At 45.3% G+C, this 142,010-nt stretch overlaps 3 protein-coding genes across 6 annotated transcripts in view; 2 read left to right on the top strand and 1 right to left on the bottom strand.

Moving 5' to 3' along the window:
• Positions 1-26,009, top strand: part of DYNC1LI2 (dynein cytoplasmic 1 light intermediate chain 2) — a 27,114-nt gene extending 1,105 nt beyond the window's left edge. The window contains exons 3-13 of one of the 2 annotated variants that reach the window (XM_072814253.1): positions 1,186-1,302; positions 6,812-7,042; positions 12,421-12,590; positions 14,228-14,321; positions 15,342-15,477; positions 17,647-17,758; positions 18,551-18,610; positions 19,544-19,585; positions 19,973-20,090; positions 21,392-21,508; positions 23,041-26,009. In XM_072814253.1, coding sequence (XP_072670354.1) covers positions 1,186-1,302; positions 6,812-7,042; positions 12,421-12,590; positions 14,228-14,321; positions 15,342-15,477; positions 17,647-17,758; positions 18,551-18,610; positions 19,544-19,585; positions 19,973-20,090; positions 21,392-21,508; positions 23,041-23,141 — 1,298 coding nt within the window. In that variant the 3' untranslated portion in view covers positions 23,142-26,009. Of the gene's footprint in view, positions 1-1,185; positions 1,303-6,811; positions 7,043-12,420; positions 12,591-14,227; positions 14,322-15,341; positions 15,478-17,646; positions 17,759-18,550; positions 18,611-19,543; positions 19,586-19,972; positions 20,091-21,391; positions 21,509-22,327; positions 22,498-23,040 lie in introns of those variants that run through there. The other variant, XM_072814250.1, reaches the window with a different exon arrangement.
• Positions 26,010-47,761: 21,752 nt separating this feature from the next.
• CMTM4 (CKLF like MARVEL transmembrane domain containing 4) lies at positions 47,762-119,857 on the top strand. 2 transcript variants are annotated; one of them, XM_072814230.1, is made up of 4 exons: positions 47,762-47,943; positions 102,610-102,786; positions 111,024-111,122; positions 112,699-119,857. In XM_072814230.1, exons 1-4 carry the CDS (start codon positions 47,845-47,847, stop codon positions 112,861-112,863), a joined length of 540 nt encoding a protein of 179 aa, XP_072670331.1. In that variant the 5' UTR covers positions 47,762-47,844; the 3' UTR covers positions 112,864-119,857. The 2 variants fall into 2 exon arrangements, with proteins under 2 accessions (XP_072670331.1, XP_072670330.1); XM_072814229.1 differs by having other exon boundaries at positions 47,762-48,030.
• A 579-nt stretch (positions 119,858-120,436) lies between these two features.
• CMTM3 (CKLF like MARVEL transmembrane domain containing 3) lies at positions 120,437-126,918 on the bottom strand. Of its 2 annotated transcripts, XR_012025595.1 has the most exons (6): positions 126,748-126,918; positions 124,223-124,378; positions 123,205-123,300; positions 122,695-122,815; positions 121,111-121,285; positions 120,437-120,871 (listed from the first exon to the last, which is right to left on the bottom strand). XR_012025595.1 is itself a non-coding variant. In XM_072814237.1 (5 exons), the coding sequence occupies exons 1-5, from the start codon at positions 126,901-126,903 to the stop codon at positions 121,257-121,259; spliced, it is 558 nt and encodes a 185-aa protein (XP_072670338.1). In that variant the 5' UTR covers positions 126,904-126,918; the 3' UTR covers positions 120,437-121,256. The 2 variants fall into 2 exon arrangements, 1 of the variants encoding a protein (XP_072670338.1); XM_072814237.1 differs by having other exon boundaries at positions 120,437-121,285.
• Between the last annotated feature and the right edge of the window lie 15,092 nt (positions 126,919-142,010).

The following is a 142,010-nucleotide window of genomic DNA, read 5'->3' as shown; positions in this document are numbered from 1 at the left end:
GGTTAGTGTTGGCAGGAACACAGGTGACAGGAGGGTGTGGGGGTTTGGAAGTTGCCAGAAGCTCCTTGTGGAAGATGATTAATGAAGTAAGTTGGGGCACATTGTGGAAGGCTGAAGAGTTGATGCTTTTTCCTGGCGGCTCTTGATTCTCAAGGGCCTTTTTTTGTTTCTCTTCCATCCCCTAATCCTCCTGGCAATCGCTGGTTAGGTGGTTTTCTCAGTGTTTTTGAAGGGAATTATGGTCTTTAAGTGATTGCTACGGAAGGTCGTAGAGAACCTTTAGAGATCTTCAAGAACTGGGGCGTCAAGGTCATGGGGTCTGTGTTTTAGGGAATTCTGGCAGCAGCGTTGCAGGTGGCAAAAATGAGCAGGTATTGAAGTGAGGCTGACGAGTGTTCACGGCCCAGGTGGGATGTGGAGTATCTGAGAGCAGTAGTGCCGTTGGGGATGGGAGGGCGCCTTTGACCTGTGGAGTGCCTCTCATTTTTCATGTACTGTAATTCCGTCTTATTAGATCCTAAGGGTCCCTAGTAACGTTTCTGGGTGGTGGATCTGAACGTTTTAAGAGATTTTTTTCAGAGGTGGGGGTGGTTGTTACTTGGAGGGGGAGGAGGAGGCGCTTGATAATTACTGAGACCGTGCTTCACAGAGTTTTGCTCAGGTCTGTAATTATTTTCATCAGTATCTTAGCTTTCAGGATGTTTATGAAAGAGAGAGGTACTAAAATCAAAAGTGAATAATAGCTTCTCTTCTTCATGATTGTGAGGCAGGATCAGACTTTTTTTAGTTCAAATTTCCTGGGCTTTAAGGTTAATTGTATTTTGAAAATTTTGCTTTTTTTACGGTAAAAGTTTATTTTGTGAGAAACTAACTCCACCTTTAACTTCCCCAAATGCATGTCTTAAAAATTGTAGGTAGGGCCTATCAATCTACCTTATTCCTTTTTTTTTTAAAAATAAAGATGACTGCAGTAGAGTATCATTTTAGATCTTGGAATTTGCCACCTTTGCCACCACCCCCAACTGCTCTTACAGCAAAGCCTGCTTTGTTTATGATGAAAGCAGGTGAGACCTCAGCAGCAGGCTTTGCATGAAATTCTTACTTGTTACTTGTATAAGTGTCAAGACTCCCTGTCCTTGCCCAGAATAAATGGTACACTTTTCCTTATATATATATTGTTTGTAGGTGAAGATGGCTCTGGTAAAACAACCCTCATGACTAAACTTCAAGGAGCTGAGCATGGCAAAAAAGGAAGAGGCCTAGAGTATCTCTACCTCAGCGTCCATGATGAGGACCGAGATGGTAAGTGAGGTGTTGGTCCATGGTAAGGGGTATGTGCACACCTTGGACTCTGTGGTTCTGGCTCTGTGCTGTGTCTCGGCACTCTCAATTTTCTGTTTAGTTCTAAGAGAGTCAGTCATGGAAATAGAGGAAATGTATGTCTTTGCAGGACTTTACCCATTTATTTTTAAGTTTACTTATTTAATCTCTACTCATCATGAGGCTCAAATTCACAGCCCCAAGATCACGAGTCACATGTTCTTTCTGACTGAGCCAGCCAGGCGCCTCTACCCACTTTTCCTTTTTATAGTATGTTAGTCAAAATGAGGAATTGGGGCTGTTAGCTATTGCTCTGGGTAGCCCCTAATTAAAAGGAGATATTGAAGGTAGAGTTTCAGATGCACATAAAGGTAGTAAGAAAGATATTTTTTAAAGCTTCTAAAAAAAATGAATACATAAAAGCTTTGGACTTTTCTATGAGGAGAAATGCTTGGCAGATTGATTGGGCACATTGTTACTCTACCACTTTCTAGTGGAGAATCTAAAATTGGTATGATTCAGAGAATAACAGCTTAATAAATATTCACAGGAGAGTTTTCTGAGTCTTTTTGTGACAATGTAGAAATGCTAATTTCCTGTGTTTCTTTCAGTGGAGGAAATAGAGGCTTGGAGGTGTTCTCTCTTAATTCCTTCTCTAGAATATGGGTAGTAAGTTTCCACCTACAGGGTAGTTGGAAATCTTGAAAATAGGTTAAGCACTCTTTTTTTCTTTTTTTAAGATTTTGTTTATTTATTCATGAGAGATAGAGAGAGGCAGAGACATAGACAGAAGGAGAAGCAGGCTCCCCGAAAGGAGCCCAATGCTGGACTCAGTCCCGGACTCCGGGATCACGCCCTAAGTCGAGGGCAGACACTCAACTGCTGAGCCACCCAGGCATCCCCATAAGCACTCTTATAAGGATTAGATATGACTTAAAAATTATTTCTTGGGACACCTGGGTGGCTCAGCGGTTGAGCGTCTGCCTTTGGCTCAGGACATGATCCCAGGGTCCTGGGATCGAGTCCCGCGTTGGGCTCCCTGTGGGGAGCCTGCTTCTCTATGCCTATGTCTCTGTGTCTCTGTGTGTCTCTCGGGAATAAATAAAAAACCTTAAAAAAAAAATTCTTTCTTATGATTATGAATTGGTTTGGAGTAATCATTTTTGGTTACCGCTACTTCATAATGCCTGCTTTATAAACTTAAGCTTTATGAATGGCTCCAGAACAAATAATCATTGGTCCTAAGTTTCATTTGTAGGGCAGCCCTAGTGGCGCAGCGGTTTAGCGCCGCCTGCAGCCCAGGGTGTGATCCTGGAGACCCTGGATCGAGTCCCACGTCAGGCTCTCTGGGTGGAGCCTGCTTCTCCCTCTGCCTGTGTCTCTGCCTCTCTCTTTCTCTCTCTCTCTCTCTCTCTCTGTCTCTATGAATAAATAAAGTCTTTAAAAAATTAAAAAAAAAAAAGTTTCATTTGTAGAAGGGTTATCTGTGTAGCCTAAGGGTGATTTCATTCACTTAAGGGTGTTAGATTACTTCCTTTATGTTTGCTTTTACCCATTTAAACGGTAAAGATCACAGTGTGAGGATGATTATGTAAGGGAGCAAATCCCACCATCTCTGGTTCCCCATTTCTTTATTGCTAAAATGAAGAAGATGGACCTAAGTCCTTTCCAGCAGTATAATTTTTTGATCTCCAAGACTCATTTAATAGAGGTCATGGATAAGGATCGCTTATTAAACCTTGGACACCTGCATTTTATTAATGTTAACTGAGTGGTCATTTTAGAACCCCAGGGATTTGATTCCTGCTTCTCCTCTCCTGGCTTCCTTTGCTGTGCGGAACCTTGCCTGAAAGATACGAGAAAGAGAGAGATAGGAGGTAGGCTTGATGCTTAGGGTTCTTCTTGTATAAGGAAGACAGGCATTCAGGTGCCCAGCTGGACCCACCAGCGTCAGTGTGAGTAGGGCTGGGACTGAGGGGCCACTGAGCCAGGCTTAGAGGGCTTCATATTATCTGAGTCTTTTGCAACCTGTTTCTGTTGGGCAACATGGTTATTGTGGAAAGCACTTGGGTTTTGGAGCCACCGGAACTGATTCAGAGTCCTACTTCTATAATCACTAGTTGTGACTGGCCTAAGCCCTCAACACCTCAGCTTTCTTGTTTGTAGAATTGAGTAACAATAACTATTTTGTAGGTTGACGGAATGAGAGGTGGTGTGTGTTAGGTGTAACCGACTACTTGAGACACAGCGGTAGCTCTAGTACCTTTATAAAAGTATAAAACTTGGGTAGCCCGGGTGGCTCAGCGGTTTAGTGCCACCTTCTGCCCAGGGCGTGATCCTGGAGACCCAGGATCGAGTCCCACATCGGGCTCCCTGCGTGGAGCCTGCTTCTCCCTCTGCCTGTGTCTTTGTCTCCCTCTGTTTCTCTTTCTCATAAATAAATAAATAAATAAATAAATAAATAAATAAATAAATAAATAAATAAATAAATAAATAATATTTTTTTTAAGTATAAAACTTGATGTAGATATTCTGTGAATTTTGGTAGCTACTTGTATTAAGATGGCATAACCATGTATCATGCCAAAGCGTCATATTAACGATTCATTTGCTTTTGAGTTGAAGGACATGTCAACATTTATTTCAGATTCCTTAAGGTTGTCTTAAAAATTTCCTGGTCTCCATTTAGACCTACTTGCAGGTCTTTTTTTGATGGAGGAGTTGCCCTTACCAATGGCTAATTATACATCTTTCAGCAGTATTTTATTGTGTGATGTGAGTGGGTTACAAATAATAAATTTTGCAGAAAATCACACAGGTCGAGTTAATGGTCTCTGGCTTGTCCCTCGTTTGTGGTGGGGCATGACACATCAAAGAAGCACTGCCTCTAGGGTTGTGAGCATCCGTTTAACATCACATGTGGTGTGTGTGATCTCCATGCACATGGCTGATGATGTGTGGTGGGCAGTGGGAAGAGAAGCTGAAGAAAGGAACCATGTGTGGTGAGGGGAAGACCTTAAAATCAGTGGGTTCCAGGTACAGAGTAGTATCTTTAAAGACATCGATAGAATCCAAACCAAAACCAGTCTAAAATGTATTAGAGGGCAGCCCCGGTGGCGCAGCGGTTTGGCGCCGCCTGCAGCCTGGGGTGTGATCCTGGAGACCCGGGATCGAGTCCCCTGTCGGGCTCCCTGCGTGAAGCCTGCTTCTCCCTCCGTCTGTGTCTCTGCCCCTCTCTCTGTGTGTCTATGAATAAAAAAATAAAAAATCTTTAAAAAAAAATAAATAAAATGTATTAGAAATTTTAAAGTGTAGCTAGATGTAGATGCCTTATTATATTGTTGAAGTACAGTCATGAATATAAATTTTTAACAGCATTATGTTTTAACGAATCAGTTACACAAAAGATAGCTAACAAAATATAGGTTTTTAAAGTATTTTGGAATTTATTGGGAAAGAAGTTAGTGAAATGATACTTTTGATTGTAGGAGTTTTCCCTCAAGGCACTTTCGTGAGAAAAATATTTCTCAAAAATATCTAAAAATTTTTTATTTATTATTTATTTAAAGATTTTATTTATTCATGATAGACACACACACAGAGAGAGAGGGAGAGACACAGGCAGAGGGAGAAGCAGGCTCCATGCAGGGAGCCCGACGCGGGACTCGATCCCGGGACTCCAGGATCACGCCCTGAGCCAAAGGCAGGCGCTAAACCGCTGAGTCACCCAGGGATCCCCAGCTAAGCCCCTAAAAATTTTTTTTTTTAATTTTTATTTATTTATGATAGTCACACAGAGAGAGAGAGAGAGAGAGGCAGAGACATAGGCAGAGGGAGAAGCAGGCTCCATGCACCGGGAGCCCGACGTGGGATTCGATCCCGGGTCTCCAGGATCGCGCCCTGGGCCAAAGGCAGGCGCCAAACCGCTGCACCACCCAGGGATCCCCTAAAAAATTTTTAAAGTAGGTTATTGTGGAAAATTATTTTTTATGGTTTGATCATCTAGGTATGATTTTGAAGCCCTGTGCTTCGTTAAATGACAGCAGTTGCACATTTGTGTGTATGTTTAACTTTTTATTATGGAAAACAAAAAATAGATATAGCATAGACTTATTAGGATCACAAGCTCCGATGTGTTACTTGCCTTAAACCGTTACCTTAAACAGTTCTTCAGCAGTTTTATTTCAACCATACACTCACTTGCTTCTCCACGCTGGATTATGATGAAGCAAATTTCAGACATTATATCATTTCGTTTGCAGATCCTTCCATATGTATGTTTAAAAGATAAGGATTTTTTTTAAAGAGTTTTTATTCATTTGATAGAGAATGTGTGAGAGAACAAGCAGAGGGAGGGTTAGAGAGAGAGACAAGCAGACTCCCCGCTGAAGAGAGTCCAACATGGGGCTTGATCCCAGGATCCCGGGATAATGACCTGAGCTGAAGGCAGATGCTTAATCAGCTGAGCCAGCCAGGTACTCCTGAAAGATAGTGATTTTTAAAAACATAACTATATTCTTTTACCAAAAAAACTAAATCCTTAATATCACCAGGCACCCAGTAATTCATACCTCAATTTGTATACATTATGATTTTATCTTGGCATTTAAACACAAAGGTCCTGTCTCTTTGGCACCCTCTGTAGTATGTGAACACACTGCTTGGTGTGCCTGACAAGAAGAGCTTGTTAATAACCGCGGGCTCTTCATCACAGCTTGCTGCCCCATTGATTGATGATAGCTGAGGAAAATGGGTTATGTAGAATGTGGTACAGTTGACCAGTGAACATTTTAGCTTTTTTTGTTTGTTTAGATTTCATTTATTTATTCAGGAGAGACCCAGAGAGATGGAGAGGCAGAGACACAGGCGGAGGGAGAAGCAGGTTCCATGCAAGGAGCCTGATGTAGGACTCGATCCTGGGTCTCCAGGACCACACCCTGAGCCAGAGGCAGATGCTCAACCACTGAGCCACCCAGGAGTCCCAATTTTAGCTTTTTCTTATTGAAAGCTAAAATGGCTTTCACCCTTTATTCCTCAGACATGGCTGGAGTCTATTTAGATGTGGATTTAATGTATTATGGTAATTAAAATTTTTTAAAGACACTTTGACCAAGGATTACTGCCCACTGAGCACTTGGACTCTTTTCCAGTGAGGATTTCTTTTTGTGTTTTGTGTGGAATTCTATGGTTGTCACCTTCAAGTTTTTTTTTTTTAAAGAGTTTATTTATTAGAGAGTGTGCACACAAGAGTGGGGAAGGGTAGAGGGAGAGGAAGAAGCAGGCTCCCTACTGAGCAGGGAACCTGCCGCACTGAGGCAGGGCCCCATTCCAGGACCCCTAAGATCATGACCTGAGCTGAAGGCAAACACTTAACTGACTGAGCCATCTGGATACCGTGCCCTCAGGTTCTTCTTGATGTGGCTTTTTTCAGCTGTGCTGATGGTCATTGTCAGGTAGTAACCTAGCTTTACTTTTTTTTTTTTTTTTTAAGATCACACGCGCTGCAATGTGTGGATTCTGGATGGAGACCTATACCACAAAGGCCTGCTGAAGTTTGCAGTTTCTGCTGAGTCCTTGCCGGAGACCCTGGTCATTTTTGTTGCAGACATGTCGAGGCCTTGGACTGTGATGGAATCTCTACAGAAATGGGCTAGTGTTTTACGTGAGCACATTGATAAAATGAAAATTCCACCAGAAGAAATGAGGGAGCTGGAACGCAAGTGTAAGTAAAATAGAATTTTCTTAATTGGAAAATTCACTAGTCTCTTGAATGGTTCAAGCCACCTTCCTTTCAGTGTCAAGAGGTTACAAAGCTTCCCTTACAGAATATTTGGTTTTGTTTGCACCATTTACCTCAAAATTGCTCTTACAAATTCAGTAGTCAGTATTTAAAGCAGTCTTATGGGACGCCTGGATGGCTCAGCAGTTGAGCACCTCCCTTCTGCCCAGGGTGTGATCCTGGAGTCCCAGAATCGATTCCCACATGGATTCCCTGCATGGAGCCTGCTTATCTCTCTGCCTGAGTCTCTGCCTCTCTCTCTTTGTGTCTCTCGTGAATAAATAAATAAAAATCTTTAAAAAAATAAAGCAGTCTTATTCTTTTTTTTAAAGATTTTACTTATTTACTCATGAGAGACAGAAACAGAGAGAGAGAGAGAGAGAGAGAGAGAGAGAGGCAGAGACACAGGCAAAGGGAGAAGCAGGCTCCATGCAGGGAGCCTGACGCAGGACTTGATTCCAAGTCTCCAGGATCAGGCCCCGCACTGAAGGCGGTGCTAAACTGCTGAGCCACCCGGGCTGCCCCAAGCAGTCTTATTCTTAAGCATCACAGTTGAAGAAAGTAAATGAGTCCATATTCCTTATTATCGTCATTGGTTCTTTTTTAAAGTAAGAGTTCTTCCCTCCCCCTCAAATTTGGATCAGTTTTGTGGGTCTTTACGCTTCTGTGTTAGTCTGGCTGCTGAGTTAACATCAGTGGGTGTGGAGATTTACTGTGGGATCTGCAACTTGAGTCCATTGTGCTGGGATTCCATTGATGCCCTATGGACTCTCTTGTTGACAGGTTTAAAGGAAGCCCTATAAAAGACAAATCTTTCAGCTTCTACCTTCATTCATTTTGGGATCCAGCAAATAGGATTTTAGTTAGAAATAGGAAGGTTTTTTGTTGCTGTTGTTTGTTTGTTTTAATTAAAATGGAAAACTAATTTAAGACTGAGGACACCCAGGTCCTTTTGACAGCAGAGAACTTTCAAATTAAACGAAGTTTGTTTTGTTTTCCTTAATGTGATTCAGAAACTTACTTTTCCTTTCCCTTGCTTCTGTGCACTTACATCAGCTTCTGTCTACTCGCCAGGGAAATGGGAGGGGCAGGGGCTAGAGCTGTGGCAGTGTTCACCAGTAGCAGTCTTGGGCAGGGCTGGCTTTTTTCCACAGGATGACATCATTGCCTTTAGTGAATTAATGAGGACTTCTAGGGCATGACACACTGGATCTTCACGCTTACTGGCAGAAAGGTTCAGAAATTTTGATGTGCTTTCCAAATCAGAGCTCTTGCTGTGTGCCTTCCTATCATAAATTCCTCTTGTTCCTGTCTGACATTAGCTAAAACAGAGTTTATTTAACATCTAATTCTTTGGTCTGCTGCGTGCATGTGTGTTTCCTGGGTCACCCGCATGTGTGCTACAGTGGTTGTTATGCAGCTCAGCTCGTCTGTCTTCAACCACTGACCTTTCTAGATAATGCCTCTTTTTTCCCTGAAATAGAGACGATAAAGACTACTTCTTAGAATAGTTCTGAGGCTGAAGAGCTGTTTGTTTCTCACTGCACATTTAGCATATTACCCATATTAATCGGTTAATGCCCTGGAGATTTCAGCCTCTGAATCTGTTTTCTGTTATAACCTTGTGAAGATTTTTAAAGCAGAAAACAAAGATCAAGCTAAGGATATTATTCTTTCCCAGATAGGGAAGGTATATGTCTTGTACCAGGTCTGTTCTGGGAATTGGAGATGTACACAGCCGATAAGATGCCTGCTCTTCTGAGCTTGTATTCCCATAAACTATTGAATTTATTTTGTGCTTAGTCATTGGTGTCTGTCACTTAGGATTAGATTCAGCTGCTTGTGACACAAAACCCAAATTAGCAGTGGTTTAAGAATGAAGTTGATTCCTCTGTCCTGTAAATGAAATCCAGAGGTAGGCAGTTCAGGCCTGGAAAGCAGCTCTGAGAAGGCAGGTCAAGGACCCTGGCTTCTTTCTGCTTATTGCTTTGTCATCTCTAGGGTGTGGTTCTCTTCCTCGGGACAGCTGGAACTGTAGCCTTCACATCCGTGTTCCAGGCAGCACATGGAGGAAGAGGAAAGAAGAGCTGAAGGGTGCATGCTCAAGTCTTCCTAAGGAGGCTGGGAAATGTAGTTCTGTATAGCCATGTGTTCTGTGTATCAGGGTTGGGTTTGGTTATGAGGAAGAAGAGGAGAGGACACGGGAGGGCAACTAGCGATTGCTGGAACCACGTCTGTGCCTCATGACTCTGGTTAACCTTCTGAAGGCCTTTGTTTTCACTGCCCTTCCTCTGAGATGTTTGGAGGGTAATCATGTCTTTGTGTTGCTTGTTGAAGGAGTGCCTTTGTTAGTGCTGGCTTTAGGTTACATTTTTATAAAGCAGTCAGCCATCTTCTTGCTCATCAGAGTCCCGTTTTGCAGATTAATTGGACTCTAGGTATTGTATTGAATGGGTGAAGGGCTGTCACCCAGCCTAGTTCCCAATCCAACACCAGTCTCTAGTCTTTTAAGTTTGGAATGCTGCTCCACAGCGAGCCGCTCTTTGAGATTTTGGTTCCCCAGTGGTCCTGAATCTGACAGCTGTTTGGCTGGCAGTAATGGGGGAGGGCAGAGCAGCACCAGAGCTGCTGGAATGTGGTGCTTGTGTAGGTTAGTCTTTCTTGCTTTATGTCTGGGGCTTCCCTTGCTTATCAAGTATAGAAAAAAGATTAGGGGGCAGCCTGGGGGTGGCTCAGCGGTTTAGCACCGCCTTCAGATCAGGGTGTGATCCCGGGGTCCCAGGATCAATTTCCACGTTGGGTTCCCTGCATGGAGCCTGCTTCTCCCTCTGCCTGTGTCTCTGCCTCTCTCTCTTTCTCTCTCTCGCTGTGTGTGTGTGTGTGTGTGTGTGTGTCATGAATAAATAAATAAAATCTTTATTAAAAAAAAAAAAGATTAGGTACTGTTTGTGGGATCTTTCCAGGACTGTGGAACTAGTGGGTGACCAATGAGGTGGGAGGAAAAAGATGAGAAGTGGCAGCAGCTAGGGTACAACACTCTGATCTCCTTCCCCTACCCACTTCCACAAGATGCTAAAGGAGGACCCCAGGTGTACTTTGAAATGTTGGCCATCCCACCATTAGAGAGAAATTATTAATGTGGTATGTGTTCAGCCTAAGGGAAATGCACATTTTATTATCTGAATTACACATTCTTCGTATTTATCTTCCCTTTATACCAACTTCTATGTATGCATACTTACTCTGCCTTCCAACTTTCTAAAATTCTCATTTCTTAAAAACACATGCATGTTTCCTATGGTTGCTAGATAGTCATAGTTAAGTCATTCCTTTAGACAGTGACTAGTCTAACCCAGGGTTTCCCAACTATTTTTACATCCTGGCATAAGTAGAATACAGCAGTTCACGCAGGGCACTGGGTGATAGAGTTTCCTGGAGCATACTGCTGGAGCTGCGCCCCCCACCACCCCACCGCCTCACTTTCCCATGGCCATTTAGCCAACTTGTAACTTGCTCCAGGCTCTGCCATGCTCCCTGTCTTGGAATTCCTGTTTGAGTGCATCATGTGATGTTGGGCAGTGATAGGTGTTACCCAGACTTAAGCCATTGTATCTTCTATTGATTTGAAGATTTGTTAAAATGCTTTCAAGGATAAAATTTGAGAACCTGTGATTTCCTTAAAATCCTTCAACAACCGTGCTAAGTTCATCAGAAAACCCTTCTCTGTTTTGTTTTGTTTTTTAATACAATAAAGATCTCTTGACTGGAGTGTTTATATTGACAATGAAATTACATGAATGAAAAAAAAAAAGAAATTACATGAATGAGCTTAATAAAGAGAAGTTGTAGGGTTCCTGGCTGGTTCAGTCGGCTAACCGTCCAGGTAACTGTTGATTTCAGCTTAGGTCATGAGACGAGCCCCAAGTCATGCTCTGCACTGGGTATGGAGCCTGCTCAATATTCTCTCTCCCCCTGTCCTTCTGTGCCATCCCCTTTCCCTCTCTTAAAAAAAAAATGTTTAAAAAAAAAATGTTTGAAACCTGTTCTGTGGACGGAAGAGTATGTGCACCTCTCTCTAGATTCTCTTTAATACAGTTACTTCCTTTTCTTTTTCTTTCTTTTTTTTTTTTATTTGTTATTTCCTTTTCTTAATGAGCATGTTGTAGATGGGACTAAAAGGCATTTTAGTCCTTTTGTCCTTTTGGGTGTAGAAGGATAGAGCTGTGTGTTTGCTGCTCTGGCTCAGAGTAGCTTTAATTATTATGTCCTTGTTCTCTGGCCTACATGTAAGCCTTGAAATACCCACAAAAAGTTATGGGTCCATGGACTTTGTGTTCACTTAGCTTAACCAGGGCAATTGACCGTTTTGAACTTGAAGAAGGCCTCCCCATGGGATTGCACTCTTGGCCTGAAGTAATGACTGTGTGTGCCAAGAATTGGGCATTATGCTGCTGATTTCTTCATATGTTAGGCAGGAAGAGGTCCGTCAGCACCGCATAGTGACTCAGGATCTTCTAAAGATGAGATAGTCCACGAGAGTCAGAGAATGATGAGAAGTGGATGGGCTGGCCAAGCCCTGCGCGCTCCTTGGTTTGGACATATGTCGGCTCTATGGAAACAGCATGTTCTTGTGGAATTCAGATGGTTTTACTTGGCTTTTTTTTTTTTTTTTAATGTTAGGTATATAAGAAATGTGGTTTATTTTTCCTAATAGAAACTATTAAAACCTTAAAAAAATTTTTTTAAAGATTTTATTTATATATGGGGGGGAGGGGCAGAGACATAGTCAGAGAGAAGCAGGCTCCATGCAGGGAGCCCGATGTAGGACTCGAACCTGGGACTCCAAGATCATGCCCTGGACCGAAGGCAAACACTCAACGGCTGAGCCACCCAGGCATCCCAAAACCTTAGAAATTTTTAAAACCTGTTTAAGGGATACTTGGCTGGTTCAGTTGATAGAGCATGCAACACTTGATCTCAGGGTTGTGAGTTCAGGCCCCCACATTTCGTTAGAGAGATTACTTAAAAATAAAATCTTTAAAAAAAAAAAGGTAAACCAAAAAAAATTAAAACTGATGTAAAAGCTGGATATAAGTAAAGCTGTCCAACAGAGAGGTATGACTGCTACTCTGAAGTTACAGTGCTCAAAGTGAATGTCAGAATTTTGCATCACTACATCCAAATCCCTAATTTTGCAATAGGGCAGATTTGGGAATTTTGTCACCACTCTTTATGTTTTGTGCTTATTACTGTTTTTTTGGTTTTCTAGAACTGACCTGTGTGGTTTTTATTTGTGTGTGATTTTCTTTTCCTTTTTTCAGTTGTGAAAGATTTTCAAGACTATATTGAGCCTGAAGAAGGTTGTCAAGGTTCCCCACAGAGGAGAGGGCCTCTGACCTCAGGTCCTGATGAAGAAAATGTTGCTCTGCCACTTGGTGACAATATGCTAACCCATAATCTGGGAATCCCAGTGTTGGTGGTGTGCACAAAGGTATGTGCCCAGGAATTCTACATCTGGCTGGGTTTGGCCAGTGAACAATCACCATCTAAAAGAAACTAAGAGGCTTTACTTGTATGTGTTCCTATAGGAGAGTTGTACTAATTCGGGATTCATTAAAGTACATTGATTAGGTCAGGCTAGAAACTATTGTCATATAATGTTGCTAATGGAAACATGACATCACTCACTTTGTTCATAGTTTGAGTTAATTTTTCTGTGAAGCACTGTCAGCTTTATTGAGTGAGTCAAACTCAGAACTAAAAGCAGTTTTCTTAAGGCTCTGTGAATCAGTTGATCTTGCCTAAGCTGATGGTTAAAAAATAATATGGAAGAGCAGAATTATTTAGGGTTTTGATGTCTTAAAGTCTGTTGGATTTGAGGTGATTTTCAGAAATAACACTAAAAACAGAAGGAAGGGAACTCAAAGTTTCAGTTTGTTCTATCCTGTAGAATGAATATATGGGAATGAAAAGTTCAGTCATAGAAAAATAAAATTATTTCTCTTACAAAAAAAAAGTTTTAAAAACATTTTTCATTTTTGGGATGCCTGGCTGGCTCAGTCAGAAGAGCATGGGACTTGATCTTGGGTCATGAGTTTGAGTCCCACATTGGGTGTAGAGATTACTTAAATAAAGAAATAAACTTAAAACACAACATTTTGGGTTTTAAAAGTACTTTATTCCCGACCACAGAGTGTGCCATTTGCATTATATTCTGTGAGACAAGAGTTCTATGGTTTGTACAGTGCACAGCTATGTCTCATGGGCCTGCTTCTTGATGTGACTATTTGTTTTTTTTGTTTTGTTTTGTTTTTATTTATTTATTTATTTATTTATTTATGATAAGCACACAGTGAGAGAGAGAGAGAGGCAGAGACATAGGTAGAGGGAGAAGCAGGCTCCATGCACCGGGAGCCCGATGTGGGATTCGATCCCGGGTCTCCAGGATCGCGCCCTGGGCCAAAGGCAGGCGCCAAACCGCTGCGCCACCCAGGGATCCCTGATGTGACTATTTGATTCTTAAAACAACTGTGAAGTGGGCAGCCCCAGTGGCTTAGTGGTTTGGCACTGCCTTTGGCCTGGGGTGTGTTCCTGGGGTCCGGGGATCAAGTCCCATCTTGGGCTCCCTACAGGGAGCCTGCTTCTCCCTCTGCCTGTCTCTCATGAATAAGTAAATAAAATGTTAAAAAAAAAAAAAAAAAAAAAACGGTGAAGTGATCAGACTGTTAACATCACCACTTTATGGCAACCTGGTGGCTCAGTGGTTTAGCGCCACTAAACCCAGGGTGTGATCCTGGAGACCTGGGTTCGAGTCCCACTTTAGGCTCCCTGCATGGAGCCTGCTTCTCCCTCTGCCTGTCTCTGCCTGCCTCTCTCTCTCTCTCTCTCTCTCTCTCTGTGTCTCTCATGAATAAATAAATAAAATCTTTTTTAAAAAAAAATCCCCACTTTATAGCTCTGGAAACTGTGGCCCAGGATGAAAGAAAAGTCTCCGGTTGCTTTTGGCTCTTGCTAATTAATGCTCAGACCTTTGGCTATGGCTTTCTTCCTTGGAATTATGGTGCTGTTCCCATCCTCAGCAGGAAGAGAAGCAAAAGATGACTTCTTTCTCTTTCTGTCTTCCTGCAGTGTGATGCAGTGAGTGTCCTGGAGAAGGAGCATGATTACAGGGACGAGCACTTTGACTTCATCCAGTCACACCTACGGAGGTTCTGCCTTCAGTGTATCCTTGGAGCACTGTGTCAGGGCATGGGAGCACAGGCTCCCCTCTCTGCTAATCTCTTCTCCAGATGGGGCGACTTCGGAAAGCTAAAGTACTTCCTGAATCCAGAACAGTCTTCCATCAGAGAGAAATTGTATACATCTTTTTACTAGTTTTGTATTTTACTGTATTAGAATTTGAGACTTACTAATTTGTGTCTTATATCACTTACTTTTAATGCTGTGCATTTGATAAGACTTTCATATTAAGAAAGCAGATATGGGTAGTCTTACTGCCAAATTACTTTTATTCTATTTTAGAAATCTTTTTAAACTTTGCTCTTTTGCAGAAAAGAGTAATTACCCAACACAATATTGTTTTAGATACCATAAAGTGTATCTTTTTTTTTTTTTTTCCCACAAAGTGTTTCTTGTTTATGTTTTGTACTGCCCACGAGAGAGATACTGTGTTAGCAGTCTTTTGAGTCTTATTTCTGTAAAAATACAATAGCAGTTGTTGCTGCTATAGTCCTATACCCTGGGATATGGGAGTGAGGGATAGGTTCCTACCACTTCATCTAGGCCTTTTATCTTGTCCAGCTCAGTGGAGAGAGCTGATACGTATGAGGTACCCATTTTTTGTAAAAGATACACCTAACAATAAGCTGGGTCACATATGAACATCTATCTAGGAACAAATCTGTGTACCTTGGATATGCTGAGGGTGTTTTCCTGGGCTGACCTTAGAGCCATTAACTTTACTGCTTAGGAACCAACCTTATGGGTCAAAAGATAGCAGTATGTGTTAAAAAATGAAGCGTGTGGCCTATGCCAGCATCGACATGCTTTTCACTTTTGACATAGTTCATCTGTTACTATTACTGTTTTAGCTTTAAAAGTTTGAACATTTTCTACTGATCTTGTATTGATCAAAAACTGATTAACCTGTGAGTAGTTCTTTGAGGATTATGCTTGTATGTGTTTGCTTTTGTCTGCTTTTGTCTCCTGCAGTGAATTGGTTTTCCTTAAGCAAATTGATTAGATGGAGCAGCCTTGATTTACACATCAGTGAAGGAGGAGAAAAACCTCGACTTGTTGTATAAGTACATTGTTCATAAAACATATGGCTTCCACTTTGTCACACCTGCCTTAGTTGTGGAAAAGGATGCAGTTTTTATGTGAGTTCCTTATAGGTGATTTCAAATGCTACCCTTTATAGTACATTTGCTCTTCACATTTTATCCTTCCAAGTAAGGTACCTTCTGTCTCTGTCATACACAGCCAGGTTTCTACTGCCTTGGGGCGAAGTGCTTGGGCTGAACCTCACAGGGGATAGATACACTCAGCTTCTTCCCAAATTACTTGCCATCCAGATACATGCCTGCTTCTAGTCTAAGAAAAGTAGGTTGAGTGAGGTCGGGAGTGCTGCATTTCTTCATTGAGAGCAAGGTGCCAAAACTTAAGCCAGCCATTTCTGCCACTTACTGTCAGCTCTGATAGAACACCGGCTGGAGGAAGGAGTTGAAATGTAGGGAGTTGGGCTTTGGAAACCCTGATGTCTTCCATTGAAGCATCTGATTTCTCTGCCCATTGGCAGGGATGGTACAGGCACCATCATTGGTGTACCTATCAGCATAGGCTTTAGCTATATTGAATGCTTATTGTGTTTTTGGCATTTCATATTTTAGGAGCCACTGGGACTGATGGTTCTGGGCAGAGACTTAGGTACCTGTTTGTTCCAGTTGGTGTCTTTCTGTCCCTGGAGAATGATGAGTGTTTTGGATGCATGAGTTAATGTTGAAGCTGTGGGATCTCTGAGAGACTTGTGCTAGTAGATCAGTGTTTGTAGGCTTAGATAATTCTCTTTTCTCTTGATTTGGGAATTACAGTTCATTCAGCAACTACTGAGCACTTCCTAGGTACCCAGGTTCTATGCTAAAGACACAGAAATGAATGTTCATATGGTCCCTGAATATAGTGTTGGGGGGCAGGGCTAGGGCAGTAATGGGGTGGTGGGGGCAGTGTGACAGGGAGGGTAGAGGGGCTGATGCCAGAAAGCGGAGTGTGTGTGTGCTAGGCAGGCCAGAAGTAATTGGGGTGGTGGGGAGGGATGGTTTCTGGGAGGGCTGAAGATAAGAAAGCCAAGAGCTCTTGGGACTGAATAGGGTTGCTTCCTGAACATTCAGGGAGAGCCTCATTTGGGCTGCTCACAAATGGCAGGGCTAGAGCCTTGGATGGAGTTTTAGAGAATTGTTGTCTAGAGCAGTCAAGCAGGCACCAAAGACACAAGCTCAGTGAGTAGATGTGTGTGCCCAAATCACTTGGGATCCTGAGGAATAAGAATCCCAGGAAGACAGGTTGGGGATGGGTGCTGATCTGGAGAAGAGAAGCATCTCACAGCTTCTGAAGAATGCCTGGGTCCTGCTGATGTCTTGATCACATCTTCTCCCTTTGCATCTTTGATCCTGTTGTTGATTTAGCTATTTGGGAGCTCTTGAAGTCTGCAAAACCATTTGGGTGGAGCACCCTGGCTAAAAATGCCATCTGGGTCATAGAGCTCTGAAGCAGAAGTTACATAGGGAAAGGGAGGCCTCTGAGAACAATTAGTTGCCATTTTTTACAGCTTGTAGAGTTCGCGAGTGTGTTGTGTAGGACATTTTGCAGTTGTTCTTTGAGGAGAGTCTGGTGGGAATGTAGGTTACTGTAGTTTAACTTAATGGAACCTGGGTGCCATCCTGCTTAGTGATATCAATTAGGGCAGCACCCATGAAGGAGCCTCAAGGACTCCTAGTGTCCCCCTGGTTTGGGGCCCAGGAAAGTGCAGGTCCTGATGCCTTGCTTTGCTCTACATCTTCCCACACAGTAACATTAATGAAACAATCCATGAAAAAACTGTTTTCAGAAGAGTTCTCAGAGTTCCTGTACACCAAAGCCCAAGAGAAACCATCTCGTCCTGGGTTCTGTCCTCTGTGCGGTTTTCTGCATCCTCCGCTCTGTCAGAACAGGGCCCCTATTGTATCCTTGCTCTTCCGGGTGGAGTTGTGTGGAAACTCTAAACACTTCCTGTGGGTCAGCATGTGTAGCCCGTGAGATCTCATTCTGGCTCCTTAGATCTTGGGCCCCAAGAGCTCAGTCTAGAGCAGGACCTGCGATGTCAAGCTGATAGGTTATGCCAGCACTAAACTTTGACTTGTCTGCCACAAGCTACAAGGCAGCCCCAGCAACTACAGATCAGATCTTGTGGGAAAGGCTCTCTCACTGGGGAGCCCTCTTTAACCCAGAATGTGCTCTAAAGTGTGCTATGAGGCAGTCCCAAGAGAAATCAATCCCTGTTTCCTTCCTTTTAGACCTGCAGGCTGGGACAATGAAAAGAAAATAGCCATTTTACATGAAAACTTCACAACTGTGAAGCCAGAAGATGCATATGAAGATTTTATTGTGAAGCCACCTGTGAGAAAGGTACCCAAGTCAGTCACTTTGAGTTGTACGGTTTGTGTTTTATATTTTGTTTTTTTGGGGGTGGGGGGTGGCGGGGTATGGGAAAAGAAACCTATAAAGTATGTTGGGGCACCTGGGTGGCTCAGTCATTGAACAACCTACCTTTGGCTCAGGTCATGATTCTAGGGTCCTGGGCTTGAGCTCTGCATCGGGCTCTCTGTTTAGTAGAGAGTCGCCTTTCCCTCTCCATCTGTCCCTCCCCACTGCTCATGCCCTTTCTCCCTCCCTCCTTCCCCTCTCTCTAAGGTAAATAAATAATATCTTAAGAGATACATGTTTTACACACTGACCCATTTTCGGGAGAAGAAAAAAGTAATTAGACGGCCTTTAAAAAAAAGTTCAGCTCAAGTCTAGTGTTAAGTACATAGTTACGGGCGGTGGGCCATGAGTGATGGAGTGCCCACATAGGATTGGGTTGTGGTTTCCCACTAAGTCCTGACGGTGCCAGCACTGCCTCTGGATACCTGTCAGGAGATCTCTGTGCTCTTCTGATCTGCAGGCCCTGATCTGGGAGGTGTTATATAGAATCTACCAGACTTTAAAATGTCAATTGGTGACATGCCAAGCCTGTCTTGTCTTGGAACAGAGTTTGTTCCAGGCTAGAGAAACATAACTGTGCAGTTGCAGCAGGGACTCTTCCTCAGGCCTGTGTTGAGACCTGAACCCAAGATTCTTCTTTCATTGAGAATTCTGACAGCAGGTTGGGTGTTCTTGGCCTGTGACCACAAATGAGTATGTCACTTCACTTCACAGCTGGTCCATGACAAAGAGTTGGCAGCGGAAGATGAGCAGGTGTTCCTGATGAAGCAACAGGTAAGAAGCAGCAGTGAAGCCAGAGGATAGGCCTTCTCATGCATGAAATGCCAGTCCCCTGGGGTGAGGTTGAGGGCAACACAAAGAGCCTCTAGCATTAAAGGGGTTATAACCAGGTCTCCTTGTTCCCTCCCATTTCTAGTATTGGTACAGAGTAGGTATTAGACTGTCTACCTCAGGTGATCCCCTGCCTGTTTGCAGAGTCTTTTTTTTTTTTTTTAACTTATTTATTCATGAGACACAGAGAGAAGCAGAGACACAAGCAGAGGGAGAAGCAGGCTCCATGCAGGGAGCCTGACGCGGGACTCGATCCTGGGGTTCTAGGATCATGCCCCAGGCCAAAGGCGGCACTAAACCACTGAACCACCCGGGCTGCCCCTGTTTGCAAAGTCTTAACAATGAGAGGCTTAGTATTATTTTAAGTAGCCTTTCTCTCTGGAAATTAGGTTTCCTGGCAGTTACCAAGTGCCTTTCCCTCACTCCATTATTTTACATAGCCCCAAACAGCAGGTCAGCTGACATATCCATTTTGGATAGGAGAGTAACTTCCCCAAGCTGACAGTTCAGAATGCAAACCCACTCTCACCTTTCTGTTCTACTAGGACTGTTAGGCGTGTCTCTTAGACGTGTCATGGGTCTGCCTGATGGTGCAGGCAGCTCAGCAGGTTGGAATGTTGGTGGTTCTTTTGCCAATTGATCCTGCCTCCTGTGGTCTCCTTGCTTTCTTAGCTCCAAAACTGTTTATTTGGATTATTTTTTTTGCCATATACCAAATTGCTAAATTTAAACTTTTTGCATGCATAGTAGATATAAAATCTATGACTTAGTTGTTGTTATTGGTGCCCCCTAGTGGAATACTGGAAAGTGTTTCTGCAGACCTTCCCTGCACTCTGCAGGCCTTGGTTAATGGCCAGTGTGTCTGTCTCTTTGCAGTCACTCCTTGCCAAGCAGCCAGCCACGCCCACGAGAGCCTCCGTGAGTACCTTAAACTAAATGGGGCCAGTGTTGTAAGTGTCTTCAAACTTTATGCCATTATTTCTAGGAGCGTATATGTGTGTGGGCTTTTACATTTTTGGAGAGAATTTGGTTTCCCTAAAGGGCCAGGAACATAATAGGGACTTCAGAAAATGATGAAGGAATATAGTTCTGGGAAATAGAGTGAGCAGGCCTTTTTATCTTGATACCTGTTCTCTAAGGAGAAACAAGTTCTAGAAAGAGACTGAGCTGAGGAAAAACCTCCCAGTCCTGCCACCCCTCTCCCAAAACTGAAAAATATCCTTCAGAGAATGTCTTCGTTTTTGGAGTATGTATTTCCTGTTATTTTTTATGCCTATATGTAACTTGGGCTGGTTTTGGACTTAGGAATCCCCTGCGAGAGGATCCTCTGGCTCTCCAAGAACTCAGGGCCGGGGAGGACCAGCCAGTGTACCTAGTGCCTCCCCAGGCACGTCAGTAAAGAAGCCGGATCCAAACATCAAAAGTATGTATCCTGTCTCTGTGGAGAGTGTTTAATCTTAGACCTGAGCCGTGAAGGGGCTGGGTTACCGGGTTTGATGGTGCAGACTCATGACAGCTGGGTTCTTTTCCCCAGGAAAAGGGGCTATTTTCCATTTTGCCTCACTCAAAGGGAGGGGGCTCACCGTTGGCAGAGACCAAGGCCTATCCCTTAGTTGGAATCAGTGGCCCTTGCATCTTGCTCTGTGTAAGACCTCAGGCTATGCAGAGAGGAATGCAACATAAGTCATTTTAAAATGTGTGTTTTGAGGGGCTCATGGCTGGCTTAATTAGTGGAACATGCGACTCTTGATAGCAAGGTTATGAGTTTGAGTCCTGTGTTGGGTGTGGAGATTACTTAAAAATAATTTTTTATTTAAGATTTTTTTTTAAGATTTTATTTATTTATTCAATTTTTTGTAAAGATTTTATTTATTCATGAGAGAGACACATAGAGAGGCAGAGACCTAGGCGGAGGGAGAAGCAGGCTTCCCGTGGGGAGCCCAGTGCAGAACTTGATCCTGGGACCCCGGGACCATGACACAAGCCGAAGGCAGATGCTCAACCACTAAGCCACCCAGGCGCCCCCCAAAATAAAAGATCTTAAATAAGTAAATTTTTTAGAACATGTATTTTGAAAGGTGCCTGGCTGGCTTAGTCGGTAGAGCATGTGACTCTTGATCCTAGGGGTCATGAGTTCAAGCCCCACACTGGGTGTGGAGATTACTTTTAAAAATAAAGTAAATACAATAAAGTATATATTTTGAATCCTTGGTTTTGTTTCTCATTTTTATATGATTACCATTTATGAATTATGGAATTTTCTTCCCTCTTCACTTCTCTTGTCAAGGTCACTTACTAGTTTAAGTAGCCCTTATCCCAATAACTTAGTAATACCCAAAGATGTTGGCTGCAATGAAACTCTCAAAACAAAATTTTATTTAATCCTGGCATGTGTGATAACTATCTCCTATTTAGAATGAGCTTTTCACAGCAGCTTTGGAGTGTTAAAGGCTTACAAAATTTTGAAAAACACTGCCTTGTAGACAGGGAGATGATGTGGAGCATGAGTTATATTATGTCCCCAAACAGATGGGAAATCTAAACAGGTTTGCACTTAATTAATCATGCTAACACGTAATTAGCCTTGGCAGAGGCAGTATAAAAGGAATCATGGTAAATGAATGTGCTCAGTGTCTGGGGAAGATGATAGCCACAAATGGATAATTCCACGCTGAAAATTAGTTTTGTGGTGATGTGATGCTTTTTTTGTTAATGTTTCCATAGATAATGCAGCAAGTGAAGGTGTATTGGCCAGCTTCTTCAACAGTCTGCTGAGTAAAAAAACAGGTTCTCCTGGAAGTCCTGGTGCTGGTGGTGTGCAGAGCACAGCCAAGAAGTCAGGTACTGAAGGGTCCTTGGAGACTTCTGATCTTGTGGCTGAGCAGTGTTGAGGGTGGGGGATGGACGAGAGTGTCTGCTTTTCCCTGACATGTTCTGAACAGCCAAGCAAGTAAACACATCTCCAGCTTATACTGAGCAGTTGGGTGAATTGAGGTATATTCTAAACTGTACATGTGACCCTGGTGTCAGAACTATTGATTGGAGGTCATTGTCTAGCATGTAACATTGACATTTTATTTATTATATTTAATTTTCTGTGATCCTTTATAAAGATTTTTGTTCACTGTCCCTAGTCTTTTTTTTTTAAGAGGTTTTTTTTTTTTTTTTTTTTGAGATTTTATTCATAGAGATGCAGAGAGAGAGAGAGAGAGAGAGAGAGGGGCAGAGACACAGGCAGAGGGAGAAGCAGGCTCCATGCAGAGAGCCCGATGTGGGACTTGATCCAGGGTCTCCAGATCACACCCTGGGCTGCAGGCGGCGCTAAACCGCTGCGCCACCGGGGCTGCCCCACTGTCCCTAGTCTTGCCATGAGCTGGAGCCTGTGAACCCTCCCGGTCTCACCAGAAGGGCATCATTTCCTCTTCCATGAAGCTCCCCCCTTGTTACACTCCTCTCTGTGGCAGCCCACCTCCTGTCCTTCCATGTGGGCCATAGGGCAAGTCTATGTCTTGGAGGCCTCTGAAACAAAAGAACTAAGTTCCTTGGGAATTACCCATTTTGCTAGGAAGCTTGGGGCCCTTTTAAAAAGGGTTTTGCTTTTACTTTTTCAGTGACTCTAAGGAATGTTAATACAGTGTTTTCCCTAATTGGTGTTTTCAGATGAAAGAAGGCCCGCAGGAGATCACTCCATCCTCAGGTCAGCCAGGCCTTCAGGGGCTCCTGAGTTCTTGGAGACTCTCAATCCGGTCTGGTGGCCCAGGCTCTGGGCTAGTAACCCCTCACAGGGGATAAGGGTCATTTCCAGGCCTCGTTAGCACTTGATAACAAAGGAATGAGTACTGACTTTGTGCAGGATTGAAACGTCTGACCTTAGTCTTATATGATTATTGAAACATGGTATTTCCAGACTACCTATATGAGTTACAGTTTATAATTAAAAACAAAACCAAACACTTGTTCTGTCTGAGGCAGGGAAAGTAGTTTGAGCAGAAACTCACACACCACCTCTGAGAAGGTGGTGATGACAGTGCATGAGGTTGGGGTTGGGTGATGAGAGTGTTTTCTGAAAGGCCCTTATAAATTTGGCACGAATGCATGCCCAGACACAGGGCAGTTATGTATTCAGGGAACACAGACCTGTGATGTTAGGAATTAAGGAAGGGTTGAATTAGGGTATCTCCTTATAATCATTGCAGTGAAAAAAAGACTTGCTTTCATTCTTATTGAGGTTTGTTATCACCATAAGTAATTATAGAAGTCTTTTAGTTTAAAAAAAAAAAAGTCTTTTAATTTTAAATATTCCTTTTAAAAAATTATTTGCTGTTTTCTCATCACTGCTGCCTTTTTTTTTTAATTTTTTTAATTTTTTTTAGGACAAAAGACTGTGTTGACAAATGTTCAGGAAGAACTGGATAGAATGACTCGAAAACCAGACTCCATGGTAACAAACTCTTCAACAGAAAATGAAGCCTGATCCTCCTTAAAAAGTGCATATGTAAAATGACCAAATAACTATGTATATTGATCTGCTAAGACAAGGATTTTTCTGATATGGCACATGCTATCAGTTTTTTGGGGCAGGGGAGATGAACTTAAAATATACTTCAGTGACTCGTCCGAGTATGAAATGCACATTTAGGAAGATTATGTGTCAGACCCCTTTGTTAAGGATAACCCTTGGACTCTCAGGCATGCAGCTCTCTCATGGGAAGCAAGTGCAGCTGGCTTCTGGTGGAAGGGAAGGTAGATGAGAGAAAGAGGGCCCGCTTTCTTTCAGAGTGGAGCAAATGAGACCAGGAAATCATTGATCAGAGGGTGGTTAGTCTGACCAGTTGCGTGTTAGCGAATTCACTTGTTCTTGGGAAGCAGATTAAGTAGCAGCAAGTCCAGGAAAGAGAAAGACTGAAAGGAGGAATGAGAGAAGTGATGGTGGGGAAGCTGAATGTTGAAGGAGATGAGGAAGGCAGAGATGAGCAGTGTGAGTAAATACTGTGTGTTCAGTTGAAAGTCGAATAATCATTTTTAAGACTTAAAATCAAAAGCATTTCCAAACTAAACACTAAGAAAGAGGGAATTAGACTTGTTCTGAATGCATCTTTAACTTCAGACAGATTTGTAGACTGTGGGGATGCCTGAGTCAGGTGGAGCTGACACAGGGGTGGGGAAGATGGCAGCTGCTCCAGACTCGTGTGTGGCCCAGGCCATGTCCTCGTGGAATGTGCTGGGCTCCACGCGTGTGTGTCCTGACAGACAGTCACTATGGGACGTGTTTAAAGTCAGCAGTTACAAAATTAGTTTACTTTGAATTGTGTTTTCTAAATAGCTCCTGCTTTGTTTTTTAAATTAAAAAAAAAAAAATTTTATACTACCACAGGCTGGCCTACTAATAGAGAATGGATAACCAACCTCTCATTTTACCATAATGCAATGTGCTACAGAAAGTTTGAGGGAGGTTTATAATGTAATTGCACTCTGATGAATTGGCTTGCACCAATCCCTGCCTTACGGTCTGTGGAAACCTTCACAGAGTTCCATTGATGCAAAAGGGTCTTGTCCTAGCTCTCTGGTCTGATCAGTGCTATCAGATGGACAAATAAGTGTGAACGTTATATATTGAAAATGGAAATGATACAGTTCTCTTGTTTGTGTTTTTCATAAAATGTAGCGTTTTTTTCCTAATGGAAATGAGTTTCAGTGTCTCCATTTAGGGCAAATTATTCACATCGTCATGTCGTACCACTATTCTGGAATGACTTCTGTGGATTTGAAATGGCACTTTTAATTTTATATGTGACACAGAATATTTGAATGCAAACACTACCATTAATTTAATGTATAAAACATTTGTTGTCAAACCAAGGGAAAAAAAAAACACAGCTCACTTATGTGGAGTTTACTTTTTTTATGTGAATGTTTGTTGTACTGTGTCTGAGCATAACTTCCCTAATGTCATTACTTTTACCTACCACATTCGACTGACCACTAACATAGTACTGGGCATAACTTAATATCCTGTGTTATATAACAAGACTCTAAGACTGTCTTGAATTGCTTTTTTGTAAAGGTCTGAACACTGTTAAGGAGAAAGCTGAGTATTTAGTTGCCTTTCTGACAAAAATAAGTTTCTTGTGCCAGTTTTATTGTTAAAAATATACTTTTTCACCCCTTTTTAAATTCAGTTTTTGTTTTTAAATGTATCGTGGCTTCCAATGACTAGATTGTCTAGATAATGACAGTAAACTGACTGTACTAAGGATAGTTGTGGTGTAGTGACCAATAGATGCCCAAACGATTGTGACCATGTTGATGGTGGGGTCACTTAATCCCTCTATAGCAGCTAGGGTGGGGGTGGGGGACAAAATGAGTGACCTCAGAAACAAAGAATTGTTGGAAAGGCACATGCCTACAGGGGATACAGTGTGATTTCAAATTTTAATGCAAAATTTTACTTTTAAAAATTTTTTGTCATTTAAACTGATAAGCACTTTTGTGTCAGTATAAAATGTACTAAAACTGATGAAATGCTAAGACACCTGTCTTGTGAGGGAAGGTTTCTTGGAGATCACTTTTGGTTTCTTATGACAAGTGGATGCTCCTAGTAACAAGACACTGGTGCACGTAATGTCATGTGCTCAGTGGTTGCCAAAGTCTACCAACTTTGGGGAGCTGCAGGGTTCTTTTGGGGGTGGGTGGGGGGGGAGGGGAGATATTTTTTCTTATTTTGGGGTTTTCAAGCAGTGGAACCAAAGGCCGAACAGTAAACAGCCTTTACTTTTTAAAGTAAAATTCCTTTTATTTGCAGAATACACTTGTATGGTAGACTGTTAAAGACAATTTTATGACTATTTATATATATTATAGTGATTACATCTGCTGTTTGTCTTTGAAATGGAAAAATCAAAGAAATAGCCCAACCTTGAAGATGTGGCCCCAATATGGGCCAGAATTGGTCTTTCCTAAAAATGCAACGGGTATGCTGCTAGAATTATTTAATTTTGTTTGCACTTTTTTTTTGATTGGCATTTTAAAATCACTATTTAAACTGAAGACGTTGTCGTGTTTTATTAGTTTAACAAAGTTGAAAAGTGACTGCTCTGTACATCATGACCTTTAACAATGTTGATGCTGTAAGTGAAAGTTCACTGTCGTCTCTATACTAAGTTTATTAGTGTTTTTAACTTAAAATTAGGACTGCAGATTATTCCCCCACCAGCCTTAGTCCAGGGGTGTGGCTCTAACCGGATGCAGTTATGCAGTCATGTGGAACCTTGCTTTCTAGTGCTGGAAAAGAAGATGTCTCTAATTACTGGCTTCAATAAATACGAATCCAGACTGCTTACAACTTTTGGTGACTTTCTTTATGACAAATAATCTCACTGAAGATAAGTTGAATTATCTGCTAATCATATGGCATATCCACCATGTAGCAAAAAATGTATACCTCTCACTAAAAATTAATAGAAATTCTGTTAAAGAAGAAGCATTGAAGCCATACTTTGAAGTATGTGGAGTTCTAAGCTGTGGGTACAGAACAGTGGGTGTGAGTTATCCAACATATTTTCTTGCCTCTTACATAAGTTTTTGATCAGCTGAATTGGCCTAAGTAATTTTTACTTACTTAATTCAGAAGCCATCAGGTTTCACAGAGGAATTTCAGAGCAACTATATGTAATGTTTTTTTACCTATTTAAATGGAGAACAGGGACGCCTGGGTTTCTCAGCGGTTTAGCATCTGCCTTTGGCTCAGTGTGTGATCCCGGAGTCCCGGGATTGAGTCCCACATCGGGCTCCCTGCATGGAGCCTGCTTCTCCCTCTGCCTGTGTCTCTGCCTTTCTCTCTCTCTCTGTGTCTCTCATGAATAAATAAATATAATCTTTAAAATAAATAAATGGGAACAGTAAAATATGTTCAAGAAAATCAGATTTGTTGTATTATAGATACGTTGTTTCTATTTATTACACTTAACTAAGCACGTGGAATTTTTTTTCTTTAAGGCTGATTATACACATTTTCTCCCAACTTAGTTTGAAAAATTGTAAACCTAGAGAAAAGTTGAAAGTATGTTGAATATCCATGTTCCTTTTTTTTTTTTTACATAGATTCACCGGTTTTTAACACTTTGCCACATTTGCTTTCTTTCTATTTCTTCCTCTCTCACACGCACACACAGATACATGCTCACTGAATCACTTTTTTTTCTTTTAGAAAGCATTTCTTTTAAGATTTTATTTATTCATGAGAGATACTGAGAAAGAGGGAGAGAGGAGCAGAGGCACAGGCAGAGGGAAAAGCAGGCTCCATGCAGGGAGCCTGACCTGGAACTCAATCCCAGGTCTCCAGGATCACGCCCTGGGCTAAAGGCAGAGTTAAACCACTGAGCCACCCGGGCTGCCCTCCCTGAACCATTTAAAGTAAGTTTTAAACATCAAGGCATTTTACCTCTAAATATATTTAGTAAGTCCGGGTCAGTTGTCTTCTAGAAAACTCCACATCTGGATTTGTCTTACTGTTTCTTCACGATTCAATTCAGGTTAAATGTTTTTTCAGTGATGCTACATAGTACAGTTGTTTATGTTCTGGTGCATCACATCAGGTTGTCCTTATATTGGTGATGCTGGGTTTGATTCTTTGGTTAAGGTGGTGTCCCCCAGATATACCCAGTAAACTGTGGGTGGTACCATTGAGTATCTTGGTCTTCAGCCTCCTTTTACACATCGGTTATAGTGTTCACTGATGATCCTTGCCTAAATCAGTTATCAGGAGTATTAAGTGGTCATTTTCTTATCCTGTCATTCCTCCTGCATTAATTAGCTGGCATTCATTTATAAAGGTTTTTTCCTCCCCTCTCCCTTTTTGGGTGGTTGTTTTCACTGAATTTTTTAATTCAGTGTTAATAATTAATTACTCATTCTTTTTGATGTTCAAATTGCCCCAGATTTGATGAGAGAAATAATTCACAACATAAAATACACAGGATGCCTGGGTGGCTCAGCATTGAGTGCCTGCCTTTGGCTCAGGGCGTGATCCCAGGGTCCAGGATTGAGTCCCACATCGGACTTCCTGCATGGAGCCTGCTTCTCTCTCTGCCTATGTCTCTGTGTGTCTCTCTCTCTGTCTCTCATGAATAAATAAAATCTTTTTTAAAAAACTCACCACTTTAAAATGTTCAAGGGTTTTTAGTATACCATGTTGTGTACCCACTACCACTGTCAAATTCTAGAACATTTCCATCACCCTAAAAAGAAACCTCATATCTCTTAGCTCAGATTTCCCCACTCCCCGTTATTTAGCATAATATTTTCTAGGTTCATCAGTGTTGTAGCCTGTACCAGTACATTTCCTTTAATGGCTAAATAATGTCCCATTGCATAGATAAAATTACATTTCTTTTGATCCCCTTATCAGTTGATACACAATTGGGTTGTATTCAGCTGTTGGTTATTATGAATCATGCTGCTAGGAACATTCATAAGTAAGTTTGTGTGTAAACATGTTCTACAGACACATACCTATGGCAGTTCTCTTAACTGAAAAACCAACAAATTGTTTTCCATGGCAACTAAACCATTTTACATTCCCACCAGCAATATATAAGGTTTCTGATTTCTCCACATATTGGCTAACATTTGTTTTCTGGGAGTTCTTCATTGTTTTTGTTTGATGTTATTTTAATTATAGCCTCTTGGGGATCCCTGGGTGGCTCAGCGGTTTGGCGCCTGCCTTCGGCCCAGGGCATGATCCTGGAGTCCTGGGATGGAGTCCCGCATTGGGCTCCCTGCATGGAGCCTGCTTCTCCCTCTGCCTGTGTCTCTCATGAATAAGTAAATTAAATCTTTAAAAAAAAAATTATAGCCTCTTAGTATAAAGTGGTACCTCAGTGACTAATGAGGTGGAGCATCTTTCCATGTGCTATTGGCCATTTGTATATGTTATGAGAATTGTGTATGCAAATCCTTTGCCCATTTTTTATTATTTATTTTTAAGGTTTTATTTATTTTTAAGTTTGTTTTTTGTTTTGTTTTTGTTTGTTTTGTTTTTAGATTTTATTTAATCACGAGAGAGGCAGAGACACAGGCATTGGGAGAAGCAGGCCCCACGCAGGGAGCTCAATGTAGGACTCCATCCCGGGTCTCCAGGATCACGCCCTGGGCTGAAGGCGGCGCTAAACCACAGAGCCATCCAGGCTGCCCTTTTTAAGATTTTATTTATTCATGAAAGACGAGAGAGAGGCTGAGACCCAGGCAGAGGGAGAAGCAGGCTCCCTGCAGGAAGCCCAATATGGGACTCCATTCCAGAACTCTGGGATCACGCCCTGAGCCAAAGGCACTCAACCACTGAGCCACCCAGGTGCCTCGATTAATTACCTTTCATGTACACATCATACAGAAAAGTAAATGACTTAGGGAACTTGCTCTATTCACTATTGAACCCGTACTCTGTCACAAACTGGAAACGCAGAGATGAATAATAAGCAGCTTTTGCCTCATTTCTACCCTTGAAAAGATTATACTCCTCTGAGGAAGATGGTTAAAAAAAAAAAAAAAAAAACCCAGCTAGTTACATTAAATATGATAAATGCTGTTACAGAGAGAAACTTAGTGGGCTGTCAGAACACAGGAAGGGGCTTAAATTTTAACAAGTGGTGTTCCTTTGCGTTCTTGGTTTCTAGGAACTGAACCACCCAGGCATCCCTGCTCATTTTTAAAGTATTTGTTGCATTGTAAGAGTTCTTTATATATACTGGATACAAGACTCAGATACAGCTCTGTCCTTTTATTTATTTTTTAAACAATTTTTTAAAGATTTATTTATTTACTTAGAGAGAGAGAGAGAGAGAGGCAGAGACACAGGCCGAGGGAGAAGCAGGCTCCATGCCAGGAGCCCAACGTGGGACTCGATCCCGGGACTCCAGGATCGCGTCCTGGGCCAAAGGCAGGTGCCAAACCACTGAGCCACCCAGGGATCCCCCAGCTCTGTCCTTTTAATATGCCCCCATTTTTCTTGGAGCATTTCCTTGTTTTCTGGCACAAAAAGGTGTTTTTAGGCTCACCTTGCATTTCCCTTGTCTCTGACTTGGAATCAACTGTTTTCTAAGGAGTCCTGGTTCCTTTTAGTGGGAATGGGTATTCAGAATAAGGTCTAGACTGTAGGCATGCTTAACATTACTGGATGCTGTTGGATCTAGACTCTTTCAGTGGACATACAATACGTACTTTTTTCACTTAACATCACCTAAAAGTTGATTTATATGAGTTCAGTCTTCTGTCTTCAAGTCTTTATCCTTGTTCATGGCTGTGTAGTTCTCAGGCAGATGTACCATAGCTTATTCAACCAATCTCATAGATGGACATTTAAGACATTTCTGGTCTTATTTTTACATACTGCTACAATTAATAATTTTGTGTACCCCCCAAAATAAATAAATTCAGAGGATGACAATCGTATGAAGAGACCAAAACAGGGTGATGGAGAGCTTCCCTGCTTTATAGGGAACATCTGGGAAGAAGCTGTTAGTAGGACAAATAAGTACCTTGCAAACATCAGAAAGCCTTAATACTGGCGATTTTCAAATAAATCTATACATATATATATATATTGCTTTGTACCCTGGTATTGCTTTAAAAAAAAAAAAAAACAGGAAAAAGCAGGATGACGTGATGATGGAGAGGTGGGGAGACTGACAGGGTGGTCAGGGAAGGCCTCTTGCAGGAGGTGATGCTGGAGCAGAACCGGAAATGATGAAAATAAGAGGGTACGAGAATCAAAGACACCAAGTGGGCCAGACAGCCAGCAGCAAGCTCAAAGGCCTCAGAGAGTGGAGAGGCCAATGAAACCACAAATTTTCATTCTTCTATTTCTTTGGCACAGACTTGCTGAACGTCTCCTATGTGCTTGGTGGCAGATATCAAGCAGTGAACAAAGTCCCCACCCTCGTGGAATGGACATTTTTGGATCTGTCTGAAATTATGGTGAAGCAAGGGTAGGGTAGTCCACTCTTAGACCAGAGAGATAGGGCCATAAGGAAGCAGTGTGGCACAGTTGAAAAGTACTTGGGCTGTGGTGTCCCACTGACCCACGCTCCAGCTGCAGCACATAGTAGCTCCTCAGCACCCTCCCCTCACACAACTGGTTACTCTCCTGGCACCTCCTGGATTCAAGGGAACAGTTCTCATTCATCCCAACGCCCTGAGTGAATGAATGGGATCCCTGCAGGAACGTTTTCTGGTTATTCTCTGATCCCCTAGCTAAGACTTCCCACTGTGTATCAGAAGTTTCTTTTATTGCTGAATTCTATTTAATTGCATGAATATATGTCAGTTTGTCCACTCTCGCATTGATGCACATTGAGCTGTTCCTAGTTTGGGTCTATTATGAATAAAGCAACTATGAACTCAAATAATAATAATAATAATAATAATAATAATTTTGTGTATATGTTGTTTGTACCTGTGGGGATTATCTTCAGGGTAAATTCCTAACAGTGTGGCTCCTTAGTCAAAATGTAAATGTAGAGCCTGAGTGGTTCAGCGGTGATCCTGGAGTCCTGGGATCAAGTCCCACATCAGGCTCCCTGCATGGAGGCTGCTTCTCTCTCTGCCTGTGTCTCTGCGTGTCTCTCTCTCTGTGTCTCTCATGAATAAATACAAATTTTTCTTAAAAAGGTAAAAAAAAAAAGTAAATGTACATCTATAGTTTTTGTTAGATGTTATCAGAATCCCTTCCATGAAGGTTACATCTTTTTCTTTTAAGGTTACATCATTCTGAACACCTATCAGTTGTAGAAATTATTAATCCATTGTTATATTTTGCCTTGAAATTTATTTTAGGAGTTTGGTGAATAAAGAAGTACATGGGGGATTATTTAATTTCACGATACTAGCAGTAACGTTGTAATAGCAAATATTTTAGAGATCACTGTATACCAGTGACTCCTCTAGATGTTTTGTATAAATTGATTTAGCCTTCACAACGACTTCATGAGGCAAGCGTTGCCATGATTTCTATCTTAGTTTCCAGAAGAGGAAACAGGCACAGGCTGAGCAGCTATGAAGGTCAGAGTGAGAATTTGAACCCAAGTCATTTAGCTTTGGAGTATGAGCTAATTGTGCTATGTTGGTGTGCGGTGTACTATTATAAGGTAGATGAGGCAAATTTATCAATTGAAAGTGTGTTCATTGATGGTGCTAAACAAATGTATATTGCTTTTTAACCTTTTTCCATTTCTGACATGAATGGAGAAGTCATTCTTGTTAGGTGGGGAAACTGGCAGAGAATGCACCCAAAGAGAAAGTATTGAATACACTTATACAGAGAAGAAGGAGCTGTAATCACGGTTACTTTACTGAGGAAGATGGGTTGAGGGGCCTGCCACTCTCCTGTCTTGGAACCTCTGCCATTTAAGGCATGAAGAGTTTTCGGGGTCACCTGTCAGGCCTCTTGTCAGGCCCCAAGAAACAGACCTTCACGTGTGTAGATATCCCCGAGTGTGTGTGCAAGGCCAGCCTGCCTGTTTGCCTGCTCGGTGGCTCTCACACACACTTACCAGCCCACTCTAGATTCCCTGTGCTGTCACGTTAGATTGGGAGCAGCACACGTGGGAGGCAGCTGGCACGATGGGACAGGCATGGGCTCTGCTGGGTTCCATCTGACCTTACAGACGTCTCACTACTTCGGAAACAGGCAGGTACACTTTAGACAGATGTGGAGCTGATCAAGAGGCAAAACAAGAAGGGTGCCTGGGTGGCCCAGTTGGTTGAGTGTCCAACTCCCATTTCGACTCAGGTCATGATCTGAGAGTCGTGACATCAAGCCCTGTGTTGGGCTCTAGGCTTAGCAGGGAGATTCTCTCCCTCTTTCTCTAAAATCTAAATTAAACAACAACAACAACAAAAAAAAAAACACAGCAGAACAAGAAAGCAACCCAAATTGAGGAATCTCACACCCTTCTTAGGCCTCCTTCCTCTGTAAAGGAGGGATAAGATTTCTCTCCAGTCATTGTGACCAGTAGAGGAGGTACACCTGTGCCTGGCGTATGGTTGGTCTTCAGTGTGATTGTTGGCTCTGTTGCCTTGGAAACTATAAACATCGTTCCCGCAATCCCATTTGTACCTGTGTAGAATCTACCTTTTCCATTTGTGGCATCTTACATTTTGTAGTTTAATAGCTCATCTATAAAGAAAATAGAGGGGTGACTGGGTAGCTCAGCTGGCTAGGCATCTGCCTTTGGCTCAGGTCATGATCCCCAGGGTCCTGGGATCGAGCCCCACATCGGGATCCCTACCCAGTGGGAGCCTGCTTCTGCTTTTCCCTCTACCATTGCCCCTGCTTGTGCTGTCTGGCTCTCTCTCTGCCAAATAAAATCTTTTATAAAAAAAAACATAAAAAATAAAATAGAGGTTGAAGGGTTGGATAATATGTAATCGCTCACCTGGTGCAATTCCCATGGGGTGCCACGCCTGACCCTGGATTCTGGAGGCAAGGACTGTGCTTGCTGTTGAGTACTGTACTGCAAGGCCTGCAGATCGCCACGAGGATGCTAAGTGCCATCCTGATGCTCTGCCACTTGAGGCACAGGTATTGTGTTCTGATTAGGAGACAGAAACAACAGGACCATAGCCCTGTGGTTGAAAGTAGGAGGAAGGAAGAAGCCAAAATGCCCATGTGGATGGGCAGTGCACCCTGCTGGTACAAAGAGCCAGAACATTGGTGAGCTGCAGCCCAGAAGTCTCCCCTGGCTCTGGGAGTCTGAGGAAATCTAAGGTGCAGGGGTTTGAGAGGCCAGGAGTGGGGGGCCGGGGTTCTGTGTGGGAAGGTTGAGGTCATGAAGTATCTTCCCCAACCTTGGGCAGGAATTGCCTAACCTTTCTAGTGTTTCCGTTCCTGAGAAATTCCAACGTGTTGGGGCTCCTGGGTAGGTCAGTGGTTTAAGCAGCTGACTCTTGATGTCAGCTCAGGTAGTGAGACTGAGCCCTTGTTGGGCTCTGCTCAGTGTGGAGTCAGCTGGGGATTCCACTCCCTCCGCCCTCATCCCTGCTTCCACTTGCACACACTCTCTGTAAATAGATAAATAGAAATCTTTAAAAAAAAAAAAAAAAAAAAAGGAATTCCAATGTGGGTAAAGTTAAAATTTTTTCCAGTACTGTTAACACTTAACTTTGTTTTCCATCTTGTTTTCATCAACTCAAGATAAATCACAAGACTGTCGAGATATCTTTATAGATGATGTTTTTCTAGAACATTTAATTGAACCTATTTCTTGCATAGAACTGAATTAACATTCGGAAATGATCATCACGTTCCTCCATCTTCCCTCCCTCCTCCCCTCCAAACCCAACTCACCCAGTCAGCTTCTTTAAAGAACTACTTAAAGTTCTAGAAAAGGCAAGCAAGATGTGAATTTCAGACTATAAGCATCTTAATTTTTATTTAGGGAAGAATTCAACTATTTAACACTCCTTTTTTAAGGCAGTAATTTATTTTAAAGAGTGAGGGTGCTTGGTACATCTGTCAGCAGTCTGCGGCACGTTACATCTGTCCCTGATATTTAAAATATTTGGCGCCATTTTACTGTGAATCCATTTTTTACCCACCCAGAATCAGCCAACAAATGCTAGCCTGGAATCAGACTTCGGCATATATAGGAAACTAAACACTGTGGTTGATTAGACTTTGTATACAAATAATAATATGTGCATGTTGTGAAGGTATTTCAGGGGCCCCAGTTACCGTTAGGTGCTCTGCACCCTGAAAACCCATCTAGAGGGCATGTTCTGTCTCGGGGCAGCACAGAAGGGAACAAACAGCAAGGATTGGCTTCGCACCGCTGTACCTGGCGGGAATGCCCCTCAGCCTGGTGCAGGCTCTGCCCCGCCCTGGGCAGCCTTGCTCTTGACGTTCCCTTCCCTTTTATGAAAGCCTAAGTCTAGGTTTCCCACTGTGTTCTGGGCATATCATTAGAGGCGGTCAAGTGGGACTGGAAGACTCAAGGCTAAATTAAACATTATTTGTTTTGGTTTGTTTCAGGATGACTTGGGTAGGTGTGACTTTTCAGAAGGGCTCAACTGTGAGCCCTCCCAGCTAGCTGTGACTACGGACGTCCTCTGGGTCCCACAGAATGCCCTTTGAGAACGTTCACCTGTGGGGTTTACTGAGGCTTGGTCAAGATCCCTATTTTTATGACCTGGAATTTAGACTCGGGTGATACTTCTGTGTGTCTCTCAGTTTCCTCTCTCCTGCCCCACCTGCTCTTCCTTCTCACTTCCCCTGCCCCTGGGGAAACCAGCATTTGTAAATTGGTGGGTTTGCCATAATAGCAACACCCCTGAGTGGTTTTGCCCCTGGGATCAGGTTTCTGCGACTACCAGGGGCTGTGGGGTCGCAGGTGCAAAGGGCAATCCAGCAAATGCCTCGCTTCTCCTGGCTCCGAGTCCTCAAGGGAGGCATCACCAAACACAGCCTCAAACCAGCCTCTCTGCCAGATGGTTCTCGCCCACGCTTGGAACCGTAAGTATTTCTGGCATCGAGCTGAACCGGAACTGCTCCGACATAGAAGGAAAAACATAGCCCACAGCCCCAGCCCTGACACATGGGCTGTCAGGTAGGCTTGGGTTTTGAGTCCTGGCTCCGGAACTTGAGAACTTGAGAGTTGTGTAACCGTGGACAAGTGAGTCACATAACCTCTCTGAATCTTAGCATCCTCATTTGGAAAGTGGTGAGGAGAATCCAGCTCGTACCTCATGGGAAGCCTGGATGCACTGAGGCAAATGCCTCGTGCAGGGCCAAGTGTGCAGATGGTCCTGAAACAGAACGAGCCCTGAACTGTTGGTGGGAGAGAGAGACCTTAGTGCTTGAGATCACCACTTTCAAGATGGGGGAAAAAGGCCAGGGAGGGAAGTTACTGGTCACTGTCACGCAAAGGTCACGGAGCGGGGACTGCGAATCCAAGTGTCATTGCTGCTGCCCGGCTGCTTTCGTCTACCTAATCTGTACACTTTCCCCCAGCCCCTGGGGGCAGTGCTGAACACCAGGCCCTAAATAGGAAGAAATAAATTGCTAGTTTAGACAGTGAGCAAGAGAGCTATTTTAGGGCAGACAAGCTTTCAGCACACTATAAATTCCATCACCTGGGCAACTGCTTGATTTCTTGGGCAAGGCAGCTCTCCGCCATCTGCATGCGTGGGCTTTCGAATACGTGCTTGAGGTATGTGGCCTCTGGGGGCCTCCCCTGCCTCTCAGCAACCATTGCTATCTTCCAAGGAACCGTGGGCATGAGTGGGTGCACTTGAGATATTGATGATGGGGAGGTAAACAAGGTAGGCTCTGCACCCCCAGGACAGTGGTCTCCTGGGAGCAACAAACAAGGCAAGCAACGTGTCACACAACAGGCAGCTTCTCTGTTCAAAATAAAACCCCAAATCATTGGTGCTTTTCCTCTTCCCCACTGATTGGACCCTAAAGTCTTTAGGTGGGCAGAGCACAGTAGGTGGCTGGGACTGGGGTGGGAAGCTATGGTGACCCAAAGCCCGTTTCTGGAAGCTGAACAGTGTGAAGAGAATGTCCCTATGGGTGGGGATGGGGGAATGGCCTGGCATTAAAACACCCTTCTCATTCTTCTCAGGGTGAAGATGGCATCTATAGGAAGAGATGGGCCTAGGGCTTCAGAGAGAGCCCAAGTGGGGTGAGGTCAGCAAACCCTTGGGGGGCTGGCCTAACTCTGGTTATCAGTCCAATAAATGAGTAAAGTGAGTCTCCACGTGAGAGGAAGGGCCCAGTGTGAGTCATACGGTAGGTAGAAGAACATCTGTGCAGGGACGGGAGTGATGGAGTTTGGAAAGTGGTTACATACAGGGGCATTGACCATGTAAATTAATGCATGAAAGATAATAGCCAGGTTTCTCACTGCCAGAGAAGGGACTAACAAATATTGGAAAGAGAGAAAACTAGAGGGGCGCCTGGGTGGCTCAGTTCGTTAAGCATCTGACTTTGGTTCATGTCATGATCTCGTGGGTCTGGGATAGAGTTTCCCCGTTGAGCTTCCCACTCTGTGGGGACTCTGCTTGTCCTTCTCCCTCTACCCCTCCCCCCATTCATGTTTTCTCTCTCAAAATCTTTTTCTTTATTTATTTTTAAAGATTTCATCCATTTATTCACGAGAGACAGAGAGAGGCAGAGACACAGGCAGAGGGTGAAGCAGGCTCCCTGCAGGGAGCCCAATGTGGGACTTGATCCCAGGACCCCAGAATCATGACCTGAGCCAAAGGCAGACACTCAACTAACTGAGCCACCCAGGCACCCTATAAAATCTTTTTTAAAAAGCTAGGATATTAAAAAAAAAAAAAAAGCTAGAATATTGGATTGGAGTTAGAGATATTAGTGTGAACTTATGGTTTTTAATACACACACAGATACATATCAATGGGCACGCATATGTGTGTGTTTATATACATATGTATAGTCCCTAGCCATTTGCACCAAGAGGGCCTGGGAGCAGCAGCAGTCCAAGTGAGCACAGCTCATGCCTAGATTTTGGTTTCTAAATACAACAATATTCGATACAATAAATTGGGGATCCTTGGAGAAATGGCTGATTCTAGGGCTGGCGCCGGGAAAGTATAAGTGAGCTTGGGAGATCTGTGCCAGAAAGTCAGGAAGAGGATCCCTGGGTGGCGCCGAGGTTTGGCGCCTGCCTTTGGCCCAGGGCGTGATCCTGGAGACCCGGGATCGAATCCCACATCGGGCTCCCGGTGCAAGGAGCCTGCTTCTCCCTCTGCCTATGTCTCTGCCTCTCTCTCTCTCTGTGACTATCATAAATAAATAAATTTAAAAAATAAATAAATAAAAAAATAAAATCTGACTGATAAATATTAAAAAAAAAAAAAAAAAGTCAGGAAGGGCTCAAATAGTGAGACATGTCAAAAAAGTAAAAAAGACCCTACAGGAATCCATAGTCAAATGAGACACAATTTGAGAAAGAAAAAAAGATTGTAAAAGGATTATAACCCATGAAAAATAGGAAATCATGAGTCTATATCTGATATAAATTGGAAGTTTAATCACAAACAACATTCCATTCTTCACCAACATTTCAGTTTATATGATTTATTTAATGGATTATCCACTGTGATCAATATTTATTTGTGTGCTCAGGTTTGTTCATTACAAGGGGTAAAAAGAGTAACTTACAGTGGAGCAGGCTGGTAGACCAGCCTCATCTACTGATCAAAATGAACATCATTTTGATGTAACAGGACAGACAGCAATCATGTGCCTCCTGATACGTTGTATTGAGAAGAACACAACATCGCATCTAGGCTATTTCTGCCAGAAATGTATGACCCGAATCTAATCCTGAGGAAACATCAGAGAAACCCAAATTGAAGGACATTCCTGCAAAATAATTGGTTGAATCTTCAAAAGTATGAAGGTTGTGAAAGTCAAGACAAGTCTGAGGAATTGTTCCAGTCTGAAGGAGACTAAAGAAATAGGACAGCTAAGGCAACACATAACCCTTAATGGGATCACTTTGCTACAAAATTTAAATGGGATCCAAGGATTACATGATAGTAACATATCAATAATAATTCCCTGGCTTTGATGGTTGTGTTCTGGTAAAGGAGGAGAATATCCCTGTTTGTAGGACATAATGTGCTACTAAAATATTTGGTGTGATGGGATATTAGGTTGGAAACTTAACTTTCAAATAGTTGAGGGAAAAAACAGTTCTTTGTACTTACGTGCTTTTTTTTTAAATTTTGAAGTTGTTTCCAAGTAAATACATTATAAAAAAAAAAAAAGATGTATTTATTTGAGAGTGAGCACTCTTGCAAGCAGCGGGAGGGGCAGAGGAAGAAAGAGACTCTCCAGTAGACTGTCTGCTGAGTGTGAAGCTTGATGCAGGGCTCGATCCCATGACCGCAAGATCACGACCTGAGCCGAAATCAAGAGTCAGATGTTCAACCAACTGAGCCACCCAGGTGCCACTAACTAAACGCATTTAATTAAAACAACCCTCAAGTCTGTCCACATATACAAGCTAAAGAGCAAAAGCTATGTAACATTCATGCCTTTGACAATAGCTCCTAAAACCTCTCCACCCCCTTTTTTAGTAAATCTGTCCCTCAGCTATTACTTCATTCCCTCCTCTAATCTGGCTTCCTGGACTCTGCCCTTGGCTTGTTCTACTATCATACTTTCCTGCCCACTCTGACCACTCACCTAGGACCTGTCCATAACTTGAGGCTTAGCTCAGGTGCCCACAGATCCAGGGTACCTCCAGCCCCCTCTTCAAGAATCAGGCTCCCTGAACTCTTGGGGCTTTCTGGCTGTACCATGGTTTCCCCAAACCGGCCTGGGGCTCCCTAGGCATCTGCAGATGGCCTCTTGAGGGCTCTGAGACCTTTTTACTTTTAAAGGGCTCTATACATTATTTAAGGTAACAGAGTCTGCTACCCATTTGATAGAGAAGATAAGACTTTGAATTATTCATCTCTACTTTTTGTTTTCACCCAAATCTGATCATGTCAGTGCCCTGCTTAAAGAGCCCAGGGCAACTCTGATGGCTCTTCTGAGTGCAGGGGCCTTCAGAACGTGTTCCCAACCTTCCCTGCCCATCCGTCCCTGCCCCTACCATTCACATACCCTTTAACCCTCCCCGTCTGAACACAAACTCAGACTGCTCACCTCTTTCTGAACCCCTGAGGCCCTTCTGTCAGGCCTTTGCTTAGGCTAGCTCCTCTTTCCAGAATGCCTTGTCCTGCTTGTTCAGAATAATGACAACAATGACTGAACATTTGCAGAGTATCTATTTTGTCTCAGACACAATACTAAACCCTTTTCAACTTACACATAGGAGGGGTGCATGGGTGGCTCAGTGGTTGAGCATCTGTGTTTGACTCAGGTCATGATCCTGGGGTCCTGGGATCAAGTCCTGCATCAGGCTCTCCCTGGGGAGTCTGCTTCTCCCTCTGCCTATGTCTCTGCCTCTATTTTTTAAAAAAATATTTTATTTATTCACAAGAGACAGAGAGAGAGAGACAGAGAGAGAGAGAGAGAGGCAGAAACACAGGCAGAGGGAGAAGCAGTCTCCATGCAGGGAGCCCGACGCGGGACTTGACCCCGGGTCTCCATGGTTCATGCCCTGTGCTGAAGGCGGCGCTAAACCGCTGAGCCACCTAGGTTGCCCAATAAATAAAATCTTAAAACAAAATTTACACACAAGAAAACTGAGGCCCACAGATGTTAACATGTCTGAGATGACACAGCCAGTGAATATAGTCCTGTGTTCCTCACATGGTTCCTTGCATGCCTACCCCAAGTCTGGCCCTGGGCCAGGCCCAAGGGATACAACGGAGATCATTGGAAGGGCTGCAGATGGATGGGTAAATACTTTGATGCAAGGGGCTGGGAAAGCCAGGGCAGGAGCACCTGACCCAGCCTGGAGACTCAGGAAGGTGATCCCGATGAGTTGGGCATCTAGCTTGAGCCCTACAGGATACCTAGGAGTTAGCCCTCTTAATTGGTCTATTTTGAGGATTAAGCGAGTTAATATATGAAAACCAAGTAGAGCAGTGTCTGGCACATGGAATGTATTTCTAAAATGCCTTCTCGGGGTGCCTGGATGGCTTAGTCGGTTGGGTGTCCGACTCTTGGTTTCAGCTCAGCTGATAGTCTTGGGGTCACAAAATCGAGCCCCACGTTGGGCTCTACGTGCAGTCCAGAGTCTGCTGGAGGTTCTCTCTCTCCCTCTGCCTCTGCCCTTCCCCCTTCTCTTGCTCTCTGTCTCTCTCAAAATAAAATTAAAATTAAATTAAATTAAATTAAATTAAAAATTTTTAATGTTTTTTTAAAGGTTTATTTATTTATGATAGACATAGAGAGAGAGGCAGAGACACAGGAGGAGGGAGAAGCAGGCTCCATGCCGGGAGCCTGACGTGGGACTCGATCCCGGGACTGCAGAATCGCGCCCTGGGCCAAAGGCAGGTGCTAAACAGCTGAGCCATCCAGGGATTCCCCCAAATTAAATTTTTTAAAAATGCCTTCTCCTCCTCCTCCTCCTCTTCCTCATATTGGCATCGTAGAGGAATGGGCAGGGTTGCAGGGTTGGGGGTGGTGGTGCCAGTAAGTGGGATTATGAATTACGTTTTAGCCTCATGGAATTCAGGACCCTCAAGGGTAATGTCTAGTGAGCAAGTGGATCTAAGTGGCTGGAGTTCAGGAGAATGGTGTGGAGTCAGGAGAGGTGGTGAAGCCAGTACCCCGAGAAACCCTGAACTCCAGGGACCAAACCTATGAAGAGGACTGAGAGAGCAGCCAGAGACGTAGGAGAAAAATCAGGAGAGCCTGCGGCCGTATATACCAGGCAAGGAGACTGTTTCAAGAAGGCAGAACTGTTGGTAGGATCATATGGTTCTGAGTGAATCCCTATTTAGCCTTCAAAGAAGGCCCAGCTTAGCTCCCTGAAGCTTCCCCTGCCCTCTCCTCCCACAGGCGGTCATCCTGGTCTGGCAGCCCTGCCCAGATCTGCAGCAGCCGATTCCTGTCCCCACCTTGGGCTTAAGCATCAGAGTCTTGGAGGGGGTCCTGAAAAATCTACCCCTTGCGTGATTCCCATACATAGCCCGGTGTTCCAGGGTAGGAGTCTCATTGGCTTGACTCATGTCCCAAGCTCTCCCTAGCCAATCTAGGGTAGAAGGGGACCATGACGGGTCATACTTGGGTCTGGGGCCTAACTCTTCCTGGGTGGGCATCACCTGGGGAGTGGGAGGTGGGTGTCAGTATGGAAAAGGAGTAGTTGTAGAACAAGGCGGGGATGCTGTCATTGGAAGCAGGGGGGTGGCTGCTAGGCAGACAGAAGCAAGCATGCCCACTTCGGTCCCACTATCCCCATGGTTCTTCTTCAAGGTGAGAGCCTTGAAGGCTGCAGCACGTGGCCCACTGGCTGGCACGTGGAAGTGGACCATCGGCAAAGGTTTGGTTTATGTATGTCGCCCCCTGGCCGCCACAGCAGCTCCCCGAGTTTCCCAGTTTGCAGTCAGCCTCGGGCCTGGCATGGCCATGGGTACTGGAGGCAAGTGAAGACAGCACCCACATTTCCTTATGGTCACACTTTCTCCCTTCCCTAGAAAACCATTCCCCCTCCTCTGCCGTGAGAAGAGAAGGTGGAGGGCAGCCAGGGAGAAGCGAGGCAGCTGCTGAGCAGGTAAATCTTTCCCTGAATCATCAAGTGCCCTCGGGGGCTGACGGCAGCAGGACCTTCAAACTGGCATCCCATGGAGGGTGGGATTCCACCGGCGTCTCTGGGAAGAGGCACAGATGGATTGGCTCGCGTGGTCCTTGGTGGTAGGAGCTGCAGGAATGTCAAACTGGAAAATCCCAGCAAGTACTATTTTTAGAGAAGACTTGGAGAGCATTTTTCTGGCTGAAGAGACCAGTTTTTTCAGAAGCAGCAGTTCACTCCAAGCCCTGAACTGCTCCCGCCTGGAATTCACCCAGGCCCAGCCTCGCCAGGCGTGTGGGAATGCAGGCTGGAGGAGCCGCCAGTCCCGCACGCAGGACACGGGCATCTGCTGCTTTCGAACGCAAAAGTGGGTTGTTTATTTTTACATCTTCGAGTCTAATCCTTCAGACATAAGGAATTTGTATGGGTACTCTTCCTTGAAAGGCCTCTTACAAGTGAAATCTTTTCAAACTAACTTGTTAGTCATATGAGAGTAAAAGTTAAGATTTTCTTGGGCATTTGGTTCATTTTGATATTAAACACTGATCACTGTTCATGATAAACTGAATTCATCTTCCCCACTATATACTTGATGCTTGAAACGTTCTAGTTCCCTACCACCCTCTATATTTTTGTTTGAAGGAGAGGTCTCCAGAGATCCTGCTACAATTACTGAGCTTATTAAATGCAGATTAGATCTATTGCTTAATTGAAGTTACAGGAAAAGCTACCCGCACCTTCAGCACCCACAGAGATGCACTAGGGAGAGGCCTCAGAAAGAAATGAAAGAAATGAAATGTGCCTCAACAACACAGGCACCACCTCCAGGTATAGAGCACCAGGGACCACCATTCAGGAAGGTGCTTTGCTCCCAGTCCTCCGTGGGATTTAGAATCTGAAGTCCCTGTAGGACCAATGCTCTTGAGGTTAGAACTTTTCAAGAGTCCATGGAATCATGGTGTTTGTGGAGGGGTGCTAGAGTGTTAGAGTGCTAGGGTTGCTAGAGTGAGGAGACCGCCCCTGGAGGGAAATTAGCTCAGGGCTAAATGAGAGGTTGAGGGACTTTGGCCAGGCCAGGCCTGATCCAGGGAGCTGTGGGATTCTGGGGAATAGCCCATACTGAAGGATGCTATGCTCCAAGAAGCTCTTTCAGGACAAGTTCAGGGATTGAGATATGAATCAGCATTATGATTGCTGGCAGAGTCTCTATCCACTGACAGCAATTAATAAAGTAACATCTGGTTTATCCATCAGGCTATTCTGAGTCTGATTGCCTTGAGTCAGCCCTGGATATGTGAACCAGACCTTGAAACCTAGGAACCTGTCAGAAGGCTGCCCACTTCTCTATCATTTATCATCCTCATCTTGATCTCAGCACCGATAGACACTTGGAGACACAGTTACAGCCATAGACTCATGATACATTACAATTTGAAACTGAGGAAGGCACGATAATACCAAGTTTTACCTACCATTACTATGTGGGATTTCTAACAACATCCTTTGGAAGTCTGTTTAACTTCTGTTAAAAACCAGAAGTAAAAATTTTGAGTCTGTCCCTAGAACTAAAAATAAACCTAGGCTAGTGTCCAGGAACAGGGAACAGTTAATAAGTACTGGAGAAAGCCTCTAATCTTGCTTCCTCTCAATCCTTCTCCCTCAATGAAGTCAGAGTAAGCTCTAAAAGTCAGGCCTCCCCAGGCCACTCTTCTGTTTAGCACTGTTCTGTTCAGAGTCCACCCTGTCACACGGCCTACCAGACTCCCGTAGGGACCAGCCAGAGGCTTCCTTCCAGCTGCAGGTCTTGTCTGGTGTCCTCCTCCCCATGAATTCTGCGTTTGAGCCTCTTCACTATGCCTTGATTTTGCTTGTCTCTGGGCCTTTGCACATCTTGTTCCTCTGCCTAGAACACACTTCCATCAACCCTTATCTCTTTGCTTAGCTAACTGCTATTCACATGTCAAATCTCAGCTGAAATTCTGATCCAGAGATTCAATGAAATCCTTGCTGGAAATTCCCATAGCACCATGAACAATACTCAGCACATGCTCTGTTACACTTATAGGTTTCAATACTTGCTCTCCACATCCATGCTGGCAGGGACTGTATCTGCCTTGCTCACCACTGACTCTCAAGTTCCTTTTTAAAAAATGGGTTTTAACTTAGCTTTTATTTTTAGATATTTGAACAATTTTTTTTCAATTTTTAAATATTTTATTAAGTAATCTCTATACCCAATGTGGGGCTTGAACTCATGACCCCAAGATCCAGAGTCACAGGCTCTACTGACTAAGTCAGCTAGGAGTTTTTACTTTTGTTAAAGTTATATGTGCACATAGTTGAGAGAATCAGTTCTACAAGGCCTAGAACCCTTGTTAAATTTCCTGTTCCCCAGAAGCAACACTTTGAAACTTTGTACTTATCTTTATATATATATATTTAAAGATGTATTTACTTCTATTTAATAAATAATATATTTATATTTATATACTTAATATATTTATATATATTTAAATATTTTATTTATTTATTCATAAGACACACAGAGAGTGACGCAGAGACATAGGAAGAGGGAGGAGAAGCAGGCTCCATGCAGGAAGCCCGACGTAGGACTCCATCCCAAGACTCCAGGATCACACCCTGAGCCAGAGGCAGATGCTCAATCACTGAGCCACCCGTCCCCTTATCTTTTTTTTTTATTTTTTTTATTATCTTTATATTTTAAATTAATATGCATATACTGCTACCTCTGGATTTTTCAGTTTTAAGCATCTACTGATCTCTCATGATAGATGATGAGTATTTAGATCTCTTGCGTACCCTCCCCTTCTCCCTATCACACCTGCATACATCCTGTCTGGTTACTTCTGGTTAGATCAGCATTCATTGTTCACATTATTATAGTTATGCAAAGATTATTGACAGCTGAGCCATGAGATTCACCATACTTTTCTATGCATCATTTTATTTTCCCTGCAGTTAATAAATATATATGAATATTCACTTAATTCTCCATGCACTTATCCCCAACTTATCTCAAAACTTTCCTGAAATTATGCATCTCTCTTTCTGTAATTCATCATATTAATCTCCATCTTGAAGAAGTCTCGCAAAGCCTCTGGCTGCTCCAATCTGGGCTGGTTGACTCCCAGCCCTGATGTATGGGGGCCTCTGCCCCCCTCACTCTGGGATCCTTGCCACCTCTTTCTATGCTGCAGCCACTCTTTCCTGGATCTCTTGTCCTTTGCTTCCTTGGTTTAAATCCTTGTTCTGGTGGTGTCCTCCAGCAGCCTTGGGAGAAAAGGACAAAGGGAGTTCTCTGCATGAGAACATAATGTTCTCCAAAAGAGACATCAACTCTCATACCTGATTGATACTCCAGATGGAACCAGATTTCAGGGTGGGGTAATTTTTCCTCAGGATGTAGAAGAGAGTTTGCTTCATTTCCTTGTAGCTCCCAAAGCTGCTGTAGAAAAGTCTGATGCCTTTCTGATTCCTGATTCTTTATAGTGAAACCTGCTGTATTTCTCTCTGTAACCTTGAGGATCTTTTCCTTGCCAGTGCCGTGCGCCTGGGTGCGAGTCCACTTTCATTCACTGTCCTGGGCACTGTCCAAAACGCATGTCCTTTGGTTCTGGAAAATGTTATTCAATTATTATCTAATGGTTTCTTCCCTCCATTTTCTTGGTTTTAATTTTATGCAGGTCTTACTATTCTATTATTCTGTTGTACTATTCCTCTAATTTTCTTTTTTCTTATTTCCAATGTCTTTGTCTTTTGGCTATACTTCCCATAAGATTTCCTTTTATTTAATTCTTCTTTTTTTAAAAGTTTATTTATTTATTCATGAGAGACACAGAGAGAGGCAGGGACACAGGCAGAGGGAGAAGCAGGCTCCATGCAGGGAGCCCAATGTGGGACTCGATCCCGGGACTCCAGGATCATGCCCTGGGCTGAAGGCAGGTGCTAAACTGCTGAGCCACGCAGGCGCCCCTTCTTTAATTATTCTATTGAATTTTTAAGTCTTTTGCTTTCCCATTATTCAGCATACACACACACACACACACACACACACACACACACAATTTTCAGTATGGTACCCCTGCCCTAAACTGTGCCTTAGTGATCCACTTCTACATGTGCTTGGTGCTGCCCATTCTGGAGCCTTTTGTTCTGTGATATAACCTACGTTGTAGTTTAGCTTTTCCCTGTGCCAGTTTAGGGCTTAGCTTTCTTGGGTCTGCTGTCAGTTATCACTTGCCCATTTGCTATTCTGCTTCCAATACTTTGTTGCCCTTGGCTCCCATTCTTTGTCCCAGTGGTTTTATGCTCCCCCTCCCCACCCCAAATATCTCCATCACTGTCATTTTACTGGGATATTGGGAGACAACAAAGGCCAAAGCCTATATCCAACCTGTCATTTTTACCTGGCAGTCTATCTCCAGTTCCTAGTATATTTCTTAACACGTAGTAAGTGCCCAATACAGATTTGTTGGTTGAATAGAGCATGAGAGATAGTCTTTCCCATCTTTGGTAACCTAAAAGTGAAAGCCCTTTAAATGGAAATCTCTTTAGTTTTTTCTCTTTAAAAGATTTTATTTATTTATTCATGAGAGACACAGAGGGAGGCAGAGACACAGGCAGAGGGAGAAGCAGGCGCTCCGTAGGGGGCCTGATGCAGGACTCGATCCCAGGACCCCGGGATCACTACCTGAGCTGAAGGCAGACGCTCACCGACTGAGCCACCCAGGCGCTCCGGAAATCTTTCTAGTTATGGAGTTTACTGCATCTTAGCTTGGAGTTCACATTACATGTTAGGCAATATTGTGTGATGAAAAGCTGGGGCAAGCTGAGGACAAGCTACTACCTCTTTTGAGCCTCGATCTGCCCTTCTGTAAAATGGGAACAATATCTCCCTCAAGCGTCTTGCTCAGTGCCTGGAGCATCGGAAGCTCTCCGTATTTGCGGTGTGTGAGAGTTCAATACCAACCAAAGCGACAATTCTTAGAAAGTCAGTGTTTTACTGAAGCTTAAAATTAGCCTTCACACTTGAATTGCAAATTGGTCCCTGATTAATGCCCGTCAGAACAAAAATCTGTGTTTAACCTGACGACGGTTAGACAGAGCTTGCAAGATCTTTTCAGCTGCGAGGCAACTAACGTTGCTTACGGGGGGGTGGGGGGGTGTCTACAACGTGGGGGCGCCCCTCCTCGGCCAGGCCGGGGGATCCAGAGCTCACACTGGGAGTTACGGACCTTTAGCGTGTCGGTCCTGCAGACCCGGCGCGGACTCCGCGCCCCGCCCCCGCTCATTCTTCCACTCGCGGCTTCGACTCCGGTCCGTGGCCAGGCGCCCGCGGCGGGAGCCCAGAGCCTTCGCCCCTCTGGTCGGGCCCACCCTGGACCCGCACTGTCCGCAGCGGAGGGGGTCGCGCGGCACCTTTCGGTCTCCCGGCCCACCTGCGCGGACCCCGCTTCCTCCGGGACCCACCCTAAGGCCGCGCGCCGCGGGTCCCCGCGACCCTCCCCGCCCCCGCCCGCGGCCCCCGCGCGGGCAGGTGAGGGCGGGGTCCGAGCGGACGGCGCCCCGCCCCGCCCCGCCCTCCGAGGCCCCGCCCCTCAGAGGCCCCGCCCCCCGAGGCCCCGCCCCTCCGAGGCCCCGCCCCCGCCCCAGGCGCCGGCCGCCGCCTCCGAGTCGCCCCCGCCGCGGAGCGCCGCCGAGCGGCCGGCGGCCGGGCTCTCGCTCCGCCCCCTCCCGGCCCGCCGCGCCGGCTCCCGCCTCCTTCCCCCTCCGCCTGCTCCCGCCTCCCTCCCTTTCCGCTGCCGAGGCGGCGGGAGCCGAGCCCGAGCGGACCGACCGCGGCTGCAGCCGGGCGGCGGGCGGCGGGCGGCGGGCGCCGAGGGGAAGCGATGCGGCGGCCGCGCTGAGCCCCAGCTGCGGGCGCGGGGCCCGGCCGCCAGCATGCGGGGCGGCGAGGAGCTGGACGGCTTCGAGGGCGAGGCCTCGAGCACCTCCATGATCTCCGGCGCCAGCAGCCCGTACCAGCCCACCACCGAGCCGGTGAGCCAGCGCCGCGGGCTGGCCGGCCTGCGCTGCGACCCCGACTACCTGCGCGGCGCGCTCGGCTGCCTCAAGGTCGCCCAAGTGGTAGGTCCGGGCGGGGCCCAGGTGCGGGCGGGCGGGCGGCCTAGCGGGCTGCTCCCCGCCCCGCGCGCGCTCCGGGGGCGCAGGCCCGGCCGCTCCTCGCGCTCCCCGCCGCGGGGCCCTGGGCCGCCCCCGCCGCCCCCGCCGCCCCCGGGGACCCCGCAGCCCCCGCAGCCCCCGCAGCCCCCGCAGCCCCGGCCGCGCGCTCCTACCTGAGCACCTGCCCCCGGGCCTGCCCCTCCACTCCTGCCCCCGCCGTCGCGAGCCTCTTTCGCTATGGAGCTTGGGGTCGGCGGAGCCCGGCGCGGAGGTCGTGCGGCGCCCCCGGGTGGCCCTGGGCACAGCGGAGTGTGGCAGGGTCCGGGGCCCGCACAGCCTCTGCCGCCCCCCCCCCCCCCCCCCCCGCCCGGGGCCCTTTCGAGTGTCTGCTTCCAGCACGGGGGACCGTGGCTCGCTTTCCTCCTCCGCACCTAGCGGAGTGCAGAGCTTACGGTAGACGCTCAGGAAATGTTTGCTGAATGGAGCCCTGCAGCCTAGATGCCCGGGGGTGCCCAGACCTGCCCCCCAGAGTCTCAAGCTTATGCCGCCGAGGTTGGATTCTCCCTAATTAACCCAGAAGACCCAACCAGCATCCCTGAATCCTCTGCCCCAGCACAGTGGCCGGCATTGCCCAGTTGGTACCCAGAGTTCAATCACTCGAGGAGGGCAGCCAGTTTTGCAGGCAGCAGAAACAGAGAACTTTCTGTCAGACTTGTCCACAGTAGAGCTCGTTTCTCAGAATTCTTATTTTCAGCTTCCAGGGTATTCGGGGCTGGGGCCTGCCAGCCCTGACCCTCTTGAATGGTTTTGTAATAGGCCTCTCTGGGCAGTTGCTTAGCTCTCTTGTGGACAGGGCATGCTCCAGTTCAGAAAAAACTGTGTCCCCACGTTCCCTGTCACAGGTAGGCCTTCCTCTGAGGCCCGGCAGCAAAACTTCATAGCCTTCTTAGCCAGAGAAGCCATTTGCATGGGGCTGCAATGTATGTACATTTTGTTTCTTCCAAGCACTGGGCTTAGCTTACTTGAGTACATGGATAAACATCCCTTGGGAATAATATAAAATGTGGACACCCTTTAAATAAAGGTCTCAGTGTTTGTAAATTGCAGAATCATAGACTATTTTCTCCTCTCCATCTTGTTCTGCTGATTGCCAGGGGATATTTCTGAAGGGCTCTAAGGAAAGACAAATGGAATAGGTTATCCCTATCTAGAATTTTAAACTGACCTTATCCAGTAAGCTGGAATGTTCTCAGGGATATGTTGGTTCTGTAGTTAGACATTGCTGTTAGCAAAGAGAATGGAGGGGGGTGGGGAGGGTGGTGATGGTGTATAGTTGCCTTTTAAAAGAGGCAGCTAGCCAATGTTTGAGTACAGGACAGATAACCAGAAATGAGTAAAAAAAGAGCAAGGCATGAACTTGGCCCCAGGTGGAATATAGGGCCTTGTCAAGTACCTTGCTTTGTTTATTCTGTGGACTTTTGAAAGTAAACAGAACTTGCTACTCAAAGGATCCGGTAAAAGAATGAAAATCAGTAGTTTGTATAAAGTGCTAATTGCCATCTCATAGCTGGAACTTTGTCACCTAGGGAAAGAAATGGAAGCCGGTGGTATTTGTCATTGCCTTTTGGTAAGGTGCTGTTTGGTTGTGGAAATTTGCTTTTCATCTGGAGAAACTTGGGGCCCCAGCCCCTGAAATCTCACGTAACTGCCATTTGTCTAATGTTTGAATTTAAGCAGCAAGAGGATGCTATGAGTGGATGAGTGAAAGAAAGGGACCTCCTTGAAAAGTATGACAACTTGAGGGCAGCCTGGGTGGCTCAGCGTTTTAGCACCGCCTTTAGCCCAGGGCCTGATCCTGGAGACCTGGGATCGAGTCCCACGTCAGGCTCCCTGCAGGGAGCCTGCTTCTCCCTCTGCCTGTGTCTCTGCCTCTCTCTCTCTCTCTCTCTCTCTGTGTCTCTCATGAATAAGTAAATAAAATCTTTTTTTTAAAAAAGAAAAGTATGACAACTTGAAACAATCTATCATGTACTGGCTTCTCAGCCTTGATATAAGTCAGGGTTATTAGTGGAAGGGTGGAAACCCTCCACAAAGCTCCAAGAAATTGGACTCTAAATGTAAACAAGAAGTCATTATGAAGATATTTTTAAGATGTTACACAGCGTAGAATCCCATCAGGAAATATGGATAAGTTATAATTCTTATATTAGAGCTTATATGTATTAATGTGTTGTTTTCGAGAAAAATATGAGTTTTCTGTTTTAGTTTTTAATGGACTTTTTTTTTGTGGCTTGTGGCCTCTTAAAACCTGTAGTGATCCTTGCTACTCCAAGTGTGGTCCATAGAACAGCAGCATTGTCAGCATCAGAGAGCTTACCCTAGACCTTCTGAATCATAATCTGCAGTTTAACAGGATTCCCCCGGTAATTCACATGCACATTCAAGTTTCAGTTTGTTTCTTTCTTTCTTTCTTTCTTTCTTTCTTTCTTTCTTTCTCTTTCTTTTTTCTTTCTTTCTCTTTCTTTCTTCCTTTCTTTCTCTTTCTTTCTTTCTTTCTTTCTTCTTTCTTTCTTTCTTTCTTTTTTTCTTTCAATATTTTATTTATTTATTTGATAGTCACACACACACACACACACACACACACACACACACACACACACGGCATGAGCAGGGGGAGAGGGAGAAGTAGAAGCAGGCTCCCTGATGAGCAGAGAGCTGAATGTGGAGCTCCACCTCAGGATCCTGGGATCATGACCTGAGTTGAAGACAGATGCTTAACTGGCTGAGCCACCCTCTGGACTTAACCTTTCTATACCATTTTATTTTATTTATTTATTTTATTAAGATTTTATTTATTTATTCATGAGAGAGACAGCAAGAGAGGCAGAGACCTAGGCAGAGGGAGAAGCAGGCTCCATGCGGGGAGTACAATGTGGGACTTGATTCCCAGACTCTGGGATCGCGCTTGAACCAAAGGTAGACACTCACCCACTGAGCTACCCAGACATCCCCCTTTCTATATCATTTTAATGTTAAAGCCTCATACAGGTGCTAGCAATCCGTTCTCTATCAGACCATAAATACTCAACCTCAAGGTTGAGGTTTTTCTATAAAAAGAGCCTATACCTCCTAAAAGGATTAAGAGAATGAGGTGATGTAGAAATTAGCACTTAGCATATTAGGTGCTTAGTGTGTAATAAAATGTAGCTATCATTGTTGCTAATTAATATTTACTGTCTTTAAAGAAACTTGATGAAATTGCCATCCCCAAATTACAATTATATATTTGAGTTAAAGATAGTTTACTTCCTAGTGATTTATTTATTTATTTTTAGAGATTTATTTTTTGAGAGAGAGAGAGAAAGTGAGAGGGGCAGAGGAAGAGGGAGAGACAGAGAGAAGCAGACTCCGCATTGAGCTTGGAGCCTGAAGACATACTCCCGATCCTGAGATCATGACCTGAGCCAAAATCCAGAGTCAGTCACTTAATTGACTGAGCCACCCAGGCACCCCAACTTCCTAGTAATTTAAAAGTTAAATTGGTATTTTAAATGGAATGTTTTTGATAGTAAAACTAATCTGAAATATGAAAATTAGTGTATTTTCATAGATTACATTTTTAAAAATGGAACTTATACCTGTCTCTTGGTTGGGGAGAATGTCTCCTAGTTATATAAAACATTAAGATATACTTCTTTCTGTGGAAAAAGACTTGGTTTAAGCTATTGATGTAAATACTTCCTTCCTATGAATGTGGATTCTGGAATGCTTATTGGTTTTTAGCTCCCAGACATCATTTAATGAAATAGTTAATATAGGCCTTTTGGTTTTTTTCTTCAGCTTGGTCAAAGCAGTCTTTTGCTCTTGGGTTGGGGGGATGGATGGTTGGGGAATGGCATACTGTCATTTATACCATGATTTAGGGACAGGGTCAGAAGAGGACAGGCCCTGGGTTGGCCAAGACTTTCTGAATGATAATAACAGCAGGTGTCATTTAATGAGAGCTTACTCTACTGTTATTACCCCCATTTTATGGATGAGGAAATTAAGGCACACAGCTTGTGTCTCATTCAAGATCTCATGGCTAGTTGGTGGTGGTAGTGCTGGGGTTTGAACCCGGCAGTCTGGTGCTATTTACTGCTTCCTTGAACACATCATTTTGATGTGTTCAGAGCAGGCGACCTTGAGTCAAAGGACATTTCTGTGGTCTTTGGCAGCCTGCTGATGGTTTGGGTGACTTTGTAAGCTTAAGAGACTTACAAGGGTTTCGATTTCTCAGTGGCCATTGTGCAAGTGTGCAACTCCTGTATGGTGTCCTGCTCCTCACCCAGCAGATCTGTCTACTTCCTTCAATGAGGGGATGGGCGTTCTCAGAAGTGCCAAGAAGAGATTCAGCCTTTCAGTTGTTTTTTTAATAAAGATTTAATTAATTAATTAATTAATTAATTTGAGAGAGTGAGGAAAGCACGAGTGAGGGGAGGGGCAGAGTCAGAGGGAGAGGAAGAAACAGACTCCCACTAAGCAGGTCCCAGGATCGTGACCTGAGCTAAAGGCAGACGTGTAAGCTTAACCAGCTGGGCCTCAAGAGATACCCTTAGCATTTCAGTTTTAAAAAGACCTCTCAGGGAGCTCTTTTGCCTCAGGTCCTTTTCTTAAGCCTCTCCCTGCCTGATTGACCTTCTGATTATTTTCTAAACATTGCCTTTGTTTAGAACTTTTTATAACCAAATTGAGTGATAGGAGGTGTTTAAATTCAAATTTTAGTTCTGCTGATCTTGAAATCTCTTAACCCTCTCCTTGTCTTGGTTTCCTCTATAGTATCAAGTGGGTAATAATGACCAGGCATTTTAGGAATTGTAGGAACTAGGAAGTCAATGTCTGATAGGTGCTTTCCTATGTATTTCAAAAGCAAACATGAGTATTTACATTTCAGGGTTGAGTAATGACTTATCTTTTATTTTACTTCAAGCCAATTGGACTCAGCCCCTCACCATTCCTGCTCTTGGGGAGGATATGACAGGGCCTGCAGGTGAAGTAGTAGGTTTCACTGCTCTGGATTTTCATATCTACCTTAAAGTAGCTCCTTGTAAAACAGTCTAATTTTTACTTAGGAAATTATGGTTAGCTTTGGAAGTTGTCTTCCGGGCCAAGGACTTAAAAGCAAATTAATTCTAACAGAAAGGCAAAATTAAAACTACTCTTTTAACTTTTATGATGTTCAAAATAGTAAAATTATCATCCCAGACCTCAGGAAAGTGTAAGTACACATCCATTTTATAAAACCAGACAAAGACAGTTCAAGAAAAGAATACTACAGACCAGTTGTTCTCATTAACACAGACACAAAAATCCTCAACAAAATACTAGGAAATCCAACCCAGCAATATTATGTAAAAAGAATAGTAAGCCACCACCAATTGTGATTTATCCCAAGTTATAAAAGACTGATTACGTTTTCCAAAATCAATAGATGTAATCCACCATATGCAGCTTAAATAGCAAAATACACATAATTATGTCAATGGCTGGAGAAAAAATGCTTCACAGAACTCGACTTTCATTCATGCTAAATGCTGCCAACAAACTAGGAAGAGAAGGGAACTTTCTTAACCCAAAAAAAGGTCATCTACCAAAAAATCTATAGCTAACATACTTGGTGGTGAAAATGAAAGCTTTCCCCCTAAGATGGGGAACAAAGCAGTGATCTCTGCTCTTGCCACTGATATTCAACATTATACTAGAAGTGCTAGCCATTGCAGGGAAAATAAGTGGAAGGCATACAGACTGGAAAGAAAGAACAACTGTCCCTATTTGCAGATGGCATGATTGTCTGTGCAGACAATCCAATGGGAATCTATAGAAAAAGCTCCTAAAACTAAGAAGTGAGTTAACACAGTTGTAAAATACAAGGTTAACACACAAAAATCAGTATTTCTGTATCCCTGCAATAAAAGCAATAAGTTGCCAGAAACAGGAAAAAACAAACAAAACCCCCTGACAGTTACAATAGCTCTGAAAGGAATACAATACTTAGGTATACATTTAATGAAATATGTACAGAATCTGCACACTGAAAATTGCAAAACATTGAAGAAAGAAATTAAAAGACAACTTAAATAAGTGGACAGATATACTATGTTCATGGTTTAGAAGGCGCAGTATTTGTATTCTCCACAAAGCGGTCTGTCGGTTTAACACAATCCCCAAATCCCTGCAAGATTTGTTTAGGTAGAGACAAACTGATTCCTAAGTTGTTATTGTTGTGTTTTTTTTTAAAGGATTTTATTTATCTATTTATTAATTTATAAGATAAAAAAAACAACAAAAAATTTATAAGATTTTATTTATTTATTCATGAGAGAGAGAGAGAGAGAGAGAGAGAGAGAGGCAGAGACATAGGCAGAGAGAGAAGCAGGCTCCACGCAGGGAGCCTGATGCAGGACTCTATCTGGGGACCTCAGGATCATGCCCTGGGCCAAAGGCAGGCGCTAAACTGCTGAGCCACCCAGGGATTCCCCAAGGATTTTATTTTTTTAAGTAATGTCTATACCCACTGTGGGGGCTCAAACCCATAGCCTCAAAATCAAAAGTACCGTGCTTTACCGACTGAGCCAGCCAAGTGCCCCTGATTTTAAAGTTTATATGGAAAGTCAAATCAGCCAGGCAAAGCAATGGTGACCTTTGTTTAAGGGTGTATGTGTGTGTGTTGGGGAGTGGGAAGATGGGGACAGGTTCTGATGGTATGAGAAGACATTTGGCCAGTTGTTCACTTCATGCCACGAGCAGGTCTCTTCACATATAAATTGGGACTGATAGTACTACCTGCACTGATGAGCCTAGCATACAAAATCCTGAGCAAAGTGTCTCACATACAAAGTGTCACAAACATGTTGGCACTATAGAATATATAATGTCTGAAATGACACAAGTTGGGAAAACTGATGGGCCAGGGTAGAAGGGAGACTTAGTTTTACTATATGAATTTTCATACTTTTGAATTGTATGCCACATGCAAATATCTTCTATTCAAAAATTATTAAAACGTTAGCTGTTATTAGCTCTACCTTAACATACCTTAACCTGAATGCTAATATACTGACCATAACCTTTAATTTACTTTTACTTACCTTATAATTTGGAGGCCCTTGGGGAGAATGATTTAGATAACAAAGAACTCTTGAAAAAACTTAAAGCTTAAACATTTTTTCAATAGCTTTTCCTGTTAGAAAAACACAAGCATTCTGCATGATAGCAGGCACTTAATTTATTTATTTGCTAAAGGAAAAATTTCTTTCATTTGAGACGCATTTATTAGTTTATTAGTAAAAACATTATATGGGGTTGTAATGTGCTATAGCATGGTGGTTATTGTTAATAATCCTGTATTGCTTATTTGAAAGGTGGAAGGGAGTAGATCTTAAAAGTTTTCATCACGAGAAAAAAATTTTACAGCTATGGATGATGACACTTTTTTTAAAAAAAGATTTTATTTATTTGAGAGAGCAAGTGAGAGAGAGAGAGAGAGAGTGCGTAAGCGCGCACAAACGGTAGGGAGGGGCAGAGGGAGAGGGAGAGCCTGATGAAGGTATCAACCCAGGACTCTGAGATCATGACCTGAGCCAAAGGCAGATACTTAACCAACAGAGCCACGATGGTGACACATATTAACTAGAGTTATTGTGGTGATCATTTCCCAATATAAACAAATATCAAATCATTGTGTTGTACACCTGAAACTGATAAATTGTTATATGTCAGTTATATCTCCCTTTAAAAAAATTATACATGGAAGGAATGAGGAAAAAAGAAATCTCAGTATGACAGATCAAATGAAAAAATCTTTGGAGTTTCTCTCTTCCAAAGGCTCAATAGGATCATGGCTTCCAATTTTTGGCTGTGAAGAAGAATGCTCAGTAAATGTCCTGCACCCTTCTTTTGATTTGTTACTATTTTTTGTCTCATTTTAAGGAATGCTTTTACTGGATCAAAGGGCAGACCCCTAACTCTGGTAAACAAACCAGGGGTAGTGGAAAGGGAGGTGGGCAGCGGGATGGGATGGGCACGGAGGGAGGCACTTGATGGGTTGAGCACTGGGTGTTATGCTATAAGTTGGCAAATCGAACTCCAATAAAAAATATGCAAAAAAGAAAAAAAAAAGCTTGTCACAACTGAGATAATATTAGTTAATCTTTGCCCAGGAAACCAGGAAGTGGCAAGTATTGGAAGCATGATTTTAAAAGTAGAATGATGCTTACTTGTGGCAGGAAAGTCATACTAAGAAATAAAACAGATCTCCTAAAAAAAGAAAAAACAAACAGATCTCCTTGGAAAAAAGAAAAAAGGGCAGTATCATTAAATTTCTGAAGATTAAAAAAACTATGTTCTTGGTCAGCCTTTCTCTACAATATGCCTGAAGGTCTGAGTTCTCCAGCATGCTGACCCCCAACCATTGGGGAACAGTGAGCTCAGTAAGACCTTCTGGATCCTGCAGAGTTACAGGGTAAAATCAATTCTTCCTTGATGGCCCTGAGGAGGACCTTTTTTTCATATTTGGAAAGCTGTCTGAGCCTTTCCCAGGTTATGGCACTTCAGAGGATGTTTAAGAGGAGGTAAGATGGGAGTGGATATGCCCTGCCCAATATGTGATGCTCTCCCTCCTGGTAAAATGGATGCTGACTTGGGCACCCAGGAGAGGCATCTTTCCAGCCTGGAGGGAGTTCTGGAAGTACCTGAGCTATGGCCCATGTGTAGTCTACCGCACAAAGGGCTGAGGTCTGTGTGGCAGCCAAGGCTGATTGTTTTGCACGGTGGTCCTGCTAGCTCCATACGCTCTTGAAATAACCTGGAAATGCCAGCATTCTGGCCTTCGGCCCCTCAGCTGTCACTGACTCTGTATCCTCGTTGCTGGAAGTAGCTTCAAATCCTTTTGTAGGATAATGTCCGATTTCTATGGAAAATTGAGTTGTTTGTTAGAGAATAGAGCTGTAGTGAAAGGCCTGTGACTGTGATCACAGATCCTGAATTTTTCCAGATGGTCTCAATGTCCTGTGCTGTCCCATCAGATGATATAGAAGTACATCTTTTTATTTTTTTTTTTAAGATTTTTAATTTATTTATTCATGAGAGAGAGAGAGAGGCAGAGACACAGGCAGAGGGAGAAGCAGGCTCCATGCGGGGAGCCTGACGTGGGACTCGATCCCAGGTCTCCAGGACCACACCCTGGGCTGAAGGCAGTGCTAAACCGCTGAGCCACCCAGGCTGCCCTAGAAGTACATCTTAAGTTTAAAAAAATTGATATTACTTTTTAAAAAAAGATTTTATTTATTTATTTGGCAGAGAGAGCACAAGGAGGGGGAACAGCAGGCAGAGGGAGAGGGAAAAGCAGGCTCCCCGCCGAGCAGAGAGCCCTGATGCAGGACTCGATCTCAGGATCCTGAGATCAGGACCTGAGCTGAAGGCATACACTTAACCAACTGAGCCACCCAGGCACCCTGAGATTGCTTGAAATTATGAGCTATTCCAAGCATTGGAATTAGAGTGATTCCTATAAGTACCCATGTACTTAAACAACGGGTCCTGATCTTTTTGTTTGGAAAATGAGATTATCCCGGGGGACAGGCTGTGTGTTTGTGTGAGAGAAGTAAAAAGCCGGGCGAGATGAGCTGGGATTTGGATTCATTGGCGAGGTGGGACTTCAGAAGGCCCAGGAGGAAGAAGGATAGACCGGGAGAGGTAGAGAATGAAAGAACAAGGCACCCCCAGACAAGGGGATGGCCTCAGCATCTTGTGTGGTGGCTGAAAGCCAATTTAAACTTTCAAAGGCTCCGTTCAAAGTGGTCCAGGGCTGGGAGCAGGCCTGCAGCTGGCTGAAGAAGGGGCAGACGAGGGGAAGGGTACAGAATCGAGAAAGCAATACCTCCTTTGGGAAACTTTGCTTTATTTTTATGCAATTTATCTTCTTGATGGGGAAGATTTTTGTGTGAAAAATTCTCACTCAAGGGGGGTCCAGTGTTCATCTCAGCATCTCTCATGCGCGGTCTTGTGTCCACACGTGAAATATTGGTGTTTGTCTGTCACCTGTTTTCAGAGTGGGGTCTCCCGGGAGCCCTAGAGTTTATTAACGTAGAAATGGGAGATTGAGAGACTATGGGGCTAGGTGCTAATTATATTTCCAAAAGACTCATATAACTGCATTAAATAGTAATCAGGCCAATTTATTTTTGGATTGGTTTTATGGTCCTGATTATTTCATGTTGATCAGAAGCTTTGATTGACATTTTGAATAACACACTCCTGCCTCAGAGTCTTTGCATTTGAGACTTATTCTTGCCATCCTCTGCTCTCTGCCAAAAAAATGTCACTTAGCTCTGTTCTTCAGCACTGTTGCTCTTCTGTTCTGCTCAAAAGAGACCTTCCCTGACCACTTGTTATCCCCTTTCCCTGCTCATTTTTGATTTGTAGCTTTTACCATCCAACTAGAACTTCAACTCTATGACAGTAGCAGTGTTTGTGTTGTTTCCTGCTATATCCCCAAGGTCTGAATCAGTGCCTGTGGGATGCCTGGGTGGCTCAGTGGTTGAGCATCTTCCTTCGGCTCAGGTTGTAATCCAGGGTCCTGGGATCAAGTCCTGTGTCATGCAGGGAGCCTGATGTGGGACTCGATCTTGGGACTCCAGGACCATGCCCTGGGCCGAAGGGCAGGCACTAAACCGCTGAGCCATCCAGGGATCCCAATAAATAAAATCTTTTTTTTTTTTAAATTTTTATTTATTTATGATAGTCACAGAGAGAGAGAGAGAGAGGCAGAGACATAGGCAGAGGGGGAAGCAGGCTCCATGCATGGGGAGCCCCACGTGGGATTCGATCCCGGGTCTCCAGGATCGTGTCCTGGGCCAAAGGCCCTCTCCAAACTGCTGCGCCACCCAGGGATCCCACCAATAAATAAAATCTTAAAAAAAAAAAAAAGGTACCTGGCACATAGCAAGGCACTGAGCAGCCCGTTGCATATGCATACCCATTTAATAAAAAAGAGGAAAATAAGGGAGTATTACTTAATGTAGCTTATAAGGTCGAACTATTTGAAAACATAGACTCTACAAAGGAAAAATAACCTATATTTGTGTATTCATAAATAAGCTTCTGGACTTGGTTCTGAGTGGAAAATATTGGGGAGAAAAGTATGGAAACAAAATGCCACTGTAATTCTTTTTTCTTTTTTTAAACCGTGAGTTTTAAAAGGGTATCTACTGCTACTAGGAAACAGAAGCTTTTGCTTAGAAGGCAGATTTTTGTAAAAGGAGGGGAAACCATAAGAGACCTTGCCAAGCTTTTAGCTTAGGAAATTGTAAGATGAAAACCAGGGGTTCTCCGATTATTATCGAAGTTGTCTACTTTCTTTTTTTTTTTTTTTTTTTTTTTTTTAGTTGTCTACTTTCTGATAAACACGTTGAGAGAGGGAGGATCGCTCAGGATCCTCCAAGTCAGCATCTTTTGAGAGCCCTCAGAGTAGACACTTAACATGTATAAAGAAAAAGTTGTAACTAGGATTGAAGCTGAGGGTCCTAGTGGTTGTCTTCGTGAAGCTCTCTGATTAAAATAAAAGAACAGCAGTTCCATGGGGCCCTGGGCAGGGAGGCCTGGATCTTCTGGAGGCTGGAGGGGGCCATAGGAAATACTGAAACCCAGAATTTTTGTCTTTGAGCATTTCAAATGATTGGTTAAATTTGGGAATTATATGGGTTAATAAACACTTAAAATGTTTAGAGTTCAATCAGATGTGGATAGTTTTGGATGGCTTCTTTCTTACCACTACAATTTGATGACTGGCGCAGTGGAAGCCTTCATTTTTGTGGTTTCCCGTTTATTCCAGCACAGCTATGAAAAACAGTTTAAGTCTAAAAGATTTTTGTGCCAATGAAAAAAAAAAAAAAACCAACAATGCAAGCCCCAGGAACAATGGCTGTCCCAGCGGTAGTTGCTTCTTCAGCTTGCCTACTTTGTCTAAACCATTTGTGGTCCAAACCTGGTACATGTGTATGCTTACAGAGTTGGCTGAATGACTGTAGAGTTAGATCAAGAGCAGTAGCTAAATGGTGAAAGTCCTAACATATTCTCCCCTTAAAAAAAAATGTGTGCTTTATGTATATTTGAAATCCTCAGGGATCCCTGGGTGGCGCAGCGGTTTGGCACCTGCCTTTGGCCCAGGGCGCGATCCTGGAGACCCGGGATCGAATCCCACGTCGGGCTCCCGGTGCATGGAGCCTGCTTCTCCCTCTGCCTGTGTCTCTGCGCCTCTCTCTCTCTCTCTGTGACTATCATAAATAAATAAAAATTAAAAAAAAAAAAAAAAAAGAAATCCTCAGCTGGGTCAGGGACTGTTATGCATAAACAGGACTAAAATCCTTGCCTCCGATGGGCTCACAGCCTGCTTAGGAGTGAGGCTTGGTATGGAGTGGAAAAGCACACAAACTGTTCTTGCCACCAGAGCCAAGGACTCTCTCCTAGAGGCTTGGGACAGCTTGGCAAGGGAGCCCTTGTGGGAACGGGCACTTCACAAGTTGAGTGTTGAATAGCCAGCCAGTGGCCAGCGTAAGGTGTGGTGTGTCCTGTGGTCCTGGTGCTGGGAGTTGGGAGGCAATCCCAGCAAAAGAGGGAGGGTGAGGAGGAGGGGTAAGCCCTGGCACAGGTATGCAAGGGGATGAGGACCCAGGTTGGAATGGGCCTGATTTGTTAGAGCAATGAATTTGAATTTTCTGAAAGAGATGAGGAGCGGTTGGACCTGAGGCTACTTGAAATGTGGATAGTATGAATTGAGATGTGCGTAAGTGTAAAATACATGCTAGATTTGGAAGCTGTAACAGGAAAAGAAAGAATATAAAATATCTCAATTTTGGGGACGCCTGGGTGGCTCAGGTGGTTAGGCGTCTGCCTTCGACTCAGGTCGTGATCCTGGGGTCCTGGGATCGAGCCCCATGTTAGGCTCCCTGCTCCGTGGGGAGCCTGCTTCTCCTTCTCCCTCTGCTTGAGCTCTCTTGCTCTCTCTCTCAAATGAATAAATAAAAAATTTTTTTATCTCAATTTTTTTATATTAATTACATGTCAAAATAATACTTTGGGTATAATTGAGTATACTATAAAAATTCTACCTGTTTCTTTTGACTTTTAAAAAATCTGGCTGTTAGAAAATAAAAACACTTGTGTGGTTCTCATATTTCTCCTTGCTGTCTCTAGGTTAAAGGGGGTGAGGAATGGCTTTGAGAAGGATGAGATGAGACCAGCTGGGTGATAGGAGATATTGAGTAATTCAGGTGAAAAATGAAGACCCAGTTGGCCTCTTGGCAATGGGAGTGGAAAGAATGGGAGAAATGGGATTTATAGGTGGCAATTATGTTTTATTATAGTCCTTGTTTTTATTTTACATTATATTCAGTTCATTCTCAGTCAGAAAACTATCTAAGCTAACATTTATTGCGCATTTACCATGTGCCAGACTGCTCAGTGTTTTACATGTGTTCTCTCATTTAACCTCCACAGCAGTCCTATGAAGCAGATGCTTTACAGATGAGAGAACAGGCTTTGTGATATCACGGACTTGCTCACAGTCCTCATGGCTATGGGTTGGCTATGCAGCCAACCTTCAGAGACCATACCTGGAACCCCCTCGTGTGTGTGTGTGTGTGTGTGTGTGTGTGTGTGTGTGTATTTCTGTAACCATTAGGCAGGTTTTAAGGCCTGTTCCAACATCATTCATCTTTCCCATCCTGTAGGGACTTAGTCCATTTCTATTTCCCTTCTTCTGCTAGTGCTGCTCCTGGTAGGTGTGACAGCCTGGACAGGCCCTTTGGTTCCCGATTCTTCCACAGTGAATGGATCACCTCTGTCAGAGTCTGGAGAGGTGTTGGTGTCATTATAAAAGGGAGCCTCTTAGGCCCTCTCTTTTATTTCCTTGAATTACCACTGAAATTTAGGAATTTCTGAGATCAGAACCAGTAAAAGTCGTGAGGAAGCTGGAGGCTGTTTGCTGGTGGAGGAAGGGTGGACAGGTAAAAATCAAGGCTTGATTATCCTCCTGTTTGCTTGAGCTATCATGTCAAAGTATTTGGGGTTAAAACAATTGTTAACCTCTGGACATACAAATATAAAAGAATGGGGCAGCCCAGGTGGCTCAGCGGTTTAGCACCACCTTCAGCCCAGGGCATGATCCTGGAGACCCAGGATCAAGTCCCACGTCGGGCTCCCTGCATGCAGCCTGCTTCTCCCTCAGCCTGTGTCTCTGCCTCTCTCTCTCTCTCTCTCTCTCTCTCTCATGAATAAATAAATAAAATCTTAAAAAACAAAACAAAACAGGTACTTTGGCTTTGAGGGGGATCACTGGATCACTTGTCTCTCCACCAATTTGCCTGTCTAAAGACAAGAATCATTTGCACCGTGTATCAGTTTTGTACAACTTAATAGAGTTGCAGAATATATCAAAGGCCATAAAAGGCACAAATCCCATAGAATCGTATAACTTGGAAAGTTATATTCTAACAAGGCCCATTCTTGCATTGAAAATACTCACTAACCCCTTTTGGTCCCTAAGAATCCAGCCCATGCATGTTAGGCCCTTTCCCTTTCTCTCCATGTCCTCCCCTCCTCCAGCTGCACTGTGGTGTCTCTGGAAGAGCATCCCTTACGGCTTTCTGTACTGCACTCTGGATTTCTTTGTTGTTTTTTTGTTTTTCTCTGGTCACTTTCATTCAGAGAAATAGATCTTGATCACCTACACTTAGGGCCATGCCCGTTAGTCCTCAGCCTGGTCTTTAGAGGCCTGAGTCAGGCCAGAGCAGCAAGCAGTACAGGTAAGAGGATTACCTGCCACCACAGTGTTGGTGTGAGGTTGAATGGAAAGTGCCTAGTGTGGAACCTGGCTGAGAGAAGCACCCAGCGAATGCTAGCTGTTCTCCTTCGCACCCACAGGTCCTCACTCATCTAGCTAGGTTTTAGTTGAGTCACTCTTGCATTTCAGGTTCTCTTTACCTCGGTCAGCCACCTCATCCTGGCTGGAAGCTCCTCGTTCTCCCCAGTAATGCATTGATACTGCAAAGGCACTCTAGCCCTTTGCCCAGCCAGAAGATAACCTAGCAGTGAGTGGGCTGGGGTAAGGGAGGGTCCTATATCCTTTTCCCTATCTCCTTTCCCCTACCCTTCCTCCTGGCCCTGCCGTGCCCACTGGGTTTTCTTTGTTCTGATTGGTGTCCTGTGATATCCTGTGATGCCCTGGGATGAAATACCAGCTCATTCTATGTGTGTCCCTCATTCTCCGGACTTTCTGCTTGCTTGCTTGCTTTCCTTTTTAAAAATATTTATTTATTTGAGAGAGAGAGAGAGAGAGAGAGAATGAGTGGAAGGAGCAGAGGGAGAGGGAAAATCTCAAGCAGACTCCCATGAGCTGAGCACGGAGCCCAATGTGGGGCCTAATCTCATGACCCTGAGATCACAACTTGAGCTGAAACCGAGTGTTGAATGCTTAACCAACTATGCCACCCAGATGCCCCTCTGGCATTCCTTTTAAAAATTTATTTAAAATTTATTTTTTAAAGTTTCATTTATTTATTTAGTTTAGAAAATGTTCTTTCTTAAGAGAGATCATGAGCAGGTGAGAAGATGAGAGAGAGAAGATTCTCTGCTGAGCAGGGAGCCCGATATGGGACTCAATCCCAGGATCCTGAGATCACAACCTGAGCCAAAGGCAGATGCCCAACTGACTGAGCCACCCAGGTGCCCTAAGTTTTATTTATTTAAGTAATCTCTGTGCCCAATGTGGGTCTCAAACTCACAACCCAGAAATCAAGTCTCAAGTTCCTCTGACTGACCTAGCCAGACACTCTGAATTTCTGAACAGATTTGGGTATACTTACAGTTTATTGTAATAAGTCTATAAACACCTGCAAGCCAAAAGACTCAGTTGGTTGCTTGGTAAGCACTTACAATTTATCCAAGTTCAATTTGATGTATTAGTGAATTTGGAACCAACCCCAGATCCAGGAAGAAATGAAAAACAACTAATTCATGTTGAGGGTATGTCTTCAGTTTTATTGCTCACAGTTCTGGAGGCTGGGCTAACTAAGGTCAGGGTACCTACAATATGGTTCATTCTGAGGTCTTTTCTCTTGGCTTGTAGTTGACAGCCATCTTGCGTGTGCTCACCTGGCCTCTTTGTGCATGCATGCACAGAGAGATCTTTCTTTCTCTTCTTAAAAGGACACTAAATCTCATCATGAGGGCTCCATCCTTATGACTTCATCAACCCTAATTACCTCCCAAAGGCATCCTCTCTAGATACCATCATTAGCATATGAATTGGTGGAGAGAGATAGATACACTTAAATCCATAGATAGGTGAGAGCATGATATATAAATCAGTAATAGAGGTTCAAGATGGCTCAAAACACCTTAAGATTCAGAAAAAGCAGAATTTTATGCTAGAAGGAAACCTGAAGCCATTCGTGTCTGCCCCTCTTCTGTTTTATGGGTGATGAATCTGACTCCTAGAGAAGTTGTGGCTTACCTGTGGCTACCCAGTTTATTGGTGGCCCTGGGACTTGAGCCTCAGGCTGACATTCTTTCCTCCTGACTTAGCTGCTTCCCCTCTGTGAAAACCCGTTGTGTAACAGCTCTTTGAATTCCGATGATCTTTCTTACCCTTTCTGTGATTATGGGGGGGGAGAGGATGAGTAGTAAATACTCTCGGGCACTTTTAGGCCAGTAGTTCAGTAAAGACCATATAGGACAAATCAGGTCTTTGCCTGCCATGTCCTGTTTAAAGTGGACGTTATTGGGATGCCTGGGGGGTTCAGCTGTTGAGCACCTGCCTTTGGCCCAGGGCGTGATCCTGGAGTCCCGGGATCAAGTCCCACATTGGGCTCCCTGCGTGAAGCCTGCTTCTTTCTCTGCCTCTCTCTCTCTCTCTCTCTCTGTGTGTGTGTGTGTGTGTGTGTGTGTGTGTCATGAATAAATAAAATCTTAAAAAAAACAATAAGGTGGAGGTTACCTAACTAGCCCAGGCAAACTGCCTAAGTGAACGTCCTAGGACATGCAGTTGATTTGGTGGCTCTAAAGTTTGAATTATAACAAAACCCAAATGTTGGTAGAAATAAAATTGCCTTTTGATCCCTTAAATTCTCTGATAATAAACTGAGATTAGGAAAATCTGCTAGCAAGTTGGTCTGTCTTCTTTTGGAGTATGGTTTTGGAGCTGAAAACTGGGAAAAAAGACCCCCCATTTGTCACAGAGGAACAGAACACATACGCATGGCTCTTTTGCACAGTCCTGAAATGTGTGATGGTGTTGGAGGGGTAATGAGGGTGTTACTGGTCTTGTGGTGCTCAAGGTGGTTTTGGTGAGATAGTTGAGGAGACACTGCATATGCCTGCCTCACCTTTACTAGATGGTTTGGAAAAGCCTCAGCTGTTGGGGTGGGACTTTGGGGGCCCCAGGGGCTACCAAGCTAACTAGATGAGTGAAACCCACAAAAAATGACAAATTACCAGATTGAGGTAAGTCTGGGGGTGCCCAGTGGGGTCAGTGCTTTGTGGAGCCCCTTCTCTGTTTCTAGTTCTACAGAATTCTGTAGGAGGACTGCAGCACTTTTTTTTTTTTTTTTTTTTTAAGATTTTATTTATTTATTCATGAGAGACAGAGAGAGAAGCAGAGACACAGGCAGAGGGAGAAGCAGGCTCCATGCCGGGAGCCCGACGTGGAGACTCGATCCCGGGACTCTAGGATCACACCCCGGGCCAAAGGCAGGCGCTAAACCGTTGAGCCACCCAGGGATCCCCATTTTTTTTTTTTTTTTTTGATGGACTGTAAAATCTGTCACTGTGTCTCAGCCCAGATCAATATAAATGAAAACAAAGTTAAAATTTTTATTTTTATTTTTTTTATTTTTTATTTTTTTAATTTTTATTTATTTACTTATGATAGTCCCAGAGAGAGAGAGAGAGACAGAGACACACACAGGCAGAGGGAGAAGCAGGCTCCATGCACCGGGAGCCTGATATGGGATTCGATCCCGGGTCTCCAGGATCGTGCCCTGGGCCAAAGGCAGGCGCCAAACCGCTGCGCCACCCAGGGATCCCCCAAAGGTAAAATTTTTAAAATAAATTGTACCTGTTTGCAACAGTAAACTTCTTTTCTTTTTTTTTTTTTTTTTTTTAATTTTTATTTATTTATGATAGTCACAGAGAGAGAGGCACAGAGACATAGGCAGAGGGAGATGCAGGCTCCACACACCGGGAACCTGATGTGGGATTCGATCCCGGGTCTCCAGGATCGCGCCCTGGGCCAAAGGCAGGCGTCAAACCGCTGCGCCACCCAGGGATCCCAACTTCTTTTCTTTTTAAAGATATATTTGTTTATTAGAGTTTGTTCCAAGCAGACTCCGCTCTGAGCACAGAGCTAGACGCAGGACTTGTCCCACGACCCATGAGATCATGACCCTGACTGCAACAGTTAACTTCTTAATACTTAACCTACAGATTATTAAGACCAGCCATATATGGGATTTAGCCAGATTGGTTCAGCAATATTATTGTCCTGGAGCAACAAAGAAAGTCTTCATCGTCCTGCTGTAAATCTCCATTGTCCAGAGCTACTTTGTACATTTGGGCAGGTTGTGTCCTGCACAGTCGATCTAACTGAGAAGCTTAGCGGGGCTGAGATCCAGCCTGCATGCTGTGCTTGCCAAGACACATGCCCTGGCCCTGGGCAGTGCCCCCCTTGGGAGGAAGATTGCCTCTTTCCAATTGATCAGCCCTGGGTGTGTGTGTGCGCATGCCATTTTTAATTTGCTATCCTCTTACCAGGCCAAGCCCACACCCAGACTAGATCTGTTTCCAACTGGCACAAAAGTACTATATGCAGCAGTGTATGTCTTGGTTATTTAATTGGGAAACATATTTGCAACATGGCTTAGCTGTGATATTAAGCTAGATGGGAACGTGTATTTTTAAATAAGACCAAATAAAGCGAAAAAATGTAAACTTTAACTTCAATTTTCCAGATACAGTGTTTTAAATGGATTTATTTTGAATTAATAAGCACATGTGTGTGCAGAGCCTCCCAGCATCTTGTGTGGTCCTCTGTGAGGTATGCAGATGATGATGTATTCAGTACTACATGACTGAATGAATGAAGACAGATAAAAAGGTAATTTGCTGACTCATTTTGACAAGAGCTCCCATGTCATTGAAATTAAAAATTTTCAGCCCCGCTCAGAGCATCTGTCAAGCAATTGATGATGTGTGATGGGTAGTAGGGGTTGGTACAGATAACCTGATACAGCCTCCGTCTAGGAGTTCCCGTCGAGATGTGTGCACCGAGCTGCCTGTGTGACTGGCCGGGTGGGCTCTCCCAAGGCTGCACCCAGCCCTGCAGTGTTGGTTAGCTCTCAGTTGCCAGGAGCAGACACAGGGGTTCTTGTGGGTCTGCAGCAGGAGGGGTAAGCCAGGCCTTGGAGGGAACCCTGGGGAGCCAAGCGGCAGGGCCTCGTGAATCTCGGGGATTTTACTTGAGCTGAATATATGGGACTCAGCTTTTCTTTCTAGCCGCCCAGTCAAGGGCATCCCGTGCCCTCCCTTCATAGACCGGACTGTGAACAAATCGCATCTGGAAGAGGACTGAGTTCTGCCTAGGTTCATGTTGGCGTCTTTCTGACCCGAGGTTGCCGAGTGCTTCAGCCTCTGCTACCTGGGCCTGCTCGTGGACAGGTACAGTCCGATGGGCTTTGCTGGCGGGGACTTCAGAGCACTGACCAAGCCTCAGAACTTGGGCCTCAAAACTTGGCAGGGCCCAGGGGCCGTCGTGACCCCACCGTGCAGGGCAGCATGTGGCACCTGGGTCCGTCTCCCATAGCCAAGGACCCAAAAGAATTCCAGGAGCAAGTCTGGTCCAGGACCCGAGGGGAAGTCAAAAACCACGGTGAAGGAAGGCAGTTGACTTAATAAAAGCGGACGCTCTGCTTGGTTGCTCCAAGAAGAGAACACTGGCTGAAGAAAATACTGTTTTAAAGTGAGTAGGCTGCAAGGGAGAGCGTGTTGAGAACGTTGCGGCCTCACTTGTTTGCAGTGGGAAACCATCTTCCGCTGTCAGGAACGCCCTAGTGAGAGGCCCTCATGGAACAACCCACATTTCACTGTTAAATGGCTGCGCACAAGACCAGGGCAACATTCAGACTCTGCGGCGTGTACACTTAGGTATTTTCTGTGATTGCATACCCAAAAAGCAGCTCTTAGAGGTCAGAAGAATCATGAAAGAATGCTTAGGAAAGTTGCAGTCATGTGGTTTTCTGCTAGAGATATGGTTAGACATATTATAAATATGTTCTGATGGGGTCTTTCTTTTATTTATTTATTTATTTATTTATTTATTTATTTATGATTTTATTTATTTATTCATGAGAGACAGAGAAAGAGAGGCAGAGACACAGGCAGAGGGAGAAGCAGGCTCCGTGCGGGGAGCCCAATGCGGGACTCAATCCCGGGACCCCAGGATCATGCCCTGGGCCAAAGGCAGGCGCTAAACCGCTGAACCAGCCAGGGATCCCCATATTTATTTATTTTTAAGTGAACTCTACACCCCCCATGGGAGTTGAACTCACGACCCTGAGATCAGGAGTTGCATGTTCTAGCACCTGAGCCAGCCAGGCACCCCAGTTCTGATAGGTCATTGAAAATGTTCACCCCAGGTCTGTCTGCTTTCTCTGCCACTGACTTGCTGACTGCGGTTGAATGGCAGAGAGCAAGAGCATCGGATGGGCCTGATTACCGCTGACTTTATTTGGGTAGGGCTTTCCCAGCCAGGCCAAACTAAGGGTGCCTGGCCGCCTCTTGGCACTTGGGGTCCTGAGCATGACACCGGTGTGTAAGGAGCCAGTCTGGGGTCACTTCTCCCGGGGAGGGGAGAGGGAGGGAAGAGTTAGGTCTCTGAGGCAGGTGTGAGCACCGACAGTGACCTTGTCCTAGGAAACTACTGTTACTCTCCGTCACACGCCTTCCTTCAACTCTACTTTCCTTCGTACCTCTTCTGAAATTCCTGGTCTCCCCTGGCTCTGCCCCCCTGCCTTTGTTCCATGTCAGGATCCATTGCTCCTGCTCACCGTCATTCACGGGCCCTCATCTGAGCACTTTTGCCATTGGCCTGAGCCCCTCTTCCTTATTTCGAGACGCCAGAGAAGGGACCACTTCTCTCAAGAAGCCTTCTATATTTCTGTTCTTCATTCTCCAGCTGCCCATCTAGTAAAGTGTCTTTTGGGATCTGGTACTGAATGAGGCTGACAAAGTTCCTTTATGTCAAGAAGCACACAGCCTTAAGTCATACGTGAATTGATCTGTGATATGAATACCACATTTTTAACTTGCATGTTGTTTTTCAAAATGGAAAAAAAAAAACTTAATCAGAAAATAAGTTTATTTTGTATCTTTTGTTTAAAAGAAAAAAAAAGATCAGAGGTGCCTGGGTGGCTCAGTCGGTTAAGCGACTGCCTTCGGCTCAGGTCATGATCTGGGGATGCTGGGATCGAGCTCTGCATAGGATCCCTGCTCAGCAAAGAGTTTTCTTCTCTCTTTCTTTTCTTTTTTTTTTTTAATTTTTTTTATTTATTATGATAGTCACAGAGAGAGAGAGAGAGAGAGAGAGAATGAGGCAGAGACACAGGCAGAGGAAGAAGCAGGCTCCATGCACCGGGAGCCCGACGTGGGATTCGATCCTGGGTGTCCAGGATCGCGCCCTGGGCCAAAGGCAGGCGCCAAACCGCTGCGCCACCCAGGGATCCCTTTTTTTTTAATTTTTATTTATGATAGGCACACAGTGAGAGAGAGAGAGGCAGAGACACAGGCAGAGGGAGAAGCAGGCTCCATGCACCGGGAGCCTGACGTGGGATTCGATCCCCGATCTCCAGGATCGCGCCCTGGGCCAAAGGCAGGCGCTAAACCGCTGCGCCACCCAGGGATCCCTCTTCTCTCTTTCTCCTCCACTCCTCTCCTCCACTCTCTCTCTCTCCACTCCTCTCCCCTGCTTGTGCTCGCTCTCTCTCTCTCAGATAAATAAATGAAATCTTTTACAAAATAAATTTAAAGATATGAGATTGTATAGATTGTTGTAGACTTTGCTCCTTTGTACACACTTGGAGAAATGGGGTATTACACATGCAATTCCATAACTTGCTTTTGGATATATTTATGACTCCATAAAATACTCCGTCTGAATATTAACACTCTGAACATTGAACATGTGAGCATTTAACACTCTGTCCAAAAAAACAGCTATTATCTGAGCATATGCTTCATGATGCTTTAGACTGTCTCTGGTTGGCCCTATCCAGTAGACTCTGGCTTGCTATTTGGTTGCCATTTTGGAAATTGGTCTGTTTCATCCTTTTTCTTAATGGATTTTTTTAAGTTTGTTTGTTTGTTTGTTTGTTTGAGAGAGGAAGAAGCAGATTCCCTGCTGAGTGGGGATCCCAACATGGGGTTCGATCCCAAGACCCTGAGATCATGACCTGTGCTGAAGGGAGACATTTAACTGAGTGCCCGGATTTGTTTCTTTCTTTAAATTATTTTTGTTTTGTTTAATGCCTGAATGGCAAGATCGAAGGCTTTTATTCTATATTTTAAATCTGGAAAAACAGCATTTAAAGGCTAAGGGCAGCCCTGGTGGCTCACCAGTTTAGCGCCGCCTTCAGCTCAGGGTGTGATCCTGGAGACCCGGGATCAAGTCCCACGTCAGGCTCCCTGCATGGAGCCCGCTTTTCCCTCTACCTGTGTCTCTGCACCTCTCTCTCTCTCTCTGTCACTCATAAGTAAATAAATAAATAAAATCTTAAAAAAAAAAAAAAGGCTAAGTTAGAATTTGTCCCATTATGGTTTTGAATTAAATCAGCAAGAACATTTTTAACTAGGGAGCACACACCATTTTCTTTCTTAGAGCATAAGAAAACTGACAGAAGTTTGAGCTCTGGAGGTTTGGGCACATGCCAACGATTTTGGTGGTCTCCACGTGTTCTGTTTTTTCAATTAAAATACAGTGAAATGGACTTTTTCAGTGTACAGTTCTACAATTCTTTAACACATATATACATTCATGTAACCACTACCAGAATTAGTACACGACAGTTTCACCAACCCACAAAACTGTCATCCTCCTTGTAGTCACACTCAACCCTCGACAACCATTCATCAGTTCCCCATCAGTGTAGTTTTGTTTTTTCCAGAATGCCATGTAAGTGGAATCACAGAGTGTGCAACCTTTCGAGACTGTCACTCATAGCAATGCATTCGAGACACATTCATTCTATGTTTTATTCATAGTTTGTTCCTTATTCTTGCTGAGCAGTTTGCCATTGTAGGTACGTCACCACAGGTTCTTTATTCTTTTACCTGTGGAAGGACATTTGGGTTGTTGCCAGTTTTTAGGGATTATGAATGGAGCTGCTATAATCATTCATAGACAGTTTTTGTGCACACATAGATTTTTATTTCACTGGGGTTGATACCTAGGAGTATCAGAATTGCTGATCATATGGTGACTGTATGTTAACTGTCTAAGAAACAGCTACACAGTTGTCCTGAGTAACTATATTTGCATTCTGCTGGCAGTGTATGAGTTGCTCTGTATCCCGGCCAGCACTGGATATTGTCTTTTTTTTTTTAAAGCCAGTGTAATAGATGTATAGTGACCTCTCATAGTGCTTTTAATGTGCATTTCCCTAAATGGTTAATGATGTCAAACATCTTGTGTTTATTTGTTGTCTGTATATTCTTTTTGGTGAAGAATCTGTTCGGGTCTTTTGCCCATTTTTAATTGGACATTTTATTTTCTGTTGAACTTTGAAAATTCTTATTTTTTGTTTGTTTTTTAAAGATTTTATTTATTTATTCATGAGAGACACAGAGAGAGAAAGGCAGAGACACAGGCAGAGGGAGAAGCAGGCTCCATGCAGGGAGCCTGACGTGGGATTCAATCCCGGGTTTCCAGGATCACACCCTGAGCTGAAGGCGGCGCTAAACCGCTGAGCCCCCAGGGCTGCCCTGAAAATTCTTTATATACTTTGGATGGAAGGCCTTTGTTAGATACGTGATTTGTAAATATTTTAACTCCTTCTGTTTTCATTCTCTTAACAATGCCTTTTGCAGAACAAATTTTTAATTTTGATGAATTTCTTCGTCAATTTTTTTTTTAAGATTTTATTTATTCATTCATATGAGAGAGAGAGAGAGGGAGAGGCAGAGACACAGGCAGAGGGAGAAGCAGGCTCCATGCAGGGACTCGATCCCAGGTCTCCAGGATCCCACCCTGGGCTGAAGGCCATGCCAAACCGCTGAGCCACCAGGGCTACCCCAGTTTGTCAATTTTTTTTTTCATGGATTGTTCCTCAGGTGTCATATCTGAGAATCTCAGGTCATGAAGATTTTTTTTCCCATGTTTACTCTTAAGAATTATAGTTTCATATTTTACATTTAGATCTATAATCCCCTTTTTATAATCCCTTTTGAGTTTTTATGCAAGGTGAAAAATGTAGGTTGATGTTCATATGTATGCCTGTGGATATGAAGCTGTTCCAATATGATTTGTTGAAATGGCTATTCTTTCAGTTGGCCATATTTGTGTGTTTCTCTCTCTAGGCTCTTGACTCAGTTCCATTGATCTGTGTGTACATCCTTTCATCAATATTACACTGTCTTGATTATTATAGCTTTATAGTAATTTTTTTGAAGATTTTATTTGAGAGCAAAAAATACAGAGAGCATTAGAGAGAGTGAGCACAAGTGGGGGAAGGGCAGAGGGAGAGAGAGTAGTAGACTCCCCTCTAAGCAGGGAGCTCCATATGGGGCTTGGTCCCAGGACCTGGGGATCATGATCTGAGCCAAAGGCAGACGCTTAACTGACTGAGCTACCCAGGTGCCCCTATAGTAATTCTTAAATCAAGTAGTGTGGACCTTGGTCTTTTTTCCAAATTGTTTTGACTATTTTAGTTCGTATAAATTTTATAATCAACTGTTTCTATTAAAAAAATCTTGTTGAGATTTTGGGATTAGTGTTAAACCTATAGATCAGTTTGTCGAGAATTGACATTGTAGCTATATTGAATCTTCCAATCCATGAATGCAGTACATCTGACCACTTATTCAGGTCATCTTTGATTTTTTTTTTTTTAAGATTTTACTTATTTACTCATGAGAGACACAGAGAGGCAGAGCCATAGGCAGAGGGAGAAGCAGGCTCCCCTCAAGGAGCCCAGTGCAGGACTTGATCCTAGGACCCCAAGATCATGACCTGAGCCAAAGGCAGATGCTCTATCACTGAGCCACCCAGGTGCCCCTCAGGTCATCTTTGATTTCTTTCTTCAGTGTTTTGTGTTTTTCACTACGTGTATCTTATACATATTTTGCTAGATTTATACATAAGTGCTTCATACGTTTCAGCCCTTGTAACTGAAATATATTTTTGTTGTTATTGTTTTAAATTTGGTTTCTGGTGATTTATTGCTTGGCTATAGAAATATCAGTGGGGCGCTTGGGTGGCTCAGCAGTTGAGCATCTGCCTTTGGCTCAGGGCGTGATCGCGGGGCCCTGGGATAGAGTCCCATGTCGGGCTCCCTGTGTGGAGCCTGCTTCTCCCTCTGCCTGTGTCTGTGCCTCTCTCTCTCTCATCAATCAATAAATAAAATCTTAAAAAAAAAGAAATATGATTGGTTTTGTGTATTGACCTTGTATCTTGCAACTGTGCTAGTTCACTCAGTTATAGGAGCAACTTTAGAGATTCCCATGGGATCATCTGCATAGACAATCATGCCATCTGCAAATAGGGACAGTTGTTCTTTCTTTCCAGCCTGTATGCCTTCTATTTATTTTTCTTGCCCTGGCTAGCACTTCCAGTACAATGTTGAATATCAGTGATGAGAGTAGAGATTGTTGCTTTGGTCTCCTTGGGGAGAAAGCGTACATTTTCACCACTAAGTATGTTAGCTATGGATTTTTGGTAGATGCTCTTATTTTGGGTTGAGGAAGTTCCCTTCTCTTCCTAGTTTGCTGGCAGCATCTATCATGAATGAATGTTGAATTCTGTGAAATGTTTTTTCTGTAGCCATTGACATAATCATGTGTTTTTTGTTATTTAAGCTGTTAATATGATGGATTACATCTGTTGATTTTTGAAAATTGAACCAGTCTTGGATTCTTGGATTAAATCACAACTGATTGTGATGTATTATTCTTTTTACAAATTGCTGGATTTGATTTCTTAATATTTTGCTAAGGATTTTTGTATCTGTGTTCATGGGGAATATAGGTCTAGCTGTCTTTTCCTGAACTGTCTTTGGTTGTTATCAAGGTAATGCTGGGCTTATAAAATGAGTTGGGAAGTATTCCTTTTCTATTTTCTGGGGAGAGATTTTTGTAGAGTTGGGATTACTTTTTTTAACATTTGGTAGAATTTGTCAGTAAAACCATCTGGGCCTGGAGTTTTATTTTTTAGAAAGTTTTTAAACTACTAATCCAATTTATTTGATAGATTAATTAGACTATTTAGGTTCTCTTTTACTTCCTGGATGAGTTTTGGCAGTTTGTGGCTTTCATGAAATTGATCCCTATCACTGCCAAATTTATGTGTATTGAATTGTTTGTAGTATTTCTGCATTGTTCATTTAATGTTTGTGAGGATATATAGATATAGCTTCTTTTTTATTCCTGGTAATTGGTAATCCCTCCCCCTCCCGCCCCCCGCTTCCGGATCCATCTGGCTTATGAACTAAACCTATTTTCTGTTTGAGTGATATTTCCCTATTTTTTCATTTTAATGATTTTAGGTCTTTATTATTTCCTTTCTCTACTCACTTTAGAATTACTTTGCTCTAAGAAAAGTTTCTTAAGGGGTGCCTGGGTGGTGCAGTTGGTTGAGCATCTGATTCTTGATCTTGGCTCAGGTCTAGATCTCAGTGTTGAGAGTTCAAGCCTCACATTGGTCTCCATCCTCGGAGAAAAAGAATCTTAAGGTGGAAATTGAGATTGTTGATTTGAGATCTCCATTCTTTTCTAAGATGAGCATCCAGTGTTGCATGCTTCCCTCTGAGCACTGGTTTAGCTGCATCTCACAAGTTTTTGATAAGTTGTACTTTCATTTTCATTCAGTTCAAAATATTTTCTAATTTCTCCTAGGACTTTGTCTTTGACACATCAGTTATTCAAGAATATGTTGTTTAATTACCATGTGTTTGGAGATTTTTCTAATTTCTGTTGCATTATTAATTTCTAGTTCTGTTATGTCAGTTTGTTTTTTTAAGTTGAATTATAGTTGACATACTTCATGCAGTTTTGATTTTTTTCAGCTTTTTTTTTAATTAGTTGAGAGAGAGAGAGAGAGAGAGAGAGAGCAAGAGAGCATGAGCAGGGGGGAGAGGGAGAAGCAGGCTCCCCTGTGAGCAGGGAGTCCAATGTGGGGTTCGATCCCAGGACACTAGGATCATGACTTGAGCTTAAGACAAACACTTGACTGAGCCACCCAGGTACCCCAGCATTTATTATTTTCTTTGTTTTGTTTTGTTTTGTTTGATAGTAGCCATCCTGATGGGTAGGAGGTGATACATCTCATTGTGGCTTTGATTTCCTTAATGATTAGTGATGCTGAGCGTCTTTTCATGTGTTTGGGAGGCCATCTGTTGTATATCTTTGGAGAAATATGCCTGTTTAAGTCCTTTGCCCATTTTTTTTAAATTTTTTTATTTATGATTTTATTATTATGAGAGAGAGAGAGAGGCAGAGACACAGGCAGAGGGAGAAGCAGGCTCCATGCACCGGGAGCCCGACGTGGGACTCGATCCCGGGTCTCCAGGATCGCGCCCTGGGCCAAAGGCAGGCGCCAAACCGCTGCGCCACCCAGGGATCCCTCTTTGCCCATTTTTAAATCTAGTTGTTTGTTACCGTTGTTGAGTTTTGGGAGTACTTTATGTATTCTGGATATTAACTCCTTATCAGAGATATAATTTGCAAATATTTTCTCCCATCCTCTAAGTTGTCTTTTTATTCTATTAATTGTATCCTCTGATGTATAGAAGTTTTACATTCTGATATAGTTCAATTTATCTGTTTTTTGCTTTTGTTTCCTGTGCTTTTGTTGTTATATCCCAGAAATCATTGCTAAACCCAATGCCATGAAGCTTTCCTCCTATGCTTTCTTCTAAGAGTTTTATTGGGGCAGCCCGGGTGGCTCAGCGGTTTAGCGCTGCCTTCAGCCCAGGGCGCGATCCTGGAGACCTGGGATTGAGTCCCACGTCGGGCTCCCGGTGCATGGGAGCCTGCTTCTCCCTCTGCCTCTCTCTCTCTCTCTCTCATGAATAAATAAATAAAATCTTTAAAAAAAGAGTTTTATTGTTTTACATCTTATGTCTCAATCTTTGATCCATCATCTCTTCTATATTCTTGCTGATTTTTTTGTCTGCCAGTTCTATCAATTATGGAGAGAGGAATGTTGAAGTCTTCAACTATATTTGTTCATTTCTTCTCTCATCTGAGTCAGTTTTTGCTTCATGTATTTTGAGGCTCTGTCATTGTATATGTATTTAGGATTATTACACCTTTTTAGTGAATTGAAGCTTTTATTTTTTATATAATCTCCCTTCTTATCCTTGGTAATTTTCTATGCGCTGAGTGTCCTTTGTTATTAATATACCATTCCAGCTTTCTCTTATTGGTGTTTGGATAGCATATGTTTTTCCATCATTTTCCTTCCAACCTACATATATTATTATATTTGAAGGGAGTTTCTTAAAGATGGCATATAGTTGGATCCTGTTTTTTAAATCCATTATGACAATGTTCATCTTTAATTAGTGTATGTTTAGACTGTTTACATCTAATGTTATTAATCGTATGTTTTGATTGATTTATTTTGTGTTTGTTCCCTTTATGCTTTGTTCCTTGGTTTTCCCCTTCCTCTCTTCTTTTGGATTATTGGTATATTTGCTAGTGTCCTATTATAATTGACTTGAATTTATTTATTTATTTATTTATTTATTTATTTATTTATGATAGTCACAGAGAGAGAGAGAGGCAGACACATAGGCAGAGGGAGAAGCAGGCTCCATGCACCGGAAGCCTGATGTGGGATTTGATCCCGGGTCTCCAGGATCGCGCCCCAGGCCAAAGGCAGGCGCCAAACCACTGCGCCACCCAGGGATCCCGATTTGAATTTTGACTGTATATATCTTTCAGTAGTTTTGTAAAGTGTTTGCTCTAAGAATTACTTTATAGCATTTTACAGTCTAATTATAGTTACTATTTTACTACTTCAGGTAAAGTACGCACCATCACATAGGTTCATTTACCTCTTTACCCTCTTCCCTCATTTTAATTGTTACATACATTGAAACTCTATCAAACAATGTTAGAAATTTTGCTCTTGGGGCAGCTGGGGAGCTCAGTGGTTGAGCGTCTGCCTTTGGCTCAGGTTGTGATCCCAGGGACCTGGAATCGAGTCCTGTACCAGGCTCCCTGCAGGGAGCCTGCTTTTCCCTCTGCCTTGTGTCTCTGCCTCTCTCTCTCTCTCTCTCTCTCTCTCTCTGTGTCTCTCATGAATAAATAAAATCTTAAAAGAAATTTTGCTCTTAACTATTATACATATTTTTAAAAACTTGAGAAGAGAAAATTGTTCATTGTATTTACCCAGATTTTTACCATTGCTGTTGTGCTACTTTTATTCCTGACATTCCAGATTTTCCTCTGGGATCCATTCTCCCTGAAGATTTGAAATTTTAGCATTTCATTCAGAGCAGGTCTGCTGGCTGTGAATTCTCTCAATTTTCTTTTTTCTTTTTTTTCTAAGAATGTCTTTAATTCACCTTTAAACCTAAAGGATAGTTTCGCTGGATATAGAGTTCTGGGTTGTCAGTTTGTTTCTCAGTACTTTAAAAATGCTATTCCTTTTCTTTCTGGCCTTCATGGTGTCTGATGATAAATCTGCATCATTTAAATCATCGTTTCACTATGTAGAATGCATCTTTTTTCTCTGCTTTTAGGAATTGTTTTCTTAGTTTTCAGCATTTTGATTATGATGTATCCAGGCACAGACTTCTTTAATTTTTTTGTTTAGGATTTGCTGAGCTTCTTGAGTCTTTAAATTCATGTCTTTTGTGAAACACGGGAAGTTGTCGGCCATTATTTCTTCAAATGCTTGTTTTGATTTCACGTTTTTTCTCCTCCACTTTTGGGGACTCCAGTGACAGAAATAAATAGACCTTTTGGTATAATCCCATAGGTCCCTGAAGCTCTGTGCATTTTTTTCTCTTTATTGTTCAGATTTGGTCATTTTTATTGATTTATCTTGAGGTTCTTTTACTTGGTCAGCTCTATTCTGCTTTTTAGCCCATCCAATGAATTTTTTGTTTTGGATATTGTGTTTTATAGTTCTAAAATTTCCACTTGCTTTTTCTTTTTCTTTTTTTTTTTTAATTGAAATCCATACTTATAATACTTTACATCTAATTTTTAAAAAATATTTATTTATTCATGAGAGACACAGAGAGGGAGAGACAGAGACACAGGCAGAGGGAGAAGCAGGCTCCATGCAGGGAGCTGGATGTGGGACTTGATCCTGGAACACTAGGACCATGCCCTGAGCGAAAGGCAGACATCTTTGCCTAAGCCACCCAGGCATCCCTTCTTCTTCTTCTTCTTCTTCTTTTTTTTTTTTTTTTAAAGATTTGTTTATTGGGGTGCCTGGGTGGCTCAGTGGTTGAGCATCTGCCTTTGGCTCAGGTCATGATCCTGGGGTCCCTACAGGGAGCCTGCTTTCCCTCTGCCTATGTCTCTCTCTCTCTCTCTCTCTCTGTGTGTGTCTCATGAATAAGTAAGTAAAATCTTAAAAAAAAAAAAAAGATTTTATTTATTTATTTGAGAGAGAGCATGCATATGTATGTGTGAATAGGGGGAGGGAGAAAATCTTCAAGCAGACTTCCTGATGAGCATGAAGCCTGACACCAGGTTGGATATCATGACCCAGGAGATCACAACCTGAGCTGAAACCAGAGGTTAAATGCTTAACCAGCTGAGCCACCCAGGCACCCCTTGGTTCTTTATATCTCAATTTCTTTGCTGAGACTTTCTATTTGTTTCAAGAGTACTCATCCATCCTTTCTCCTTGGATTATTTTTACTATAGCTGGTTTGTAACCTGATAATTCCAGCACTGTGTCATTTCAGCACTGCCATCTGTTGATTGTCTTTTTCCATGTGATTTGAGATTTTCCTGGTTCTTTGTATGCCAAGTAATTTTGGATTATATCATGGACATTTGATTATTATGTTTTGAGACTCTGGTCTTGTTTAAATCCTATAAAGAATGTTGATCTTTGTTTTGTTTGTTTTAGAAGGCTGTCCGCCTGCTTGGATTCAGGTGGCAAGCCAGCATTTGTGGGGTTGAGAATTCCATATCAGTTCTGTTTCAGAGCCTTTGTGATGCTCTTTGGATCATTCCCTTGTGTGTGCTACCCAGGGGTCAGTCTGAGACCTGTGTGGTGACCTGATCCACATAGTTCAGTTCTCAAAGTCTTCACTGTGCTATTTAAGGTCATGTCTACACATGTACAATTTGGGGTGAGCCCCCAAGTTTACGAGCGACTATGGATCGCTTTCCCTTTCTGCTACCTGCTTCATATGTTCCAGTTCCCTGAAGCCTTCCCCTCACCCTCCTTTTCTGGCTCCTGTTCCAAAAGCTGGCATATTAGTTGCTGTTGTCCTCTTTTCATAGCTGTACCCACACCTGGTGGCAAGCAGTAGGAGGACAGGGAAAGAAAAAAGAAGTGGAACTCACTCCTCTTGGAACTCTGTTTACTCAGATCAGATGGGAAGGGTTCCCTTCCTCAGAGTTGAAGGCATCTATGGGCTCCTGCTGCTGCAGCTGCTTCTGTCACTTCAGGATTGCCTGGAATCTGGAATATGAGAATGAAGGGAAAAAAATTTAAGGAAAATTAAAAACAGGATATCCTCCCCAACATTTATAGTGTTAAGAATCCCCTTGAGCACTTCTCTAGCCAGAACTGAAGGGATTGGCCTGGTGCTTTCTCTGTCCACACCTGGTTCCCTTTTCTGATTTTTGAGGTTGCCTCAAGTTCAAGTTGGGCAAAACTAGGGGGGAAAAAAGGAAACTGGCCGCTGGTTCAGTGAACTCTGAATTCTGGTCTTCTTCCCTCATCTGCCTACTACTGATTAGTTTTCAGCATCCTGAAGTAGTTGTTGCATGGATTGTTTCCAGATTTTATAGCCACATTCAGTGAGAGAGACAGGGTGCACTGTACTTACTCCTTTATCTAGAACTGGAATTCCCAAATTGTGTTATTTGGAAGCTTTCTAATTTTTTTTCTTTTCTTTTCTTTTTTTTTTTTTTAAGATTATTTATTTGAGAGAGAGAGAGCACAGATGAGTGGGGGTGGAGAGGAGTTGAGGGAGAGAGAGAATCTCAAGCTGACTCCATGTGGCTCAATCTCATGACCCTGAGATCATGACCTGAGCTGAAACCAAGAGTCATACACTTAATTGACTGAGCCATCCAGGCGCCCTATTTTTATTTTCTACAGCAAATAGGCTATTAGCTCGCAGGCTACAGGGACCTTGGCCTGCTGAGGCTAGAGATAAATCATAGTACTGTGGTGTTTCTGTTTTTCTGTTTATTTCTGTTTTAGAAGTAAGGAAATGTCTAAACTATCACTCTGGATATTCTTGGCATGTGCAGGGAATCACAAAATTTATTTTTATTTAATTTTTAAAAAGATTTTATTTAGTTATTTGAGAGAGAGAGCGCACACAAGCAGGTGGAGCAGCAGGGAGAGGTGGAGGAGAAGCAGCCTCCCGCGTGAGCCGGAGCCTGATGTGGGACTTGCTCCCAGGGCCCTGGGATCATGACCTGAGCCCACAGCAGATGCTTAACTGACTGAGCTACCCAGGCACTCCTGTTTTGTGTATTTTTTTTTTTTTTTTAAGATTTTGTGTACTTATTTATTCATGAGAGAGGCAGAGACACAAGCAGAAGAAGAAGCAGGCTCCCTGCATGGAGCTGATGTGGGACTCAATCCCTGGACAGGTGATCATGTCCTGAGCTGAGGGCAGATGCTCAACTGCTGAGCCATCCAGGCATCCCTCCTGTTTTATTTATTTATGATAGTCACACACACACACAGAGAGAGAGAGAGAGAGGCAGAGACACAGGCAGAGGGAGAAGCAGGCTCCATGCACCGGGAGCCCGACGTGGGATTCGATCCTGGGTCTCCAGGATCGCACCCTGGGCCAAAGGCAGGTGCCAAACCGCTGCGCCACCCAGGGATCCCTCCTGTTTTGTTTTTTTTTAAATAAGCTCCATACTCAGCTTGATCTCATGATCCTGAGTTCAAAACGTGAGCTGAGATCAAGAGTTTGATGTTTAACCAACTGAGCCACCCAAGCGCCTCACAAAAATATACATTTAAATGAGTTTGGTCTTAGTATCTTTTCAAACCAACGAACAGACTGCAGCCTATAGATGTAAAAATGGAATGTCCAAGATGAGAAAAGATTTATGATGACTCAGTTCAACCCTGCCATCAAAATTAAAGTATTTTATTTCATCTTTTACTGACATTTAGTGTTAATGTGACTGATATCCATCCCCTAAAATCACCTAAATTCTGTTTTCACTTGACTGCTTTTAACATCTGCTCTCCTCCTTATTTCTGTAGCTAAATCTTTGACCCTTAAGTGTATGCTAGAGTCCACCTTATGGTGTTGGCCTGGTTCTCTATCCTGTTAGGATAATTTTGAAGCTTATTATCTTACGTATTAACAATCCCAAGGCTGTTATCCACACATATGGCAAGTGATAAGCCAGCTTTGCATGTTTTCTGCTAAATAATTTCTAGAAATTTACATGGGCAATGGCCATCCCAAAAGCCTTTCACTTGAACCTGTGTTCTAAGCCGACATGAAATATTAATTATCACCCTTTGGATAGTGTCCAGTTACCTGTGGGTATGGTTTAATGGTCATTTATTAGGTACCTGTTCATTTCTCATTGGTCAGTCAGTCATTAACCAGCTGTTTACTGAGGGCCTGTTAGGAGGATAGAGCAGGAAACCAGATAGACATAATTCCTGAGACAGGCACCACCACGCAATAAACGTGTAAACACAGGAGCAAGGCACATTGGAGGCATTTCCTCCTTCACCTCAGTCAGCAGGAGAGGCTAAGGGCTAAGGAGGAAATGAGGCTCAGGGCACCTTGCTTGGAGGACATCATGGGGAAGCCTGGACTAAGAAAGACTAACCGTGGAGGGCTCAGGAAAAGCTTACCGGAAGAGTTTGTTTATCATTTTAGGGGCTTGTTTCAAAATTAATTAATTAATTTTATTATTATTTTTAAAGGTTTTATTTATTTATTCATGAGGGACACAGAGAGAGAGGCAGAGACACAGGCAGAGGGAGAAGCAGACTCCATGCAGGGAGCCTGACGTGGGACTTGATCCCAGGTCTCCAGGATCAGGCCCTGGGCTGAAGGTGGCGCTAAACCGCCGAGCCACCCGGGCTGCCCTGTGTGTTTCATTTTTATTTTTAATTTGAATACAGTAAATTTCACTTTTTAAAGTATACCAATCTGTGAGTTTTGGCAAATAGGTAGTCATTTGTCCATCTCTAACAATCGAAGTTCAGAATAGTTTCACCAGCCCTCAGAATTCTCTTCTCCTGCCATGTTCTTGTTAATCATTCCCTCCACTTTCATCCAGCCCTTGGCAAACAATATATCTTGTTTCTATCTCTATAGTTGAGCCTTTTCCAGGATGTCATATAAGTAAAACCATACAATATTGTAGCCTTTGAGTATGGCTTTGTTCACTTAGCATTATGCATGTTGCTGTGTATCAATAGTTTGATTTTTTTTTTTTTTTGCTAAATAGTATTCCATTTTATGTATATACCACTGTTTGCTTATCCATTCATTGAAGGCCACTTAGATTGTACATTACATATAGGTATTTGTCTGATCATAATTTTCATTTCTCTAGGGCAAACACCTAGGAGTGGGATTACTGGACCATGTGGCCTAAGTATATGTTTGGCCAAACCATTTGCAAAGTGGCTTCATGCCATTTTGCAGTCTCACCAGTAATTCTAGTGGCTTTGCATTCTTTTTTTTTTTTTTTTTTTTTAGATTTTATTTATTCATTCATGAGAGACACAGGCAGAGGGAGAAGCAGGCTCCCTGCAGGGAGCCCCGTGTGGGACTTGATGGGTGGGGGTGGGGGGAATCATGACCTGAGCCAAAGGCAGACAGTCAACTACTGAGCCACCCATATGTCCCAAGTTTGCATTTGTCACATCTGTGGGTATTGCCATTTTCTATATTGTAGCCATTCTGGTGAGTGTGAAGTGGTATGTCATTGTGATCTTAATTTGCATTTCCCTAGTGACTAAGGATGTTAAGGATCTTTTCATGTGTCTATTCACCATCTATGTACCTTCTTTCATGAGGTGTCTTCTACCTACTTTTAATTGGATTGTTTTCTTACTGTAAAGATTGGAGAATTCTTTGTATATTCTGGGTATAAATCCCTTGACTTCGTTTCATTCTATTCTAAAGATTTTATTTATTTATATAGAGAGAGCCCAAGCAGGGGGAGTGGCAGGCAGAGGGAGAAGCAGGCTCCCAGCTGAGCAGGGAGCCTGATATGGGACTCCATCCCAGGACTCTGGGACTGTGACCTGAGCCAAAGGCAGACGAAGCCCAGCTAACTGAGCCACCCAGGTGCCCTCGACATTCTTTTTATTTTTAAAGATTTTATTTATTCATGAGAGACAGAGAGAGTGGCAGAGACAGAGGCAGAGGGAGAAGCCGGCTCCATGCAGGGAGCCCGACGACGTGGTGCAGGGAGCCCGACGACGTGGGAGACGTGGGAGACATGGGAGACGTGGGACTCGATCCCAGGTCTCCAGGATCACGCCCTGGGCTGAAGGCGGAGCTAAACCGCTGAGCCACTGGGGCTGCCCTTGACATTCTTTTTATTTTTTTTAAATTTTTTTTGACATTCTTTTTAAATTAAGGTTTTTATTATGGAAACTTAACAGACATTAACTTAGTTGTATTAATCAGGCTTCTAGAGAAATAGAACTAGTAGGATATAAAAGGAGATTTATTGTGAGAAATTGGCTTACGTGACTGTGGAAGCTAAGAAGTCCCGTGATCTGCTGTCTGCAGGCTGGAGATCCCCAGAAGCCAGTAGTGTAATTCAGAGCACTATCCGCCCAGAGCTGATGACGTAAACTCCAACTCAAGCACAGGAGAAGACGGGACTGGGCAGTGGGGCAGGAAGAAAGGGGCGAATTCTTCCTTTCTCACCCTTTTGTTCTATTCCGGCCCTCAGTGGACTGGATGGTGTCCAACCACACTGGGGAGGGCAATCTACTTTACAGAGATTACTTAAGATTCAAATGCTAATCTCACCTGAAAACACCTTCACAGGCATACCCAGAAACAGTGTTTAATCCAGGCACCACATGGCCCACTCAGGTTGACACATAAAATTAATCTTCATCCCAGTACAGAGAATAGTATAATGTATCCCCATATCCTCTTCACCCATCTTCAACAGTTAACGAACATTTTATGGTCTCTTTTTATCAACTCCCCCTCACCCCCTGCCTTTTTCTGGCTGTCATATTTTACTTTTTAAGATTTTATTTATTTATTCATGAGAGACACAAAGAGTGGGGTGGGGGGGCAGCGGCACAGGCAGAGGGAGAAGCAGGCTCTGTGCAGGGAGCCCGACGTGGGGCTCGATCCCTGGTTTCTGGGATCACGCCCTGGGCTGAAGGTGGCGTTAAACCGCTACTCCCGCCCTGACTGTCGTATTTTAAAACTTGTCTCAGATACCATAGCATTTCAACTGTAAATACTTAGTATGCATCTCTAACAGTTAAAGACCTTTTCCCCTAAATGATACATTCACATATTATCATACCTAAATAATTAATAGTTCCTTAACATTATCTAATAACCAGTATGTGTTTTTTTTTTTTTTTTTTCTTCAGGAATCACAAAAGTGCCTTTTGGGTTTGTTTGAATTAGGATCTAAGCAAGATCCACACATTGCCTCTACTCAGTATGTTTCCTAATCTGAACATGCCCCTCTTATCTGTAACAGCCCCTCTTCCTTTTATGCTGTTTATTTATTGATGAGATGAGGTAATTTGTTGTGTCGAATTGCCCACATTTTGAATTTGGCTGATGAGCTCCTTCCTCAGTGTAAATTTAACATGCTTCTCTAACTCTTCCAATTCCTGTAAACTAGTTGACTCAGGAGGCTTGATTTTGGGGGATGGTAAGAAAGCTTTTAGGTGCTGCTGTGTACATCCTATTGCACTGACATCAGAAGGCAGTAGTGTCTGATTATCTCACTTCTAGTGACACTAGGATTGATTGGTGGGTACAAGTGTTTTGAGCCTGATCCATCTACTTAAAATTCCTCATTGGCCTTTTACTTAATAGCCTAACAGCCGATGATGATCACAACCTGGATCAGTGGTGATTGGAGGAGGGAGATTTTGCCCCTCAGGGAACATTTGACAGTGTCTGGAGACATTCTTGGTTGCCACCACAGAGTTTGGATCGAGTTCTGGCCCCTAGCTGGGAGAGGCCAGGAATGCTGCTAAACATCACATGGTGCATAGGGCAGCCCCCAGAACAAATGATTATCTGGTCCAAAGTGTCAATAGTGCCGAGTCTGGGAAACTGTTCTGGAGTATGGTGTTGGTATCAGAATTTTGAAAAGATCCTCATGTGCACCAAGTATGTGAACCAGTGGTTAGGACAAGAGCTACAGGAAGTCCGAGTGAGGTAAGAGTAAGCCAAAGGAAGCTTCCCCCCCACCCCCGGCCCAAGATTTTATTTTTTATTTCTACACCAGGTGTGGGACTTCAACCTACAACCCCAGCATGAAGTGCTACACGCTCTACACCCAGCCAGCTAGGTGCCTCAAGAGCCAGAGAAAGCCTTAGTGGAGGGTGGCACAAATGAGAGCTAGAAGGATGGTTTTGATAAATTGGCAGGCAAGGGGATCCCTGGGTGGCTCAGCGGTTTGGTGCCTGCCTTTGGCCCAGGGTGTAATCCCAGAGTTGCAGGCTCGAGTCCCACACCGGGCTCCCTGCATGGAGCCTGCTTTCCCCTCTGCCTGTGTCTCTGCCTCTCTCTGTGTGTCTCAGGAATGGATAAATAAAATCTTTAAAAAATAAAAAATAAATAAATTGGCAGGCAAAAAAAGAATATTTTTTGATTGAATCCTGCAAGTTAACATCAAGCTTTCAGGTGGGCTGAGAAACTCTGGGCCAGATCCATTACCAACTGGTGATTTTGTAATTCCGTCTTTCCTTCTGCATTTACTGGCGTGATTCTCTAAGGAGCTTTTCTTCATCGGTTTGATTGCCTTGAAATACAGTTTGTACGGGAAAGACAAGCAAGGTACCTACTTGGTTCCTGTCCTTTCTCAGCTTTCCTAATACAAACTGATGCTTTAGCAACCCTCAAAGGTGAACAGTGGCGTTTTCCCCCTTGAAATGTCCATTGAAAACTCATGGCTTTTATGTGTTTAATGTATTTCAATATTTTGTGGTCATTTAAAAAGACTTGTGAATTTGAAATAATTTCAGACTTAGCAAAGGTTGCAAGAGTAGTACACAATAATCCATACATTCTCCTAGATTCTCCAAATGTTAACTTTTTACCACATTATCCTTTCTCTTTATGTGTACATACTCATATGTATGTGGATATTTATATTTTAGTATTTTTAAAAATTAAAAAAATTTATTTTAGTCTTTTGAGTCTTTCAAGTCTTTTGTAGTACAGACTTGACGTCTGTTTATCCTTAAATACTTCAGTGACCTTAAAGACAAGACCATGTTATAAAACCACAGTACCATGATCAAAGTGAGGAAATGAACGCTGATAGAATACTGAAGCTACACTGTAGACCTTCTTCATGTTTCTTTGGTTGTCTCAAAACTGTTCTGCGTAGTACAAGAGCATCCTGGATCATATGTTGGATTCATTTGTCATTTCTCTTTAATCTCCTTGAGTCTGGAATAGTTCTCAGCCTTTGTGTTTCGTGACATTGACGTTTTGGAGGAATACAGGCCAGTTATTTTGTAACGCGTCCCTCAATTTGGGTTAGTCTGACGTTTTCTCATGTTTGGATTCTGGTTATTTTGTGGTATTGTCAGGAATACCACAGAAATAATGATGCATTCTTTTCATTGCCTCCTATCAGAGGCAGATGACATAGATATTTGTTCTCTTACTGGGGATCTTAACTTGGTTAAAGTGCTATCTGCCTGGCTTCTCCACTCTCAAGTTACTATTTTTTGGGTATAATTAGTATTTCTCTGGGGAGATACTTTTAGAGTATGTAAATATCCTGTAACTCCTCAAACTTTCACTCATTAGTTTTAATATCCATTGATGATTCTTGCTTGAATCAAGTGTTGTGATGGTTGCCAAATGGCAACTGTATGGATCTGTCATTTCTTCTATATTTATTAGCTGGATTTTCAACTGTAAGGAAGAATTTTTTCTTCTTCCCTGTTTATTTATGTCAGTATGGGTTCATGTTTTTATTCACAGACTTTTTTTTTTTAAGATTTTATTTATTTATTTGAGAGGGAGAGCAAGAGAGACAGCACAAGCAGGGGGAGAAGGGTAGAGGGAGAAGCAGATTCTCTGCTGAGCAGGGAGCCTGCTGCAAGACTCGATCCCAGGACCTGGGATCATAGCCCGAGCTGAAGGTAGACGTTCAGCCACTGAGCCACCCAGGTCCCCTTATTCAGCCACCCAGGTCCCCTTATTCCCCTTAAATAATAAAGGTCCCCTTTATTATTTAATAATTATTATTTATTTTGATGCCCAAATTGTCCCAGATTTGGCCAATGGGAGCCCCTTTGGAAGATATTCTTCAGATATGCTCCCTTCATTCTCAGACACAAGAGTTCCAGGCTCATCTTAGATTCTTCTGCCTCCACCCTAGAATTCTCCAAGGAACCCTGGTTCTTTTCATTGGAAAATGATAGTATTTAGAAACCAAGATTTGAATGTTATTCAAATGTGCACATTTATACACACATACATCTATTTGTACTGTCTTGTTGGCCATTGGGAGCCCCTCCAGGTTGACCCCTGTGACCTTCTGACGAAACCTCAGTAGTCTTCGACAGTGTACTTGATTTCCCATAGGCTTATCTTGTGTGTGTCCTGCCCCAGGCTTGAAATCAGTCATTTCTCCTAGATGTTTTTGTTCTGTTAGTATAAAATAATTCTTAGAGACTCAGTCCAGGCACTGGGGTTGCCACTATTACTGGGTTTACATGTCTAGGTCTTTTCAGTGAATACAGCTTTTTTTTTTTTTTTTTTTAAGCAAAAAGCTCATTCAAATTTATGATTTAAGGGTTTTATTTATGATTTTGATTTTCATACTTTCATCTCTTTTATGCTTAAATTTTTGATTAATAAGAACTAAAAGTAGAATTATCATATGATCCAGCAATTCCACTTCTGGGTGTACACTGAAAGGAAATGAAAGCAGGGCTCAAACAGAGATTTGCACACTCATGTTCACAGTGGCATTATTCACGATAGCCAAAAGGTGGGAGCAATCCAAGTGTTCACGGACAGATGAATGGAGAAACAAAATGTGGTATGTACATGTAGTGGAATATTATTTAGCCTTCAAAAGGAAGAACATTCTGATACATACCAGCGTGTGCTCATTCCTCACCAGACTCAGCCAGTGAAGGCAGTCTGGGTTCTCTTGCACCTTTCACACTGTAATGGCAACGGCTCTTCATCACTCAACACTCACTATGTGCCAGGCACGGTGCTAAGGATTTTACAGCTGATCTTTGAAGCAACCCTGCAAGATAAGCATTGTCCCCATCCATTTTACTGATGGATGAATAGAGGCCCAGAGAAGGACATAACATGCCTAGAGCTGTAGAACTAGGTGGCAGAGCTAAAATCGGAATATAGGGCTGTGAGACTCGAGAGTCCTAGCTCTTGAACTGCTATGCCAAGTGGCTGTGCTAATGGCCAGTGATGCCATTAACTGATTAAGGAAGGGGATTTTTGTGCGTGCCTGGGGATATTTAGGTAGGGATGCCCATTGTGGGGGCCAGTGGTGTGACAGCCTGGATCTGGAGCTTACATAGAAGTTCAGACGAGAGAAGCACATGTGGAAGTAGGAGTTGGATCAGGGGAATCTGTTGGGTACACACGTTTGATGAGAAAGCAGCAGAGCCACAGCCTTGGGGGAGCTTCCATCTTTTGTGAGGAGGCAGGATGGGAAGAGAGCAGCAGAAGCCAAGGGTGGCTGGAGGGGTGATTCACAGTGACCAGTGCTGTAAAAGGTTCAGGGATGGGTTTCAACCCAGTTCTGCTGGAGATTTTGTGATCTTGAATGGGTTGCTTAACATCTTTCCCTCTTTTTTTTTTTTTTTGCATCAATAGGATGGGGATTAAAAACCCATGTTCCGTGGGGCATCTGGGTGGCCCAGTCGGTTAAGCATCCAACTCTTGATTTTGGCTCAGGTCATGATCTCAGGGTTGTGAGATTGAGCCCCAGGTCAGGCTCCTGGATGTGCAGCCTGCATAAGAGTCTGTCTGTCTGTCTGTCTCTCTCTCTCGCACCCGCCCTCAAACAAACAAACAAACAATATTTTTCTTAGGATGATGAAATGCTCTGGAATTACATAATGTAATGGTTGCATAACTTCGAATATACTAAAACCCACTGAATTGTATACTGTAAATGGTGAACTTTATGGCATGTGTATTATATCTTGATTAAAAACAACTCTGGGAAACGAACTAGGGGTGGTAGAAGGGGAGGAGGGCGGGGGGTGGGAGTGAATGGGTGACGGGCACTGGGGGTTATTCTGTATGTTAGTAAATTGAACACCAATAAAAAATAAATTAAAAAAATAAAAAAATAAAAAAATAAATAAAAACAAGTAAACCGGGCAGCCCCGGTGGCGCAGCAGTTTGGCGCTGCCTGCGGCCCAGGGTGTGATCCTGGAGACCCAGGATCAATTCCCACGTCGGGCTCCCTGCATGGAGCCTGCTTCTCCCTCTGCCTGTGTCTCTGTCTCTCTCTCTGTGTCTCTACGAATAAATAAATAAAATCTTAAAAAACAAACAAACAAACAAAAAACAAGTAAACCAGGGATGCCTGGGTGGCTCAGCGGTTTAGCGCCTGCCTTCCGCCCAGGGTGTGATCCTGGCGTCCCGGGATTGAGTCCCACATCGGGCTCCCTGCATGGAGCCTGCTTCTCTCTCTGCCTTTGTCTCTGCCTCTCTGTCTCTGTGTCTCTCATGAATAAATAAATAAAATCTTTTATAAAAAAACAAACAAGCAAACCAATCATGTGTTCTTCACAGAGTGGAATGAAGATTAAATAAGATGAGAGAAGGTTTGTGGCAGTGACTGTATCCTTTGGCCCATAGTAGAAGTGCTCAGCAAATGTTGAATTTCTTAGGAAGGCCACTATCCTTATTGTCTCTGGAGCTAGGGACACCATTTACAAAGCCCGCTGAAAGGTTATCCCTGAAACTGTGTGCAAGGTCCTGGGGATCATGGATTTGACCACTTAAGTAGGTTCCTCTCCTCCTGGACCCTCCCTAAGGTGGATGATACAGGGGTTCTGGGGCTATTAGGCTCTGGGGTTTGGGGCTGTGCTGGATTTTCCGATGGGCTGCTGCCTGGCCTCTTAGGATATGCAGTTCGCTATTGTGGCCTAAATTAATCTTTAGCAAAAAGCTACCCTTGGACTGCTCGTTTCTCGTTCAATGAGAAAAACAGTGTCCTTTCTATTTGGCTAAAAGTGGTTTGTTAGGGACTCTAGGGTGGGGAGATGCCTGAGAATTAAAACTGGGGAGAGAGAAAAGGGGACAGGTTTTCCTTTTGAATCATGTAGGGATGTGATACCACTTCCTGGGATTTCAGCTTCATCCATGAAGCAAGGACATGAGAAAAGGAGTGGGGAAAGGAAGTCGAATGCCAGCAGCATAGTTAACCATCTTCACATGTGTATCATTTGAAGGCGGCTTGTTTCCTGTGTCCGCTACATGTGCGTTGTTTTTGCTCCATTACTAATTTAAACGGTCTGAAAATGTAGCTTTTGGGGCAGGGTGGCATTTGCAGGAAAATGCTGTGGGCATTTTTTGGCAAGAAAGATGCTGACCGTCCTGTGGTTTTCTGAAGTCATGCGCAATTCTATCATCAAACCACATAATAAGGTTTTCTAAACTTTTTTTTTTTTTTAAGAAAAAATGTTTTGCACTTCATTGGGAACACTGTTTGTGTGCTCTACGTAGTTGGATATCCAAAAATAAGCCTGTTTTAATTTGTCTGAGACTGGTATGCTGTGGCCAGCCATTGTGTACAAGTGACCTGTGGGTTTACTGTGTGTGTGTGTGATCGAGCTCGCTTACGCTGTAAGTATAATAATTTATGTTAAAGGTGAGAGTCTTGCCAAAAAAAGAGGTTGAAATACAATCCCTTGAGTCAGCTCCTAACTTACGTACGGCTTTAGGATTTCAGAATGGCAAAATTATTTGCACAGTAGAACCCAGCTTGGAAAATACGTCCGGAGTCCTGGTCAAACTGGCCTTGTAACGTGGGCCAAGCTTAGGTCAGACCAGGCCGACAGCTCCCCGGTGCAGTGACAGCCTGATGCTTTCTGTCCTTCTTTGCAAACGAAAATGAAGCCTTAGACCCCGGAATGTGGCTGCCCGTGGGGCATACCTGGCGGAGCCGCTGGTGCTGGTCACCTCCCCTGGCCTCCTGTTTTCTTCTTTCTGCCCTGAGTCCTTGGCAGCCTCCCCCTTTTGTGCTCTCCCTTCTCAACAATAAGGCACTTATTTGCCCCTGCCCCCTTGGCTCCTTAGCTTACCTAATTCTTCTGTCTAAATCGTGCTCCTTGCCGGCTTGGGTGGCTTTAGTGCCTAAGGGCAGCTCTGCCCTTCCAGAGCAGGTGGTTCTCTTAATTCCCCACCTCTCTCAGCTCCACAGCTCACACCCTGTGGCATGGCAGTTAGCTCCTTTGTTTGAGAACCAAAAAAAATTTTTACTCCTTGCTCTACTGTCTCAGGGGAGTGGAGGGAAACTTTTTTTTTTTAATTTTTATTTTTTTAAAATTTTTTATTTATTTATGATAGTCACAGAGAGAGAGAGAGAGAGAGAGAGAGGCAGAGACACAGGCAGAGGGAGAAGCAGGCTCCATGCACCGGGAGCCTGATGTGGGATTCGATCCCGGGTCTCCAGGATCGCGCCCTGGGCCAAAGGCAGGCGCCAAACCGCTGCGCCACCCAGGGATCCCTTTTTTTAAATTTTTAAATTTAAATTTAAATTTTTGTTTTTTATCTGATTTTTTTTAATTTTTAGTGTTTTAAATATTTTATTTATTCATGAGAGACACAGAAAGAGAGACAGAGACACAGGCAGAGGGAGAAGCAGGCTCCCTTTGGGGAGCCGGATGTGGGACTCGATCCCGGGACCCCAGGATCACACCCTGAGCGGAAGCTGGACGCTCAACCACTGAGCCCCCCGGGCGCACCTGGAGGGACACATTTTGAATCTACTTTCCTTAGGGGATGGATGGCCCCCCTTGAGAGGAGCGACTCGTGGATTACTTTTCTTAGAAAAATTGAGATGTTACTGCAGTTAGGCCCCTTTGAGAATAAGTAATGTAGTGGCGAGCTCTGCCAGCGCCCCGGTGGCCCCGGTTGCCCGGGTCGCAGTGTGGGCCCCGACGAGGAATTACACCAGCTGGGCGGGGTAGACCTGGTGACCTGGTGGAGGAGAACGAGGCGGAACAGCAGCCTCGGGGCCTCGGACCAATCTTCTGGCCACACCGTGGCGATGCCACCCGCTTTCTGAGTGGGCGTGAGTGTCCGGCCGCGAGTGGCCCCAGCGCGGCGCAGGGCGGGAGAGCATCCTCGCGTGCTCCGTGCTCCGTGCCCTCAGCGCGGCCCCGTGCTGCTCCGGGCGGCTGCAGGGACGGCGGGGAGCAGCTCCCATCGCCTCGGGGCGGCGAGACTGGGCGGAGGCCCTCCACGACCCCCCGCGGCCCCCCCAGGCCCTCCACGACCCCCCGCGGCCCCCCCAGGCCCTCCACGACCCCCCGCGGCCCCCCCAGGCCCTCCACGACCCCCCGCGGCCCCTCCCAGGCCCTCCACGACCCCCCGAGGCCGTCCACGACCCCCCGAGGCCCCCCCGAGGCCCTCCACGACCCCCTGCGGCCCCCCCCCAGGCCCTCCACGACCCCCCGCGGCCCCCCCCAGGCCCTCCACGACCCCCCGCGGCCCTCCCAGGCCCTCCACGACCCCCCGCGGCCCTCCCAGGCCCTCCACGACCCCCCGAGGCCCCCCCGAGGCCGTCCACGACCCCCCGAGGCCCCCCCGAGGCCGTCCACGACCCCCCGAGGCCCCCCCGAGGCCCTCCACGACCCCCCGCGGCCCCCCCCCCCGGCCCTCCACGACCCCCCGCGGCCCTCCCAGGCCCTCCACGACCCCCCGCGGCCCCCCCAGGCCCTCCACGACCCCCCGCGGCCCCCCCGAGGCCCTCCACGACCCCCCGAGGCCCCTCCCAGGCCCTCCACGACCCCCCGAGGCCCCCCCGAGGCCGTCCACGACCCCCCGAGGCCCCCCCGAGGCCGTCCACGACCCCCCGAGGCCCCCCCGAGGCCGTCCACGACCCCCCGCGGCCCCCCCAGGCCCTCCACGACCCCCCGCGGCCCCTCCCAGGCCCTCCACGACCCCCCGAGGCCCCCCCGAGGCCGTCCACGACCCCCCGCGGCCCCCCCAGGCCCTCCACGACCCCCCGCGGCCCCTCCCAGGCCCTCCACGACCCCCCGCGGCCCCCCCAGGCCCTCCCCGACCCCCCGCGGCCCCTCCCAGGCCCTCCACGACCCCCCGAGGCCCCCCCGAGGCCGTCCACGACCCCCCGAGGCCCTCCACGACCCCCCGCGGCCCCCCGCGGCCCTCAGTGGCCGGTCGGCGAGGCAGGATGGGGGGGCCCTGTCCCATCTTTAAGCACCTTTTCAGTCTCACTGGGAAGAGAGACACACTCCACAGTGTTGAACGCGCAGGACTTGCCGAGAGCTTGGTCTGGTTCTGAAGCACTTAGGTCCGCGCTGCGTGGGCGCATCACTCCTGTGATAGGCCCTCGGGGGAGGGGGCTCCGGGGACCTTCCGTGCTCACGGGGTGGCCACCTGACCCGGTTCAGCGCTGAGCCGCGCAGCTCTCTGCGGGGTTAATAGAAGCGCTCGGGGGGAAAATCCTCCGCGTTCGGGTAACACAGGCCATGCGTCAAATAAAAGAAACCGGATTTTTCACTGTGAGGCTTGTGATAACTGTCCCTACGTCGATGTGCCCCGGGTACCCCAAGACCAGGGATAGGTCAGGGCGGAAATAGTCTGGGGCCTAACGGGAGGAAGCCCGGGGCTGCGGGGCCACTGCAGAGGGCCGCCTCCCTGCCGCTGACAGGGCCAGACTGGTTAGTTTTCAAACTTAACGAAACTTTTTTCTTTTTTTTCTTTCTTTTTTTTCTTTTCTTTTCTTTTCTTTTCTTTTCTTTTCTTTTCTTTTCTTTTCTTTTCTTTCTTTTCTTTTCTTTCTTTTCTTTTTTTTCTTTTCTTTTCTTTTTTCTTTCTTTTCTTTTCTTTTCTTTTCATTCTTTATTTATATTTATTTATTCATGAGAGATAGAGAGAGAGAGGCACAGACACAGGCAGAGGGAGAAGCAGGCTCCATGCAGGGAGCCACATATGGGACTCGATCCTGGGTCTCCAGAACCATGCCCTGGGTGGAAGGCAGGCCCTAAACCACTGAGCCACCCAGGCATCCCAACTTTTCTTTAAAACAAAACAAAACAAAACAAAACAAAAACATTTTATTTAGCATTTGCATGTATGAGTGGAGGGAGGAAAAGAGGGAGGAGGAGAGAATCCCAAGCAGACTCCCAGCTGAGTGAGGAGCCCGTTGTGGGGCCCGACTCTGCAATCCTGAGATCATGACCCGAGCCAAAATCAGGAGTCAGATACTTAACCAGCTGAACCCCCCAGGCACCTCCCTAAAAAACTTTTAAACAGCATGACAAATATTTTCCCAGTGTATAAACCAGGCTGATGATTGCATGCTTCCTTGAGCATTAGTTCAGAAGGGTGTCTAAATAGCTGTTCTCTTCTTTGGTCAGCAAAGTTCAGGACCCACCGTTTATGGGAATATAAATATGAAAACTGAGGTACTTTGGTCAGGGACCAGGTTCTGTGCCTACCTTGCACGTGACCCCAACCAAGAATCTCAGTGTGAAAGTCAGGCACCACCTCACAGGGCTCTCTCCTGTTTCTCTTCTAAGACAGCCTGAGTCCAGTGCCCTCTGGAAAGATTTCTCAAGCCCTCAGCCACCCTCTGTCTCCTAAACCTCAATACCTCTCCGGACACTAAGCCTTTGTACATGGATAGTTATCTGTCTTTGTGTGTCTAATGGGGTGTGTTCACTGTGTGGGTACTGACACCCTAAGCCCAGCCCACTTCCAGGTGCAGAGAGATCAGGGTCGCTGAAGAAGTTGTCTGGCCACATAGCAGTCACTGCAGATCCTCAGTCTTCATATGGACAGTCATTTTTGCATCTGGTGATTTTAAGGCTCCTTAAAGTTATTTTTCAATATTGTGATTTTTGCTTACATGTGTATCTTTAAATAAGTTTCATTAGATCCATTAAGAAACTGGTGATGAAGGAAGGTTAGGATTTTGCCTCATCTTCAAAGATGTCCTCATAGGTATTAGGGTCACAGTTTCTTCCAGGGTCCTTGCCATCACATAGAGTTATTACATGCTGGCCTCTAGGCTGTTAACACTGTGCCCACTCTCTGCACGTAAGAGTGCAGCGGCAGCCAGGAAATAGGATTATGCTCGCAAGAAGGCTTTAGAAATGATGAACTCTTCTGATAAAGAAATGGGACCAACATGGACTTGCAGAGTGACTTTCATTTTCCATTAGAGCTTTCAATGTCACTTTAAAATATTCATGAATAGTTTCAAAACAAATAAGGATGGATTCTTAGAGGTCACTAGCATTTAACTCATCATAAACCTGGATGCTTCAATATAGAGAATATTTAATTTTTTTTTTAAACCACACATACTCATTGTAGACATTTTGGAAAATAAGCCTTTAAAAAAATATGTGTCCATAGTCCTACCACACAGATGGATTCCTGAAATGAAATTCCGGATATTTTATTCTTTTGTTTTAAAATTATAAATAACATGGTTAATATCTCTACATCTTTATTTGACAATCTAGTAAGTTTATAGAACAATTTGGGTCTGGTGTCTTTATGAGTGAGTGACATATTCATCCCATAAAATTGGCAGTTTTGTACTAGATACCTAGGACATGTGAATTTTTTTTTTTTTTTTTTTTTTGGTGAAATTTAACAGTATGCAAAAGTGCTCTTTTCTAGTGAGTATGAGTTGGATTATGCTGTAGCAACAAACAAAGCTAAAATCTCAATGGCTTAACACAAGGGAGGCTTCCTTCTCTGGCACGTAATACACTCCTCTCTGATGAGCCGTACTCAGGCCACCTGCTCCTGGAATAGTGCTGGCTGCTGTGGCAGGGAGAAGGGAGCTTGCCTGCCGGCCACTGCCAAGAGTAACAGATCTCTCACCCACTCAGACTTTTTGTTACCCAAACCCAGAAGTAGATCCAGGCTTTAAGTGGCCTGAGACTGATGTGATTTTGGGAGGCCCACTTTAAGGGAAAATATGTAAAATTAAAAATAGAAAGCTAGGTATGAGAGTGAGTACTTTTAATGAGAAACACAAAATTACGAATTTAAAAAATGTTTTTGTTTTTGGCCTACACTAATACAGGTCATATTTGAATTTTTGGTACGATCAGTTTAATACCGAACAAGTCTACACAATCAGTCTGAAATGTAGGTATACGCCAGAATAATTCGGATCTTAGATTGCCACTGTTTTGTATTGAGCAACACCACTTTGCGATCAACGTGCTGTTATGCTAACGTGCATCAATTTATGGATGAGTGTGTAGCAGTTTGTCACTGGCACATTTATTTCTTCAGTCTGTTTCAGTGCATTGGAGGCAGTTTTGTGTGCCATTTTTCTTAGAGGGGCTTTCCAACTTTGTTAGTTCAAGGTTTATCAGATGCCATCTGACTCACTGGGATGCATGAATTGTAGTCTCTCACACACGTGTGCTCCTGCTTTGTAATACTGCTACAGGCCTCTGCCGTATATATCCTAGAACAGCTGATCAATTCTCTTTCATTTCCACCAAAAAGGGAGAAAATATGTAGTATGTTTATAATTGCATACTCTGTATTATTGAATATAATCCTGATCTGCCTTGTGAGTTTTAGGGCTCATTTCTTCTTCATCAAGTCAGCTCAGAGCATATCTGGAAGCCATTTCTGCAGTGGGAAAGCTACAGTAACTATGTACAGTATGTACAACTGTACAACTATGTAACTCTGTACAGTAACTATGGGTGGAGGTGACAGCTGAACCCAAGTGTAACCTGTCTCTCATTCAGCTTCCAGTGAGCCGAATCCCCAAAACTCCCATTCTTATTCCATCGCCACCTGGCCAAAGGAGTTGTGATAGGAACCCAGAGCTGCAGGTCTGGAGTTCTGAGCATCAAGTCTGTCATCCTGAGAATAAATCTGCCTGGGGAACATCTCTTATCACAAACCTCCAACCCTGCGGTGTGCCTGGAAGGAGGAGAGCGAGGTGTACTGGTGAACAGCGCTGCTGATTGATTACTAGGGCCTTCCAGAAGGGTCTTGACGCTTAACACTCCCACCGATAGAAACATGGGGTGTTACGAAATTTTAAAAAGTTTTAATAGTAACTTAATCAGCCAAATCTTTTTCTCCCCTTCCCTTCATGCTTTCTAATGTTGTCAGTCATAATTAGAAACCTGACAACCATTTAATATCAGCTTACTTACCAAGTATGAAAATATTCCTGGTTCGTTGGTAGGTGCCCCATGGAAAGGGCTCTTTGTCCAAGGACATGCATGATCCTCCAGTTAACAAATGCAGTAACTGTTACTTATTTGTATCTTTTTAAATATCTCTGTGCTGTTTTACATTGTGACATTTGTCTATTGCAAAACTTTATTTTTTAAAAAAAATTTTATTTATTCATGAGAGACACAGAGAGAGGCAGAGACATAGGCAAAGGAAGAAGCAGACTCCCTGTGGGGAGCCTGATGTGGGACTCAATCCCAGGACCCTGGGACCACAATCTGAGCCAAAGACAGATGCTCAACCACTGAGCCACCCAGGTGCCCCTGCAAAACTTTTATAAGTTGAATTACTTTTGATTCTTGGTTTGCCTTTTTTTTTTAAAAGATTTTATTTATTTATTCATGAGAGACATAGACAGGCAGAGAGACAGGCAGAGGGAGAAGCAGGGAGCCCGATGTGGGACTCGATCCCAGAACTGGGATCATGCCTTGAGCCAAAGGCAGACGCCCCACTGTGGAGCTACCCAGGCATCCCTTTGTTTGCCTTGAAGTTGGCTTCCAGTGTAACTTTGAACCCTTATTTTCTTCTTTTTGGTCAATAGGTAGCTTTTACTTTAGCAACAATTGTTAGTCAGCCTTTACTGTGCTGGAGGAAAATTTGATATTGACTGTGTCAAAAGGGAGGCAAAAAAGTGTACTGCTTATTAGAAGCAATATTAGAAGCCACCTGAATGCCTATCGAATGGGAACTGATTAAATTATTGTATGTGTATAGTGTGTTTATGCGTCTCTGTCTGGATCTCTGTTTACATATGAATACTTGTGATACCGTGATTTATAATAAGAAAATAGATATTTGGTCTTCATCCCATTTCTGGTACAGAGCTCTTAAAATCCTTGAAATTTCCTCCATGATAAGAGGTGTCTTTTGATAATTCTCATCAACGTCCTTTCAGCCACATCAGAGTTTGTGTTAATGAGAGGACTTTTGCTAAGCACTAGAGCTGGGGGCTGGTTGCCAGGGGAACCAGCCGTGTGATCAGAGAGTTGTGTGATCAGAGAGTTGGAGCTTTCAACCCCACTCATCTCTGGGAAGGGGAAGGGGCTACAGACTGAGCTCTATAAAAACTTGAACGCCAGGGTTCGGTAAACCAAAATGTATCTCTGTGCGGGGGAAGGTGGTGCATTCCAGACTCCCGGACAGAAGCTCCTGTGTTGGAGGCCCCTTTGGACCTTGCTTCCTGTGTCTCTTCATAGGCTGTTCAGGTATATCCCTTTGTAACCAGGGTGCAAGAGCACCTGGCTCCAGGGTTCCCCACGGACCAGGTTAGTCTGCTCACCACTGACAAAATCCAAAGAGTGATGGTGAAACTAGAAAGGAATTTATTTCAGTGAGGCTGACACCAGCAAGACAGGACTGGCATCTCAAAGGTGTTTCTAAGTACCGAAAATGTTTCTGGGTTTATGTGAGGAAAATGTGGGACAGGGACGACTGGATGGCTCAGTGGTTGAGCATCTGCCTTCGGCCCAGGGCGTGATCCCGGGATCCTGGGATCGAGTCCCACGTCGGGCTCCCTGCATGGAGCCTGCTTCATCCTCTGCCTGTGTCTCTGCCTCTCTCTCTGTGTCTCTCATGAATAAATACATAAAATCTTTTATTTTTTATTTTATTTATTTATTTATTTATTTTATTTTTAAATACATAAAATCTTGAACAAAAAAAAAAAAAAGAAAGAAAATGTGGGCCAAAGGTTGTAGGTACAAGCAGCTGGGGCATAAAGGTCAGGTTGACGATTGTCTTGGGGTCACCCCACGGGGTCTCGCTGGCTCTGGGCAGTCCCTGTTGCTTGAAGGGGTAGTTTCAGTTTCCATCAGGGCATGCTTTGCTGCAGGGTATTTTTCTTGAGTTGAGGGATAAGCTTGAAAGAACTCAATAAGACTACAGCCTGAGGTCAGAATAGAGGCAATTGAAGTTCTCTTTCACTTGATTGTCCTTTGTAATAGACTGTAATAAACTTTGTAATAAATCTAGAACATTCTCAGGCCTTCCATGTCACTCCTAAAATTTCAAACACCTTTGCCCTAGTTACATTGCATTCTCCTGCCCTGCTTTGATTTTTCCCCCTTTGCACTTCACACTGCCTAGCATACTGTACTTTTAATTTTTAAAAGCTTCTCCTTCATTAGACTATGAGCTAGAGAGCAGATTTTTGTTTTGTTCACTGCTGTATTGAGAGGCCTATTAGATTTGCATATTCTTAAACTGTTTTCATTTTAATATTTAAGAATGTAGGTGTTACCTTCCCACACAAATATGGTTGAAGTTAGCATACCAGAAACATTTGTAACTCATCAGTACAGTGTGTTATTTCTTGCCCAAGATTACTAGATCCAATTACAGGGGGAAGAAAAAGTTTAGGAGTTTCCCTTATATGAACTGCTCCTTTGTGAATTGATTGCAAGTCAGGCATGTAATTCAGATGGAGAATTCAAGTCTCTGGTTCTATAGAAAATTTTAAGAGCCATTAGGAAAAGCACAAAGTGTGTGCTTAAAGACCCCTATCTCTAATGCATTGACTTAAAATAAAAGTGTGAACCTTGTTTTGATAGGAGAGGTGTCTTTTATGATTGCTGTGCGGAAGTACTGATAATGGATGGAGCAGAGCTGCCCTGCCCTGTGTGCCTTTTACGTGGAGACCCTGCCAAGCATGTCAGCAATTGTGGGTCTGGGTTTTTAGTGGCCCCTCTCCATCCCCCTGTTTGCTGGTGGTGTGCTAGTACCTCTGCTTGGTACCTGGAGTGGCGAGAGGTGGGTTGGCCCTGTCCTCAGAAAGCTCAGGAGGCAAAGGGAGGCATAATGACAATTATAAAAAAGGGTAGAATGTAATCACAGATGAACAAGCTTTCCTGGGAGAGGATGGAAACATGTCTGGCTGGGAGAGAGACAATCAGGGAAGGCATGGGGAGGAGGTGGCATTGAGTGGCACATGTGTGGGACTCCAGTAGGCAGAGGAGGGCCACAGAACAGCCCGTGCCTTGTATGTTTCCTACACTTTCATCATCTGGGGATCCTGTCAAAAAGAAAACCCCAAAACCAAAAAGCAATCATTCTTACTCTGTAGGTCAAGGAGGAGAGGCAGAAACTGCACTTCTAGCCAGCTCTCTGGTGCTGCTGATGGTGTTGGCTCTAAAGCCAAATCTAGGACCACAGAGCACCTGCCTACACTGCCTGGACCTTTGCAGTGGGGGCTTGGCCCATGTCCTGGCCCGGGCTTGCATGTGGTGGGCTGCGAGGTGTTTGGTTAGACAAGTGCTAGAGCAGAGGCCTGGAGCCTAAGGTTGATTTGGTTTAGGTGCAAGACCACCTGACTTTTCTTTGATCGCTGGGTCATTAACTCAGCCTTTGGGCCTCCTCCTTTTCCTGAAATCTTCCTTTAAAAGCTCACCTGGTGAATGAATAAATAAAATCTTAAAAAAAAGGGCGGGGGCGGGGGGCAGGTGGCTCTATGGTTTAGTGCTACCTTCAGCCCAGGGCATGATCCTGGAGTCCCGGGATCGAGTCCTGCTTCGGGCTCCCTGCATGGAGCCTGCTTCCCCCTCGGCCTGTGTCTCTGCCTCTCTCTCTCTCTCTCTGTGTCTCTCATGAATGAATAAATAAAATATTTAAAAATAAATAAAAAAAATAAAAGCTCACCTGGTAATTTCCACTGATACCTGTTTGACCGTGACCTCTGATCTCTTGGGACATAGTGCTAGAATGTTACTGTGGTCCTTTAGAAACAAATTGGTGCCATTATTGGTCATTTTTTCCAATGTTTTTATAGACTGCCATTCTGACTTTTTATGGCCAAGTCTAGTGATAACTTTTAAAAAGCACAGCTCGCGAGTTAATTAGGTGGACCTCATTTTTAGGTGCCTGTCATTGGGAGAAGAGGGGATTATACCCAGCCCTGTCTTAAAGCCCTCAGCCTGCGTGCCCCCCGCCCGAACCACCAGGGTAGCTGCAGATGGCATAGATGGATGCCATTGGGACCCTGCCCTCTCAGTGTTGGGCATAATTGTGGTAGGGACTAGAAATTAGAAACGTGTGTTGGCAGTGTCCACTTACTAGTGGCCGAGGAAGAACTGAACACATGAGCTGGTCCTGTTTCCTCCCGAGGGCTGAGCAGCACCCGCACCTGCACCCGCACCCGCACGGTGTCGGGGGGCTGTGCTAGGGTGTAGGTGTTCACGTTAGGAATTCGATCCTTTCATTAAGGCCTCCCTCTACCTGTTGTTCCATAAGAATTTCATCAGATCATATTCCTGACAGTGATCCTTCCATCCCCGGAGGAAAACTGGCCACATATGGTGGTGGTGGTGGGTTTTATTTAAACGCGGCAGGCACATATGTCCACGGATGTGTACTAAATATACACGCACATGTGTGTTTCCAATTTTCTTCCTAGATTTTGGCCCTGATTGCGTTCATCTGCATAGAGACCATCATGGAGTGCTCCCCGTGTGAAGGCCTCTACTTTTTTGAGTTCGTGAGCTGTAGTGCATTTGTAGTAACTGGAGTCTTGCTGATTCTGTTCAGTCTGAACCTGCACATGAGGATCCCCCAGATCAACTGGAACCTGACAGTGAGTACAAGTCACCACCTGTCTCTGACTTTGAAAGGACTAGGTGCCACTCAGCCCCGAGGGAAGCTGGAATCTCTCCGTCATCTTGTTTGGTGCTAGTTCATCCTGATACTCAGTTTATTGTAATTCAACAGTGAAATTTTAAATGTCTTTGCTGGGTTGAATGAAAGATAAAGTAAACTGAATCTTCCCTAGTGGGAGAACCATCATATAAGAATTATTTTGACCCCTTTGAAGATGTTATTTCCATTTTATGATCCTCTGAGAAGATTGGTAATATTGATGTTTACAGAATCTGGAAAGAAAATGAAATATATTTGCATATTTTTCACCCTGGGCCCAAAAGCCATTTACAAAGTATCTCTTTAGGAAGAATTGGGAAAAAAAAAAAAAAAAGGGATCCCTGGGTGGCGCAGCGGTGTGGCGCCTGCCTTTGGCCCAGGGCGCGATCCTGGAGACCTGGGATTGAATCCCACATCGGGCTCCCGGTGCATGGAGCCTGCTTCTCCCTCTGCCTGTGTCTCTGCCTCTCTCTCTCTCTCTGTGTGACTATCATAAATAAATAAAAATTTGAAAAAAAAAAAAAAAAAGGAAGAATTGGAAATACAAGTGTGAAAATGCCAGTGACTCGCAAAGCCTAGGATTATCATTACATTCAAAGCAACTGGGAGGACACGGAGGATTCGGTGGTTTGATCAGAGTCCCGAGTGGAAGCATGTGCTCTCAATGGTTTGGGTTCTTAACCCCCTTTGACAGCCTTCCCCTCAGATGGGCATGGGAAGCTCAGGGCTGGTCACTCCCCGGCCCCTCTTCCTGGACTCGTGTTACTTTTCCTTACCCTGCTAAATGGGAAAGGAAACTTAATAGTGCTCGGTTTTCTTGATGTTTCTTTACAAATAAGCATGTGCAAGAGCTGGAAGAGAATCAGGGAAGTCACAGGAAAGCACAGTCAGCTGCCTCACACTTACGTGCCTGTGGGAGGAGAACCCCGTGGAGCCGCCACTCCTGAGAGGGTGCAGGGTGGCAGGAGAGGGGGCACTGCAGACCACCTACCCTTGAGCGTGCTCCTCTCCTGATGCCCAGTGCTAGCTGTGTGCCCCACCATGGAAAGTGTGGCCCGTGTGTGCTGGAGCCAGGGAGGAGGTGGAGCTGGTCACCTTGCCTGATGGGGCCACTCCCGTGGTGATCCTGTGGCGTGGTACTGAGAGGAGTGGGCCTTCCTGAAGGAATACTCTGTGTGTTACTCAAACTCCTAGGAGGGAAAATAAAAGCAGAGCTGAACTAGAAAAGCTGATGTCAGTTGAAAACTCAGTTGGTTTTGTCTTGGTTTTGTGGCAGATTTTATCATCCCTTTTTTTTTTTTTTTTTTTTTTTAAGACTATATATTTGAGAGAGAGGGTCAGGGGATTGGAGGGAAAGAGAGAGAGCTCTCTGCTGAGCGCAGAGCATGACTCAGGGCTCGATCTCATGATCCTGAGATCACCACCAGCGCTGAAACCCAGAGTCCAGACACTCAACCCACCTGCTCCCCAGGTGCCCCACAGCACCTCAACTATTTTTGAGATAAAGTTTGTGTTTTCCCTTAAAAAAATGCTCTCGGGGCACCTGGCTTGCTCAGTTGGTAGTGTGTGACTCTTGACCTAAGGGGTTGTGTGTTCAAGCCCCACGTTAGGTGTGGAGATTACTTAAAAATAAAATCTTTTAAAAAAGTGCTCACAGAGTTGACAGCATAGGAGAACCTCATAAACTTCCTCCAACTTCTAGACTTCCTCCAACCAAAATGCAAAGTGTTGGAAGGCCTACCTGACATAGAGTTGGCTGCTGGGAAGGTGAAGACTGAGGGCTTTGAGTCACACCTGTCTGGGTTCAAGTGCAAGGTGGCTCTTAATGGCTGTGCGTGGCCCTGGGCAGGTCAGTCACTTAGGGCCTCATGTTGAAGGTCACCATCGGTAGAGTCAATAGTATTTTACAGGCTTGTTTTACGAATGAAACGAGACAATGTATATAAGGGGACCTTAAGCCAGTGTGCGCTGCTGCCAGTCTGAGAGATACTAATATTACTGCCAGCAAGGGGCCATTGTTTCCTATCAACCACGTTTCCCCTACAGACTACTGCCAGGTTTCGCTTTACTCCCTTAATTCAGTCTTATCTACTGATTTGACAGCTATAAATCTGTTAAGACTTCATACTGCAGCTTAATAATTAATTCATACAGCCCTTTATCCCCAGAAATACCTCCTCAGTGAGCTTTCTGGAGTTCTGATCTTTCTATTCTAAACATGAAGGGCTTTCTACGTGTTGACTACTACATTATTTGGTCATATTGAAGTGCATCTTTTTCACTGGAAAGTTAACATATGTCCTTTTCTTCTGGATGGAGTTGGGTGGGGCAGACGCCTGTGTGATGTGGTCCCTTGAGAACACTTTCAATCCTTTGGGATCCTTTCCAGAATTTCCACCCTTTTGGGATAGATGTGTGCTTATTGAACAGAAGCGTATGTGAGTTCATGCACTTGAGGAGATGGTACTTACTGAGGGGTTCTCAGGTCATCTGTTCTCTGGAAGAGGAGAAAAAGTGAGTTCTTTGGGGCTGGGCATTGCTCATGGATTCGCTACAGAGGACTGGCCTTGGCCGTGTTGTGTTTCTCTAACAACATGGTCAGAATATTTTGTCCTCAGTAGAGCCAACTAACGAGTGAAATAGGATGTGATTGGTATAGAGTTAGCAAAATGGTCATTTCAGGAGCCTATGTTGACAAAAGTATTCCTGGAAAAGGGTAAATAAGGAGGAGGATGCAAAGTACATACTTCATACAAGCATTATTTGATGCCAGCAGAAAGATTCTGATAGCTCTGGGTTCACTTGTTTGTTTTTGATGAATTTGTGGGACTCCTCCTGTAGTGCTTGGTTTTCTCCATGTATTAGGGGCTCGTACACTTGTGTCCCACCCATGTCTACGGTGGCTAGTGCCCTGGGCCTTCTCCCTCACCCCATCCCTCTCTTCTTCCAGCCCCTGCCAAACATTGAACGCCTGCCAGGGGCTCCCAGTCTCCTTAGCCGGTTCTCTGAGTCCGTCACCACTGCTTAGCTGAACTTCCCACAAGGAGGGACCTTGACCTTCTCTATGTCCCGACTCCCCATCTCTCTTTTCTCACCTTTTACTGTCAAATATAGCTTATTCAGATAAAGTCATTAAAAATGTACAGTTGACTGAAGAATGATCAAGATTGTGGAGCTACCTACCACCTGGGTCAAAAGATAGACCTGATGTCCCTGTTCCTGGATCCCCTAGCTGTTCCTCAGCTCTCCCCACACTGAACATGGGAGCCGAACTGCCACGGAGTGCTCCGTCCTTCCCATCGTGCTCTCCACTCTGGCCTGCCGTGACATCGCACTCTCCCTGGCTTTTCTTCTTCCTCCTTGGTGCTCTTCTTAGTGCCTCGGTGGCCCCTGCTCAACCCACAAACCTCTCGTGATCAAGAACCCATGTTGGGTGCTGAGTTGGGACAGTTTGGGTCACCCAGAGGGGCCACATGCAGAGCCCTAAGGCCTCGGCCATGACTCATGGTATAGTGTTTTCTGACGCCACTTTTCACACTAAATGTATGTCTTTTCTTCTGACATCGAATCTCTGTTTTCCCATACCAAGTAGTTGTCTAATTCTCTGACACCAACGAGGTGTCCAGAAATTCAGCTCTGTTCTGACACTGACTCCTGTAGTTGGCACAGACCCCCAGGAGAAGGGCTTGGTCCCACAAGCCCCAAATGGGGCTCCCAGGTGACCTGCACCAACTGCAGGTTTGCCTCCTCAGGTTCGTAAGTCTCTAGAGGAACTTCTAGAACGTGAGCAGAGTGTTCGACTTGTGATTACCAGTTTGTTGTAAAGGGTACAACTCAGGAGCAGATGGAAGAGGTGTGTGTGTATAGGGCAGGATCCAGAAGTCTCGACGTTCTGGAGCCTCTGTCCTCAAGAGTCAGGGTGTAGCGCCCTCTCAGCATAGGTTTGTAGTCACCAGCTCGGAAGCTCCAGGAGCACTGTTGCTTGGGGGTTTTCTCTGGGGGATTTCATTATGTAGGCACGACTGATTAAATTCATTAACTGTTGAGACTCAATTTTTAGCCCCTCTTTTCTCCCATGGGGGTGGGGCTGAAAGTTCCAGCCTTCTAACAGCCTGGTTGGTTTTGGACTTTCCGGTAACCAGCTCCTATCCTGAAACTATCCAGGGGCTCCAGGGAGTTGTCTCATTAGCGTAAACTCAGGCATGGTTGCGAGGGGTTCCTTATGAATCACAGAAGGCGCTCCTATCACTCAGGAAGTGCCAAGGAACTGGGGACAAAGACCAAATACGTAATCTTTATTGTACCATGCTCATCTTTTCTGGGACTCAGTTTCCTTACCCCTAAAAGTAAAACAAAATAACACGTCTCCTGCTCTATAATGTATTGTAGATCGTAATCAGGTTAGGATTGGTGATGCTATAAAGACAAACACACGGTTGGCACAATAGGGATTCCATGGACGGTATTTGGCACCATCGTCATAGTATGATTGTCCCTTTGATACTAGGGCCATTTGAGCACAAGTCCGTACACGGTATGGACTAGTGGCCGTGAACTGCCCCCCTGTCATCCATGTGTAGAGCTGACACCAGAGCCAGCCACAGACCCCAGTGGTTTGAGAGCGATTGCAGTGACAGCCCGGGGCTGAACCTGTTTACCTGTCTCACCTGTGCTCAGTCTGGCAGACCTGTATTGAACACCTGCTGTGTGCTAGGGCTTGGGAACTGAAAGCCCAGGGCAGGTCAACGCAAGCTGCCCGCCCTTGGTAAGTGTGCTCCGTGAGATCCAAGTTCGTGTGAGGCCTGGCAGAGAACAGGCCGGAGGCAGGAGATTCCTCAGGGCAGAAGCCTGGAGGGGGCTGGCAGGGGGATGTTCTGAGAAAAAGCCAGAGTCCAGCTGGGCCTTGAGAGAGGCTTGGGTGCCCATTGGCCCCCACTTGTGGGGCCCGTTGCAGGGTGGCCCATTCTCTGGCACTGGAACAGGGCTGTGGACTTGGCCTGCTGGGGCTGGGCAGGTAAGAAGACGGCTGGAGACTGGGAGACGGGGCAGGTGGTTCTCTTCCTCAGCCCCAAGCTGACTGTGCAGTTGCTTCAGGGTACTCCTGGAACAGCTTTTCAAGAGTATATCTAGAAGCTTCTTTTTTCTTTTCTTTCTTTTCTTTTTTTTTTTTTTTTAAGATTTTATTTATTTATTCATAGAGATGCAGAGAGAGAGAGAGGCAGAGACACAGGCAGAGGGAGAAGCAGGCTCCATGCAGAGAGCCTGATGTGGGACTCGATCCAGGGTCTCCTGGATCAGACCCCGGGCTGCAGGCGGCACCAAACCGCTGCGCCACTGGGGCTGCCCTCTTCTTTTTTTTTTAAAGAAGTTAGTTTTTTGTGTGCAGTCTTCTGGTATTTAAATGTTGGCATGTCCACATTTGTTTTGAATGCTGTGCAAGTCAAACCTGTCTGTGAGCTAGCTGTGGCCAGTCGGCCTCAGATTTGCACCCTCTAGGCCACATCCTGTTGATCTGTTATTGGAGTTCCAGGGCTTCACACTGAAGGAGACACCTGCGGGCATGTGTATGTGAGGGTGGTTTTCCTTCTCATCTCTGAGCACAAGGAGGTGCTGCAGCCTTGGGTGTTCTAGGGACCAGACAGGAAACATAAAGTGGTGGCGGGTGTGAGACGGTAGGGAACGGGGACGGCTGTGGCAGGCTGGAAAGCATGTGGCTGATCGAGTACATGTCCCAGTTAAAGCATTAGAAAATAATAATAATAAGCACCATTGTTGACTAAAAACTCCCAGAGCCCAGCCTGAGGGCATGTGTGTGTGTGTTTCCCGTGATGTGAAGGATGAACCTAAGAGCCTTGACTTTTGTTTGTTTCATGGACAAGGAGCTCAAGTAGGTGATGCCGACGAGTATCTGCTGTCTTCCACTTTTCAGCCTTTTGAGCTGTGCAGAGCAGAGCAATGTTTGTTACAGAAAAACTGGAAGATACAGATAATAATAAAAGAACAAAATAAAATCATGTGATTATCCAAGACAAATGAGTCTATCCAAGCATATGTCTACCCAAAAGCTTGTAAGTTCCTAATACAGTTGTTCAAAACAACTGGAAAGTAGAAACAACTGGAATGTCCAAAAACTGATGAAAAGGTAAACAAAATGTGGCCCATTGATACAATGGAATACGACACAGTAATAGAAAGGAGCGACGCATCGATACGTGCTCCAACATGAGTGATCCTTAGAAGTCTCATACTGAGTGGAAGAAGGCAGTCACAAAAGACCCCAAAATATCTCATTCTATTTATATGAAGTGTCTGGAATAGGAAAATCCGCAGAGAGACAGAAAGCAGGTTAGTAGTTGCCTCGGATTAGGGGAAGGATGAAGAATTAACTGCTAATGAGTTTCTTTTGGGAGTGCCGAAAATGTTCTAAAATAAGTCGTGGTCATTGAACTGTATATTTTAATTGGGTGTACTATCAAGCATATGAGTTCTATTTCAGTAAAGCTGTTAAAAAGCCCTTCGAGTGATGCAACCCATTGGGGTAACCACTTGTCATACTTGATGAAACCTTCCAGACGAGATAGACTAGCTTTCCCTTCCGCGCGTAGGTTGTGATGTGTGAGGAGGGAGGACCTTGTAGAACCATTAGAATCATGCTTTTTCACTTAAACTATTTTAAGTCTATTCCGTGTTAAATGTACAACTACATCATTATTTTAAATGACCCCGTAGTATTCCATTTTTATTTAACACATCCCCTGTTGGTGAGCATTTTGCTTACCTTTTTTTTTTTTCCTGTTTTAAGTTCTGTAACAAACATCCTTATATACTTGAACCTTTTTGCACGAGTATGATATTTAAGATTAATTTCCAAATGTGGAAATCATAGACAAACAACGTGAACCTCTTTAAAACCTTTGATGCATACAGGCCCTTGACCAAATTTATCTTTTTACGTAGTCACCATTAATGTACATAGAATTATGTTTGATGTTTGGCTTCAGCACTGTGTCATAAAACTTTCCCCCATTTCTGAATAGTCTTTGGAAAGTTCATTTTATATTCTTTATCCCTACAGCACCTTACCCAGGACTGAGCATTTTAACTAAATGCTTTTGGGTTTAAATTTGTGAGAAATTTGCCTTTGCTTACTTACCATTGGTCACAGCTAAAAACTGTCCTGCTGGCAGACGTTTATGGTCAGAGCTTTGTAGTTGGTACTTGCTTTTCTCCATGAGCGCCTGCAGAAGCCTGCACCGGGATTGTGTTTTCCCTTGTAGAGGGAAACACATACCAGAGGGACCCTGGTATGACCCAGGCAGTCAGGGTGCATTGTCACATTAGTAATAACAGAAGCATCAATAAACGTGCAGAGGGACCCCTACCTGTGAGCCAGGTGCAGTGCTTAGCTCTTCACATGGGTGGCTCCACCTGACCCCGAGAACAACTCTGTGGGGCGGGGGTACTCTTCCCACATAAGACCCAAGAAGTGAAGTTGGACTTGTCCCAATCATGGTTGGCTAGCACCCAGTCAGGCTGTGACACTTAATCACTGTGCTACGTTCCTCCCAACAGCTAAGACAGGAGTTAAATATTGGAAGCATTGCATATATGACTGCATTTGCTTTTCAAAAAGCTAAGGAGAAAATCCTCTAGGTTTTAGACACATAGATCCTTGAGAGACCGTGCATGAGAAAGAGCATGAGGTCGGGCTAAGTGTGTTCTCTAAGTCTGAAAACCGTGCGCTTGTATGTCACACATGAACGAGGGGATGTTGGAGGGGATTTCACCAGTTTCAAGTTTCTGGACTCCTGGGGAGCATTGTCCATGCCAAGGTGATTTGAATGTATTTCTTAAAGGTGACAGTAGAACCCTAAGTGGTAATTAACGTGCATGTCCTTGATGGGTTAGCAGTTTGGGTTTCCATAATAATTAATTTAGAAACGACAGCATGGTTGCTTAATGTGTGAATTTTGCTGTGGTGGTACACCAAGTAGCATCATACACTGATACCATCTTTGCCTTCCTTCATGGGTCCAGTCCCCTGGGCATCAAGACTAAAATGTGGGGCCGTCAGAGAGGCTGGATATTGTCCTCCATATTTGAAAATCCTTCAGTTGCTTTTAGGGCAAAGCATGAAATAATTCTTTTCAAGTGACTTTACCTTTTTTTTTTTAGGATTTGGTCAACACTGGACTCAGCACTTTCTTTTTCTTTATTGCTTCGATTGTATTGGCTGCTTTAAACCACAAAACCGGAGCAGAAATTGCTGCCGTGGTAAGTGAACTCAGTTGGTTAAAACACAGGCTGATTTGTACACTCTGACCCACCCTCCTCTGTCCCCTAGTGTGTGTCCTGCTCATTCTTCTTCAGCTTTTTCTTTGCTAATGATGTTGTTACCGAGCCAGTAGCGGGCCTGGTTCCTTCGGAGCCGTGGTTCTCAGACTGTGGTCCCCAGAATAGCAGCCTCCACATCGTGGAGGACCTTGTTAGAAATGCCATTCCCAGGCTCCCCCAGAGCTACTGAATCAGAAATATGCCTCCCTCCTTTTTTTTTTTTTTTTAAGATTAATTATCTGTTTTAGAGAGCACAGTGGGGAGGGGTGGAAGGAGAGAGAGTCCCAAGCAGACTCTGCCCTGAGTGTGGACCCCAACGTGGGACTCAATCTCACAACCCTGAGATCATGACCTGAACCAAAAACCGAGTCGGACACTCAACCAACTTCCCTGCCCAGGAGCCCCCGAACCAGAAGAAATATGTTTTAAAAAGTTTTCCAGGTGATTCAGGTACACACTTAAAGTTGGGAATCACTCCTTTAGTCTGTTTCCAGCAGAGCCCTGGATGTCTCTGACAGTTGCTTTTAAGAGCCTTATCTAGGGGCCCCTGGGTGGCTCAGTGGTTGAGCGTCTGCCTTCAGCTCAGGGTGTGATCCTGGGGTCCTGGGATTGAGTCCTACTTCGGTCTCCCTGCATGGAGCCTGCTTCTCCCTCTGCCTGTGTCTCTGCCTCTCTCTCTGCATCCCTCATGAATAAATAAATACAATCTTTTTTTTTTTAAGGGCCTGTCAATGTGGGGTCTTAATGAAGAAGAGTGCGGTCTTGACACCATTTAGCAGTCAAATGACATTTTTTTTTTTTGCTTTTCAAGGAAGAATGCCTTTGGGAGTAGGGTGGGAACCAGGTCATGTAAGACTTTGATTCTCTGTGTTTTGCATTTCTGTATTGTTCTGTATTTATAATGAATGTATAGCACTTTTGCGACAGGGAAGGGCACTTTAAAGGGTTTGTAAAAAACACTAAACCAGCTGTTCTCCCTCCCAAGTGTCACTCAGTAGATCGGTCAGTCATTAGCAAATCATTAAATTTCTGTTGCTGCTTACCCCAGAGCTGCCCACCTGGAGCTGCCCAAGGGAGAGGCAGCCGGGCAGCAGGCGGGAGCTGGGGGGCTATGATTTGGAACGTCAGGCCACGTGGCTTGATTAGGGTTTCACACGAGACCCTCATTTCCTGTCTATATAATACTTTGGCTACATTGTGCTTTCTTATCTGGGACCAGTGGCCATGAAAAAGAGGCAAACCCATGATTTGTATGTGTCTGTGTGTATTTAATAGATCCAGAACACTTCAAAAGAAGCCGTAGGCTGTCTTCAGGTGAGGCAGCACTTTATGTGGATCATGTTTAACTACACACTTGGCCATCGTCTGACAGCCAAATATCAGTGGGCCTGGCGTGGTACAGCTGGAAGAGCTGCACACAGCTCGGGTCAGCGTGAGCTGTGCAGGGCAGGTCCTGCCCAGACACCCTGTAGACGGCTGACGTGTCTGAGGACTAACCGGTGCCTGTGTTTTGTAGATATTTGGCTTCTTGGCAACCGCGGTGTATGCGGTGAACACATTCCTGGCAGTGCAGAAGTGGAGGGTCAGTGTCCACCAGCAGAGCGCCAGTGACTACATCCGAGCACGCACAGAGTCCAGAGATGTGGACGGTCGCCCCGAGATCCAGCGCCTGGACACATGAGCACCTGCCGGAGCCCTCCTCCCTCTCCTCATGCCCATCCTTTCAACCAAGTTTTCTTTCCCTCATCACGTCAGATTTTCCTGTGATTAAGTTGAATTTTGTCCTCTTTGGTAAAAGTTCATTCTGGGAAAGTTTTTCAGAGTGGCCCTGGTGGCGGGTCCGTGAGGCAGGGAGCCCCCTGTACCCCGCTGTTCAGACAGAGGCGGGCGGGAGAGGCCTGCAGATTGCCCAGCATTTGGTGGCTGTGGGGGCAGCTGGCCTCCCTGGCTGCCGCGTCTCTTCTAGTCTTCACTGTCCCCAAGCACAGGCTTCACATCTGACTCTGAGCCACCCTGTCATGTGTTTTTGTGACAAGTCAAGAATTTGGATTAATGGGAGCTGCCGGGAGGGGTAAAAAATCAAGGAATGAGCAGTCAGCAGCGATCACTGGGCAGGCCCCCCGCAAGCCCCAGGGCGACATGTCGTCTTGCTGCCTGGACCTTCCCCTGCTCCTCGTCCTCCAGGCCTGGGGCATCGCGACAGCAGCACAGGCCCGGAACGCCGCGTGAGATGCTGAGTGTTTGGCAACCGGCGTGCTGGTGGAGCTGTTTGCTGGGTCTGGATGTTATGGGGCTGGGAAGAGCTGCTGTCCTCTTGGGGCGGCTTGGCAGGACTGCTGCCAGGTGGGAAGGTTGCCTTTCGTTTCCTACCCTGCTGAGACAACACATCCTCACTCGATGGCTCTTCAAATGCATCACCTCCCCGAATCCCACATTCTTCTCCAGGAATATGGGACCACCTTGTTTTCCAGCTTTCTACCCACCCTTACTACTTGGAGGCCAAATTGCAGACTTCCTGCAATTTTACCTTCTCAGGTAAAAGCCACACAAAAAATACAATCCATTCCAGCAGCCAGAATGCTTGCCCGTTTGCTGGCTTCGTGGACCACAGGTCGGGACACACCTCTCCTTTAGGGATGTGTGCTAAGTGTTGAATGCCTGAGGACAGCTCTAAAGTGATTCTGAGTAGGTTTGTCCAGGATTTGAAAATACTTGAATTTCCACCACGACACATCCTTTCACTGATGTTTCGGGAGGCACAGATTGTAGCTTTTGTGTGCCTCAGGGTCATAGCTATGAACATGGATCTTGGAAGTTTTGGGGAAAGATTGTAGTTCTGTGAGGTTTCGAATGGATGCTTGAGAACGTGAAGGTTATGTGGTGGACATGTTAAACGAGCCCCTGTGATGCTGTAGTGTTTTTGTTCTTTGCATTTTTCCTGTGGGAGACCAATTGTGTCTTTCATGGGAAAAATGTTTTAAGTTGTGGGGTTTTCGCTCTCTGAACTGTTGTTAATGTTTACAAACCTCCTTCTCGCTCTGCTATTCTGTGTTCAGCTGTCCCCAGGGAGGAAACCCGTCCTGCTGGGGGAACGAGTCTGCAGCCCAGGGGATCCCCCAGAACCTCGCCTAGTGGTGGCTGATGGCAGCTGCAGCCGGGCACCGTCGGGGCAGAGATCGTGAGTGTGTGTTGGGCGCAGTGTGGCTGGGAAAACATCCGGCCCCCCGTGCGTGGCATCGCCCGCTTTGTGGAAGAGAGCGTCTGATTTCCCAGGGCAGGTAGCCCTGCTAGGCGGGTGAATCCGTGTCTGAAGGGTTGGGGTGACGGCCTAGCCCCCTGGACCAGCCCTTTGGTACCATCTCAATTCTGCTGTGGTTCCTTCTGGGGGCAGCAGCCCCGGTGGCAGGTGCGAGCTCCTGTCTGCGTCGGGGGCGGCGGGCTGGTGGGCTGCAGGTGCAGAGCCCCGCTGGTCTGGTGGTCACCCCCCCGCCCCACTGCTTCCACACCGGTCCGATTGAGCCCCCTCCCGTGTGTGTTGCGAGGCAGCACAAATCATGCTTCGCAGACTTAGCGTATGTAGTGACTTCTGAGGAGATTGTGACATCTAGATTTTATATCTGTTCATTTTATGTATTTATTTTGCATTTGCTGAGTGTGTCTGCATAGTCCAAAATGGGCTCATCTCCCTCTGAGAGTTCGTTAGAAACAGGGTCACAAAGACTCAAGCTTGCATTCAGCGGGGCCCACATGGAAGGACCACCCTGAACTTTATCAGAAATCTGCTGGGAATCATGTTACTTGGCCTCAATAAAAAGCCGCCTTTGAAGTGAGATTGAAAAAAAGAATACCACTCAGGCAGGATTGTTGCCCAAGTTTTCCCAAGTCACTGCAATAAAACCAGTTTATCATCTGGTGAAAAAGGGCCTATTGGTCTCCTGAGGATGTGTTGAAAGCTGCAAGAAAGGGTTCTGAAGCCCATCTAAACTACAAATGCTTACAGGTGATAAAAAGTGATGGCACTTTGTGCCACAGAGCGACTCGGAGTCAATTTGCATCGTAGTGTTAGAATCTTTGGAATTATTTATGTCCCTGTAACTATTTAATATCCTTTGTGCCATGAGCCTCCCCCATGGTTTTTGTAAATATATTTCTGTATATTTAATTAGCTCCCAGTACAACCAGCAGCGGCCAGGCCCATTCTCTAGCTCTCTAATCCGGGTGAGGCAGATGCACGGCAGTGTGGTGGTGAGCACTCGTGGAGGGCTGTCTAGGGCGAGTGTGGCAACACTTGCATTTTCCTTGTGTTGCCTCTGTGTACAAACAAGACAATCTAGACTTAGTGGGGGCTTAACAGGATTTTTTTCCCCCCAAATTGAAGGAAGCTTGTTTGTACATTTAATAGTTCCACTATGGATCATATCCATTTGGTTTGGGGGCATTTTAAGGCTGAGGCAGTCATAGTGTTTATCAATTTTCTGGTAGGATGATGCTGGCTTTCATAGTTGGTACCAAACTTGATGGGAACTGCAGTCGTTGTGTAAATTGGAATTTGCTCCTGGAGACTGTATGGTTGAAACCCTCAAGCATTTGGTGGAACCTCTAGTGGTTTTAGATGGATGCAAACACTGACGTCTTCAGAGAAAGTTGATCTTGGCACAGATTTGGGTGATGTGGTATTTTTTTTTCCCCTCTGATTCTCCTGCATCTTCCTTTCTCACTGCTGAAGGCATGGAGGGAGAGGTCTGTCCCTTTCAAACAGAGAGATTACAGTTATGGGGGCCTAAAGATGCTCGCTGGCCTCAGAGAGAGCCAGGGAAGGATGAAGCCAGTCACAGATTAAAACCTCATAGAAGTTTGATTTAAAGTATTTTATTTCAGATTTTTACTCTGTGCAGCAACACTTGTCTAAGAGATTACTTTCGCCTGGCAAAAGAGGGATGTAGTAGCCTGTCCAGTCCCAGCGCCAAGGCCTCCTGGGCACCTGGAGCTGAAGTGCCAGTCTGGGCAGAGCCTGGCCAGCCCTGGGGAAGGCAGTTGGGACCCAGCCTGGCTCTGAGGGCTGGGCTCTGGGAGGCGGACCACACCCCGAGTCCTCAGGGCACCATGACTCCCCTGGGACGAAGGCTCTTGCCCACTGGTAGGCGTGAAGTGTATCCAATGTGTTGGATGCTTCTGCTCAGAGCTTTGGACTCTGTTGAAAACATGTCTACTCTTCTAAAGCCTGCAGCTTCATCTGCTTTTCTTTGATGCTTTCCTAGTGATTGAGACGTTGGTTAAGCCACAGGCAGTCTCTTGAGGAGAGAAAGCACGTAACTCTGTCTGCACATGTATGCAAATCCGTGCTCCTGACAGCAAAGCCTGGAGTAGCGCCTCCGTGTGGCCCCAGCTCACCTTTTCTTGCAGATACTCCTGTGCTATTTTAGGAGAAATAAAATATTTCTCAAAATATTTGGTTCTCAAATATTTGGGTTCTCAAAACTGGCCCTCACAGATCAATAGTGTGTGGAGGCAGTGTGTGGCCAGTTTGGTGATTCTGGAAGGCAGTGATGATTTAAGTGGTCCCCTTGTGTCTCTGTGTTCAAAACCAAGCAACCATGAAGTTGTGTCACCACTGCTTGATTGTCTTTTTCTCCATATTTTGCTTATACAGGAAAATAATGACATTAAACAGGTAGCAAAAGGCAAAAGGCAAAAAAAAAAAACACAAAAAACAAAAAACAGCAGCACTTTCTAGGCTGAAGGCTATTGCCAATTAATTCTCTTTAGCAAAATAAAAAGGTGCTTCTTGCCCAGGCACTGCCATTAACTCGTTTGCCACCTTAGGGAGACGCAGACATAACGCCACCTTCCTTGAACTTTGCAAACCTTCCTGGCTTTTTATAAAATCTCGTGTTTCTTCTCTCCTCAGCAGATACTTCTGAGATCATTAAGAACTGTCTGGTTGAAAAGGTAATTTGAAATATTTGACCTTCTACATTGCTTTTATTTAGAAACCAATCTCTGACAGAAAACACCCTCAATATGTTAAATCTGGAACTTTCTTCTGAAAAGGAATGTTCTGGGTTGACTTTTCTTCACACCAGTAGATGGCATTTATATACTCTTAGACTGGAAACAGAGGAATGGGTCCTGATGTGTTTTCCCTTCTCTGGTCTGGATCATGTTTTTATTTCATTTGGATTTAATTTCTCAACCTTGGGGATTTTTCCCCCCTCTCTAGTTTTTCTTATTCCTAAACAGTAAAGAAAAAAGTTACCTACAAGTACGCTGAGCTTGAATCAATGGCAACTTGCCTAGAATAAAATTCAGCTTATGGATTCTTGAATAATACATCTTTTTCATAGAGTTAGCTTGTTGTCTGCATTTTTATGCCAAGACTTCAATTCAGGTTACTGCTTATCTAGACACCTGTGAGTGGCATGTTTTCTTTGGGATGCATCGTACACAGAGGCCAGAGAGCCTTCAGTAAGGGGTTAGTAGCCTGGACTGTAGTGCGCTATCAGAACTTTTATGGTTCTAATTTAGAGTAGGAACTTCTCAAAGGACCTTGATCAGCTTTGTTGATGGGATCAGGGCGAGGCTGGAAGTTTCTTTTCCTAATTGTGCCTCAGAGGATAGAAAGTAGGACACGGTTGATTCGGGTGATGGTTTGTATGGGACTTGGTAATAGTCTGAACCTGTCAAATCTGAGAAACCCCAGTAGGAAGCACCCCATTTTACCAGGACACGAGGACAGTGTGGGGACCTGATGTGCATGCCAGGCAGGGCCAGTCTGACGGCTGCCTCCCTCTGTGGGCCATTTTGCTTTCTTGCCTTTTCCAGAATCGGTTTTGCAAGTTTTGAGATCCTGTTCCCTTCTCTGCAGAAGCGAGGAAGGCAAATAATCAGGGCTTGAAGGGAGAACTGGTTGGTCCAAGGGCCGGCCCCCCCGGGGAGGACGCAGGCAGGAGGCCTGATGCACCTCCAAGCTGGCCCCGGCCCACACCGGGGCTGCCTACTTCCAGCGCTTTCACTCTGTAATCCATTTTAAAAATGAGCTTTCAGATCCTGCCTCATGATGAAACTAACGTATGTGGATAAAACCAGTGCTTTTAATAACTTGATTTTGATATGGTTCCCACTGAAAGAATGTAGGGATCGAAACTATTTGTATATGTCGAGATTTGTAGGGGTTCAGGAACCCGTGGCAAAAACACTTAACTATTTATTATAGGTATGACTGTATGTTTTTTCCCCCAAAACAGGTAATTCTGTCTTTGTATATTTTAAGACAAATAAGAATTGCTTCACCTTCGGTGCCTTCTGTGCGTGAGTCACATAAACACTTGTCAATCATGGAATTGAAAAAAAGATGTACATTTAGTTAAACCAGATGACACTATTTTTGTAGCATGATTTTAGATTGTGTCCTTTTAATATTGCTTTTAGCAATGATGGTTTTGAGGTTTGGCCATTATCCCTTTTAGACTTCGTTACATATTTTGAAAAAATTAAAGAAACAATACCCACCTTGGCTATTCCTGCCTCCTCTCTGCTGCTTTCTCCCCAATGATTTGTTTCTGCTTATTTCAACAGTCTGAGAGTAAGAGTATATTTCTGTGAAATAATTATGAATCCGTATAACTGCATTTGGCATTTTTAAACCACTTGGTCACTTGGAGCCACCGCTCACCTCAAACAGAAAGAGGAAAGTGGTTTCATAAAAAAGAATGGACGTCCGCGGTGCCCTGACCTCCCCCCTCTCTGGGGTGGAGATGGTGCAGAGCCCCCGTGTCGCAACCCCGGTGTCCTGGCCTGGCGAGGGCGGTCCTGGGCCTGGCGTCTGCGGACGGCTCAGGCCACCCCCGGCCCTGCGTACCCCTCCGCCCGCTGGCCTCCTCAGATCTCACATGGGCTCGATGCCCCTTTCTGGCTTTCTGCCTGGACAAAATAGGTGCCCTGCTGTGCGGAGCCCCATGAAGTCGAGACCCAGCTAACCCGCTAGCTGCTCCTTTGGCTTTCCCACCCCTGTAGGACGCGAGTTCTGTCTGGTCAAGAAAAATCTCGAGTAAACTAGCTGAGCCGTTGCAAAGTGAAGGAATGGATTTACTGAAACATGATATTACAGCTCCTCTTTTGTCCTTTGGAAGGGTCAGACTACGTAATTATTTTAACGAAGGAAGTCAAGTCAGATGGCTGGTAACTGCAGTGATTCTTCACTGGTACTTGGCCCAGTGGCACTTCTGGGGGGCGACGTTAATTTAACAACTATGACATTTTGCTTCTGAAAAGTCTATTTCCTTTACTAGTTTGGACACAGCTGTGGGGCATTCGGAAGGATGCCACTTGGCACGCATTGGTTTATGCTGCTGGGGCGAGGGGGGGTGTCTCCCGGCTTCTCGAACCCTGGCTCGTGGGTTGGACTCTGTCCACGTGGAGCAGGTCTGGGGCCCCAGAGCCTTTGCCCCCGGTGGTTTGTCCCTGACAGCAGACAAAGCCTCACATTGCCCTCGGTTTTGCCCCTTTGTTTCTTTTGAAGGACCTATTTTTCATGGTACTTGTGCTGATTGTTTTCATAGTGTTCAAATCTGTATTTTTGTATGTAGAGGGAAATAATTTTCTCAACACTAATCGCTAATAAATATTGTACTAAATTGTCATGAAGGAATTGTTTAATAAATGGACACATAAAAGTGGCATCGTCTCCTTCTTGGCCCCCACTTCCTTCCGCCGCCTGGAAGGCTGAACGCAGCCCGCGTCCGTGAGGGCGGCCGGGGTCGGGCTGTCAGGCTGCGTGGACCAGAACCCCGCCGTGTACCCCGCGCCTCTGCACGCTCCGCTGTCCCGCAGGTTTTCGAATGTGCACGAGAGTTGGGGCAGAGCGCCTGGGCCGTTTGCACGGAGCCCCGGCGTCCTCCCGGGCTTCAAGCCCGAGGCCCCCGTGCGACCAGCGCCCGACCACGAGCGCCCCGGGTTCCGGCTGCCTCAGGGGGGCCGTGGACTGTGATCCTGACACCCCAGTGAGAGGCTCCCGGGCCCCTCAGAGGGGCTCCGGGGACCGGGCAAGTCCCCGAACCTTCTGTTAGTTTCCTGGGCCGTGACACGGGGTTGTGTGAGGAGCGGGTGCTCCCGTGCGGCAGACGCTCGGGGTGCCTGGGTGGCACAAGCGCGCGGCCGCTGAACCGGAGCGGTGGGGACGCCCGGCGGACAGGGCCGCTCTGCGCAGCAGGCCTGGAGCGCGCTGCCTGGGGCTGAGGGTTCTCAGACACGTACACTGCAAGCACATAGTCTGGTTTAATCCACTGTGGCTTTTACATGCAAGAGACGAACAAAGGTCACAGATGCCCAAGACACGGGGCCAGGTGAGGCCTTTTGGGTCACAGAAAGTGTCATGTAAAAAACTACTTTTGTGTAAAAAAAAAACAAAATTACATAAAGTTACAAAATCCCGTTGAACATACACACACAGCACACGTCCTTGGGGGCACACAGAAGGCACATCGGGCCCCTTGCCTGCCGGGGGGCCCCGGGGAAAGAGGGTGCGGCCGGGCCTGCCGGGCCACCCAGAAGGCTGTCAGCGAGTTCACGGTTAGGCACGCGGGTCTGCGCCCCGGTGAGCCAACCTACAGCTGCCCCGTCCCCGAGATGTGGCTCCGGAGCGTGACAGGCGCCTGTTAGGGGTGCCGTGGGAGCAAAGGTCGGTTTTCTCCCTGTTGCAAAGTAAAGCGGGAACTGGTGCTCCCTGAAGGAACCCTCGGAAGGATGGTTCTCGACAAAGTGCCTGGCACGAGTGGGACACCAAATGCAAACGAGAATCCTTGGGGCCCAGCAGGTTGGCCTGGGGTGGCTTCTAGTGCGCCACCCCCCCCCCCCCCCGGTGCTCCCTGCGACGGAGGTGCAGGCTCCATCCGCTCTGTCCCCTTGTGCTTATTTTTGGCAGAGCGCTTACAAGGCTTCAGGTCCGTGGCAGACACGAGGACACATGGCCCGACGTGCACGACGCCCCGGGTGCCGCGTTTGGTGGCGCGTCGTGTGCCTGTCACCGGGCGGCCAGCAGCTCCCACTGCTGAAGGCCCCGCCTCCCTCCGACGCCCCTCAGTCGGAGTCAGAGTCGGAATTCTCTTCTGGAAGGAAGACAAAGGGGATGCTTGGCGGGAGTTTCTAGGCCCGGGTGCCCGGGGAGACCGGCTGGGTTTCCGGCTGGAGCCCCGGGCCGGGACCCCGCTTGGGCAGCCGCCGTCACCTCCAGGGTACGGCCACGCGGAGGGTGCCCACATGCCCTTGCTCTAGCCTCTCTCAGGTCTCCCTGGGCTGTTCTCCCCTGGGGGTGTCAGCGTGGCAAATCCGCACCCCAAACCCTGCCACAATTCAGCAGGGCACAGTGGGCACAGCCATTATTCTGGGACAAGAAAGTAAAATATGCTAGAAAATCAGGAATCCTCTCTTCAGCCACCTTAGAGTTTCAATCCCCTTGGCCCGAATCCTAATTTTATATGGTGATCAGACACATTTTATGATGTTCAGGGCCTACCTAAGGTGTGATTCAAGGGCTCCTAGAAGCCCAGCCCCCCAGAGTACTCTGTAGAGCCTTCTGCAGGAGGAACAGCATTCAAGTCGCTAACCCTCGCTCCAGCTGCAGTGCCAACTGCTATTTTCAGGGAGGGACCCCCCCTTCCCTGGCCAACCCCTGACTCTTGGAGCCCCAGTCAATCCTCATACTGTTGGGGTCACAGGTGAGCTCCGAGAGCCTCCAAACACCCTGACCCCCTAGCCCTGTGCCGAGGGCTAGACTGGTGGGATTTTGTGGTTTTGCTGTATTCATTCTAACACATGAGCTAGGAATCATTTTACCACCAAAAAAAAAAAATTTCTATCTCCAAATATTAAAGCCCACAATATTCAAACACATGTCTGCACTGCCACTCCCTACTTGCTGACTGGTTATCTTGAAGAACGCATGGCAGGCAACTGGTAGCAGCTCACAAAGGCCTGGGGAAAATGTCTAGGGACGTTAAACCTAGGGTTGGTCCAAGTCCAGGACGGGGAGAGAGGAGCCTCATATTTTTAGCAGAAGGATGGTTTCTGCTGGCTCATAAATCTGAGCTTGCTGGCGCCGTGGAGAAGGGTGGGAGCTTGGTTCTCTGGCCCCTGAGCCATGGGCCTGGGACGCTGGGCAGGTGTCGTGGGGGTTCAGGGGATGTGATCAGGGCAGGTGGCCACTTTGCAGCTCAGTGACTGGCTGCCTTGGGGGCTCATCCGGGAAGGTCCCACCGAGGAGGAGGTGCTAGGCCTGCCCTCAGCTTGCTTTTCCTGGAGAGGCAGAGGCCCTGGGAAGCCAGCTGGCTGCATGATCCGTGCCCCGTGAAGGGACGGGAGAAGCAGGCTGGGAGAACGCTTCCTGCCCTCCTGGGGGAGGACGCACTCCTCCAGCTTCACACTGGCCAAGTATCCCTGGGGGCGGAGGGAAGGGTCCCCAGCAATAGCCCTGGGTCGGCAAGCTGGGTCCCCGGGGAAAAGCGGGGTGGCCACCCACCTTCTGCCTTGTCGGCCGTGTTCTCTTCTGTGGAGTCCCCTTCTTTGAGGAATTTGGCCACGTCGTTAAAGATCAGGTAGAAATCAACGGCAAACACGATGGTGGCAAAGAAGCCGAACACCTGTGGGACGGGACAGGGCGCATGGCACCCATCACGGGGAGCTGGGAGTCTCTGGGCCGAGGGCCCGGGACAGGCAGGGAAGCCGCCGCCCCACTTGACCCGCTGAACAGGCGGTACGGACGAGCACAGCCGCCTCCCAGGACCGGCAAGTAGGAAACTGCACTGTGGCCTTGGTGGGCAAGCAGCCCCCCAAACCCGGGGCCCACTGACACTCCGCTCAGGGACTCTGCAGTTGTGGAGACCTGCGTGCAAGCCCAAGGGCCTATGCAGGGACAGACTCTGCCCCAGACACTGAGTGTCCAAAGGGCATCTGGGGCTCCACCAGGGGTGGGGTGACCTTGAGGGGGCATCGCCGGGCAACCCCTTCCAGGGCTCAGGGGGCTACTCACCCCAGCTGCTTTGGAAGCCGCGTCTGAGTACTTGGCGACAGCCGTGATGGAGATGGCGAAGTAGATGAGAGCCGCAGTGACACAGCGCAGGAAGTCCTGGGGAGGCGGGGTGTGGTCACTGCCCTGGGCTCCCTGGACTGGGGCACAGCGGAGCCCAGAAAGGGCCAGGGCCTCGGAAGGGCAGCAGGTGGCAGGAACGGGGCTGGAACCGCCGTTCCCAGGGGACGATGAGCCTGGCAGGCTGGGCACTCCCCGGACCCGCAGCTCTGGCATCCCCCGGGCTCCCGGCCTGTCCTGGTCCCATCGCACTCCCTGACCCTTCTCCACCCGTTCCTGCCCCTGTCCGGGTGCCCCCGGAGGCTGCCCTGTGCCCGGTCCAAGTGGCCGTGCCCTGTCTGGTGGACAACAGGACGTGGGCCAGGCTGCAGCTTGCTCTGTGGCTTCGCCCACATGCAGGGCTCCCTTTTTGATGAGAAAGACATTGAAAACCCGGTCACCTGCCCCCGGCTGGCTCTCCGAAGGGCCTCGCTGTGCCACAGACTTGCGGCAGGTCCATTTACGTGTCCTGGTGTCTGCTCACCTGTCCCCAGACACGGGGACACAGAGTGCAGCTCATCAGGACGCGTACTGGTACGAAGTCACGAGACCAGGGTTCAATTGCAGCGTTTTTGTCCCTCCTCAGGCAGTTTGAGGTGGGGTTTTGAGGGCTCCCAGGTGACCAAGCAAGTTGCCAGATGGCTGAAGTCTGGCTAAGCCCTGCGAGCCCTCGGTTAGCCTGTCCTGCTCTGGTGGAAAGGGCTAGAATGCCCGCGGCTGGGAGCACCGGCGCCACCTGGTGGCCAGGGCCAGGACGCCGGCTGGGGTTCCCGGCGCGGGGAACGGGGGCTGCGAGGTGAGGCAGCCTGCGGGGGGGGGCACAGGGAGGCTGAGAGCCGCCGCCTGCAGCTGCACAGTCCCCCCGCGCTGAAGGGCGACGGCCCCAGCGCAGCCACCCCTCCGGCCGGGGACGCAGCCTCACCATCATGGGCCAGCACAAGCCCTGCCACTTGTCATTCAGCTGCATGGCATCAGCGAAGAGGAAGTAGAGGGCCAGGAGGAACTCCAGCAGAGGCGCTGCCAGGAAGGCGGATGCCGAGGATGCCACATAGCAGACAAAGGTGATGAACGAGAGGCCCTGCAGGTGAGAAGGAAAGTCACACCCCTCGCACGCCCGCGCCCAGGGCTCTGCATCCAGGGACAGAGGCTGTGCCAGCAGGGGAGGTGACCCGCCCACGGTCCTGCAGCTGCCAGGATTGGAATCCGTCCCGGGCCACCCCCCTCCAAGTCCCAGCTCCCCACTTGCGCCCAGCCCCCCAGGAGGCTGCATCCCAGCCCCCACCCCCCGCAGGCTCTCGGCAGAATCCATCCAACCCAGATGGGGCCCAACAGGGCAAATCAAACGTCTCAAAGGCGGCGCGCTGAGCAGGAACCAGTTTCAACAAATTACACCCAACGCCCAAGAATGTAAATTTTAGCTGAAACACAGCTTATGAATTTTGAACTTTAGTGACATGCGTGCTGAAGTGTTCGGAGTTGCAAGGTGCCCATGCGGGCAATTTATCCTGCATCAAACACTAAACCGCCCTGGTGCCCAGACAGATGCGTAAGATAAAGCAAATCCGACAACATGTTCACAACTGCGCGATCCAGGCGGTGGGTGTTGGGGCCTTACAGTGTAACTCTGAGTTTTTTACAGGTTTGCCAATTTCCCCAGGAGGAACAAGGCCTCCCGGGAGGGGAGTGTTCACTGAGGCTTCAGGCCCTGAGCCTACCGGCCCAGCCAGCCCTGCAGCCCTGCAGCACGCCCCCGCCCCGCCCAAGGGCCGGCTTCCGCACTCGATGGGTGGGCACCGATGCCCCACGATGCTGCGGCCCTGGGGGTGCCCGCTGCAGGGCAGGACAGACCAAGATGGGGGGCTGTCCCCTGGCCAGGGCCCGCTGAGGCTTGGGGCGGCCTCGCAGCCACCTGTGCACAGGTGCTGCTCACGGCCCACTTGGCAAACGAGAAACCGAGGTGCAGACAGTGAAGTGGCTGCCCAGCGCCCCGGGGGACAGGCATGTGGCCTCAGGGCTGGCTGACAAGTGGCCCTGCCCGAGTGTGGGCCGTCTTGCGTCCTGATTTGTCACCGTGGCTGAGTAGCTTGAGTGGGGCTCAGGGGGCCCCGCAGGGACTCCCGGGTGCCCCACAGGAAACACTGTGGCTGCTTAGACAAATGAGCCGCAGAGATCCCAGAGAGTCCCCAGGGCACCCGAATCTGTCTTGAACGAGCCCATGGGGGTAGCTGAGTTCAACTCAACAGATGGGAAATTGAGGCACAGAGAGGGGCCTCCAGGGAGAGCCAGGCCGTGGGACCCTGACCCAGCGCCGAGCCGGCTCCTGCTGTGCCTCCTCCACAGGGGCCCCTCTGCTGCCCTTCCCCTTCCTGTCCGCCACCCCCAAAGCCAGATTCTGAGGAGCCCCCTCCCACGCCTGCTCCCCCATTCCCTGACTCCTTGTGGCTGCTTCCTCCCCTTTCCTGTCCCTGTCAGCCTCCCCCTCTCAGGCCTGGAGCAGCCAGGGGTGACCAGCGTGGCTCCCCTGGGATCAGCCCTGAGCCGCTCTCCGCCCCCTACTCCTGTGAGCGCCTAGATCTGGATTCCTGACTCCTGTGGGCTGAGGGCCGCTGGGGCTTAAGGCTTCTCTGCAAAAGCGCTTCCCATCAACCTCTGGGCAGGGCCGGGGCCAACCAGAGGTGACCCCTGGAGTGTGGCCCGAATCGGGGGGCCTCACCTGGGGGTTGGGCAGGCCCCGGGCCGTGACCTCCAGGCTGACCCTAGGGGCAGGAGTGGCAGCCAGGTCCCGTCCTGCCAGCGCCAAGGGCAGGTCTGGGCCAGAAGCCTCGGATCTCACTGATGAGATCCCGCTCTCACCCTTGCTGTCACCCAGCCCTCGAGTGGCCCACCTGTCAGGTCCCCCAGGCTCCTGGCCTCAGCCTTCTTGTCCGCAAAGTGGGAATAACGACGGACTAGGAATCTCCCGAGGGCTCCTCCGCACCTCGCCCCCCTGCGCCGCCCCGCCCCGCCCCCTCCCTGCCCGAGGCCCAGCACCGGCCCCGCCGCGCGGAGTCCCCCAGACAAAGGCCTGTCGGGCGGGGGTGGGGGTTGCGGGCAGGAGGCAGGAGGCCGGAGGCCGGCGGGGCGGGGCGGGGCGGGGCGGGGCGGCGGGATCGCAGCGGGGAGGGCCGCGGAGGGGGATGAAGTCACCGCCGGGCCGCCCCCGGCCCCCGGCCCCCGGCCCCCGGCCCCCGGCCCCCGGCCCCCGGCCCCCGGGAGGGCTCTGCTCGCGCCCCCCGCCGTGCGTGCGGCCTCACCCGTCCCGGGGCCCTTCCCAGTCCCCCGGTTCCTCCCGGTTCCTCCCGGGCGCAGGCGGGGGCGGCGGGCCGGGGAGCGGGGAGGGCCGGGGTCGCGCCCCCGCCGCCCGCGAGCCGGCCCTGCTCGGCCCCGACGGCGCCCGCCCGCACTCACCGACTCGGCCAGCAGGAGGCGGCCTTTGCGCGAGCACAGGAAGGCGCGCGCGGGCAGGAGGGCGCGGAGCCCGGGCCCCGGGGCGCCGGCGGGGGGGCGGCGGGCGCGCGGCGGGGCGGCGGGGGCCGGGGCGGGCTCCTGGTCCGGGGGCCACATGGCGGCGGCCGCAGGGAGCCCGCCCGCGCCCGGGAGGGAAGCGGAAGCGCCGCGGCGCGGAAGGAGAGAAGCGAGGCGGGGGCGCGGGGCGCGGGGCGCACCCCCTCCCCTCCTCTCCCCGCCCCTCCGCCGCCCCTCCCGCCGCGGCCCCTCCTCCTGCCCCGCGCCCCGCGCCCCGCGCCCTCTTCCGCCCGCCTTCCTCCTCCTCCTCCCGCCCCGCCCCGCCCCGCGCCGCCTGGGCCTCCTCGCGCCCCCCGCCCGGCCCCCAGCCCCGCCCGGCGCCCCGAGGCCGCCTTTCGGCCGCCCCTGAACGCCCCGTCGGGGCCGCGTCCGCCCGCCTGGGCCTGGAGCGGGGTGTGCCCTCGCCGCGGCGTCGCCTCCTGCCCGCGTCCCCGCGCGCGTCCGGGGCCCGGGAGCCTCGGCGTCCGAGGGCGAACCCCGTCGGGGCCTCCTGCGCCTCGCACCGCGGCGCCGCCCCCTTCTCCCCGGGCCACGCCTCCCGCCTCCGGCCGCCCCAGGCTCCCCGGGCTCCCCCCACCCGGAGGCCGCCGGGTGGCGCCTGGGCCCCGGGCGGGGCGCCGCCATCCACCCTTCCCGCCGGGATCCGAGACCGTGGGGTGCCCGCCCGCCCTCGCCCGCCCCATCGGTCCGGCCCCAAGGCCGGCACATCTTCGCCTCCTCGAGCTTTCTTTGTTTCTGCTCACGTGTCACCACCGCCAGGGCCTCCGCTGGGTCCCCGAGTCCCCCCCCACCCGCGCTGCTGTGACGGCGTCTTTAAGAGGCTGCTCTGCTTCCTCGTGCAGCCCAAGGAGGCTTAAGGTCTCCATCAGGATCATCTCCATCTCCCTTAGGCCTCAAACCTTGGGAGTTTCCATCTTGCCCGGAGTCTTGGTAGAGACACTAAAAACATAACCCCCTTGGTGTCCTCTGTCCCTGTGTCTCCCACTCACAGACCTTCTTACAGTTTCGTGAACAAACCATGCTCCCTTCCCACTATAGGGCCTTTGTGCCTACGGGGCCCCGCTTTCTGGAATGCTCTTCTCCACCTGGTTCTCTGATGAACTTTTTATTTATTTATTTATTTATTTATTTATTTATTTATTTATTTATTTATTTATATTATTTATTTATGATAGGCACACAGTGAGAGAGAGAGAGGCAGAGACACAGGCAGAGGGAGAAGCAGGCTCCATGCACCGGGAGCCCGACGTGGGACTCGATTCCAGGTCTCCAGGATCACGCCCTGGGCTGAAGGCAACACTAAACCGCTGCGCCACCAGGGCGTCCCTCTTTCTTTTTCATGAGAGACACAGAGAGAGAGGTAGAGACCCAGGCAGAGGGAGAAGCAGGCTCCATGCAGGGAGCCCGACGCGGGACTCGATTCTGGGGCCCCAGGATTACACCCTGGGCCGAAGGCGGCGCCAAACCGCTAAGCCACCTGGGCTGCCCAAACCCTCTGTATTCTTGTATTCTTACCTTTCTTTCTTTCTTTCTTTCTTTCTTTCTTTCTTTCTTTCTTTCTTTCTTTCTTTCTTTCTTTCCTTTCTTTCTTTCTTTCTTTCTTTTTTTGATTTTATTTATTTATTTTATTTTGAGAGAGAGAGAGCCAGAGAGAAAGCACGAGTGGAGAGGAGGTGCAGAGGGAGGAGCAGACTCCCCACTGAGCAGAGAGCCTGCAATCCAGGGCTTGATCCCAAGGCTCTGGGATCATGACCTGAAACAAAGGCAGACAGTTAACCAACTAAGCCACCAGACATCTTCTTCTTCTTCTCTTCCTCCTCCCCCTCCTATTTTTTTTTTTTAGGATTTATTCATTTATTTGAAAGAGAGAGAGAGGGAGAGAGAGGAAGTGCGTGATTGAGCAGGAGCTAGGAGAGAGGTATAGGGAGAATCTTCAGCAGACTTCCCCGAGTGTCGAGCTCACCACAGGGCTTGATCTCTGGACCCTGCAACCACCACCAAACTGAAACTTGTGTGATGCTCAACCGACTGTGCCACCCAGGCACCCCTATATTTATCTTCTGTTGCTTGATGTATTGACTTACTAAAAGAGGTTATTAAACTCAACACCAAAGAAACAAACAATCCAATCATGAAATGGGCAAAAGACATGAACAGAAATCTCACAGAGGAAGACATAGACATGGCCAACATGCATATGAGAAAATGCTCTGCATCACTTGCCATCAGGGAAATACAAATCAAAACTACAATGAGATACCACCTCACACCAGTGAGAATGGGGAAAATTAACAAGGCAGGAAACAACAAATGTTGGAGAGGATGCGGAGAAAAGGGAACCCTCTTACACTGTTGGTGGGAATGTGAACTGGTGCAGCCTCTCTGGAAAACTGTGTGGAGGTTCCTCAAACAGTTAAAAATATACCTGCCCTACGACCCAGCAATTGCACTGTTGGGGATTTACCCCAAAGATACAAATGCAATGAAACGCCGGGACACCTGCACCCCGATGTTTCTAGCAGCAATGGCCACGATAGCCAAACTGTGGAAGGAGCCTCGGTGTCCAACGAAAGATGAATGGATAAAGAAGATGTGGTTTATGTATACAATGGAATATTACTCAGCTATTAGAAATGACAAATACCCACCATTTGCTTCAACGTGGATGGAACTGGAGGGTATTATGCTGAGTGAAGTAAGTCAGTCGGAGAAGGACAAACATTATATGTTCTCATTCATTTGGGGAATATAAATAATAGTGAAAGGGAATATAAGGGAAGGGAGAAGAAATGTGTGGGGAATATCAGAAAGGGAGACAGAACGTAAAGACTGCTAACTCTGGGAAACGAACTAGGGGTGGTAGAAGGGGAGGAGGGCGGGGGGTGGGAGTGAATGGGTGACGGGCACTGGGTGTTATTCTGTATGTTAGTAAATTGAACACCAATAAAAAAAAAAAAAAAAAAAAGTTTTTTTTTTTTTAAGTTTTAGTTTTATTACTTTTCCTTGGATTTCTAATAGTCTTTTTTATTGTTAGATGAACAAAAGTTAACATTTTTAAATTTTGTTTTTTTAATTTATTTTTTATTTTTAAAAGTTTTTAATTTATTTGACAGAGAGAGAGCAAGAGCACTCTTGCAAGCAGGAGGAGTGGGAGAGAAACAGGGAGCCTTATGTGGCGCTTGATCCCAGGACCCTGGGATCATGACCTGAGCTGAAGGCAGTTGCTTAACCTACTGAATCACCAGGTGCCCTTGTATTTTGTTTTGTTTTGTTTCTTTTAAATATTTATTTATTTATTTGAGACAGAGAGGTTGAGGAGGGGCAGAGGCAGAGAGAGAATCCCAAGCAGACTCCCCATGGAGTGTGGAGCCCACTCCACACTGAGATCTCACAGCCCTGAGATCACCACCTGAGCAGAAACCAAGAGTTGGAGGCTCATCTGACTGAGCCATCCAGGTGCCCCAAAAGTTAACATGCGTTTTGTTCAGTAGAGTGTAGCAATGGAGAGCATAAATACTGGGTTTAAATCCTGGTTCTATTGCTTTCCTAACTTCTCTGTCCTCAGTTTCTCCATGCACAAAGTGACAATAATAAAATTACCTAAGTCATATAATTATTGTAAGGATTATATGAGTTAGTATATAAAAATGTCTTAGAGCAATGCCCAGCAAAAGAAAAAAATAGAATAATGCCTGGTGTATATTTTTATTAAGTATCATTTTAACATCTCTGTTGTCCCTAGTGAAAGCTTTGAGCTTTGAATTCTATTTCATTTAATATTAATTTTACCACACCCACTTTCTTTTTTCTGGCTTTTATATTGCACATGTTGTTTATGCTTTTCTCATATAAGCATCTAATACTATAAATATCTAAGTACTATTTTTGTTTCATCTTATAAATTTTGATATGTTGTATTTTCATTTTTGTTTACTTCCAAATATTTTCTAATTTCTCCCAAGACTTTATCTTTGAACTGCAGATTATTTGGCAGTATATTGTTTAATTTTTAAACATTTGGAGGTTTTCCAGTCTTCTTTCTGTTATTGATTCCCGGTTTAATTCCATTATGGTCAGAGATTATGTATGATTATGTATGATTTTAATTCTTTTAAATTTAGGGACGTTTGTTTTATGATTCAGGATATGGCCCATCTTGATGAATGCTTTCTGTGCACTTGAAAAGAAAGTGCATTTATTGAGTGAAGTGTTTTATAAATGTCACTTAGATCCAGTTGATTGGTGGCGGTATTTCTTTTATATCCTTGCTGGTTGTCTGTGTACTTGTTCTACCAATTACTGAGAGAGAAAAAATGATGTCCTTAACAATATGTATAGATTTATCCATTTTTCTCTTCAGAGCTCTATCAGTTTTTGCTTTATGCATTTAGAGGCTCTGCTATAAGGAACATCTAGCATTGTTGTATTGTCATAGGATAAATTATTTTTTCACTATGTGGTGTCTCTTTTATCCCTGGTGATTTTCTTTATCTTTGTATGATATTAGTATAACCATTCCAGTTTTCTTTTGATTGATATTTTCATGGAATATATTTTTCTATTATTTTATTTCTAATATACCTATACCATTATTTTAAAGTAGGTTTCCTGCAGATAATTGGGTCTTTAAAAAAAAAATCCATCTAACAATCTATGTATTTTAATTAGTTTGTATAGACCATTTATATTTAGTGTAGTTATTTGTATATTTGGATTTAGGTCTACAATTTTGTTTTGTTTGTTCTGTTTTTGTTCATCTCTTCTGCCTTCTTTTGGATTAATTTTTTTTTTTTTAGTATTCTAAAATATATTGAGTTTTTTACTCTCTTGGTACAATTTGGTACAGTGTTTTCCATAGGGATTACTATATACATGCTAACTTTTCAGTCTACTTAGAATTAATATTTTACCACTACAAATGCCATACAGAAACCTGACCATCATATAGGTCATTTTATCCTCCTGGCTTCATGCTGTAGCTGTTACATATATTACATCTACCTCTGCTGGAAATCCCATCAGATAATGTTAAGATTTTTTTTTTTAGAATTTATTTTTTAAGATTTTATTTATTCATGAGAGACACACACAGAGAGAGAGGCAGAGAGACAGGCAGAGGGAGAAGCAGGCTCCATGCAGGGAGCCTGACGTGGGACTTGATCACGGGTCTCCAGGATCAGACCCTGGGCCGAAGGCAGGTGCTAAATCGCTGAGCCACCCAGGGATCCCTAATGTTAAGATTTTTGCTTTCATTGTCCACAATAGCCAAACTGTGGAAGGAGCCTCGATGTCCATCGACAGATGAATGGATAAAGAAGATGTGGTCTATATATACAATGGAATATTACTCAGCCATTAAAAAGAATGAATACCTACCATTTGCTTTGAAGTGGATGGAACTGGAGGGTATTATGCTGAGTGAAGTAAGTCAATTGGAGGTGGACAATCATTATATGGTTTCACTCACACAGGGAATATAAGAAATAGTGAAAGGGATTATACGGGAAAGGAGGGAAAATGAGTGGGAAAAATTAGGGTGACAAAACATGAAAGACTCCTAATTTTGGGGAATAAAAAAAGGGTGGTGGAAGGGGAGGCAGGCAGGGGGATGGGGTGACTGGGTGACGGGCACTGAGGGGGGCACTTGACAGGATGAGCACTGTCATCCTGTTGGCAAATTGAACTTCAATTAAAATATATATATATATATATAAATATAAAAAAACATGTTTGCTTTCAAACATCAAACATATTTTAAAGAACTTGAGAAGAATATACTATTTGTCCAGATATTTACTATTTTTCCAGTTTTATTGAGACATAATTGACATACAATAATAATTGACATATAAGTTTAAGGTGTATGGGATCCCTGGGTGGTGCAGCGGTTTGGCGCCTGCCTTTGGCCCAGGGCGCGATCCTGGAGACCCGGGATCGAATCCCATGTCGGGCTCCCGGTGCATGGAGCCTGCTTCTCCCTCTGCCTATGTCTCTGACTCTCTCTCTCTCTCTGTGTGTGTGACTATCATAAATAAAAATTAAAAAAAAAAAGGTGTAGAGCATGAGGAGATGACTTATATGTATTGTGAAGTGATTAACACAGTTTAGTTAACATCCATCATCAAATACAAATACAAAAAAAGGGAAAATATGCCTTTTAATTTGTGATGGAAACTTTTAGGATTTACTTCCTTATCAGCTTTTAAATATGCTATATAGTGGTGTTAACTATATTTATAATGCTATACATTATATTTCCAGTAGTTATTTTTCTTATAACTGGAAGTTTGTACCTTTTGACTACCTTCATCTAATTCCCCCTCCCTCCACCTCTTGCCTTTGGTAACAACATATGTAATCTCATTTTCTATGAGTTTCACTTTTTCTTTTTTCTTTTAGATTCTGCATTTATGTGAAATCATACAGTATTTGTTTTCTCTAACTTATTTCACTTAGCATAATGCCCCCCATCTTGCCACAAATGGTAGGTTTTCTTTTTTTAAGGCTGAGTAATATTCCATTGTGTATATATGTCATATTTTCTTTATCCGTTCATCCATTGATGGACACTTATATTATTTCCATATCTTGGCTATTGTAAATAATGCTGTAATGAATTTAGGGGTGCAGATATCTCTTCAACATGATGTTTTTATTTCCTTTGGATATATGCTCAGAAGTAGGATTGTTGGATCATATAGTAGTTGTTTTTTTTTTCATATAGTAGTTCTGTTTTTAATTTTTAAGATATTTATTTTTTTCTTTTTAATTTTTAAGATATTTATCTTAAAAATTCTCTCTCTCTCTCGAATAAATAATCTTTTTTTTAAAGTAAAAAATAAAAATAAAAATTTACTGAATTTCTTGAATCTGTAAACTTATGCCTTGCTAATTTAGAGAGATTTTTCTACTTCTGAATACATCAAGTAATTATTGGTTGTATCTTGGACATTTTTTTTTTTTATTTACGATAGTCACACACACAGAGAGAGGCAGAGACACAGGCAGAGGGAGAAGCAGGCTCCATGCACCGGGAGCCCGATGTGGGATTTGATCCCACGTCTCCAGGATCGCGCCCTGGGCCAAAGGCAGGCGTCAAACCGCTGCGCCACCCAGGGATCCCGTATCTTGGACATTTTGAATATTATACTATGAATTCTGGATTTGTTTAATTCCTATAGAGAGCACTGGTTCTGTTGTTTTTAAGCAGGCAATCAACTGGTTAGATTTAGATCGCAATATCCTACCCACCATTGAACTGTGGCTCCAATGTCAGTTCAGTCTTGAAAAACTTTGCAGTGCTATCTGGGATAAATCCCACTTGGTCATGGCGTATAATAATTTTGATATGCTGTTAGAGTTGGTTTGCTAATATTTTGTTGAGGATTTTTACGTCTATAGTCAAAACAAATACTGGTATATAGTTTTCCTTTTTGTGATATCTTTATCTAGCTTTGGTATCAGGGTAATGCTGGCCCCATAAAATGAGTTAGGAAGTGTTCCTTTGTCTTCTCTTTTTTGGAAGAGTCTGAGAAGGGTTGGTATTAGTTCTTTTTTAAAAGTTTGGTGGAATTCACCAGTGAAGCTATCTAGTACTGGACTTTTATTTGTTGGGAGGTTTTGGTTACTATTTTGATCTTTTGAGATTTTCTATTTCTTCTTGAGTCAGTTTAGGTAATTTGTGTGTTTCTAGTGTGTATGTCCATTTCATCTAATTTTTCAGGATACAACTATTATAGAGTTATCCTGTAATTCTTTTTAATTTCTCTATCATCAGCAGTTATGTTCTCACTTTCAATTCTGACTTTAGTCCTAAAGGACTATTCATCTTGTTGATATTTTCAAAGAACTAACTTTTGGATTTGTTGATTATTATTTTTCTGCTCTGTGTTTTATTTCTGCTCTAATCTCTGTTGTTTCCTTTCTTCTCCTAGCTTTGGGTTTAGTTTGGTCTTTTACTGGTTCCTCAAGGTGTAAAGTTAGGTTATTGGTTTGAAATCTTTCTTCCTTTTGAAGATAGGCATTTACAGCTGTACATTTCTGAGCACTGCCTTTGCTGCATCTCCTAAGTTTTAGTATGTTGTGTTTTAGTTTCATTCACCATATTTTCTAATTTCTTTTTCTGATTTCTTCTTTGACCCATTGCTTGTTTTCCACATATTTGTCAGTTTTCCAGATTTCCTTCTGCTATTCATTTGTAGCTTCATTCCATTGTGATGAAAGCAGATACTTTGTATGATTTCAGCGTTATTAAATTTGAAACTGAAAAAAAAAATTGAAACTGAAATTTCTTGGTTTGTGTCCTAATGTCTGGTCTTACAGACTGTTTCATATGCACTTGGGAAGAACATGTATTCTGGTGTTGTTGAGTGTAATGTTCAACATACATCTGTTAGTAGATGGTTTATAGTGTTGTTCAAATCCTCTATATCCTTACTGACGTCCTGTCCAGATATCCATCGTTGTTGTAGGGCTATTCTGATCTGTTCTGTGTGTGCCCGAGTGTTCAATCTGAGACCTGGGTCATGGGCATTCCCTGGGGTCAGATCCATGCATCCACTGCTTGGGGGGTGTCCCAGGAGTTCATCTACAGCTCGATGGGATCTTTCTCTTGAGATCTTTCCTTTTCATGGTTTCCTTGACACTTTCAAGTTCTGAGGGGTCCTCTATAAAGCTTGTTTAGGTTCTCTTTTTCTTTTATTTTTATTTATTTTTTTTTAATTTATTTTTTATTGGTGTTCAATTTACTAACATACAGAATAACACCCAGTGCCCGTCACCCATTCACTCCCACCCCCCGCCCTCCTCCCCTTCTACCACCCCTAGTTCGTTTCCCAGAGTTAGCAGTCTTTACGTTCTGTCTCCCTTTCTGATATTCCCCACACATTTCTTCTCCCTTCCCTTATATTCCCTTTCACTATTATTTATATTCCCCAAATGAATGAGAACATATAATGTTTGTCCTTCTCCGACTGACTTACTTCACTCAGCATAATACCCTCCAGTTCCATCCACGTTGAAGCAAATGGTGGGTATTTGTCATTTCTAATAGCTGAGTAATATTCCATTGTATACATAAACCACATCTTCTTTATCCATTCATCTTTCGTTGGACACCGAGGCTCCTTCCACAGTTTGGCTATCGTGGCCATTGCTGCTAGAAACATCGGGGTGCAGGTGTCCCGGCGTTTCATTGCATTTGTATCTTTGGGGTAAATCCCCAACAGTGCAATTGCTGGGTCGTAGGGCAGGTATATTTTTAACTGTTTGAGGAACCTCCACACAGTTTTCCAGAGTGGCTGCACCAGTTCACATTCCCACCAACAGTGTAAGAGGGTTCCCTTTTCTCCGCATCCTCTCCAACATTTGTTGTTTCCTGCCTTGTTAATTTTCCCCATTCTCACTGGTGTGAGGTGGTATCTCATTGTGGTTTTGATTTGTATTTCCCTGATGGCAAGTGATGCAGAGCATTTTCTCATATGCATGTTGGCCATGTCTATGTCTTCCTCTGTGAGATTTCTGTTCATGTCTTTTGCCCATTTCATGATTGGATTGTTTGTTTCTTTGGTGTTGAGTTTAATAAGTTCTTTATAGATCTTGGAAACTAGCCCTTTATCTGATATGTCATTTGCAAATATCTTCTCCCATTCTGTAGGTTGTCTTTGAGTTTTGTTGACTGTATCCTTTGCTGTGCAAAAGCTTCTTATCTTGATGAAGTCCCAATAGCTCATTTTTGCTTTTGTTTCTTTTGCCTTCGTGGATGTATCTTGCAAGAAGTTACTATGGCCGAGTTCAAAAAGGGTGTTGCCTGTGTTCTTCTCTAGGATTTTGATGGAATCTTGTCTCACATTTAGATCTTTCATCCATTTTGAGTTTATCTTTGTGTATGGTGAAAGAGAGTGGTCTAGTTTCATTCTTCTGCATGTGGATGTCCAATTTTCCCAGCACCATTTATTGAAGAGACTGTCTTTCTTCCAATGGATAGTCTTTCCTCCTTTATCGAATATTAGTTGCCCATAAAGTTCAGGGTCCACTTCTGGATTCTCTATTCTGTTCCACTGATCTATGTGTCTGTTTTTGTGCCAGTACCACACTGTCTTGATGACCACAGCTTTGTAGTACAACCTGAAATCTGGCATTGTGATGCCCCCAGATATGGTTTTCTTTTTTAAAATTCCCCTGGCTATTCGGGGTCTTTTCTGATTCCACACAAATCTTAAAATAATTTGTTCTAACTCTCTGAAGAAAGTCCATGGTATTTTGATAGGGATTGCATTAAACGTGTATATTGCCCTGGGTAACATTGACATTTTCACAATATTAATTCTGCCAATCCATGAGTATGGAATATTTTTCCATCTCTTTGTGTCTTCCTCAATTTCTTTCAGAAGTGTTCTATAGTTTTGAGGGTATAGATCCTTTACATCTTTGGTTAGGTTTATTCCTAGGTATCTTATGCTTTTGGGTGCAATTGTAAATGGGATTGACTCCTTAATTTCTCTTTCTTCAGTCTCATTGTTAGTGTATAGAAATGCCACTGACTTCTGGGCATTGATTTTGTATCCTGCCACGCTACCGAATTGCTGTATGAGTTCTAGCAATCTTGGGGTGGAGACTTTTGGGTTTTCTATGTAGAGTATCATGTCATCGGCGAAGAGGGAGAGTTTGACTTCTTCTTTTCCAATTTGAATGCCTTTAATGTCTTTTTGTTGTCTGATTGCTGAGGCTAGGACTTCCAGTACTATGTTTAACAGCAGTGGTGAGAGTGGACATCCCTGTCTTGTTCCTGATCTTAGGGGAAAGGCTCCTAGTGCTTCCCCATTGAGAATGATATTTGCTGTGGGCTTTTCATAGATGGCTTTTAAGATGTCGAGGAATGTTCCCTCTATCCCTACACTCTGAAGAGTTTTGATCAGGAATGGATGCTGTATTTTGTCAAATGCTTTCTCTGCATCCAATGAGAGGATCATATGGTTCTTGGTTTTTCTCTTGCTGATATGATGAATCACATTGATTGTTTTACGGGTGTTGAACCAGCCTTGTGTCCCAGGGATAAATCCTACTTGGTCATGGTGAATAATTTTCTTAATGTATTGTTGGATCCTATTGGCCAGTATCTTGTTGAGAATTTTTGCATCCATGTTCATCAGGGATATTGATCTGTAATTCTCCTTTTTGGTGGGGTCTTTGTCTGGCTTTGGAATTAAGGTGATGCTGGCTTCATAGAACGAATTTGGAAGTACTCCATCTCTTTCTATCTTTCCAAACAGCTTTAGGAGAATAGGTATGATTTCTTCTTTAAACGTTTGATAAAATTCCCCTGGGAAGCCATCTGGCCCTGGACTCTTGTGTCTTGGGAGGTTTTTGATGACTGCTTCAATTTCCTCCCTGGTTATTGGCCTGTTCAGGTTTTCTATTTCTTCCTGTTCCAGTTTTGGTAGTTTGTGGCTTTCCAGGAATGCGTCCATTTCTTCTAGATTGCCTAATTTATTGGCGTATAGCTGTTCATAATATGTTTTTAAAATCGTTTGTATTTCCTTGGTGTTGGTAGTGATCTCTCCTTTCTCATTCATGATTTTATTAATTTGAGTCTTCTCTCTCTTCTTTTTAATAAGGCTGGCTAATGGTTTATCTATCTTATTAATTCTTTCAAAGAACCAACTCCTGGTTCTGTTGATCTGTTCCACAGTTCTTCTGGTCTCGATTTCGTTGAGTTCTGCTCTAATCTTTATTAACTCCCTTCTTCTCTTGGGTGTAGGATCTATTTGCTGTTTTTTCTCTAGCTCCTTTATGTGTAAGGTTAGCTTTTGTATTTGAGTTCTTTCCAGTTTTTGAATGGATGCTTGTATTGCGATGTATTTCCCCCTTAGGACTGCTTTTGCTGCATCCCAAAGATTTTGAACGGTTGTATCTTCATTCTCATTAGTTTCCATGAATCTTTTTAATTCTTCCTTAATTTCCTGGTTGACCCTTTTATCTTTTAGCAGGATGGTCCTTAACCTCCACGTGTTTGAGGTCCTTCCAAACTTCTTGTTGTGATTTAGTTCTAATTTCAAGGCATTATGGTCCGAGAATATGCAGGGGACAATCCCAATCTTTTGGTATCGGTTCAGACCCGATTTGTGTCCCAATATGTGGTCTATTCTGGTGAAAGTTCCATGTGCGCTTGAGAAGAATGTGTATTCAGTTGAGTTTGGATGTAAAGTTCTGTAGATATCTGTGAAATCCATCTGGTCCAGTGTATCATTTAAAGCTCTCGTTTCTTTGGAGATGTTGTGCTTAGAAGACCTATCGAGTATAGAAAGAGCTAGATTGAAGTCACCAAGTATAAGTGTATTATTATCTAAGTATTTCTTCACTTTGGTTAATAATTGATTTATATATTTGGCAGCTCCCACATTCGGAGCATATATATTGAGGATTGTTAAGTCCTCTTGTTGAATAGATCCTTTAAGTATGATATAGTGTCCCTCTTCATCTCTCACTACAGTCTTTGGGGTAAATTTTAGTTTATCTGATATAAGGATGGCTACCCCTGCTTTCTTTTGAGGACCATTCGAATGGTAAATGGTTCTCCAACCTTTTATTTTCAGGCTGTAGGTGTCCTTCTGTCTAAAATGAGTCTCTTGTAGACAGCAAATAGATGGGTCCTGCTTTTTTATCCAGTCTGAAACCCTGCGCCTTTTGATGGGGTCATTAAGCCCGTTCACATTCAGAGTTACTATTGAGAGATATGAGTTTAGTGTCATCATGATATCTATTCAGTCCTTGTTTTTGTGGACTGTTCCACTGAACTTCTTCTTAAAGGGGAATTTTAAGAGTCCCCCTTAAAATTTCTTGCAGAGCTGGTTTGGAGGTCACATATTCTTTTAGTTGCTGCCTGTCTTGGAAGCTCTTTATCTCTCCTTCCATTTTGAATGAGAGCCTTGCTGGATAAAGTATTCTTGGTTGCATGTTCTTCTCATTTAGGACCCTGAATATATCCTGCCAGCCCTTTCTGGCCTGCCAGGTCTCTGTGGAGAGGTCTGCTGTTACCCTAATACTCCTCCCCATAAAAGTCAGGGATTTCTTGTCTCTTGCTGCTTTAAGGATCTTCTCCTTATCTTTGGAATTTGCAAGCTTCACAATTAAATGTCGAGGTGTTAAACGGTTTTTATTGATTTTAGGGGGGGATCTCTCTATTTCCTGGATCTGAATGCCTGTTTCCCTTCCCAGATTAGGAAAGTTTTCAGCTAGAATTTGTTCAAATACATATTCTGGCCCTCTGTCCCTTTCGGCGCCCTCGGGACCCCCAATTACACGTAGGTTTTTCTTCCTCAGGCTGTCTTTTATTTCCCTTAATCTATCTTCATGGTCTTTTAATTGTTTGTCTCTTTTTTCCTCAGTTTCCCTCTTTGCTATCAACTTGTCTTCTATGTCACTCACTCGTTCTTCCACCTCGTTAACCCTCGTCGTTAGGACTTCTAGTTTGGATTGCATCTCATTCAATTGATTTTTAATTTCTGCCTGATTAGCTCTAAATTCTGCAGTCATGAAGTCTCTTGAGTCCTTTATACTTTTTTCTAGAGCCACCAGTAGCTGTATAATAGTGCTTCTGAATTGGCTTTCTGACATTGAATTGTAATCCAGATTTTGTAACTCTGTGGGAGAGAGGATTGTTTCTGATTCTTTCTTTTGAGGTGAGGTTTTCCTTCTAGTCATTTTGCTCAGTGCAGAGTGGCCAAAAGCAAGTTGTATTGGGAAAAAGAGAAAAAGAGAGGAGAGAAAGAAGGAAAGAAAAGAGAAAGAGAAAAAAAAGGGAAGAGAAAAAAACGAAAGAAGAAAAAGAGAAAGAAAAAGAAAGGAGAAAAAAAAAAGGGGTGGTGGTGGAAGGAAACAAATCAAAAAGCAAAACAAAACAAAACAAAAAAACAAACAAAAAAACAAACAAAAACAAAAACAAACAAACAAAAAAGAACCACAGGGGAGTATCTTCTGATTCTGTGTTCTTTAAGTCCCTTGGCTTCTCCTGGAAGTTGTCCCTCTAGCTGGTGTTCTGGGGGAGGGGCCTGTTGTGCTGATTTTCAGGTGTTAGCAGTTGGGGGAGCTGCTGTGCCCCTGCCTGGTGCAGGGCTCAGTGGGGGTTGTTTACCCCGTGAGGCCGCAGGAGGAACAGCCCCAGTGGCGGGGCCAGCTCTGGAGCCCTGGATTCAGCTCCGGCAGGAACTCCGTCTGCAGGGCCTGGAGGCTCCGGGCGGGGCCGCTGATCTGCTCAGCTGGGGCAGGAGCGTCCTCGCTGTCCTGGGCCCTCCCGGCCTCTGCCTGTCCCGGGGGAGGCCGGATCCTGGGCTGTGTCCCGGCGCCCCTGTGCTCCGGGGCCTGAGCTGTTGGATTCGCGCTCCCGGGCTGCGCAGCCCCCTCCGCGGAGCCGCCCCCGAGCCCCCCGGAGCTGCTCCGGTCCCGCCGGGTCCCGCCGCCCGCGCTGCAGCCCTTAGGGAGCTCGGCGCACTCTCCTGGGCGCGCAGTTGCTGTTACTGTCCCGGGGAGCCCGAGGGCATCCCCGCCCTCCTGGGTCCTGCTCCAACTCCCTGCGAGCCCCTTTCCCCCGGGAAGGTCGGTGCAGCTCCTGCTCCTCCGGGACGGGGCTCTCCTGTCCTGGGGACACTCGCCCCGGCCTCAGCCCGGCTCCTCGCGGGGCCCCTCCCCCTTGGAGGCCTTTGTTTCTTTATTTCTTTTTCCCCGTCTTCCTACCTTGATAGAAGCGCGAACTCTTCTCACTGTTGCATTCCAGCTGGTCTCTCTTTAAATCTCAGGCCGAATTCATAGATTTTCAGGATAATTTGAAGGTTTTCTAGGTAGTTTGGTGGAGACAGGTGATTTGGGGACCCTACTCTTCCGCCATCTTGCTCCTCCCCCTCTCTTTTTCTTTTAAAGGTTTTATTTAGTTGAGAAAGAGGGAGAGAGAGTACAAGTGGGGAGGAGGATCAGAGGGAGAGAGAGAAGTAGACTTCCCACTGAGCAGGGAGCCCAATGCAGAGTGCAATCCCAGGACCCTGAGATTATGACCTGAGCTGAGGGCAGAGGCTTAAATGACTGAGCCACCGAGGTGCCCCTCTCTACTCTATTTCATATTTCCTGCCACTGCTTTGGATACAGAGAGAAGAGAT

Source organism: Canis lupus, chromosome 3 (genome assembly GCF_048164855.1).
Source record: "Canis lupus baileyi chromosome 3, mCanLup2.hap1, whole genome shotgun sequence".
NCBI lineage: Eukaryota > Metazoa > Chordata > Mammalia > Carnivora > Canidae > Canis > Canis lupus.
Note: the sequence above shows the minus strand (reverse complement) of the source record. Positions and strands in the feature narration are given on the sequence as shown.

Coding starts and splice junctions, on each gene's coding strand:
- CMTM4 (XM_072814229.1), top strand. CDS start 47,845: ATGCGGGGCGGCGAGGAGCTGGACGGCTTCGAGGGCGAGGCCTCGAGC. Junction 102,787..111,023: donor AGATCAACTGGAACCTGACA/GTGAGTACAAGT, acceptor TTTTTTTTTTAG/GATTTGGTCAACACTGGACT. Junction 111,123..112,698: donor GAGCAGAAATTGCTGCCGTG/GTAAGTGAACTC, acceptor TGTGTTTTGTAG/ATATTTGGCTTCTTGGCAAC.
- CMTM3 (XM_072814237.1), bottom strand. CDS start 126,903: ATGTGGCCCCCGGACCAGGAGCCCGCCCCGGCCCCCGCCGCCCCGCCG. Junction 123,301..124,222: donor GCTTGTGCTGGCCCATGATG/GTGAGGCTGCGT, acceptor CCGCCTCCCCAG/GACTTCCTGCGCTGTGTCAC. Junction 121,286..122,694: donor CACGGCCGACAAGGCAGAAG/GTGGGTGGCCAC, acceptor TCTTCCTTCCAG/AAGAGAATTCCGACTCTGAC.